Genomic DNA, 102,679 nt, shown 5'->3' with positions numbered 1-102,679 from the left:
ACGGGAACTGTCTTACCTTTGGTCTCTCCAGCTCTGCCCGCCCCCCCCCCCACCAAGATGTACTCACTGTTAACATCATACTGTTTTCTTTGCATCATATAAAAATATATATGTGCATGCATTTCTACAAAAATGGGATCATACTATGTGCATTATTCCATAACCTTGTTTTGTTTTAAGCAGATATATGTTGGAAACATTGTGAAGCAATACATACTAGCTCTGCCCTTTCTTTTAATTAGCTGTGAGTCTTGCATGGTGTGGATGTTCTGTCAGTTTGTCAGACAGTCCCAGTATTCCCCTACTGATGAGTAATCAGGTGATTAACAGCTTTTTTCCCCCCTAGAAACAATACTGCAATAAGCATCCTTACATACTAATATATATATTATTATGTGCTGATACTCTCATTTCCTCAGATAACTATTTGTATGATCCCATTTTTGTTAATATCCATCAATCAGTCCACCACCTATCCTATCCCTAAATATTAGAAGGTAAACAGTGATTGATGTGTGTGTGTGCTCCGTTGTGTCCGACTCTTTGCAACCCCATGGGCTGTAGCCCGCCAGGCTCCTCTGTCCATGGGATTTCCCAGGCAAGAATACTGAAGTGGGTTGCCATTTCCTTCTCCAGAGGATCTTCCCAACCCAGGAATTGAACCTGTATCTCCTGCATTGGCAGGCAGATTCTTTACCACCAGGACATGACTGAGTAACTCAGCACTCATGCAGATAGTGGTTGATACAATTTTTACCTAATTTTGCTTTTCTGTTTACCAGTGTTTTATACAACCATGTATTTCTTTTGTAATCAGAGGTAAGAATGATAATATGATTTTAAAAAGAAAGAAAGAAACTCCTTCCTAGGGTTGAGCTGATATCTGTCAGTGTTTTCCTATCTTTAGCTCTCACAGAAAACCAATACTCAGGCCTTAGATGTGTCTGACATGTTATAGTGTGAAGAGTGGTCAGTCTCTAGTAGCTGGTAAACAGCGGAGCCTGAATCTAGCTTTTCTGACTCTGGGGGAGAGTTCAGGCTTTTCCCATTTTACCATATCATCCGGCCAGCTTTACTATTTTTTCTTGTCGGAACCCCTTCAGGATTGTAAAGTCATCTGTTATTTCTCTAGGATTTTCTTCTTCCAGGCCAAACCCTTCCAGTTCTCTAGCCTTCCCTTGAAAGACAAGGTTCTGAGAGCTCACCATGGTGACATCTCTCCTCTGTTTGCTTCTTACCAGGTCAACAATATTCTCTTTAAAGTATGACTCTTGGAACTGAGAGAATAAAACTGAATGTTCACCTCCCCTATTAATATGACCCTACGTATTAATATGCTGAAGTAATGTTTCTGGCAGCCGCATCACTTTATTCTCAATACTGAACAGGTCTTCCCCATCTCATTGTGTGCAGCTAGTTTCTTTTTTCTTCTCTTGGACATATCCCATGGCATGTGGGGTCTTAGCTCTCCACCCAGGGATGGAACCTGTGCCCCTGCAGTAGAAGTGCACAGTCTTAACCACTGGACCACCAGGGAAATCCCCGCAGTTAATGTTTTGATCCTCACTAGAGGATTCTACATTTGTTTGTTGCTTATCTGTTAGATCTAGCCAGTTCTGATTTTGTGGAAAATTATCTAGATCCTGATTCTACGTATAACAGATAGTGGGCATTTTTTGGCTTTGTCCAAGATCTCTCTTCTGACAGTATCCTCATGTCCTTTGAGGGGCCTCTGACTTTTCCCCTTGGGGCAGTCTTGGTGGGAGGGCAGTTCTAGGGGCCCATTACGGAAGCTGTGGGATCCAGGCCCCTCCTTTCAGTGCCTTATGGGAGAACTCAGTGATGAGTCTCCTTTGGAAATGTCAAGATTCTCTCAGCAGGTTCGGGGCTGGCTTGGTTCCTTTCCTCAGTTTCCTCCAAAGAGGGCAGGGTTTGTGTGGTTGGACCCCAATTCATGCCCCTGCAGAGTCTCACTGGCTTGGCAGCGCCCAAACCCCCAGTTCCCTCAGAATCATCAGGCTGCTGCTCCCTGGCTGCCTCTCTGGAGCCCCAATCCCATTGTGTTTCCAAACCGTGGATTGGTAGGGGCTTTGAGATTCCAGACAAAAGCAAGGAGATTATGATCCCTTTGGCCAGAACCCACGATGAAAGCTGATCCAAAGGAAAGAGGAGACTGGCTAGGGGTGGAGGTGAATGTTAAGTGGGGGGCATGGGGTGCCAGTTATAGGTGGGGAGTATTCTGGCTCTTTAAAGGAGCTCCTGGCCTCATCCTGGAGAGGCTGGGACAGCAAGGATAGGTGGGGGATGATCCCAAGCGTAGCATATGGGGTATGGTCAGTAGCTTTGTTTATCAAGCTCTTCGTCTGCCAGGAGCTGTGCTACACGCCTTACATGCATGATTCTTTCTAAGTCCTGACAACAACCCTATATATTATTTATTTTTCCAGTTAGGTTTTGTAAAAAATATGTGTTTATTTGTGGCTGTGCTGGGTCTTTGTTGCTGCACAGTCTTATTCTCGTGGCAGTGAGTGGGGGCAACTCTCGAGTTGTGACGCACACGCTTCTCAGTGCAGCGCCTTCTTTTGCTGCGGAGCACAGGCTCCAGGGTGCGTGAGCTTCAGCAGTTGCAGCACGTGGGCTCAGTAGTTGTGGCACACAGGCTCTGTTGCCTGGCAGCATGTGGAATCTTCCCACATCAGGGATCAAACCTGTATCCCTTGCACTGTCAGGTAAATTCTTAATCTTGGACCACTAGGGAAGTCCCCATAACCTTATATTATTATTTTTAATTGGAGGGCAATTGCTTTATAATATTGTGTTGGTTTCTGCCATATCAACGTGAATCAGTCATAGGCTTACATATGTCCCCTCTCTTGAACCTGCCTCACACCCCATCCCACCCCTCTAGGTTGTTACAGAGCACCAGTTTGAGCTCCCTGAGTCATACAGCGAGTTCCCACTGGCTATCTATTTTATATATGGTAATGTATGTGTTTCCATGCCACCCTCTCAATTTGTCCCAGCTTCCCCTTCCCCCACTGTGCGCACAAGTCTGTTCTCTGCCAACAGCTTGATATATTATTATGCTTTCCATTTTACAGCCAGCAAGCTCAGGCTCAGGGAGGTTATGTAACGTGTCCAAGGTCACACAGCAAATAAAAAGCTAAACCATAAGAGCCAGTGATCTTAAGAGTGATGACACTATCCTGCCCCTCTGGAAGAATCGCAGAGAGAGGAGAGATGAAAACCGCAGGCTTTCCCAGTGGCACTTACTGTGCTAGGAGTTTGAATCTGAAAATAGGCCTCCAGTGCTCGCTTCGGCAGCACATATACTAAAATTAAAAACAGGCCTCTGACTGGGATCTCCAATGAAAGGAGAGCCAACCACCAGCTTTGGGAATCTTTGAGAGCTCCTAATCCAGAGTACCTTGGAAACTCCCAAGGAAGAGGAGAGAGAATGAAAAGGCAAAGGTGAGTGACAGCCAGGATGAAATCTCCTGCTTGGACAGGACACTTGGCTGGCATTTCTGTTCTGGCGAGTCACTATGGTGGGAAAGAGCAGAGAAACAAAAGGCAGCTTGGGAGTGGGGCTGGGGGAGACGGTGCTGTCTGGCAGACTTTGTTCTTGGCCACTGTCTTAGCTCTGAAAGCAGGAACAGTTACACTCCCACATTGAGTGTCAAGGGTTCCTGGAATCTTAATTCATTCTTTCTCAGAGTTTAGCCTCCATGGATACCAGCTAAATGAACCCTATTTTTAAAAAATATATATTTATTAATAAGTCTGATGAGCCAGTACACACTGTAAAAATCAACTGTCCTTTATTTTATTCCCTCTTACTCCTAATTCTTTTCAACTCTTTCTGGTAGTTCTGATTATTTCTTTGGTTTTTAATATGTATTTTCTAATTGTCAGACCTATATTGCTAATTTTTTTTTCAGCTTTAGGTTTTCCCTCCTGACTACTACAAAGGAACCTAAAGGTTTAGCTCTTATATTGCCTTCCACATTTTCCTGTGCTGCTTTTGTTTAGATCATCGATCTGCACTTACAGTAGTCCAACCGCGAAACAAATGATCAAGCTGGATCAGGAGTGTGCTCTGATTATAACCCCTCTGCTAGATGTTCTGCTTTTCCTGGGGTAAGTGTGGCTTGGGCTATTCACTTAATTGTCTACGCATCTATCACTAATCCCCCACAATCTTTCCTTGAAGCGAAAAGCAATCTAAAGATTTGGTCTCCCATCCCAGGTGAGAATACTTTCAAAAAGGTTTACAGACTTCGATAACAAATACGTAGTTTCTTCAACAAACTAACAGCTTGAAAAAAGCAGGGGGAAGGGCAAATGTTATAAAAGAGACTGGAGTCATAGCAGTCAAATGCCATGTGCGGGGTCCTTGTTGGGATCCTCATCCAGACAAAGCAAGGACACAAAGGTATTGGAAGATAATTGGCTTATTTGAATATTGATTGGGCCTTAGCATGGACTAAACAATAAACCTGTTTGGACTCAGTGAATAACGGTATTATGGGTTATGTTTTATTATTTCCTCATCTGTTAGAGCTACTTAATAAAATATTTATGTGTGAGATGGTATCGTATCTGACATTTACTGTCAAAACACTCCAGGTTAAAAAAAAATGGGCTTGGAAGATACATGAAAGATTGACAAAATATTATTATTCATTCCTCTCCGCTCTTGTGTGTGGTTGAAATTTTTCATAGTAAAAAGTTTAAAACAAAAAAGAAACTCACAAAGAAATGGAAGGAAGGAAAAGATTGCACAGGGTTGGCTGTGGAATTGGTGAGCTGCTTGTAGAGGTAAAACCTTTCACATATTGAACACTAGCCCATTTTGTGTCTAGTACAAGGATATAGAACTCGGGTTTCTAAAGCCCGCTGACCTTCCCAGGCTCCTCCAGAGCCCGGGAGATGGGGATGGTGGGACCAGGGTGAGCACAGGGTCAGGAGGAGGGCTGCCAGGGCTGATGTTAAAGCACAGGAGAGGCTCAGGGACATGCTGGCATGCCCGACACCCCTCTGCACCCCGCATTCACAGATGTCTCTTCCATGCCCTCCTCGTACATCCTGGATAGTCTCCAAGAGCCCCTCATAGCCATGACCTTGAGAGATCTTGATGTCAACAGCCAGGGACTTGCCCTCACTTAATAGGATATAATTCACCTATTTAAGGTGTTCTATTCAGTGGTTTTTATTAGTCACAAGGTTGTGTAACTATCACCAGTACAAAACATTTTATCATTATCTTTTATTACTGAAGTATGGTTGACTTTACAACGTGGTATTAGTTTCAAGTGTGAAGCACAGTGATTCAGTTATATACACGATTACACACGGTTGATGGCTATTTGGGTTGCTTCCACTTTGTGGTGGTTATGAATAATGCTGTGTTTGTGTACAAGTTTTTGTGTGGACATATATGTACTCATTTCTCTTGGGCTATTATCTAGGAGTGGAATTGCTGGATCATATGGAAACTTTGTTTGAGCTTTAGAGGAACTGCCAGACTGTTTTCCACAGTGGCTGTAGATCTGGGCTGGGCAAGGAATGGATGGGATAGAAGCGGAGAGTAACGGGGTGGTGAGTGCGGAGACTGAGGCCCAGAGAGGGAAAGTGCCTTATGCACAGCCACACCGAGGCAGAGCAAGAAAAGGGGGGGCTAATCATCTTGACGACCTCAACTCCACCCCAGCAGCAAATCCCTTCCCACCAGTCCCTCCCAAAGGTTCCTGAAGTAACATCAGGACCAAGTGCGTGTCTGAAGGGTGACTTAGCAGCTCTCTGCCATCTGGCCTTGCCTCATCGCATCAGGTCTTTTTTGTGTATTTTTTTATTTGGCTGCATTGGGACCTACTTGCAGCACATGGGATCTTTAGTTGAGGCGTGTACTGTGGCATGGGATCTAGTTCCCTGACCAGGGATTGAAACTGGGCCCCCCTGCATTGGGAGCAGAGAGTCTTAGCCACTGGACCGCCAGGGAATTCCCAGGGGTGCTTTTCACTGCGGCTACGAACCTGGTGTCTCCGTGAGAAGACAAAATGCCTGAGAACAGAAAAAAGCAGACTTGAGAAAGCAACCAAGTCTGGATGGTATCATTTGAGGCCCCGGCTCCAGCTACACTGAAGTAACTGACCACTGGACATTTTAGTTTTTGAACCAATTTACATTCATTAAGAAAAAAAAGAAAACTGCTTAACCCAGATTGAGTTCTGGTTCTGTCAGTTGCCACTGCAAGATTCCTCACACAGTAACCCTCCATGTCTCCCACATATAGCCACGCCCATCAGGCGCCTCAGACCCCACAGGGGAACCGCACTGGCTTCTGCCGCTGAGCACAGGTCTACCTGCTGTCCTCCAATCCAAGTTATCATTATTTTTCGAGCTGTGTTTTGCCACTGGCTGTCCATCTTTAGTCTTCCATGCAAGGTGCCTTTCATACCACCATTATCAGTAAGTAGACATTTCAGGTTGCCCTAAATGGTTTTGGGTGCTAAGTCCAGGTTGATGGTAAAGCTCACCCAGAAGGCTGATCCAAATCAAACTCCAAGAAGCAGACATAATAAGCAGTGCTCCCTGAACTTGTGTGCTGGTTCTGAAAAGACCTTGCCAAGACAAACTTGGCTTTTCCCTTTGACTTGCTGGTGCCAAGGACATACACATTTACCACCATGATGGGTGAGAACAGTCTCACACATTTTACCCACCCAACTTACCCCAGAGGTCTGTGCTCATGTCTCTTACTCTGGAGGGCAGGGTCAGAGCATCCATCAGATTCTCAAAGAGGTACTGTGACCCAACGAATGATTAGGAACAACTTCTCATGTGTCTCTCTTATGAGTTCCCGAGGACAAGAGTCCCATCTTTTCCATTTGAGACTCTCCAGCACTGGTCCACAATACACATTCATAACTGTTGGCAGAAGGCTGTGAGTGACCCACAGAGGTAATGTTTTTACAGGCAAAGACAGGAAAACAGAATGATTTAATTTGTAGAGTCGAGCTGTTTGTTCTTGATTACAACATTCAACGTGTAGATTACATTCACCTCTTGGTACCGAAAAGGCCCTCTGCCACCTTCCTGGGACAGTTAATCCAGACAGAATTATTCCTGGGCAACCCTTACCTCTGTGTCTGCCAGCAATCACCCTCTCTCCCTCCTTACAACCATATGTAAGCTCTCTCTCATCCAGAATAACTTGGACACGGGGTCTTTCATTCAGTGGAGTAGCCATGGATACAACAGCTCTACTGATTTGACAATGGGTTTAATATATCATGAATGCCAGATCAAGAGCTCACATTATTTAACTGCTGAAGTCTGTGAGGATCCCAAAGGCATTTGAGAATCTGGCAGTGTCTCAGGGTCACCAATTTTTACTTGATAGTATTAGAACAGAGAGAAGGTTTGCTAAGTCTGTCCTGGCCCTGGGTATTGACTCTGAAAAAGAGCTTGAGTAAGGTTTTGACACATTTGCTTTTCATATCATTTGCAGGCACAAAATGAACATTTTGTCTATCCATTGGTCCTAAATTTTCAACAATGAAAATGTATTATTTGTGAAAGGGAAGCTTACTAACAAAAAATTAAAGGTGAAATGCCGGGTGGATGGATTCCAAGAAAACAGAGTTTACTGAGGTTTAAATGTCAGAATGACTGCACGTAATAATTAGGTTTAATTAACAATGCTTTTTCCATAGACTGAATTTTTGCTGTTTTTTAATATTATCACTAGCTTGAGTGTCCCCCCTTTCTCTTACTTTTATTACTAGAGTCACCAGAAGGAACATTTAAAATATTAAAAAAATAGCTGTTTCTGGGCAAGTCACCCAGCATACACTCCTCATGTTTCCTCTGGGTTCAAACATGAAGGGGAGCCTGCCTCAGATAAGAACAATCCTTGCTGCACCCCCGCCAGCTCAGGCACCCCCTTTTCATTCCAAGAGGCTCCAGCTCAAATCAAAGTTATGAGGTTAAGCGCAACTCTGAGTTCCAGACACAGCTAGCCCCTGCTTGGTCTTCAAAAAATAGAGGTCTGTAATTCCTTTTTGAACATGCCTTCGAAATGGAGGTCTTTGGCCATGAGCTCCTCTTCGACGTCATCCAGTGCCCATTGGTGATCCGTCAGTTCCAGAGCTTCCCACTCTGTCTGCAAAGGAAGAGAAACATGGGGGCAGGGAGGGAAGGGCTGTTATAGGAGCAGTGCTGATGTGCTCGGGCCTGGAGCGGGATCGAGCTCTGCACACGTGACCCTCACTCCGTCCTATGAGGCAGCTCCTGCGGTGCCCTCACCCTCCCGTGCCCCCAAGTTACAGACAAGAGACTAGGCTAAGAAAGAAACAATCTGTTCAGGTCCCTGGAGCTGGCAACTCACTACATTTCCCAAATATTCTATTAATGTTGACTACTTTTGCCTTTAATTAGTAGGTCTTTAAAAAAATGCTCTATGAAACTTAATATGCAACATAAATGTTAGCTCACAGGTATGGGTTTTAAAAAATAATAATTTACACAACCCATCCCTTCAATGTGTGCCACTCAGTGGCTTTTAGTATATTCATAAGGATGTGCAACCATCACTACCATGTAGCTCCAGAACACTTCTGTCATGGCAAACACACTCTGTATCAAACAGCAGACATGCCCATTATCCCTCCCCCAAACCCTGGCAACTACTACTTCATTTGCTGAATCTTGTCATCTTTTCTGGATGCAGTATGTGGCCTTTTGTCACTGGTTTCTTTCACTTAACATTAAAAAAAACTTTTGTTTTGTTGACGTATACTTGATCAACAGTGTTGTCTTGGTTTCTGCCACACTGCAAAGTGATTCAGTTATACATATACATTTAGTTTTCTTTCATCCTTTTCCATTAAGAGTTATTGCAGGGTATTGGTTATAGTTCCCTTCTCTCAGCATGTTTTTAAGGCTCCTCTCTGTTGTGGCATGATTCAGCACTTCATTCTTTTTTATGGCTAATATTCCACTGCATACATTCCATTGTCTAGACACTGCATTATCTGTTCATCAGATGATGGAGATTTGGATTGTTTCTAGTTTTCACTATTATCAGTAGTATTCTGAACATTCTTGCACTCAGTTTTTGTGTGAAAATATGTTTTCAGTTCTCTTGGGTGTTTGACTGAGAGTAGAATTGCTGGGTCATACGATAAGTGTGTTTAATTTTTTGAAGAAAGGCTAACAACTGCGTTCCAAAGCAGCTGGACAATCACCAGCATGTACGAGGGTTCCAATGTCTCTACATCTTTGTCAACACTCGTTATTGTCCATCTTTTTTATTATAACCATATGAGTGAGTGTGAATTGGTATCACTGAAGTTTTGATTTGCAAAACCCCCGATGACTACTAATGTTGGGTATCTTTTCATGTGCTTAGCTTACTGCATATCTGCGTCTTCTTTGGAGAAGTGAGTATTCATATCCTTTGCCAACTTTTTACTGGATCATGTTTTTATTGTCGAGTTCTAAGAGTTCTTTATTCTGAATCCTGGACCCTTACCAGATATATGATTTTCAGACGCTTTCTCCAATTCTATGGGTTGGCGTTTCACTTTGTTAATAGTGTCTTTTGAAGCACAGAAGTTTTCATTTTGACAAAGTTCCACTTATCTATTTTTCCTTTTGTTGCTTATACTTTTGACATCATATCCAAGAAATCACTGCCTAATCTAAGGTCACAAACATTTACACCTATGTTTTCTTTTACGAGCTTTCTAGTTTTAGCTCTCATATTTAGGTCTTTGACCCATTTAAAAACTTTTATTCAAAACGTTTTTTATTGTGGTAAATATTAATATACATATGACACAAAATCTGCCATTTGTAACCACTGTTAAGTATACAATTTGGTGGCAGTTTTTAGGTTCACAATGTTGTGTAACCATCACCACTAACTTTTTCTAAATTTTTCATCCCCTGAAACAGAAACTCTGTACACAATAAACAGCAAAACTATTCTTTCCCTCAATGAACTTTTTTGGCACCTTTCTCAAAAATCATTTGATCTACATATATGAGTCTATTTCTGAACTCTCAATTCTTTAACAACAAAACAAAACTGCACTGCACAGCATATGGGATCTTAGTTCCCTGGTCAGGGATCAAACCTGCACCTCCTCCACTGGAAGCACAGAGAGTCTTAACCACTGGACCGTCAGGGAAGGCCCTGCTGAATGAAGTATCAGTTCTGTTCCACTGATCTGCGTGTCTGTCCATACGGCAGTCCCACACAGTCTTGATTAGTATACCTCAGAAGTAGGTTTTCAGATCAGGAAGTCTTGAGCCTTCCAACCCTGTTCTTATTCAACATTGTTTCGCCTATTCTGAAGCCCTTTCACTTCCGTATTATCTTCTGGATCAGACTGCCAATTTGCGCAAGAAAAGCTGGTGGCATTTTGAGTCTATAGATCAACAGATCAAGGAGTACTGCCATCTTGATAACAGTAAGTCAAGATAATACGTACATGGATATATTTGCATTTATTTAGGGCTTCTTTAGTTTCTTTCAGCAATATTTCGCAGTTTTCATGGTACAAATCTTGCTGTTTTGTTAAATTTATTCTTATCCTTTTTGATACTATTATAAATGGAATGATTTTCTTAATTTCTGTTTTTCAGATTCTTTATTACCAGTGTGTAGAGCTATGACTGATTTCTGAAAACCTTGCTGAATGTATTACATGTAATAGCTTTTTTGTGGATTCCTTTTAGGATATTCTATATAAAAGACCACATTACTTGCAAACAAAGATAGTTTTACTTCTAAAACTTTTTTTTTTAAATTTTGGCTGCACTGTGTCTTCACTGCGATCCACGGGCCTCTCTAGTTGCAGCATGCGGGGTTAGCTGCCCTGTGGGATCCTAGTTCCCTAACCAGGGATCGAACCCAAGTCCCCTGCACTGGAAGGCAGATTCTTAACCACTGGACCACCAGGGAAGTCCCTACTTCTTCCTTTCTAATCTAGATGCTTTTTATTTCTTTTTCTCGCCTAATTGCCCTGGCTAGAACATCTAGAATAATGTTGCACAGAAGTGGTCATAGTGGACATCTTTTGTCTTGTCCTACCCTTAGGGGCAAAGCTTCCAGTATAAGTATGCTAACTGTGGGTCTTTCATAGGTATCTTTCATCAAGATGAGCAAATTCCTCTCTATTTCTAGTTTTCATCATGAAAAATTAGTGAGATTTTGCTGTGTAAAATTATATTGGATTTTACAAATTCAAGAATCATTGTGTGAAAGGCTCAAATAATTTAGAGTTTTTGGGGGGGCAAGCCACATGGCCTGTGGGATCTTAGGTCCTCCACCAGGGATTGAAGCTAGGTCCCCGGCAGTTAAAAGAGTGTGGAGTTCTAACCACTAGACTGCCAAGGTATCTCAATTTAGATTTTACTGAATGAAATTTATATCAGGGTCCAAAAAAATTCAAAATATTCCAAATGTCTACCTGGCATCTCTGATTGGGCTGTTTTTATAACTTCTTTTACACTATGGATTAAATGGGTGAGCATTTAAAAACCACCAAAAGTACCAAGAATCTCTAACTTACTTATCAGATGATTCTGTCTCTGGAATAAGAGACATGCAAATGAAAATACATTTTTGCTAAACTTAAAATGATGGAACCATAGATATACCACACTCACTTAAGGGAATTCATCTTTAAAAGTAACTCTGGTAACACCTCTGAGCTTCAGTGAAGCTGGGAAGAGAAGTGAGTGTACCTTAAAAGCTTTGTTGGTGTCTGCGGGCATGGCCATGGCTGCGCCAGTCATCTGCTCCTGCATCATCCGTGACTGGTCAGCAGCTGCAGAGTAAGACACATCCCAGTGAGTGCCAGGGCACAGCAGGCACCCAGGACCCCCAGGGAAGAATGGTTCTCACACAGCACTTACAGATGCCTGGCAGTGGGTTAGAGGACCATGGGACAGTTCACTGACTGGCCTTGTCACACACTTTGTGAAAGTCCCTTTACCTCTTGCAAAAATGGATGTGATAACAGCAGGAGAAAGATTAACTAAAAGCTCTAAACTTTATTTCAAATTTAAATAACAGGAGCAATAGCTATGAGTTACTGAGCAACACCAACATGCCAGGTACTTCACTAAGTGCTCCATGTATCTACCTTATCTACTCCTCACAACAAACCCAGAAGTCAGTTATTAAGGTCCCTATTTTACAGGTAGGCAAACAGAGGACTGCTGTGGTTCAGTAACTTGCCCAGGGTCCCAGCTATTTAAGTAAGAGAGCCAGGACTGGTACTGGTCTCTAGTCAATGGGCGAACTGATCAAGCCAGCCTTCTCTCAGCTTCAGGCTTACATTGCTGGTGCTGGATCCCTCATAGGAGGGTATCAGACTCTGCATAACTAAATACTGTCCCTGTGATTAATGAGGAGAATTCAGATCTTCAGTCTGACCTTGGGATGTTTAAGACTCTTTCAGAGTACCTCAGATACTTAGGAATAAGTTTAGGGAATGAAGCACTATATTTCACTCTGTTCAATACAGCACAGCCTGCATAATCACTCTGGCCCTGGTACGAACGACTCAGCTATTGAAGTATTGCCTCTTACCATTATCTTGGCCCAAAATCAAAGAGTAGATGCTCCGAAGCCCAAAGACGTTGAGGAAATACCAGGATGCAGAACTCACCCTAGGAAGCAAAAGTGAAACAATGCTGGTAGTTATTTCAGAATAAACTAGTTCATACATTTCTCCCACCCAAAGTTGTTCAGAGTATGTAAAAGGAATCTCCTGGGGTCAGCCAATAGTCATCCAGAGCACACCCAAAGAAGAAACACACGTTGTGAAGGCCATGTTACAAATATTAATAGTTACAGCTCTCTGCAGGCGAACAGCTGAGCCTTGTGGACAGACTTGGGTCAAACCTCGATCCTTCCACTCACTTCAGAGATGTTGCCATGAGGGTAAAATGAGGTAATATATGGAGGTTAACGGCTCCTTCTTTGGCATTCAGTAGCAGGAACTGAACTCACACCTGGCGGGCTTCATTTTATCAGGGAATACAAGTGTTGTTTAATTATCCTGCTTACATAGTGGGTTTTCAAACCATTTATTATTTGTAATCACGACAACAACACACACTTGTTATTGATGTGTATAATACATGCAAATAATACTGAAGTATGTAAGATATAAATTGAAAGAGAAAGAGGCCGCCTGTCCTGAATCCCATTCTCTAAAGAAACCACAAGTGTCAGCAGGCTTCATATTGAAGACTGGAGTGATTGGAAAAGCCATTTCAAGTTTTGAACTATATCCTTAAGTTCTCCTTAGGTTAGGTTTCCCACCTTGCCCCAGTGAAGTTAATATGCTTGCATATAATAAAAAACTAAAACGCATGTCAGAAATGATACAGAGGGAAACGACCCACACTTTATTCCAATACTTGGGTCACACTTATCTGTACATAATCTTTCAGATTGGTAAGCTAGTTCATATGTGGTTCCAGGCTCCTTTGTCCACACAAGCATGTCAGAAACATACTTGTCCAGGTGCTGAGAAAAGATAAAACAGCTTTTCTCTACCCCATGAAGTTTGTGTTTAGCCCACAGGAGACTGGAAGGTCAAAGCTCAACAGTCGTGCTACTTGTACTAAATATAGCTTTTCTCCTCTGGGGGAAGTGTGCACGGCCAAGACTCTCCCAGAGCCGGGTCTATCATGTCCCTCCCAAACAACCACAGGCTGCTCCAACTTGGGAGTCAGTCATGAACAGCAGTGGTGACCCCCATTGCCCATTCTCCTCCTCCTACTGTCTGGCTATTTTATTTTATTCTAGCCTACTCAATTTTATTTTGGCTCTGCTGGGTCTTTGTTGTGGTGTGCAGGCTTCTCGAGTTATGGTGTGCTGGCCTAGTTCCCTGACAAGGGACTGAACCCGTGACCCCTGCATTGGAAGGTGGACTCTTAACCACTGGACCACTAAGGAAGTCCCTGTCTGGTTTCCTTAGATGCTAGTCTCTGGGAAGCCAGACAAAATAACCTTGGAGAGACCACATGAAGAAGCACTACCGTGTTCCCGAGGCTGCAGCACTGTCCTAAGAGCTCTTCATACTTGGGGTTTTATTACTCTGATATAAAAAACACAACAGTAAATAAGACAGACGTGCTGGATTTGGACAGACTTGGGGTCAAATCTCAATGGCTCCACTTCATAGGGTTGCTACGAGAATAAAGTAATATATGGAATGTATCTAGCACAGTGACTGGTACCAGTGATGTTGTTTTTGGAAGTAATGTATTTTGAAACAAATAATACCAACATCCACTTCCATAAGCTCCAGGGCATTTCTTGTTAAAAAGTCTGCTTTGGTCAGAGTTCTTGTCTTTAACTTTTTTGGGGTGGACACATCTACTTTTTTGAGCTCCTGAGACCCAAGAAGCTAGGGGAAAGAGCTTGATACATTCTCTCCTTTTGCAAGAAAACTCATGTAAAAGTTACCATAATCTGTGGCATTCTGAGTGGAGTTTCAATGGGAAAAACTCCAAAAACCTATTCCAGTAAAGCAGGCAAACTGGAGATCCTGTTGTTTAAGAGATCCCTGTTTTAGATTTTGGTTGGTGTTTTTACTCAATAGAAGAAAGTCCTTACCAGGAGGCATCTAATGTAAGTAGTTCAATTCCTTGCTGTAGCATAGGCTTAAAACGGAGGGTCAGTGGAAATGGGACCTTGGCTGCAGAAAAGAAAGAAAAAGTTCAGAACCATGCCCAGCTTGCTCTGTAAAACAGTGTAATAAGTGTGATGCACATATTTCCCTGAGGAGATGGGAACTCTGTACCATACAGTGTTTAGAAACTTATTTCCACAAAGAGGCTTATGCCACTTTCTGAAGAATTAACACTCAAAAGTCACTCTATTCTAGTTCTTTGAACACCACCAGATTCTCTAGTGCTTAAGAAGTAGGGGCTCAAACTGAGCTGTGCCCCCAAAATCTGGAAAAGAAACCAGCACTAGTCTGTTAAACCCAAAGTGGAATATATATGCACAAAGAACTACATTACTGAGACACCAAGTTCATTTAAATCAAAGCGGGTCACAAACAAATTGACAAACAACTGACCCCAACACCTCAAAAATGAAGTCAAGACAGAAAGAGGCTTCCCGTCCTCCTACTCACTAGGACACAGAACTAGATTTGGATACAAATGAGTAAGCCACTCGCTCAAGTCCCTTAGTAAAAGAGCACCCCTGTCATGACTGCATGGACGCTTTGGTAAGAGCCGTGGAACTAGAGCATGATCGGTTTTTTTGTTCAAGAGCTGTTACCAGTTTCCACTTGAGAACACAGGACCTGGGACAGTACTCTGTCAGCAGCACCTGGATTTCTGAGTAGGGTTATGGGAAAGGGTCAAAGATGAAGTAAACCTGAAGTCTTCTGAGTCTGTAACTTACTTGTGACAAAGCCTGAAAACGTCATGTTGATCCATCCACCAATAAGAATCATAGGCAGGACGTTGGTGACGTTGCCTTTCATCATGTCTGTGAGCATGGTGGGATCTAAGACAGAAAAACAAGCAACCAAGAGCTGTTACCATAAGGCAAGGATTTATTCCTTGCTTTCTGTAACTCTTTAATTTACTTGATAAAATTAATACAAGTTCACTGTAAAAAATTCAAACAACATAGAAACACAGGATGTGGACAGTTCCTCTGCCTACTGTCTAAACACTTTTAACTGCTGTCTATTCTTCTATCTTTATATGTCAATATACATATATACCTATACATGTATATACACACAATGGTTTCTTTCTGTATATATATACATGAAGGGATACTATGCTTACTATTCTGCTTTCTAATTTAAAAAATTAACATATTGTGATATATTATATTTCCATATTGGTGTATATGGCTCATTATTTTTAATGTCTGCATAGGCATCCACTGTGGTCACACTCATCACTTCTGGCTAGATCTATAGATTATTGGCAAAAAAAAAAAAAAGTTGCAAACAACTTCCTTGTACACAAATCTGCAAATTTGTGTGTTTCTGTGAGAGAAACTCTTAGAATTTCTGGGCCAAGGGATTTGACCATTTAAAACTGACTTTCAACAACAGTAAGAGGACTTCACTTTCCATGACCTTGACAGTAGCAGCTTTGGTCAAGCTTTTCAATCTTGTCTAATTTAACGGGTTAAAAAGGACACCGTGTTTTAATTTGCATTCCTCTGATTTTGTGATGTCAAGTATCTTTCCATATACTTATTGGTCTTTTGTTTCTTGTAGGTTTGCTAAAAGACTTACTATTGAAATCAATTCCAGTACCTTCTGTCCGGGATTATGATACTGGTTATCTAACCTAAAGTAATAGGTACTGAAATAAATGGATAAGTAAAACCAAATAATATATTACTTTTGTTTTACTTTAAAGATGCTGTGTTTTCACATGACTGGGCTCAGAGGAAGCAAGAACTCTGTTACAGGAAAAACTGTAGAGGGCAAGCAAGCAGTCATGTCTGACAAAGAAATGAATCACCGAGGGAAGCATTTAGGCAGACTCTGGGGGTCATCTGCCAGCAACAGGACTGCACTGGGTGGGACCTGGGACTGGAATGCCTTCCAGCTGTGCCCCTCAGAGCCCTGGGTCCCGAGGAACAGCAAAGGGGAGACACCTGGGGATAATGGCCCTATTCCCCGACCCCTTAGCCAAGAGGTCTTGCTTTTAATTCCACTTTATACCCTGGAATTCCCAAGGTATAAAATTTATTTGAAAAAGAGAATCCCCCCTTTGTAGATCCCTGTATCTGATGATCCCTGAATTCCCTCAGATTACTGTCTTATACTATTTAAATTTCAAATAAAAGGACATCCTCCCTGCTCATCCCACCATCATGTTAAAAATCTTCCTTAAAGATAAGAGAGGGGAATAAACATACCAGTCATAGGAGAAGGAGGCACAACCTTCCTTTTAGTTTTTTTGAAAAATCCATCCTCTGGGTTGTTGAAGTAATACTTTCGTGTCAGGAAAGACTAGTAGAAAAAAGAACTTTTTAAGTCTTAAAACTGTGACATAGAACACTGTCAAATTATTCCCCCGAGGTTTAGTCAGAAGGCCCTTGGAATATGCTATCACACTCAGCTGGCAGCCTACTTGGCAGCCGACCTGACACTTTAGCTGAGCCACATTTGAAAACAATTTCCCAAGAAGAGCAAGGTCATGATGACAGCAAACACCGCTAGGCCACAGCTTAATTACTGACTTGCCTGCCTTCAGCTCTCCCCGAAGAGTCCCCTTATAAAACATTCAGCTATCTACTGTCTTCACAGTGAATCGTGGAGCTTGTAATAAAAGATAAATGAGTACCTGTTTGGGAATGTATTTTCCATTTTCCCTGAGGACTCTGCTTCGAATTAGGACTTGACTGAAGAGAAAAAAAAAACAAACCAAGACAATGAGATTTTTAAAAGTGAAACTGTAGAAGAAAATGAGAGAATAAAGTAGAAAACCTATTTCAACACAAGAGAAGGCCTATTTGGCAATAGCTCTGTGCGGAAACTTTTCAAAATACAAGTGTCCGTAAAACCAACAGGACATACTTAACCCAATACTCAGCTTTCCACAAGTTTTCAGGAGTGACTCTTTCTGAACAAAGATTTCTGAGGAAGGCACATTTGGGACATTACGCTTTTTGTTACTTTATAATGAGCTAAGGAGGAACTTTTCTCTGAGTAAAAACAGTAGCAGTTGGATGCTACTCAAAAGACCTGGGGGCAGAAGGGAGGAAGGATGAGGATAAAAGAAGGAAGTTTAAAAACAAAGCAAAACCAGAGAAATGATTACAGGGCTTGACAGGGTTGTTACCTGACAGACAACAAATACAAATTCTACTCAGGGTGCCGATGTTGGTAAGCTCTCAGTAGATACTTACTGAATTAACATATTAAGTTATCTGGTGATATTTGAACATAGTTGATCCTTACAGATAACAAAGTGTACCAAGTGGGTGGTGTTAGAACAAACGTCAGACAGAAGAGATGAAAATGCTAATTTTTCTAGGTTTTCAAAAGTTCTTTTCATGAGGGGAGAAAAAAACCTCCTTAATGGAAATCCTTCTTGAAAACTGAAACAAAACAAAATGCTGTAGACAGAAGCCTGAAGAGTTGAGAGGTGATATGTTCCACTCCCTGGGAGCTAGACTAAAGCTATTCATAATGTGGCCTGTGTCACAATGCTGGTCTGTGGTGAGGTGAGAACAGACACTGAGACTAAAGGCTTAGAAACTTTTATAGTAATCTGACATTGTCCAAACATCCAAATATGTGATCAAAAAATTTTTACCAAAGCACCAGTCTGTGACAGACTGAACATTCAAAAACCCAAACTGGTCCTTTACCTCGGACAGTTTTAAGCAGCACTGGGCCTAGAATAATGAGTAAAACTTTAAGCTCTGGAGTTGGACAGATGGGTTCAAATATTGGCTCTGCCACTTGTTAACTATGTGATCCTGGGTGAGTCTCTTAAATTTCCTACGCCTCCATTCATACTGTACACAATAACAGGCTTATTCTCATTGAACAAATACTTCTCGAGCTTCTGGGTGCCATGTTAGGTGACATGAACAACAGTGATCCAAAAGCAAGAATCTTGGACTTCCCTGGGGGTCTGGTGGTTAAGAATCTGCTCTCCTACTGCAGAAGGCATGGGCTGGATCCCTCCTCAGGGATCCTGCCTACTGTGGCCAAAAAAAAAAAAGGCAAGTATCCCAAGAAGGTTAAAGTCTAGTAGGGGAGAAAAACAGTAATCAAATAACCACAGGAATAAATGTCAAATCCATCTGTTATATACCAGGAAAGAGAGACAGATAATCTGAGTGTGTTAACAGGGGGATGTGACTGAGTCTAAGAAGTCAAGGTCTTGGAGAAAGCTTTCCTGAAGGGGTATGATTAAGCTGAAATCTTAAGGACAGGTAGAGAAAACCTTGGCAAAGAGCTGGAGCATGGGCAAAAGCCCTGAGGCAGCAGTAAGCACTGCTATCTCTGAGGACCAGGGGAAACCCCATGTGGCTGGAAGAAAGAGGACTATAGAAACATGGTGAGACAAGGCTTGAGAGCTTGGCGAGAGCTAGACTATGTAAGAGAGGCTCCGCGCTATTTTTAAAAAATTGTGGTGAAAAACATAAACATAAAATTTACCATCTTAACCACATTTAAGCACACAGTTCAGTAGCGTTGAGCATATTCACACTGTTGTGAAACAGATCTCCGGAACTTTTTCATCCTGCAAACCTGAAACTCTGTTCTCATTGCACAATAACACCTCCATTCCCCATCTCCCAGCCCCTAGTAACCGCCATTCTACTTTGTGTTCCTGTGAATTTGACTATTTTAGATACTTCATATAAGTGGAATCATACAGATATTACCTTTCTGTATCTGGTCTCTTTAGTTTAGCCTCATATTCCTAAGGTTCATCTGTGTTGTAACCATGTGACATGATTCCTTTCTTTTTAAGGGTTCCACTGTATTGCAATCTTTTATCTTAAAAGCAAAAGGAGGAAGGAAAGGAAACCCCTGTTGGTGGGTCAGTAAGTTGGTACAACCTTTATGAAAAACAATATGGAGGTTCTTCAAAAAAATAAAAATAGAATCACACTATATATACATCTATATATATATATATATATATATATATATAGATGTATATACATGTATGCAACCCTGTGTTCATTGCAGTATTAGTCACAATAGGCAGATATAGAAACAACCCGAGAACTTCCCCAGTGGTCCAGCGGTTAAGAATCTGTCTGCCAGTGCAGGGGACATGGGTTCGATCCCTGGTCCAGGAAGATTCCACATGCCACGGGGAACTAAGCCTGTGCAGCACAGCTGCTGAAACCCATGAGCTCTACAGCCCAAGTGCCGCAACTCCCGAAGCCCGAGTGCTCTGGAGCCGGTGCCCTGCAACAAGAGCAGCCACAGCAAGGAGGAGCCCATGCATCACAACTCAACAGCAGCCCTCACTCTCTGCACATAGAGAGAGTCTGCACACAGCAAAGAACACTCAGCACAACCCGAAATAAACAATGATTTTAAAAAATCCTGAAAGGATGAAGACAACATGATATATGGGTAGACACACACACCGGAATATTAATTCAGCCACGAAAAAGAAGGAAATCCATTCACTTGCAACGACATGGACAAACCATGAATACATTATACAAAATAAAATGAGGCAGACCCAAAAGGACAAATACTGTATGATTCCACTTAATGAAGTACCTAGAGATAAAGTAGAATGGTGGGTCTCAGGAGTTGGGAGAGAAGGAAATGAATTATTATTTAATAGGCTCAGAGTTTCTGCTAGGGCTCAGGAAAATATTGTGGAAGCGTACAGTGGTGGCAGTTGCACAAGGTGAATGTACTTATTGGCACTGAATTGCACGCTTAAATAAAACAGTCAAAGTGGGGCTTCCCTGGTGTCTCAGTGGTAAAGAACCTGCCTGCCAATGCAGGAGATATGGGTTCAGTCTGGTTGGCGAAGATCCCACATGCTGCAGAGCAACTAAACCTGTGTGCCACAACTACTGGCCCACGTAGAGCCAGTCTTCCGCAACAAGAGAGGCTACCACAGTGAGAGGCCTGCGGACCGCAAGTAGAGAGTAGCTGTTCGCTGCAACTAGAGAAAAGCCTGTGCAATAATGAAGACCCAGCACAGCCAAAATAAATAAAATTCAATTTTAAAAAGAGAAAAAAAGAAAGTGGAAAATTTTATATGTATTTAACCACAGTTTTTTAAAGAGCAAAAAGCAAATATTAAAGGATTTTAAGCTCAATTCTTCACATATGTCACTTAAGGTGATTACCACTATACTTAGAGTACTCTGAGCACTAAAATAATAGTATTTCCTATTTTCCCTTTGCATGTTTTATCACTTGGACTAAAACTCCCTGAGAGTAGGGTCTTGTCATATTTTGTACCTCCTAGCATACAGCACAGTGCAGGGCACATGGTAAGTCATCAAAAAAACTTTGTTTACTATAGAGAATTCAGGACTTCCACAGGCTGAACAGAAATTCAGATAGTTCTCTATTCTGCTGAGCAATTTTGCAGAAGTGAGGTTGAGAATCATGTGAGGCATTTAAACCCTGAAATAAGGCCAACTTAAATTATCCTATATATTCTAAATACTTAGTTTCTCTTAAGGTCTGCAAATTCTAAAAGAATTTTTGAATTTTGTATTTTTTTCCATTAGTATCTAAAACTAAGTCCCTGCTCGACAAAGCACAATGCAACTGGTGATAAAGGTAAAGCTTATCTTCTGCGGTTGCAATTTGCAAGTGAAAAACATTTTCCTAAAATAAAACTTTAGTTTTCAAAGTCAGTATTTTTCAAACTGGAGTTTCACATTCTTAAACATCTATTTGTTTTTCCTTTCTGAAAAGTCACTATATTCTACAAGCTTGAGAGTCACTTTTTACATTCATTCTATTCCCAAATATGATCTAATGTTTTTTCATTTATATATTTCTCAATTTTGGTTTAACACATTTTAGAAAAATTTTAGTAACCTCTGTCTGAGGCAGCAAAACCTTAACTTATGAAACCAAATGTCCCATTTGTGATCATTTAGGCTCAAGAAAACTTATATTGTATCTAGAGGAATGTTTTACAGACATCATCTAAAATTTAGTCTCCACTCCTACTCTATGAGGCATGTCCTGTTATCATCCCCATTTCGCAGATGAACAAGTGAAACACAGGGCTAACTCAGCCAAGGAAACTCAGCTAGTGGGGGCCTGATGTAGCCGGACAAACTGACTTTCTTGCCCAAGGTCACGAGAAAGTGAGATTGCCGGAGAGGGGAGGGCGCTGACCTGTCGGAGACTTGTTCCTGGGTAAGCTTCTTGTCGCTCTGCAGCAGGATGGAGACGTAGTGGCGGATCATGCCCACGAAGAAGGTGATGATAACTATGGGCAGGACCACCCAGAGACGGATGTTGGAGTCAAGCAACAGCTCCGGCCCCGCCATCTTCACAGAGAGTGGGCTCCCGGCAGAGTGTAACCGGGTTGCTTTTCGTCGGGACACCGGGTCCTAGTTGAGGCCGCCGCTGGGCCTTCTCACCGCCCTCAGCCAGGTGAGCCACGGACCCTACAGCGGCGTCGTCCCTTGAGTTCTGCCCCAAACCGGGCCGCCGGGCCGCCCACTTCCGGCGCGGACGTTTCACGTCACGGCGAGGGCGCGCTACAGTGGGGTCAGTGTGGCGTCGTACCGGGCGGGAAACTCGAAGAGGAGGGTCGGCGACGCCTTCTCCGCCGGTGAGTGGGGCAGTGGTCGTCGTTTCTCGAGACCTCGCGACCTTACGGCCTGGTTTCTCGGTCCCAACAGAGCCTGGCCTTTCTCTCTGAGCCTCCGTGCCCTCAACCTCAGCTTCTTTAACTGTCTAGTCGCAGGATAATACCTACAGGTACCTTCCTGCGTCGTTAAAAAGACGAAGTGAGGAGAGACTTGACTCCCATCCTCGCCCCCCGCCCCTCCCCGGAGGGCCTAGTCCAGGCAGCCTTCCGGGTTTCCCCGGGTTTGAGGCTGCTGGACGGGTTAGCACGTGTTAAGGGCATGTTCCCTGAAGTCCAGAGGCTTAATTTTTCCTTCTGTAGGATGGCTAATAATGCTTATAAATAGTAAACGAGGCAAAGGGTAAAAAAAATGCATAGCATGACGTTTGGTAAGTAGTAAACGGTAAATATTGTTGGAAGCCAATATTATGGGTGGTAGTTAAAGAGGCAGAGAGATCCTGGAGGCGGATTGCTAAATTGGAATCCCAGCTCTGACACTGAATGTGAGAATAATGGGGTGTGTGTGTGTGGGTGTGGGTGTGTGTGTGTGGGTGTGGGTGTGTGTGTGTGGGTATGTGGGTGTGGGTGTGGGTGTGTGTGTGGGTGGGGGTGTGTGTGTGTGTGTGCGCGCGCGCGCGCGCGGCCGTGCGCTCAGTGGGTCAGTCATGCCCCACTCTGCAACTGCATGGACTGGGGCCCGCTGGGCTCCTCTGTTCATGGAATTTTCCAGGCAGAAATACTGGAGTGGGTTGCCATTTCCTACTGCAGGGGATTTTCCCGACCCAGGCATCGAACTCAGGTGTCTTGAAAGTAATGGTACCTACCTCAAAAAGTTTTGTGAGAAACGAAGTATTAGATATAAAAGACTTAGTAGTTTTTGTTAGATATTAGTATTTACATTCCTGCCAGCCATTCTCATTTATTGAATATTCTCAGAATTTTTTTTTTTTAATGTTAGGTACCATGCTGGGCCCTAGGGATACCTGAGATAAACAACACTGGATTCCTGCTCTCAAGGAGCCCCTCAGTCTAGTGTGTCCTAAGGTTTCTTATATATACTCTGGAGCAGGAAAGCTGGAGGAGTAATCTCCTTTGGGGACAGGAGTCTAGTTTTCAAGGAAGAAGACATTTGATTGAGACTTTAAGGAGAAGGAGTAATTTCCAGGCAGATAACAGCATTTCAGTTGGAGCAGAAATCATTTTTGGTTCACAGATGTAACCCCCACACCTAGCCCAGTCCCCAACATTGGGGTTTTGGATTAATGAGTTAAAGGAGTAGTAGATTGGGGTTAAATGGTGAAGAATCTTCAATATCAGAGAAATATGGCTTTTATTCTTCAGCAAGAAGGAAGTGATCTGGCTAAAGAAGCAACTAGGTAAACAAGTCGTGCAAGTAAGCAAGTACTGACCAGAAAGAGGAGTTGAAATTTTCTCAAGATCTGGCTTTAGATAGCATTTTGTAAAGTCTTTGGTTTTGGATAGAGCATTAATTGTTTTCTTTGAGCTAATATTTTTAACTTCTCAGAAGGTATCTAGCTTCTACAGAGTAACTTATGTTCTCTGATTTGTTCTGCAAAGTAATTTAACTGAAGAAGACTGGTCAGAATGATTTCCAAAAGGAAACTGTCACTGTCAGAGGATAAAGAGAGCCCAACAGAAGATGCCTCTGGTAGGTGTCTAATCATTTGTTGCTTTATTTTTTGTAGCAAATGTGTGAGGCACTAAAAGGGATATAAAGTTCCTCCTTTCAAGTGTTGGAGTCATCAAGGCTTACTAGATAGGATACACAGAGTCCAGTGTCAGGAGATATGGAATTTCTACCTCTAATTGCATGTATGACTTTGGGCATGCCCATAGTCTGAGAGTTTCAGTCTCTACATAAAAGGAATCTACATTTGTAAGAACTTATCTATCATACGTCCTTTAGGTGCTGGGACACAAAGATAACTACATAGTCTGTGCTTAGTCGTCAGTTGTGTCCGACTTTTTGCAACCCCATGGACTGCCACCCACCAGGCTCCTCTGTCCTTGGGGATTCTCCAGGCAAGAATACTGGAATGAGTTGTCATGCCCTCCTTCAAGGTATCTTCCCAACTCAGGGATTGAACCCAGGTCTCCCGCATTGCAGGCGAATTCTTTACCAACTCAGCCACCAGGGAAGCCCCAAACATCCTACTGTTGTTGTGTTAGTTGCTTAGTCTTGTCCGACTCAGCGGGACCCTCATGGACTGTAGCCCACCAGGCTCCTCTGTCCATGGAGTTCTCCAGGCAAGAATACTGGAGTGGGTAGCCATTCCCTTCTCCAGGGGATCTTCCTGACCCAGGAATTGAACCTGGGTCTCCTGTGTTGCAGGCAGCTTCTTTATCATCTGAGCCACCAGGGAACCCTTTAAAAATCTTATGGTCATCTTTCCTCCCTTAAAAAAATTTATGATCTCGGTAAATGCTGTGATGATGACATAGAAAGGAGTAACATCATATCAAGACAAACGCACCAGAGGCAAAGAAAGAGGATAGACTCTGTCTATGAGAAGACTATGGCTGATAGTCTTCTATTAAGGCAATTCTAACATTGCTTCATTAAGGGAGAAGAGTAGATAATCATACTGAACCTTTTTGTTTATGTTTGCTTATTTTTTAAAATTACTTCTCATGGATTGAAAGTCTTGGGATGAAATCAGTCTGGACTTTGTACTCAAAGATATGACGTAGGAGAATCTGTCACATTCTTCTACCTCTGCATCCTAATCATTGGTTCTCAAGCTTCGGTGTGAGTAAGGATTATTACCTGCAGAATATAAATTATTAAAAATTTAGATTCCCAGGCTCCAGCCTTGAAATTTTGATTCTGTACGTCTGGGATGTGACCTAAGAATATGCTTCCAATAACCTTCTCAGTGATTCTAATGCAGTGATTTGTAGAGTACGTGAGAGACCCTGGCTGCTTTAGAATTTGGGTGGGAAACATTTCTGTGGTTATTCTTGTTAGAGGTGGCATATTTTGAATTCTTCAAAAGAAAACTCAATAGGTGAAAATAATTGTTTGTTAATTGTTTTGTTTGTCTGCAAGCCATTATTGCTGACCCTTGTTAGAGATAAAATTTCACTGCAGCATCAGTTCCAGTATAGTCTCTCAGGAACCCATCAACTATCCTAGGGTTATTGTTCTAGGGTTTACATTTTAAGCTTTTCTCTACTCTTTGTCGCATTCTTGAATTTTTTTTTCAATTTTCAGAAGCCAGGAAGCAGCCACTTTCCAAAAAAACAAAGAAATCTCATGTTCACAATGAAGTTGAAGAAAATGACAATGTCTTTGTAAAGTTTCTTAAGGCATCAGGAATTACTCTTAAAACAGGAGAAAGTCAGAACCAACTAGGTAATATTTTAAGAAAATCTTTTCTCTGGGTATAGTGAAAGGGCTCAGAACTGAATAATGGATTTTCTAGAGAGGCAGTGAAGATTAGAAATGGGAGCACCATCTGTCTGGAGACAAGGATGAAACTGAAATTACATTTTAGGTACTGCATGTTGAGTAAAGTATGTCTAATTCTTTTTTTTTTTTTTTAAGAAAGAATGTTATATGTGGTATTACTTTGTTTTCTTGTGAAAAAATAAATAGCCAGGGTATTTATTTGGGTCAGAATTAATTTCATGGGAAATTAATTAATTAAATTATGGGAAAATTTCTAAATAAAGCCATATAAGGCCCTACTTTGGGAGTATAGATTATCCCATTCAGTTAAGGCTATGGCATCTTTTTAAAATACTTAGTAGCTATCCTTTACTAATGCTAATTCTGTTCTGCTGTGGGTTTATTAGGTTGGGAATACCTTTATTGGCTTCATCAGACAGGAACCTAGGTCTTAGGAAAGGGAGATTATAGTCAGAAGGGTTCAAGACACTGGGGACCAACTAGTCTTCTTTTCTCATAGCTGTGGATCAAATCTTTTTCCAAAAGAAGCTCTTTCAGACTCTGAGGAAACATCCTTCTTATCCCACAGTATGTATTTTCTCCCTAGTACTGTGGGGTTTTTTTGCCAGCAGTACTCTTCAATTGGGAATTTAAAGTCACTGGCATAAAGTTGAATGTGCTAGAATGATTTTATTTAACCCACAGCAAATGTTAAACTAAAATTTTTGCTCTTGTTTTTTTTTAATGTTACCAAGATAATAGAAGAGTTCGTTAGCGGCCTGGAGTCTTACATTGAGAACCAGGACAGTTTCAGGAGCTGCCTTTTGTCTTGTGAACGTCTGCAGGATGAGGAAACCAGGTGTGGAGACGAGTCATCGAGTTGCTGAAAGTTTACATGAGTTGGATTGGGGGTGTGGGGAAGTTGGAGCCAATGCAGGTTTTTTTGGAATTTTGCTTCTGATTTATAGCTCTCTTTTTCTGAGTTGTAGCCTAACCTTTAAATTATTAAGTTCAGGATACTAAGAATCCAAAATGTTTTTTAAGTAACTAAGATACTAAGAATCCAAAATGTATCTCACCTCTGTTGGTAACAATTTCAACTCTTTTCCTCTCTGTGACTTAAGAGCTGTCTTCTCATGTGCTGTATTTCTTCTCTAAAGGATAGTTTCTCCTCAAAAATTACATATTTAACCAATTTTATGGACAAAGGATAATAAAAACAGTATCACAAAACAGAAAACAAATTTCTTTCTCTCTTTTTTTAACAGCACGGGCACATCTTACTGTAAGAGCCTCATTAAATTGCTTCTGGGGATTGACATATTGCAGGTGAGGCTGTGCCACTTTGTGTGAACATCTCATGGATGTGATTTGTGGTGTATCAGTTCAGTTCAGTTGCTCAGTCGTGTCCGACTCTTTGCGACCCCATGAATCGCAGCATACCAGGCCTCCCTGTCCATCACCAACTCCCAGAGTTCACTCAGACTCACATCCATCAAGTCAGTGATGCCATCCAGCCATCTCATCCTCTGTCGTCCCCTTCTCCTCCTGCCCCCAATCCCTCCCAGCATCAGAATCTTTTCCAGTGAGTCAACTCTTCGCATGAGGTGTCCAAAATACTGGAGTTTCAGCTTCAGCATCATTCCTTCCGAAGAAATCCCAGGGCTCATCTCCTTCAGAATGGACTGGTTGGTTCTCCTTGCAGTCCAAGGGACTCTCAAGAGTCTTCTCCAACACCACAGTTCAAAAGCATCAGTTCTTCGGCGCTCAGCCTTCTTCACAGTCCAACTCTCACATCCATACATGACCACTGGAAAAACCATAGCCTTGACTAAACGGACCTTTGTTGGCAAAGTACTGTCTCTGCTTTTGAATACGCTATCTAGGTTGGTCATAACTTTTCTTCCAAGGAGTAAGCGTCTTTTAATTTCATGGCTGCAGTCACCATCTGCAGTGATTCTGGAGCCCCCAAAAATAAAGTCTGACACTGTTTCCACTGTTACCCCATCTATTTCCCATGAAGTGATGGGACCAGATGCCATGATCTTCGTTTTCTGAATGTTGAGCTTTAGGCCAACTTTTTCACGCTCCACTTTCACTTTCATCAAGAAGCTTTTTAGTTCGGAGCACAGGGTAGAGCAGGGGTAATAGGAGCATTTGAGTTTATAGCAGTTTCCCACAGCCCTGTTGCTGAGATGAATCTGGAGAGCAATATCGATGGTTTGGACTGAGCTGATCAGCCTATTATATCCTGAAGTCTTGTTTGTCCGGTCAGGCTCTGCTTCCTGTTTTGTAAAGCTTCATGCTAGGTGCTGTGTATACCACGTATGTCTCTGCTATATTCACATCTGCATCATTTCCCATTTAGCTTTGTATTTGCTTATTAACTAGATTGTGCCATTTTCCTCCTCTCTGTCTCTTTATTTAGTAGACAGTCTCTCCCACTGTTAATCTTAGCATTTTCTTTTCCTTTTCATTGGAAATCTTGAATATCATTTAGTTTACTTAAGTCTATAAAAGCTCTCTTGTTCCCCTGAAGAGAAATCTTCTTTCTTGCAAACTGTTTGATAATCTGTTAAAATTTGCATGTCATGGGTTAACAGTTGTCATTATAATTAATCATATTATTGATTATCTGATCATTTTAGTATTGCCTTGATAGTCATTTTGCAATTTTTCAGAGGGTGGATTACTGACAGATTTTTGTATTCCAACAGGTTCTGTTCAAAATATAGGCAGCATTCATATGGACATTCTTAAAAATGAACATTTCAATTATAGCAGGTTTTTGCCTCCAAGAATCTTGATGGAGAGAATTACCACTAATTGTACATTTCTTTTGTACATTTCGAGACCATCTCCTAACTCCCTGTGTCTTCTCTTTTAGCCTGCCATTATCAAAGTCTTATTTGAAAAGTTGCCAGAATTTCTTTTTGAAAAGTAAGTGAAGTTATATATCCTAGTGTACTTCTGTTTCTCTGAAAAGATTGCTCTGAAACATCTTTGGTACCTCTGAAGATCATATTTATCATGACTCCAGATTTTTAATTAACTACTCAAGTTTAACTGTGGTGACTTTTTTGAAATTTTAGTAGCATGTCTTATGTATTCCTAGAAGAATGCACGATAAATTGGTGGTAGTGATTGTTTCCAAGGAGGGGAGCCAGTTGGCTGGAGTCAGATATTGTCTGAATACTATTCTTTACCTTTTCAGTTTTATACTGTATGTGTGCTGCCATTTTTTAGCAAGGTACGTTAATGGTTAAGATTCCAGGCTTTCACTATCAGGGGCCCAGGTTTGATCCCTGTATGGGGACTAATATCCTGCAAGCCATGTGACATGGCCAAAAAAGAAAAACAAACACTGTTTGTTTGTTTCATTAAAAAAAATAAGTTAGGAAAAAAGAGCAGCCTAATAGAAAAGTAGATAAAGCTCATGAATAGATAATTCACAGAGAAGAAATATAAGAGCATTAAATTTTTTTTAATGCTCAAGTTCATTAATAATCAAAGACAACAATTTCAAATAAAATGTTTTTTTTTACTCTCAAAGGATCTCCCTTGTCGAGTAATGAACAAGCCAGTTCATACATCACTGGTAAACATATATAAAGCAGTGTAATCACTCTGAAGATCAGGAAGTTGTGTGTATCAAAACCTTAGATTTTGCTTTATGTTCAGCTGTACCTCCTAATTTATCCAAATGTAATAGCTCTGAATGAAAACAGTAATGAATATTATTGCTGTTTAAAATAAAAATTGTAAACAGATTTTTAAGTAAAAGGGATTGGTTAAGTAAATTAGTATAGGAATATCGTGTGGATATTAAAAATTGTAAAAAGGATTATATACCATTTAAAAAAATTCAGGTTGCAAGTCATATTTACAGTTCACTCAATATTTTGTTAACAAAAAATCATACATATACATTTACATAGACATATGTATGTCAGTGATGGACATCTCTGGATGAGAGGATTTGGGTCATTTTTATTTTCTCCTTTTTAAAATGTGCTTTTTCAGTGTCTTATATGTAATAATAGTAAGCTTGAAGGTTCATCTTTAAAAATTCATGCTTTGCCTGAATGGACTGCACTAGATTATTTGTGTCCTGGCTAGTCTTTCTTAGTAGTTAATCTTGACTATTATAAACAAAGATTGAAGGTGTTGTCAAGAAGAGGAGCTGGAGGTAATCCAAAACTTAGACATAGGAGGCTGGGAAGAAGGCAAAGACTGTCATCTTAGGGGAAACATTACTGAGTCAACTTTTTATCATTCATATATGGATGGTTTTTAATACTTTCACATCTGACCTAGGTTTCTATTCCAGTAAAAAAATATTCTGCTGTTTTAGTACTTATCACATCTAGGTAATTAGTTTTTACCTTTTAAAAATAATTTCTCTTACCCAATTTATTAATAATCTTTATTTAAAAAATTGTTTATGTATTTTAAGAGATACTCTCCAGACCTTTCTTCCCCTCTGAACCCTCCCCAGATGTAGTCACTAACAGTTCAATGCATCTTCTTCCAGACATCTTTCTCAACATATATGCATATGTCTTATGTTTTTTTTTGTATCATCTGTGTGTCTAGCACAGCGTGCAACCCGTGGTTAAGTTTAGTAAACGTTAATTGAATGGCTGTGATGTTATATGCAGTATTAATGTTTGCTGCTGTGCAGACAGGCTTCGTTCCTGATTTTTCATCCACCCTAACGTTTCAGAGTGAACAGTGATGGACTCAGCATGCCTCAACTCATCATCAATCAGCTGAAGTGGCTGGACCGAATTGTGGATAGCAAGGTAGGCTTGGGTACTTTTTTGGTCCCTTGTCTTTAGAGAGAGTGTTTTCTACACATAACACCAAACCTTTGGAATTTGCAGGGTTTTTTGCCTTTCTAGACAGGAAATTCATATTTTTCTATCCATTAGCTTTTTTAGCTTTCGTAGTTTGAAAATCATGGTTATTTCATCCTTTAAATGTCTTCAAAAAACAGAAATATATCTCACTGTGATGGAAGTGAAGTCTTGTCTGACTCTTTGCAACCCCATGGATAGTCCATGGAATTCTCCAGGTCAGAATACTGGAGTGGATAGCCTTTCCTTTCTCCAAGGGATCTTCCCAACCCAGGGATCAAACCCAGGTCTCCTGCATTGCTGGTGGATTCTTTACCAGCTTAGCCACCAGGGAAGCCCATAACTGTGATGACTGGATGTGATTTATTAAATGAATTATTTGGAAGGAAGTCACGAATTTCTCAAAATACAGAGATTATTATGTTTTATTTCTCAAAAAAAGTAAGATCTGAAACCATCTTACTTCTCTGCAGATGTGTTGATTTAATTACATATTGAGGAAAATTTCTTTGGGAGTTTTGTTATTAAGTACCTTGGTAAAGATGAATCTGTTTTGAGCCTTGTGCTTATTCTGCAGAGTTCTTAAAATCATTCTACTAAGTTTTGTCACATTCAAAGGCTAAATCTTTATTTGGAAGAACATGAGTTTTGTAGTCTCATCTGGGCTGGAATTTTGGGTCTGGCACTTATTAATTGAGTATCCTTGAGCAACAGATCCCTATCTTTTAAAAAAGGAAATAGAGATGTAAATATTAAGTGAAATAAAGAGATTAGATAATATACCATCCAGCCTCCTTTTTTTTTTTTTAATATAGATACCATCTCATTTGTGAAAAATCTCTAGGTGATTTACTTCTGATTTTAGATTTTGAGCTTGGATGTATGTGTAGTTGTCATGTTGTACACAAAAGAATTCCAGCTCTATATTTTGAGAGTAAGAAGTCTTTCTCTATTCTGGATACTGTGTTACAGTTCTTATAATAGTGTCCTCCACTGCAGGATCTTACCACCAAGATCATGCAGCTGATCAGTATTGCTCCGCTGTGCCTACAACATGACTTTGTCATCAGCCTACCTGAGATCCTAGGGGATTCCCAGCATGCTGATGTGGGGAAAGAGCTCAGGTGGGTAAGCACCTTGTTGCCATCTTGAGCAAGCCTTCACTCTGGGAGCCTATTGCTACAGTATAAAAAGAGTAATAATATTGTGTTTCTGTATAAAAGAGAATGATACTTGTCTTACTGGGATATTGAATGTGACTTGTTTTTCTAATAATGAATATATATTTAAGTAGATCTATGTTGTAAATATGAAGTCTGGTTTAGGATTAGATATATAAATTTGATCTGTGGAGACGTAAACTTTCCTTTGTTTATTAGCATTTTTTTTGTTTTGTCAGCATTTCCTCTACCCACGGGTGTCCTCAATCAGGACTTCACATCCGGATGGTTTGTGGAACCTATTAAACATCAATGTTCTTTGGTTCCCTAAATGACTCATTCTAATGCACATTGTTGTGTCAGATCCATTGCTCTCTAACATTTATGTGAAAAATTCTAATTGATAGAGCAGTAACGAAGAAGGGGTAATGCAACTGTATTTATCCTAGAAGTAATTAAAAACTTCAATTTGTAATACTTCCTTTTCTGTAGTTATCTGTAAAGCTATCTCTGAAAAGGCCTAGAGATTTCTTGCCTTTGTACTTTTGGGCAGACTGCTCCTTCTGTGTATAGCCCTATACCCGTCACTTCGCCTGCCTGTCCTTTTGTCTAACTTTCTCTTAGAATCCATTGCTGTCCTTCTCTATGCTACTGTAGCACCCTGCACATATAGGTATCATATTTATCCCGCTTCATTGTAATTGTGGCTTTTCTTTTTCCTTTTCTGAGGAAGGATATGGACCAAACTCAACAGTGGTTTCCTCTGAGTAGTGGTGATGATAAGATAGGGTTTCTTGTTGTTTGAATTTTTCAAAATGTGCATTTATTTATTTTTTTTACACAAGAGAATTTTAATGAAACATACTACAAATAGAATTTAATGGGAGCTAAGTATATCCTCTCTTCCCATACCTTGGATGATTTTCCCAAGTCATTACTTGCTCAGTTCTGTTAAAAGTTGCATAATTTCTTTTCCACTGTTCACAGCGACCTCCTAACAGAGAATACTCTGCTCACCGTCCCAATCTTGGATGTCCTTTCTAGCCTCCAACTTGAGTCAAAGCTCCTGACTAAGGTATGGAGGACTCTACTCTCCAGAAACAGAACTAGTCTTCTCGCCTCCCAGGACCGATGTCAGTCATTCATTGCCCTGGACCAATTGTATATAATGAAAATTTCATTTTGAAACAGTGCTGAATGACACCTACTTTTTTTTTTTTTGATGAATTTTATATGCTATACTGTGATAGATGAACTGTTTGTTTTTAAGCCGTAAGTTTTAGTGGAAATTTTCTGTGTTGCCTGCATATTTACAAACTGCTCCCATAGGAATAACAAATTTTCATGGCTTTCTGTAACCAGTGGAAAATTCAGGCTCCAAAATGTAAGATAATAAATCTTTCATATTTATCACCTCTCTGTTTTTGAAGAAGCTGTAGCATTAACTATTGAGATCTTGTAATTTGGAAAAAAGTAAAATGTGTTTTTCTTCTGAAAGTGCAAGTGAGAAGCTGAGTGAGAGAATTTTTCTAGTTTTACCTAATGAGTCGTTACTAGATTGAGATATTAACATGGAAATATGTAAAATCTTGTGTTTTTTGTGTTTAGGTCCGCCAGTTAGTGATGGGTAAGCTGTCATCTGTCAGTTTGGATGACTTACCTGTGATCATCAAATTCATTCTTCATTCCATAACCCCCACAGATGCGCTTGAGGTACTCTACTGTTTCCCAACAAACACTAGGGTATTAGATCCTGGACAGTACAGAGAATAGCTGTGGTGCTCTTGTGAAACTCAGCAGTGAAAAGAAGCCTAACCTAGAGGAAGATATATCAAGATAAATTGTTTAAAAGGTTCTGATTGCTCTTCTCTGTCCTGAAACTAATTGATAATGCTAATTAGTCCAGATAGTATTCAGGGGAGAGAATGGATCTACTAGTCAGACTTATTGTTCTGTATTAGCTGCTATAGGTTATATTTGCTATTTCAGTGTAATGCCTCAAGGAATTGTGGAATTTTAAGGAGCATGATGTACTGTAGTCACATTACTTATTTTCATCAACTGTCTTTTTCAAACTGCCTTGTTTAATAATTCGTTTAATGATTCTTCCTCAGTCTTTGAGGAGAATGTTACGGTTCTTCTGTTGGAAAAATAGATTGTGCCTAGCTGCTATGAATGATCAGAACACACAGCTAACCCATTTATTTGCTGTAGGTAATTTCTGAGCTTCGAGAGAAGTTGGATCTGCAGCACTGTATTTTGCCTTCACAGTTCCAAGTTTCTCTAAGCAGGTTGAGAAATAAAGGACAAACAAGGTATAAACTCATGGACAGTTAACCACCCTTTTTCTCACATGAGCAAGGAAAGTTTTCTGACATTTATTGTGGAGCCGGGAGAGAAGATCTTAATATTTACAACTACAAATTATGTAGTAATATCACAATAATGTACTACTATTATTTTTCAAATAATATTTATAGGTATGTATATGTACATGACTGAATGTGTGTGTGTGTGTGTGTGTGTGTGTGTATTCCCTTTGCTCTTCACATCAATCCCTGATAGACTGCAATAAATTTTTATTAGCCATTTTACGCATGAAGTTATGCCTGGTTTTAAGGCACATGCCTAGTAAGCAGGAATCCAGATCTTACAGGTCCTTCTCTGGTAAGAAGGATTTCCTTTCCCTCTGCTACTTGTAGTTTTTCAGGAAATCAAGAAAATAGCGGTCAAGACTGTGTTACTCTTCTCTTCGATGTAATAAAGTCAGCTATTAGATACGAGAAAATCATTTCAGAAGCCTGGATTAAGGTGAGTGAGATCTTTCAACATTGAGGAAGAAATGGCTGGCAATCAGTCATGGATATGTAAGTAAAGGTAGTTGAAATAAAAGTCTTGAAAGTCAATCAAGTAGAAATAATAGATGATGGTTTGCCAGATGAGCAGATTGGTTCAGACGTGTTCTTACGTGTTGTAATATTTTTGTGACCCTTGTTTTTCCAGGCAATTGAAAGGACCCCCTCGGAGGGTGAACACAAGGTAATGTTAATCTTCTATGAATTTTAAATATTATAGATGTAAAATTAGTGACATTGCCTGGCTTTCCTCCCTGCTATTTGGTCTGGCATCTTCCAGTCATCCTTTTGTAGCTGCTCTAGTAAACATTAACTGCTTGAGGAAGATAATCTGAAAGGATGGCTTTTAATAGCTATATTTTCTGCTATAATCTATCCTAATTTTGGTGTCTGAGTTGGGCCATCAGTGAAAGGATGTCCCAAGTAATTTGCTGTTTTTTGTTTTTATTAATTAGAGCATCTAACAATATATGTTACTGTTAATTGAGATAAAATTGATAAATTGATAATATTATATTAGACATACAATGCAAGGATTTGTTATTTGTATAAGTCATTTGCAAAATGATCATTACAGCAGTCGTTAATGTCCATTACTGTACACTGCTAGTACAAGTTTTTTTACTTGTGGTAAGAACTTGCAAGATCTACTCTCTTAGCAGCTTTCAGATGTGCGGTACAGTATCATTAACTATATTCACCATGCTGTACGTTATATCCCTGTGACTTATTTATTTTATAACTGAAATTTGTACCTTTACTCTTTTTACCAGTTCCCTCGCATCACCTCTGGCAACCACCAATCTAGTCTCTGTATCTATAAATTCATTTTTATTTTTTAGATTCCACATATAATTGAGATCATACAGTGTTTGTCTTTGTCTGTCTGATGTATTTCAGAATGATACCATCAGGGATCATCCATGTTGTTGCAAATAGCAAGATTTCATTCTCTTTGGTAGCTGAATAATGGTCTCTCTCTCTGTGTATCACATTTTCTTTATCCATTCCATCAGTGGACTCTTCAGTTGTTTCCATGTCTCAGTTATTGTAAATAATGCTCTAATGAACATGGAGGTACAGATATCTTTGCAAATTAGTGTTTATTTTCTTCAAATGCATAATCAGAAGTGGGATTGCTGGATCTATAGTAGTTCTATTGTTATTTTTTTGAGGCCCCTCCACACTGTTCTCCATAGTGGTTGTATCAATTTATATTCCTACCAACAGTGCACAGGGTTCTCTTTGCTGTCCCTCCTTTGTTATTTTTGTCTAACATTTGTTACTCTTTGTCCTTTTGATTATAGCCATTTTAACAGATGTGAAGTGATACTTCATTGTGGTTTTGATTTACCTTTCCCTGATGATTTACATCTTTTCATGTTCATTGGCTGACTGTATGTCTTTGGAAAAATGACTGTTCAGATTCTCTGACCATCTTTTAATTGGATTGTATTTTTGCTATTGAGTTGTGCAAGTTCCAAGTAGTTTGTTCTTTTCTTTTTTGTCCTGCTTGGCTTTTTAAACTCTCTCCCTCTCCTTTTTTTTTAAATTAAACATAGGTGATACAAGCTAATTGGGGAGGGAAAAACATCACAAGTATCTAAATATCTATAAAATGAAGTTTACCTCCAATCTCTGTGCCACTCTTCTGGATTATTGTTCTTCTAGATTTTTCTTATTCACATGTGAGTTGTATATGTGTGCAAGCACAAGCATGCTCACTCTTATACTTACGCATATTTGCACTTGTATATTATTTTTATAAAAATGGAATCTTATTGTGATTATTGCAGATTGCTTTTCTTTCGCTTCACAATATATTGTGAATGTCCCTGTCAAAAAATATAGTGTATCTCATTTTTAATGGCCATATAATATGTTGAAAATGACCATCATAATTTATATAACCATGTTCAGATTGACAGACATTTTCAGTCTCTAACTTTTCACGAAGTAATTTTCCTAATAATAATGAAAATATATACTGAATTTGGCAAGTGATTTTTTTCTTTAATAAATGTGAAGCTATTCAAAGTTGTTTCTGTAATGGTACTACTTGTATTCCAGTATTTTTTAAATAATTTTGTTTATTTATTTATTTTTGGCTGTACTGGCTTTTCATTGCTCCATGTGCTTTTCTCTAGTTGCAGCGAGTGGAGGCTACTCTCTAGTTGCCCTGCTCAAGCTTCTCATTGCAGTGGTTTCTCTTGTTGCAGAGCATGGACTCTTGGGCTTTTGGGGTTCAGTAGTCATGGCTCTAGGACCCTAAAGCACAGACTAAGTAGTTGCGGCACATAGATTTAGTTGCTCTGTGGCATATGAGATCTTCCCTCATCAGGAATTGAACCTGTGTCTTTTGCATTGGCAGGCAGATTCTTTACTACTAAGCCACCAGGGAAGCCCTTCAACATTTTCTTAAAGGATACCAGTGGTTAATAGTTGCGACACTTCATTTCTCTGAAAAATATTCTAGGTTTTATGAAACTGTAGGTACTCCCATGGGATTATGTTGAGCAAATGAGTAGTGTTTGTCTTAATGGAAAAAGTTGAGAGCTGCTGTTTTGTTGCAGTAAATGTACTGATTTAGTAAACTGTTTCCTATTGGTGCATATTTATTGACAACAGATTTTTGACCTGGCAATGCTTCTCATCATCTATAGCACCAACACTCAGACAAAGAAGTACATTGAGAGGGTGCTAAGAAATAAGATTCGATCAGGCTGCTTTGAAGAAGATCTGCTACAGGGTACATTCTATATTCATTACTTGGTAAGTGTCAGAGAAATCGGGCAGCATTAGTCTGAAAGTTACAGAGGTTGTTTTAACCTTTCCTACCCTGTGTGGAAATCATGACACCGCCACCTTTGCTGGGTAATAATCTTTTACAGGGAGCTTAGTATATTTCAGAACATAGTGGGATTATTACCACCTTGATTGTGACATTATAAATATTAATAAAATCAAACTAAGATTGGTTTTCATCTTTTTAGCAAAAGAAGCACAAAATTGGTTCAACAGTTCGTTGAACTCAATTCGTTGAACAATTCGTTGACTCAAGCCCTGTGTTCTCTTTTATAGGAAATATTGTAATTCAGGTCTTCTGTGATTTCATTTTTGACCTAAAATGGAGAACTTCACATCTCCCTTAGAAATTATCATATTAGTTTCAACCCATTGTTCAAGTCCATTGAGACTTTTGAATCTTGATTTTATATTAATCATTTTAATTGTCTAGCTCTCTGTGATCTGTAACATTTGACAAACTTGCCTTCTGTATCCTGTTTTAAGTAGTTTCTAAAACCCCCTGAGTATAACATTATCAGAGGAATGCTAGTAGAGACATAATTTTATATCTTTTGAATTATCACTATTTTAGCCATTCAGCATATGACCCTTAGGTGATCATTCTTGTTGAAGTATAAACCATTTGATATGGAATTTTATAATCTAGAAATGGTATTTTCCAGGTGAATATTCAGAATATTAACAGTGTACACCTTAGAAAACTGGGTGAACCAGAGTTTTGGGACTTGGCTTAGGAATTAAGGAGAATATGTAGTTGACTTAAGACTATTATTTAGGAATGGATTTAAAATTTGTATTGTTTTATCTTACAGTATTGTCTGTGCTTATTTGTGCTCTGATGTGTGTTTTGGTCTATAACTTTGCAGAGGGCAGAAACCGTATATAATTTTTTATTGCATCTTCCTCAGTAAAGCATTATACCCATTTAAAGAAACTGAACTTAATAATTGGTTATTTATTCTGGTTCCATTCATGTCCACCTACTGCCTTCTTGTTAGGACATAAACAGTTCTCCTCTTGATATACTTTAAAAGAAATCAGTTTAATTAGATTGAATGTTATAGACTGATTTAAAATCATAACCAGGGAAGAACAGGCCCACTGTATCCCCAGGGAGGCAATAAGATTAAGTGAGGAAATTTGAATTTAGAAGTTTGGGTTCTTGTCCCAAGCTGGTCAGATTACAAGCTATTAGGCTTGTGATTTAACTTCTTTGAGTTTAAAGGTCAATTCTTATCCATATATTGAATTTCACTGATTCTAAGAGAAGCTCAGAATGAAGGATTATTCTGAGTAAAACAGAAATTAAAATTCCTTAAATTAAGAATTGGGGAGAATTCTGACATCGTAAAAGGGTTAGCAATAGCAGCTCTAGGTGCTGTGATAACGAAGTCTCTCCCACAGCTTCATTTTTCTCTACTTCTTTCTCCTCAAGGTTCTTAAGGATGTTTGTCCATCCATTTTGTCGCTGGCTCAGAGTTTGTTGAACTCCCTAGACCAGAGCATAATTTTGTTTGGCAGTCTTCTATACAGATATTCTTTTATGTTTTTTGACACTTACTGTCAGCAGGTACGTTGAAATATTTATCTTGGGAAGGAGGAGACAGGGAAAAGAAAAGAAATGCCATCCCGAATGACTTGCATGTGATCCAGTATTTGTTTCTTACTGGTTGAAAGGCATTGAAGAAGGAAGAACTCTGAACTGGGAGTTGGGAAAACTTAGTTCTAGTCCTAGTCTCTAAATGAAGAGATTGGACTTGAGGATCTAACTCTGTGTCTTGAGCTTTAAATTCTCTCAGTCTTGCTCCAGTCTGCTTGAAACAAACATTTGCCTTGGGGTTATCATGTAGTTTTCACAGTACAGGAATGGCAGTTTTAAACTTACCTGCTAATAATCTACTGCCAGTTGATCCTGAAATTGTTCTCTAGAAAAAAGTGTCGTGAGAAACAAATAAGAGAGAAATACCTGAGGGCCTAACCCTGTTTTCGTGAATACCAGACACCACATTTATTAGCACACATACAGGGAAGGCTGTACTTATGGAAAGTGATTAGGAGAACAAAGACCAAAGTGTCTTGTTTTGTATTGGTCATTTATGTTATACCTTTATTACCAACAGGAAAGCACATTTGAAAGGGCAGTTTTTAAAAATGAATACTGAGATTTCTTTGGTGGTCCAGTGGTTAAGACTTTGCACCTCTAATGCCAGGGGAGTGGGTTTGATCCCTGGTCAAGAAACTAAGATCCCACGGTGTGGCCAAAAAAAGAGAGAATTTTAAAATGAAAAATATAAAATTTTTAAAATTTAAAGCAGGAAAAAAAAACACATTTAAAGTGGAGTAATAGACATCTGGCATCAGATAGCTACCGCATTTGAGAATCTATGAGATTTATTTGAGATCTCAAATAAATCTGCATTTGAGATTGATCTGCATTTGAGATCTATTTATGCTAGATTCCGAGCACTATAATTTGGTGTGAAACAGCAGTATAAAGGAAGGGAAGAGTGACATCTAAGACATTTGTAGAGAACCATCTTAATGGCTTAGACACACCATCATGACCTATGTTTACTTGAAAAAATAAGTCTAACTTAAAACAACTTTAAAACCTTTAGCTTCTTGAGTGCCACCTTTTCAGTAAATTTTAATAGATTAAGTACAACTACAATTTAATGGGTAATATTTGACACTTATGAGAAAAAAGAAAGATTATACCAGGAAGCAAAATCCAGAGGGCTTAGATAGTGCTCACTAGTAAAATATGGGGCGTAAATCAAGATGGATGGTAGTGTAGTTAGAGACATAATCCTAAACCTCTTGAATCTAATAGTAATGAAACCAGTTCATAGAAGTAGGTGATAGAATGAGGTGGGTTGGGATTTTAACCAGGTTGAGATTGGAATGGCCTTGGGCACAAACCTCTTTTAGATGACCGTACTATATTTTAGCTTCACACAGTCCTGTTGACTTTTCTCTGCATAGGAAGTGATTGGTGCCCTAGTGACCCATGTGTGCAGTGGAAATGAAGTTGAAGTTGATGCTGCATTGGATGTCCTCCTCGAGTTGGTAGTTGTAAGCCCATCTGCTATGAGGCTGAATGCTGTCTTTGTGAAGGTATCTAGTCCTACTGTTGACACATATTCCATCATTTTTCTTTCTTACATATATCTGAGACACCTGATACCTTGTTAGCAATTTATTTTTTATGCTAGATACCGAGCACTATAATTTGTAGAAGTGGAGGGGATGAAGGTGGGGTGATGGGGCAAATAATAGAAAAATAACTCATCTGTCTATATATTTATTAATTCAGCATATACTTCTTTATACCTAATGATGTACCAGGCTCTATGCTGGGTGCTGAGGATATAAAAGGTAGTCTTTGCCTTTGATGATAAGAAAGTAAGGTATATAAGTACATCACTATATATACAACATGACAAATTCTCTAATAAAGTGCTATAGATACACCAGTGCAGTAATAATTAATTTGGCCTGGGAAAACTGGAGAAATCTTCAAACAAGAGATAATATTAGAGTGATTTTTGAAAGGTAGAAGAGATTTGTAGAAGAGATTTGAAAGAATAAAGTAAGTATATCTAGGCAGAGAATAGTTTGAACAGAAGCAAACTGGCACCTATGTCCATGGTGTGCTTGAGAGATGACAAGTAAGATCAGCATGATTGGTAGATAGGGTAAGGTGGGAGGTGAAGACCAGATTATGAAGGATCTTAAATACGGAGCCAAAGAGTTGCAGCTTTATTTTATAGACAAGAGGGAGCTGGTAAAGGATTTTAATGGGGTTTGACATAAGTCCATCTGTATCTGTAAAGAAGAATAAGTAATTCATGGAGTACAAGCTGAGAAATAAGGTCAGAGACATAACTTTTGGCAGAATATTGTTTTCACTAAGAAAAAGAGAAGCGTGGAGAAAAAGTATAGGGAGAACTAGGATCTATGTTAGGATGACTAAGTAGAATATCAACCCTTTGGGCTCTGAGGCATAGTTTTAGAGAACTTGAGCTTTTGTGAAACATGCCTGGCTATCTGTGTGTGTGCCTTTTATGAGAATTTTATTTTTTTATTTAAAGGAAAAAAGAAAAGTTAGTTGCTAATCTCATCGTTAACATTTTTTCTCCCAGGGCATTTTGGATTATCTGGATAATATGTCCCCTCAGCAAATACGAAAACTCTTTTGTATTCTCAGCACACTGGCATTTAGCAAAGAACATGAAGCCAGTAGTCACATCCAGGTAAGTGACAGTGTGTTGTGAAAGAATCTTTTAAACCTCTTCAGCTGAAATTTGTTGAACAAAATCCCCACAGCCTGTGTAGTAGTATGACTAAAGTACATAGCCAAAAATCCTAGTATTTGTTTATTCTTTTCCTGCTACAAACACTAAATGCCTACTGTATGCCAAGCACCGAGACAGTACATGTGTATTAGACCTGCCCTTTAGGAGCTCAGTCTGTTAGTATAAATGAGCCTGTAATCTATCTGCTCATTATGAAACTGAGTAAGACAAGCCATTCAGGTACTGTACCAGGTGCCATGGAAAAACAGGGAATACTCTTGTTCCACAAAGAACATCTCCATCTAACATGAACTCCATCTGGGCCTTCTCTCATTTGTGAACACCATTCACTGAAAAAGCCAAAGCCAAGCAAAGTGTCTAAAGTAAGATTGGGTTGGAATCGACTCATAGCTCTTTTGCATCTTCAGTGCCACCTTGTGGCAGTAATCCGTACTGGTCTTTGAACAACTTTTTTTTTTTTTTTTAAACTAAGTTTAAAGAATTGGCCAGGTAGTATACACCATGGTACAAAATTCAAAAGATATGGAAAGGTAGTGAAGAATGTATCCTCCCTCTCAGTCCTCTAGGCTGAGATTCTCTAAAGGCAATCGCTGTTAGTAGCTTATAGCTTTCTGAGATGTGCTGAGCATAGACAAATTTGTATTTACCCATATACCTGTTTTCCACACCATATCCTCTTGTTTTGTGTCTTGCTTGTTTGATCTAGCAGTATAGATTGAAGATTTCATCGTATCAGGACTAATAGAGCTACATCATTATGTTTTAATTGTGGTAAAACATACATGAAGATAAATTTTACTGTTTTAACCAGTTTTAATTATACAGTTCAGTGGCACTGAGCACGTTCACAGTGTTGAGCAACCATCACCATTATCTGTCTCCAGAACTTTTTCATCATCTCAAATAGAAATTCTATCCCCATTTAGCAATAACACCCCATTTCCCTTTCTCTATACCCTGGTAACCTCTTACCTACTTTCTGTGAATTTGTGTGATCATTTAAATAGTTATACACATTGAATGTGTGATCATTTAAATAGTTATACAATATTTGTCCTTTTGTGTCTGGCTTATTTCACTTAGCATAATGTGTTCACAGTTCCTCCATGTTGTAAGATATATCAGAACTTTATTGCTTTTTATGGCTGAATATTCCATTGTATATATAGACTGTAACTAGTTTATCCATTGATGGATATTGGATTTTCCTCACCTTTTGTTATTTTGAAGACTGCTGCTATGAACTTTGATGTACAAGTATTTCTTTTGAGTCCCTGTTTTCAGTTGGGTATATACTTGGTATATATCTAGGTGTGAGATTTATGAATCATATGAAGATTCTATGTTTAACATTTTGAGGAGCCACAAAACTGTTTTCCACAGTAGCTATACCATTTTGTATTGTAATGAGCAATAGAGGGTTCCAGTTTTTCTACATCCTTATCAACACTTATTTGATAAGTGTGTGTGTAAAGTGGTATCTCATTGTGGTTTTGATTTCTATTTTCCAGATGATTAATGATGTTGAACATCTTACTGTATGCTTATTGGTGCTTGTGTATCTTGTTTAGAAAAAGTCTATTCAAGTCCTTTTGCTCACTTTTTAAATGGGTTGTTTTTTGTTGTTGACATGTAGGAATTCTTTATATATTCTGGATATTAGTCCCTTATCAGATAAATGATTTGCAAATATTTTCTCCCTTTCTGTGATTGTCTTTCCAGTCTCGATAGTGCCCTTTGGTGCAGTTTTGATGGAGTCCACTCAGTCTTTTTTTCTTTTGTTGCCGGTGCTTTTGGTGTCATGCTTATTTTTTTTTTTAAATCGCAAAATTTGAAGTCATGAAAAATTTTCCCCAAGTTTTCTTGTCAGAATTTTATAGTTTTAGCTCTTAAATTTAAATCATTGATTCACTTTGAGTTAATTTTTATATATGGTATAAGGTAAGGGCTCTACTTCATTTTTGTGTGTGTGGGTATCCAGTTTTCTCTAGCACCTTTTGTTGAATAGTTTGTCTTTTTCTATTGAGTGGACTTGGCACCTTTGTGGAAAATCAATTGACCATATGTGTGAGGGTTTATTTCTAGGATCTATTCTATCTGTTGGTCTGAATGTGCTTATGCTGGTAGCACGTTTTGATTACTATAGCTTTGTAATTTTGAAATTGAAAAGTGTGGGCCCTCCAAACTTGTTCTTTTTCAAAATTATTTTGGCTGTTTGGGGTCCCTTGAAATTCCATATGAATTTTAGTGTGGGTTTTCCTATTTTTGTAAAAATTGCTGTTAGAGATACTTGCCTGGTGGACCACTGAGTAGGACTCTGAGCTTCCAACGCAGGGGGCCCAGGTTAGATCCCTGGCTGAGGAACCAAATAGCACATGCTGCAACTAAGAAGCCCTAATGCTGCAGTGAAGATTCCACAAGCCACAACTAAGACCCAGTGCAGCCTAAAAAAAGAAATATTTTAAAAATACTGTTAGAATTTTAAAATACTGTTAGAATTTTTTAAATGATTACATTGAATGAGCATATCATCTCAACAGTGTTCTGTCTTTAGTTCCATGAACATGGAATACCTTTCTTTTTATTTAGGTCTTTAATTTATTTCAGTAATGTTTTGCAGGTTTTTCAGTGTGCAAGTCTTTTGCCTCCTTTGTTAAATTTATTCCTAAGCACTTTTTTTCTGTTTGATTACTACTGCCTGAGTGGCCAACGACAGGATAATTTACATTATCCATATCAAGCAACTATCCCAGCAGTAACAGTAATAGCTATTATTATTGAATGTCTACCATATGACAGATGCTGTTCTTGGAATTTTTTGTAATTTGGTCTCTGATCCTTGCAAAACCTTTCCCATTCTATAGATGAAAAAAATTGAGACTCAAAAAAATTAAGTGACTCATCAAAGACCACACAGTTAATAAATGATAGAAACCTTGCTGTTCTGTTTGTTTGGTTCTAATATTTGACTCTCTTGCTGTACCATTCCAACATCTTCACCATTATTTCCTTGCAGGATGACATGCACCTGGTGATACGAAAACAGCTCTCTAGCACCGTATTCAAGTACAAGCTTATTGGTATTATTGGTGCTGTCACCATGGCTGGCATCATGGCAGCAGATAGGTATGAGTGGAAATTCTGATTGATTTCTGTGGCTCATGGTCAGTTAATCGAGTTGCTGTCTTACAAAATAAAGTGTTATATTGTTTAGACATCATTATAATGGAGAATTAAAACCATAAGAGAAGTTAGCAAATGTTTGTTGTTACTTTTCCATGTTCTTTTTAATCTTGACTGTATATGTTACCTATAATTTTTTCAGAATTGTGCTTATAGTCATTACATTCTCATTGTTTAAAACTAGGGATTGCTAAGAAATTAAGTTTTAGAAAATGTTTCCACAAGAAAGGAACCCTGATCCTCCTGGGATGCTTTTTTTCTGCATCTGCTCCAATCTTAAGCATTAGACAATACAGGTTTCTCCATTACTGTGTTACTCTTGTCTGGAACACCTCATCTGAAATAAATAAAGTCTTCTTTTTTAAAAAAAAGTATTTATTTTAATTGTGATATAAATAAAGTCTTCTTGTGGATTTTCCCTCCTAGTACTAGTTCCTTGATTCCACAGTTGTAACATCTAATAGAAGCTTTGGGCTTGATAAGTTGTTACTGTTGTGAAGTTATGAAATTTGGTTCATGCTTCTTGGAAATGATTTGTCATGAATTCCTCGGAGCTCAAGAAACATCCTTAGAGTTAGCATTAGTTATCTGTAGAGGCTGCACAGTGTACTGGTTAAAAGTTCATTCTCTGGAGCCATTCTGCTTGCCTGGGGTCAAATACTGGCTCCATTGTTCTTAGCTGAATGATCTGGGATAAGTCACTTTACCGTTCTGTTTCTGTTCAAATGTGTGAAGTAAAGATATTAATAGTATTTACTTCATAGAGTTGTGAGAGCATTAAATAGAACAATACCAAGTGCTTGCTCTTATGATTTTTACTAGTTTAGTTAATGTACACTTTAAAAAAATTTAAGGTAGCCATCATTTGCTCTAGTCCACCTCTTGTAAGGCCTTAATAAGTACTTGACTGTGCTTTCATTCTCCATCCTAATCTTAGGGAAGGCAATTTTTAAAAATTTATTGCTGGTTGTTATAAAATATTACAGATGTGAATCTAAAATAACTTGTTTTTTGGAAGTAGATCTTCTAATTTGACCCCAGGGAGTGGAGAGCTGAGCAGTGAACAGTGCACCCAGGTGAGTTCTTATCATGGGGTTGGATATGTTTATAAGTAACTGAGAAATTGCTTCTGGTCACTGTTGGCTGAGTGCCAAAGAATTGATGCTTCCAAACTGTGGTGCTGGAGAAGGCTCTTGAGATTCCCTTGGACTAAAGGAGAGCACACCAGTTAATCCTAAGGCAGTCAGTCCTGAATATTTATTGAAAGGACTGATGTTGAAGGTAAAGCTTCGGTACTTTGGCCACCTTATGCAAAGAGCCGACTCATTGGGAAAGACCTTGATGCTGAGAAAAATTGAAGGCAGGAGAAGAGGACGACAGAGGACAAGATGGTTGGATGGCATCACCAGCTCGATGGACATGGGTTTGAGCAAGCTCTAGGAAATGGTAAAGGACAGGGAAGCCTGGCATGCTATGGTCCATGGGGTTGCAAAGAGCTGGACATGACTAAGCAACTGAATAACAACTGTTACCTTACCAAAGAGTGCTTCTTTTTTCAAAATATGTTTTCCTGAACTCATAGCTTTTGTAATTTATACTACTCTTTTGGCCTTTAAAATCCTTTGGCTTAGGTTGTATTTTAATTCTATATCTGATCTCCTAATTAATTTTAAATTCTTAGCAAAATAGGTGGGCCATGTTTGAAGAGTAACAGGTTGACTAGAGCGTAGGGACAAGTAAGTGTATAATTGGAGAGCTGAAGATACAGCTAGTTTGGAGATACAAAACAGAGTGCTCTGAATGTGAATCAAGACATTTTGATTTAATTTTTACACAGAGGTAGTCCTTAAGGGTTTTAGCTTAGAAATGGCATAATCCAAGCTTTGCTTTAGAAAAGTTAATCTGGTTCATGAGTCTAGATTGGAAAAGAAGTAAGATTGAAAAGAAAGGATTGTTCAGGAGGCTTAGGAGAAACCTCAAGTGAGAGGTGGTGATGAGAGCTTTGCCAATGCAGTTGGAAAAGGAAAAACTTATTCCTGAATGGGGTGAATAGTTTTTAACTAGGAAGCATCAGCAACTCAAGGACTGGACCATTCTTTCTCTTCGACTGTTTCAGGTGATCTCCTTGCTACAGTTGGTTCATTCCTGCAGTGAGCAATCTCCTCAGGCCTCTGGACTTTATTATGATGAATTTGCCAACCTGATCCATGGAAGGAGGCTAGCTCCAGAAGCCCTGGTGAGGCCAAGTATCTTTTCTTAAAACAGTGAAGCTCAAGGGCTGCTTTACTATACATTCTTCAAATCATTCTCTCTGTTGTATTGCAAAAATAGATCTGCCTGTGAGCTCTCCCATATTCTAATTGGGAATGCTATTCTGACTCACTCTGCCCCAGGCCTCTCTTCTGAGGCCTCCTTCACATACTAAGAGTGAGAATCATGATCATTTGGTTAATGATGTTGTTAAAAGCCACCATCTATTCTGTGCCAGGCACTGTATTAAGCATTTTTCATGTATTATGTCTATTCCTCATCAGAATAATGCAGTATGTATTACTGTTATTTTCTTTTCAGAAATGAGGAAACAGGCTTCAGAAAGGTTAATAGTTTATTTAGGGCTTTATAGGATGTACACCCTGGGCTACATAGACCTTTTTGTTTGTTTGCTTCCTGAAGGAATGGCTTGGGCAAACCATCTTTAATGATTTCCAAGATGCGTTTGTGGTGGATGCCTGTGTTGTTCCAGAAGGGTAAGTGCTGTTTACCCACTGACATGGTTATATTGGTAAAGAAATTTTGTTAGTTATGTTGGTAGCTGGTACCAATCTCAGAATGTCTTTGACTTCGTCCAAGTCTATCCTACTCCTCCAACTTCCCTCCTCCCAACCCCAACACCCCAGCAGTTCCAGCTCCAGGATTCCTAGAAGATTCCCCACTTGTTCTTTCTCACTTCTCCTCATAATAGAGAAGATTGGTTTGTTCTAGTGGTTTTTCCCATAGAGTTGCCATACCCTGATGCTGGGACCTCAGATTCTGGGTTCTCTTCACAGTGATTATCCATTTCCTGTGAAAGCACTCTACGGACTAGAAGACTACGATAGTTGTGATGGGATTGTCATCAACCTCCTGCCACTGTTGTTCTCTCAGAACTTTGTGAAAGATGGGAGTACACTGACTTCGCAGGAATCAGACCAAAAGTCAGTATACTTTTTCTTCTCTAAAACCGCTGTTGATATGTTGAATGTTGACAAGGAGTGCCACAGTTCTTGTAATCTGTTGGCAACTTGATTGAAAAGGATTTCTCCCAAGACAGGTGGTATTTGGATGCATTACCAAGAATGGATCAGACTCCTTGTTTTCTCCCAGATCCTGGGATTGGGATTTGCAGTGGCTCATGACAGCCAACAGATAACTTTGCGAGGCTGCTTTTGTTTCTGTTCCTTTTCCCCACCTGGGAATGTGTTTGTCTACCTTTGCCAGTCATGTGCCTTCCTTCTGTGTTACCTGTACCTTATCTTAGTGCGTGGACATTTCACCCTTACCTGTGTCTTCTTCCCATTCAGTTCATTATTTATTTGCTGAGCATCCACTATGTTCTTTGTCATGTTTTTAAAAGTAGACATTTATTTTGGGCAAAACTTGCTAATTACAAGATCGGGCTCCTATAAATATGGACTAATATGTTTATAAACTGTGATCTAGAAATGGATTTTCCTTCCCAGATTGGTTTCTCCATTATGCCTGGCTCCCTATTTCCGGTTACTGAGACTTTGTGTGGACAGACAACATAATGGAAGCTTGGAGGAGATTGATGGTTTATTAGGTATAGAATGAAGTTATCAGATTGTTTCTTCTTTGTAACCTTTTTTTGGTAAACTTAGGGAAGTGTGGTACATTGGTACTTGTAGGGGGAGGGGAGGGAATCTTCTAACATCACAGAGACTTTTAAATTATATTTTTTGATGCTGCATGGTATGAGGGTATTTTTGAGACTAACTGAAACGACCTTCAAATACCCATTAAAGGGGGAAATTAGTAGAAGGAGACCTAGCTCTGGGGGTCAGCATCCAGATTCTGTTGACTTCAACTAAAAGAGATTAGAAATGTTTGTTCTTCTCTTTCAGATTGTCCTTTATTCCTCACTGATCTGGAGCCTGGAGAGAGACTCCAGTCCATGTCTGTTAAAGAGCGTTCGTTCCTGTGTTCACTCATATTTCTTACTCTCAACTGGTTCCGAGAGGTGAGCAGAGTTATTGGGACGTTTCACCTACTGTCTGTAATTTCTCTAGAAAGGAAACTATTTTCTTGGTTCCCGTGAGACTCCTTGTCCATCAACCTCTAACCCCTGTGTGTCTCTTCAGCGATTGTGTCCCACCCTTCCCTAATCACATGCACCTCTTGAAGTAACCAAATCAAAATGCTTAGAATTCACTTAATGTTGCCCATGCTTTACTGCCTCCAAGCCTTTTCACACTATTCTGCTTCCTGCATGGAATAACTTCACCTTCTCCACTGTGAAAATACTGTTCCTCCTTACAGGTATGCACTTAATACTTCGATTTAGTGAGATCAAATGAAGATAGTTTTCACCATCCTTTAGAATATATTTGTACTTAATGAAATGCACAATAATAATGAAATATATTGAAAATGACAGTAACATCTTATATCTATATCACATTTCCTTTCTCATGCATATTGTTTCTAAGAATATTTATTCACTTGAATGATCTCTTCTTATCCTGACAACTGTATTACGGTACAGGCAAGGTAGGTATTACTATCCTTGTCTTATTCATATGAAATTGCAGTTACAGAGAGTTCAAAGTCATTAAAATGTATCAAACACATGTGCCAAATGCTGGGCTAGTTTCTTTATTCACACTTAATCCACACAACTGTATTCCCATTTTATAGTTAAAGAGATAGAAGCACAGAAAGTTTCAAGACTTGGCCAAGGTCACACAGCTAGTAAGTAACAGACCTTGGACTTGTTTCACCAAAGGTTGTACTCTCTAGCTGCAGTTACTTAACTTCTGTTAAGTTAAGTAACAAGTTCTGCCTTGTTACTTAACTAGGAATAAGTAAAACTGGTATTAAAATTTAGATCCTCCTATATTGGCCCAGGGCTTTTTTTCTCCAAAGCACCTTGCTGAGAAGACTTTGACATTGCTCACTAGGCTCACAGATCCTTTCACTGAATGGCACTTTTAGCCCTTGCTGAATAATGCAAATGAGGTTAAAATCTAAACAGTTCACAGATATGATTTGTACTTCTACAGGTTGTAAATGCCTTCTGTCGGCAAAAGTTGCCTGAGATGAAGGGGAAGGTGCTCACCCGGTTAAAGCACATTGTAGAACTGCAGCAACTCCTGGAAAAGCACTTGGCAGGTGAGGGAAGGGTCCTGGCTGGGAACCCTGCTGGGCAATAGTGAGGAGATAGAGGACAGCCTTTAAGCCAGACTCAATGATAGCTGCCCCTAATTCATGTGGGACAAGAAAATGTTTGCTCAACAGAAATTTTAAAAAATGAATACAGCCATTTTCCTCCCATTGTTTTCGACAGGAGTCCTTGGTGCTTGAGAAAAGACAAGATATAAAACACTGGTTGGGCTTTTGTAAATTACTTTGCTTCTTCAGATGTCAAACTTCCAGTGCCCTTTACCTTCCTGAACATCATCAGGAGTAAAGCTGAGAGGCCTCTTGATACCCTTTGACCATTAAGAAAACTTGTTTTACAGTTCTAGCTTGATTTTTCTGGGGAAAACAGAGCCTCCCTCAGGCTCTCTTCTAAATAACTGTGTGTAAAACAAACTACTCTGTGACCAAATATTGCTACTATCTTTAGATTTTAAATGTAAGTTTATTTTTAGTTCTTAGCTGTTTGGATACTTTATATCTTTATTTAGAATGATTTTATGTTGCCGCTAAGTTGCTTTAGTAGTGTCCGACGACCGCAGAGACGGCAGCCCACCAGGTTCCCCCGTCCCTGGGATTCTCCAGGCAAGGACACTGGAGCGGGTTGCCATTTCCTTCTCCAATGGATGAAAGTGAAAAGTGAAAGTGAAGTCGCTCAGTCGTGTCCGACTCTTAGCGACCCCATGGACTGTAGCCTACCAGGTTCCTCCATCCATAGTTGACCGTAATCAGTTAATGCAGTATTTCTATAAGTTATCTTTGGCCATTTTACTGTGCCAAAATGGTTAGTGTCACATGACCTGCAAGCATCTGATAGATAGTCAGCCATGTTTGGCAGTTCTGGAAAATAGTTTTTAGCTACTTGGGTGATTATCATTCAAATTTAACAGTGGTGTATGGTTGGTATACATTGAGCTTCCTGCTCTCTGTTTCAGTCACCCCAGACTATGTTCCTCCCCTTGCAAACTTTGACTTGGAAACTTTAGAAGTAACACCTCATACCAGTATGGCCGTTTCAGCAAAAATCAGAATGCAAGGAAAGACAGGTATTTTCTTTTCCTCTTATTCCGTGTCCTCCTATGTGTTGTGTTGAATTGACTTAGAGGTTATATGCATCAAAGGATCAGTAATGGGAGAGATTATATAACTGAACTCTTTCTTTAGCATGGTTATCAATGAATTGTAACTTAGGGTTATAAAATTAACTTTCTTCATCTCTAGGTAGTCTTTTTCTTGAAGGCAGTGATATTTCGCAAACGAGATTACTGATTATTTCAGTTACTTTTCTCCTCTTGAAACATAAGGAGGAAAGAAACGAAAAGCAGATGGCGGCAAGACATCCTCCCCTGATGTGCTTTCAAAGGAGGATAGTTCAGAATGTGACCCTACACTAGCTGAGAGGAGCCAACAGGAAAAGGTATTGGAATGATGAGTCTCCATGAAGGTGTGTAACAACCCAGTGAAATTAGCAAGGGCTAGCATTATCCTATGCATTTCACAGAGAGAAAAGTTATGGAAAGGAGAGGTGAAAAAACTCTGATAGGCCTTGGAGTGACCCTGTCAGTAGCAGAGGTTGGGTGGGACTCGAAATATTTATCACTACCACACACTGGTTCTTCTCATTATTTTCTTGATCATATTACTCCCTTTTTTGCACCCCAGGAGTACTTTGAATTATCTTGTAGCAACTACCAAATTCTGTCTTTGGATGTATTCTAAATATACTTCTTTTAGCCTTTTTTCCTCATCTGATCCCAGATTATTCCCTTCTCAGTCAGTTGAGATAACATGAAATGCTTAGTAGAGTTTCCTAATACAGATACTTAACAATTCCTATAATTGTACCACTCACAGAGTTGGTTTGTGAAATTGCTTAAACCACATGGATCCCAGTTATTTCTGTTCTTTAGCTGTTGTTTAGTGAGTATTTGTTATGTATAACTCCTCTAATCTCTCAAAGTCAAGTTTAGTATTGATACCTATATATAATAGATGAGAAAACTTAAGACCCAGAGAGAGTAGGTGACTTGTTCAAAGTTATACAGTTAATAACTGCTTCAGCAAGGGTTTGAAGCCACATTTTTGGTCCTTAAGTTCACAGTTTTCTGATCCACACCATAGTGCCTTGATTTGCCTAATAGTTCATCCCTAAGTGGAAACCAACCAAGAGTCTAGATATGCATCCTATATCCCAGTGTTACATTGGGTACTCTGTCTCAGGAACATTTTGAGACCTTGGAAAAAGAAAGTTGGTAAAAGAATGTAATGAAGTGTAACTTTTTGTATAAAGTAAATGCTTAATTGCACTTTGAAACCTTCATTTAAAATTAGATTAATATAGAAGCCTTGTTCTGTTGGTTACTCGTACTTCCTAGGAATTCAAAGGGAAAGAAGAAAAGACATCAGTGTCATTACAGAATTACCACGCTTTTTTCCGCGAGCTGGACATTGAGGTCTTCTCTATTCTGCGTTGTGGGCTTGTGACCAAGTTCATCTTAGATACTGAAATGCACACCGAAGTAAGTGACAGAACTGAGATCCCAGAGCTTAATCTCTTTTTAGGAAGTTCCTCAGCTCTCTTCCTGTTTCACAGAAAACACCATGACACTGGGAGAAGTTGGACTCTGGCTTCCAAAGCCTTTATATGTGAAAGTGCAGATGAATAATTATCCTCCTCATCTTGATGTTTATAAATCTAAGTTTTGTTTTTTTTTAAATAGTACATTAGACATTACAGAAGATCATGCTGATGGTGTGATCCTTACTTTAGGTTACTAATAACCAGCTGTTTGGATTACTTTTATAAAGCAGCACTATTTTGGTTTATAGTTACTCAGTGTTCTTTTCACTTTTTCATGATATTTGTTCAGTGTCCATGAGATACTTGTTGAGTCAGTTTTTTGTATTTGCCACTCACCTAGACATTGGCAATTCAGTAGTAGATACAGCTCGATGCTCGCCTTCAAATAGCTCATAATCTAATGAAGGAAGTAGACAGCCAGTAGTATATGCTATGTGGATGATCTGAACCAGGTACCAGTGAAACTGAGGAGAGAATGGTATTTATAATGAACCTGAAAGTGGAGGACATTTACACAGAGAAGGTACTTTCTGATATGGGGTTTCACCAGAAGGTAGAGGTTTTCCAGGTTAAAATTTTTTTTTATAAGAAATGGTGTGGATTTTGCCATAGATTTTTACAAGAATGTGTATTTTTATAAGAATGTATTATTTTTTTCAGTATTTCTATATCAGCCTGTACTTGGAGATTCTCCATAAATGTACAGTTAAGTGAAAAATTTGAAGTGAGACTGCATTGGACCCATTCTATTTCTGGTAGTGCAATGCGCTTATAATGATTCTGCCAGTCTTATCTTAATAGTAGTGAAACATTTCAGGGAGAGAAAATGCAAAATAATCATTTAATGAACAGAGAAAAGCAAAATTTCCTTGAATTAGTCATTTTTTTTAATCCCAAGTCATTTAGGAAAGGCATCACTGGTCCATAGCTGGAAGGATATACCAGAGGCATTTGTTTCTAGAGAAAAGGTGTGTCATCTAAAACTATACTGCCTCATTTCTATTAATAATTTTAAATTTTGTTTTACTTAGGAAATGCATGACTTTGACTTGTTGATATGTGAGGTGGGGGAAATTTCCCCACTTTCTTTTGGTAATGATCAGATTCTTTACACATTGTAGACAGTAAAAACATAAACTGTATCCCCAGAAGATGGCTAGAGCATGTTGGGAATTAGTCTTTCATTCTTCCTTGTAACAGGCTGCCGAAGTTGTGCAACTTCAGCCCCCTGAACTGCTTTTCTTGCTGGAAGATCTCGCCCAGAAGCTGGACAACATGCTAACACCTGTGGCCAGGAGAGTCCCATTCCTCAAGGTTAATACAGACAGGAGCACTGGGCCTGTCATATGGATTTGGAAACAAAGAGGTCTGAGTAGTGAATGAGCTGTCAGTTTCTCTGACACTGTTTTTGGGTGGTGTGGTCGTAACCCAGTTGCCAGCCTACAGTCACCTTGCTTCAGAAAGGAACTCTAAGACCGAGAAAGCAAAAAGCCACCCAGAACAGAAGATATATTTCCAAATGTCCTAAGAATTCCTGAATCCTCTTCTTTGCTTGGGTTTTGGTTTTAATACCTTCCCAAACAGCCTTTGTCCAAGGCTCAGCATGGTAGTTGGCTGTCTAGAACAGTTCACAAGCTCAAGTGTGTATCTAATGGACAAATGCATGTAGCATCTGGGGAAGCAAATGGATGATAGGAACGGCAAAATGTGAGAGTTTTAGATGTGAATGTTTAAAATATCCAGTTACTTGATTCTTCTTGAATTTAATATTTGGTCTACATTCTTATTAGACTAAATGATTTCTATTTTTGTGTGAGCTTTATCTCATTAGTAATTTGGGGTTTGTATGTCTCAAACACTGTGCTGTGCTTAATTGCTCAATTGTGTCTGACTTTGAGACCTTATGGCCTGTAGCCGGCCAGGTTTCTCTGTCCATGGGGATTCTTCAGGCAAGAATACTGGAGTGGGTTGCCATGCCCTCTTCCAGGGGATCTTCCCAACCCAGAGATTGAACCCAGGTCTCCCTCATTGCAGGTGGATTATTTACCATCTGAGCCATTAGGGAAGCCCAACAATACTGGAGAGGGTAGCCTGTCCCTTTCCAGGGGATCTTCTCAATCCAGAAATTGAACCTGGGTCTCTGCATTGCAGGCAGATTCTTTACCAGCTGAGCTACCAGAGAAGTCCCCTCTCAAACACTGTGTACTCTGTAAAAGCCAATCTCTTGGTTATTTGAAGACTGAGTTGAGTTTCCTGTCAAAATATATCCCTAGTTTCTTCTTTTCGCTCTACCTGCTGGCACAAGGTTTGATTAAATGCCATAACAGACTCTTAGTTTCAAAGAAGTTATCCAACAGTTTCTTCCCTAGTAACTCTGAATTTATTATAGAGCAAAGGAAACCGGAATATTGGATTCTCACATCTCCACCAGAGATCTGCCTCAGAAATCGCGTTTAGGGTTGTTCAACTGCTGAACCCCATGTGTAACCATCTGGAGAACATTCACAACTATTTTCAGGTCAGAATCCTATCTTATCATTATAGAGATTTAGAAATTGCTAAATGAACAAGAGATTTCATTTTTGGCTGAAAAATCTTGAAGGATAATGAGAGCAATTGCTAAAGCAACAGTCTTAAAAGCACCTTTCCCTTGTAGTGCTTAACTGCTGAGAATCATGGTGTAGTTGATGGACCCGGAATTAAAGGTCAAGAGTACCACATAATGTCGTCCTGCTACCTGAGGCTCCTGCAGATTTTTTATGGGCTTTTTGCTTGGTGAGTATGTGGCAAGTACAGCAGGTAGAGATGATCAAGAATGTCCTTGCTTCTACCTGACAGTCACCAAGGCACTGAGGTGTAGAAAAGAAGAAAGGACTCCAAAAGGTTATGTCAATATGACACTTACTCTTTCTGGAGTGTTTTTGTCTGCATCATTTAATTTGGTTTGGCACACTTTATCTATTATTAACTCATTTGAAAATCAGATGACTTGCTCTTTTCTAATCTGTAACAAATCTGGCCATCTGATTCTTGGCTAGTTCGCTGTGGCACCCTTTCCCTAGTAGCACCAGGGTGAGTGTTGTAAGAAGTTGTTACTCAACAAGTTGCAGATAAATTCCAGATTGTGTGGTAAATAGCTGCAGGCAATGTAAACCAGGGTGTGTAGGGATGCCTTCATGAAATCGTGGGACTTGATGGGGCCCTTGGGGGGTAGATGCCTTTGGGGAGGTAAAGGAAGAAACTGTAAGGCACGGCATGGACAAGAGTAGAAATGAGGGAGGTGTGTCCCTTACATGCTTCTGTTCCTCAGGGCTGGGTCTTAGCCTCTCTGTTCTCATACAGGTTTCCTGGGCTGTCTCAGATAAGGTTAAATTCGGGCTAAAATTTAATTTCTGAGCTACAGGCATTTAACTCCCAACTGCCTACTCAGCTCCTCCTTATAGCTGTGTCATTGACAGCTCAGATTCATCACATCCAAAGCGTGTTTCATCCGCCCCACCACTCCTTCAGCTTTCCCTGGCGAGACAGATGGCACTACCAGTTGCCTGAGCTAGAAGCTAGGAGCTGTTCTTTGTCCCTTTCCTTCCTCTACCCTTTCTCTGTTCCACATCTGATCACAAAATCCTGTTGAGTTTATCTTCTAGATTGCATCTAGATGGCCACCTGTCCTCTCTTTCTCCACTGCTTCCAGACTCCTGTTATCGTTCACCAGACCTAGAACAGCTTTACAGTTGGTCACTCTCTGCCTCCACTTTTCCTCTTTTGGTCCCTTCACACAACAATTAAAGTAATCTTCCCAACATAAATCTGATTGTATCCTAGCCCACCTTTGTTTTGATTGCCGTTAGATTTCTCTTGAATTCAGTCTCTTCTACTTAGCTTCTAAGGACTTTTATTATCTGACTCTTGCTATTCTACTCACTGTGGTGCACTCTGCCCTCCAGTTATACTGAAATAATTTCAGCACCCTATATAGCGTTTACCTGGAAGGCTACACATACTCATCCTTCTGCCAGGATCTTCACCTTCCTTGACCCTCCAGTCTTTTTTAACTCATCCTTGAGATCTGGATTTAAACTTCAGTTCCTCAGGACCATCTTCCCTGACCCCTAAACTGGATAAATCTTTCTGCCTCTCTTATCCCCACTTCTTTTCTAATACTCTTAGGATAAAACTTCTCACATTTTATTATAATTATTTGTTCATCTGTCTTTCCTGCTGGACTGTGAGCTCTATGAAGCCCTAGACCAGCCATTATCATATTCTCAGTATTTAAAAACACTGCCAGACAAAGGATTTGAACAGATGCTTAATCAAGGAGATATGTGGGCGGCAAGTAAACATATGCAAAGATGTGCAGCAGTGTTAGTTATTAAGAAAATACAAATTAATATTACAGCACAGATGCAGTAAAAAGACTTATCTTGCCAAGTGCTGGTGAGGACATAGAGTAATTGGAGCTCTCACATGCTGCTGTTGTGACTGTAAAACGGTATACTCACTTTTGAAAACTGTTTGGCAGTTCATCAGAAAGTTAGATATACACCCACCATACCACCCAACCATTTTACTGCTAGTAAAAGTAGTAATTTATCCAAGAGAAATGAAAGCATATGTCTGCACAGAGTCTTGTATATGAAGATTTATTGGAACTTCATTTGTAATATCCTCAAATTGGGAACAATTAAAAAGTCATAAAATGGTGAATGGATAACAAATTGTAGTGTCTCTCTGTGGTAGAATACTAAATGCAACAACATGGATGAAAAAAGAATTATACTGAATAAAAACCAAGACTGTAAGAGTATGTAGTACTTGGTTCTAGTTATATTAAGTTTTAGAAAAAGTATATAATCTTGTAGTGACAGAAAACAGTTCAATGCTTGCCTCTCATTGGGTGGGAGGATGGAAGGAGGGCTGGATTACAAAAGAATCTAAGGAAGCTATTAAGAGGAATAGATATGTTTATTGTTTTCATTGGGGTGATGGTTTCTTGGATTTGTATATAAGTCATGAATCAAATTCACCATTTTAAATGCATGCAGTTTAGTGTATGTCCATTACACTTTAAAAAAGCTATTCAGGAAAAAAAAACAAAAAACATTATAGGCCCTCAGAATTAATTTGTGGAAAGGAAGAGAGACTACCACTGGTGATGCGGAAATGTTTCTAGAGGAGTGAAAGTTCTAGGGGGTCAGGTTGTGCTGGGCTTTGAAGGTCAGGCGAAAAAATTTGAATGTTGTCCAGGGAAGCAATTTTGCAGTTTTATGATCACATCCATGGTATAGTGAAAGCAGTGTTTTAGAAAAATCTTTTGGCCTAAGAATTGGAAAGGCAACCAAAAAGACCAGTGAAAAGATGTTGACATGATCCATGCATGGGATGATGATAAGAGCCTGGCCTAGAGTGATGGTCTTGGCTTGGAAAGGAAGAGATAGTAGGAAAGATAATCAGAAGACAGAGCTGTCAAGATTTGACTTAATCTGGTATGAATTAGACATTGATTTAAGCAGTTTCACAAAATTATTGAAGTTTTTTTGTTGTTTGTTTTGAGAAGATTGACAGTTAACTCTAAAATGTATACAATAAAGGAGAGGTTTTTTTCCCTTGGAAATAAACCTAGGAGGAGGATTGTTACAGATCCTTAAGAAAAGACTGTTTTGGGTGCCCTTCAGCTTCTAGTCTGGTATTCAGAGCTGTGACTAGATTTAGCGCTTGAGTACCTTCAGTACTTTAGTTCTTTTTCTTCTGTTGATTTATTGATGGTACAGAATAGTGGCCAGGATCCTTAAATGCTGTCCACATAATCTTCCTGAAACTGAGCTCAGCTACCTTTCCTTGACTTTCCTTTAGGAGTGGATTCTGTCAAGTTCAAAATAATAATTTACTATACTCAGCCCTTGGGATCCTTACTAGCCGACTGAAGCCAGGAGAGCGTGACCAATCCATGGAGGAGCTGCTCAGGTGGGCTGGACCGCATGTCCCTGAAAGTTATCTAAAGAAATTCCTAGGAATAAAACAGGCAAGATTTCTTGGAGATAGCTTGGTGTTTTCAATGCCTTTTCCTCATTTATGTGAGCTTTCTCATCTGTGTATTCAGATATATCCTTAAGCTTTAGAAACTGTTGAATAAATCAAACTAAATCCTCATGTATCCTTCATCCTGTAAAGTTTGCATTTTCAGGTAACAGTGATGAAAGTGCTAGCCAGCTGTAGTCATCTCTTGATTATCCAGGTACCTACTCTGTCTCCCAGTTGGGTTGGATAATTAGGTAGCGGTCAGTTATCACTTCCCTCCTCTTGAAAGAAGAGGAGCCTAGCCTGAGAGCACAGGAGATGAGAAGGAGCTCTAAGGAGCATGGGTTCAGCCTCTACTCCAGCTTCACCCAGAGCAGTTTGGTCTTTCCCCTACCTCCCCTGAGAGCCTAGGCCATCACTGAGTCTGCAGTCTGCCTTTAGAACCTTATTTCATTTTCAATACAGTTCTTTTAAATTTGTTTGACTTACTTCCCACCAGTCAATCAGTAGTTGACTGGTTTTATTTTAACTACAATTTTAGATTAATTGTGTTTCTTCATCTGCCATTACTTTAGAACATGAAAAGCTAACTACATATGATACATGTATCAGAAACTCTGCTTTATCATTTCCTTTTACTTTGTCCCTATGAACCCATAATTTAAACATTATACCCAGTGTGTTGCCTCTTGCCTTAAAGAACAAATAATTTACCCGGGGTTGCGCACATCAGCATGGCCTAGGCTAGCACTTGGTTATCTTGGCATACATGACCCTCTTCAACGCTGGCATCCCATACACTGGGTCAGGCCTCTACACCCTGGCTTTCTCCATACAAAGTTACATTTCTGTATAAGATCGTGAAAGAAGGTTCTACTAAAGCACCTGCAAGTGAGGAAGATTCTGCTTAGACCATCAGGCATTTCAGTGGACTTGTATAACTCATGGATTTAGACACATCTGTAATACTTGTGATGGTGGGTTTTTTATTTTTTTATTGTCTCTTTACAGACAGAGCTTCCATTACTTGCAGAATTTCCATGCCAGCATTCCCAGTTTCCACTGTGCTCTTTATCTCATTAGACTTTTGATGCTCATTTTGGAGAAATCTGCAGCTTCTACTGAGAACAAAAGACAAATTGGTGATGGATCCTCTTTTTTTCCTTCATGAATAGACTAGTAAACTTGGGGCTTCCTAGAACCTTGTAAATTTTACAAGCAAATCTCTCCCTCACTGAGCTCTGCTGACATGGCTTAAACTGAGTGTGGTTAGTTTACTTTTTACTTGGCTGGATTTGCTGTTTAACTTTTGTTTATTCATATCCTTTTTTTTGTTGTTGTTATTAAGTATCTGAGACATTTGACAGAAAAACATAAGCCATTAAGTTAATAAAATGGGACAGAAAGGAGAAATCAGGATTAAGTGTAAAGAAAAGTCTGGTCCATCCCTGATCTTTTTCTTTAACTCTCTTTTGACATCGCTCTTAGAATGCATCTCACTGATAAATCTTAATTGGCAGCACAGACAGAAAGCAAGAAGAAAATGCAAAACCTTTATTATTCCTGTTGCTTAAAGGGGGAGGGTTTTATATGAATCTTGGAGGTCCATACTATTTATTGTTTATTGGCCTGCCAAGGAGTACCTGAGATGGACTTCCCACTGCCCAGCAGCATTCCTTTACTCTGTGTGTCTGTATGGTTCATGTTTGTGTCAAGACAGGGTAAGAGGGTGGGACATGTTAGATCTTAGAGAAATGGGTTTATTTCTGGTAGGAGGACTAATAGAGCAGGAACTCATGAAAGCTTTTTTTTTTTCCCCAAAATTGTCTGTTAGCCTAGGAACTTCATAGTAAATATAAAAGAATGTTTTTGATCAATTATCATCCCCCAAAGACTGCAAAACAAGAATGAAGTTCATTTTCCATGAATGAAATTTGTCTTGTTTCACCAACAGCTTCCCTGGCCAAACAGTTCCTCTGTCGAGTGTGGCCTAGTGGAGAGAAAGAGAGGAGCAGCATTCCTAATGACCAGCTCCAGGCTTTGCTTGGGTAAGAGGCTTAGCTTCTGTCCACAAGCCAAATAGCCTTCCATTTGCCCCTGTTCGGATCCCTTGTCTGGTCAAAAACTGAGAAATTTATCTTGGTTGATGCTATGCAAAAAATAGATTAATAAAATAATTGCTAATAGTTGGTTTAAAGCTTAGTACCTGGATATGTCTCAAGAAAGAAATCTTGATTTAGAGATTCTGTAACATGTGTTCATACTCCTATGGCTATCAATACAGCATCTACCTGGAGCACACAGACAGTGTACTGAAGGCCATAGAGGAGATTGCTGGGGTTGGTGTTCCAGAGCTGATCAACTCTCCTAAAGAAGCCTCTTCTTCCACATTCCCTACACTGACCTGGTAAGGGAGCACTCTCCTCTAGTCCTTTCCCTAAGTTAGAATCATACTAATGTATGTAGGTTCCAAGTAACTACCTTACTCTTCATCTAGTTCTGATACAGAAGGTATGTGCAGTCATTTGTTCAACACATAGAATGTCTGCTGTGAACGCTCTTCAAGCAGCCCTCACCCTGCCCATATGAAAGGATGTTATTGAGGAATGACTTCAGTAGTTACAGTTTTTAGAGACATTGGATATTTAATCACCACACTTTTTTCAGTGCATTCACCCTTTATATGTGAAATTATTTTTCCAATATTTTAACCACCTTTAGAAGGATACAGTGATTATTGTGTCTAACCATATATGTCTCACTTAATGGGTTTTGTGTCTCATAGTATCAGTGGTTATCTGATATTCATATGGTCTTTATAGTTTATAATGCACTCTTATATTCCTTATTTCATTTGATCCTTCTGATGAATCTGTGAGGTAGATATCATTTCCCCTCTTTTACTGATGAGGGAAATGAGCTTTAAAGAGGGAGCTTGCTTGGAACTAGAAACTTAAAGTTTAATCTTCTGACCACTACTTCCTGTTCTTTCTCTGCCACCACACTCTCCCTTCATGAAATTAATCCCATGGTTTCACAGGCTGTCTTCTTGGCTCATTTCTAAATCCTTCCTGCTCTCACATCCCCCTAGAGTGGACTCTAGTGAAAGCATGTTTCGAGAGGTGGGGAGGGAAATCACTCTGGGTTCCCTGGTTTCACCCCAGGACTTTCTTTGTGATGAGTGCATCATCATTGTGTGAGTGTCATACTTTTCTCTTGTAGGACCACGTTCGTCATTTTCTTCCGAGTAATGATGGCTAAACTAGAGAAGACAGTGAAAGGTCTTCAGGCTGGAACAGCAGCAGATTCACAGCAGGTGAGTCAAATTGTCCCACCTCAGGAAGCAGACTCTGGATTATTCAGAAGATTCTGGTTGTTCTTCTCCTTGGGTCTAGAATTTTCTCCTAAGCTATTTCCTTTAACTTACTGAGATCCAGAACTTTTTTCAGAGAGTTCTTGATGTCCTTTCTTCTAGTTGGAAGTGAGAATTAAGCTGTTTTCCCTGACTACTTCCTGGGGATAACCTTGGACTCCATAGACCTAGTCTGGAAAAAATATCTTTGGTTGCCACCTCATGTACCCAGCTGCAACTTGTGAGCTGGCATGAGGTTAACAAGCCTGTTTCAGATGCTATGGTCCTAGGCCTTGGCAACCTGCTAACCAGAACTGAGCTAGCCTGCTGGGAGCAAGAGCTTGCTTAGGGAATCAGAGAAACTACAGGGATATGTTGCAGAGGCTTTTTCCTACTTGTAAGTTATTGAAGAGGAGTTGTCTTCTTAGAAAGTCTCAATAAGGTACCCCAGTGATACCATATATGCAGGCCTCCAGACCGTCTTGTGGGTTCACTGGTTGCCACATCTGTTTAGGAGGATAAGTGGTTTAAATCTCTGTATAGCTCTGTAGTTCAAGAACCATATATTAGTGGGAACATGGTAAAAGAAGTATTTGGCTGCAATTCAAAGATGCCTGTATATTTGGCTGCCCCTAGATTCATGAAGAGAAGCTCCTCTACTGGAACATGGCTGTTCGAGACTTCAGTATCCTCATCAACCTGATAAAGGTGAGTATGGAGAGGCTCCCTGTTCCATCTCACTGGCTAACTGCAGAAACTGCCAAGGGGCCTGACTTCCAAAATGGGCCCTCTCAGCTCCTCCCCACCCTTTGTTGGGCACCTGTTTCCCCATCTTGTCCCTGTGCCCTGCCCATCCTGGATAGCACCTTCCCTGCTTCCTGTGCAGTGTCTTTCCTTTCTCTGCCTTCCTTCTTCCAGTCTGTGCCATACTGTTTACTATTTAATGACTCCTTCCCCCTGTCATTCCCCCATGCTCTCAACACACCATGAATCTGAGCATATTCCCCGTGGTCTCCATCTTCCAACTTGGATGCCTTCTTTATCCCTCATGTACACTCTGCTCTCCCCCACTCCATGATTTTGCCCAGACTGTTCTCCCAGCTTAGAATGTTTTTCTTTCCTTTCTGCCTCTTTCTTGAGGCTTCCCATCAAGGTTTGGCATCTCTGCAATGCCATCTTCTTAACATTCCCTGTTGGAATCAATTCCTTGTTCCTCTATGCTCCCCTCTTCCTTTTCTTGAACTTCAGTTACAGTGATTACTTTATTCTTTGTGATTGATTTGTTGACATGTTGATGTGCCTCCTTCATTTTAGACGTCTGTACAACACTCAGCTGTGTTTTGCACAGTGGGGAAGAGGCTGGGGTGCTCAGAGGAGCAGATCTCAGCTCTGGTTTCTTGTCCTTCATCTTTCCAGGTGTTTGATAGTCGTCCTGTTCTGTTTGCATGTTTGAAGGTGAGCAATAGCCTGGGCCCTCTTTAGTGTTTATTCTTCCTTTGGGGCAGCTGAGTGGAATTGCTTAATACCTTGCCCACAAGCCAGTCTCCAGAATCTCTGCTGATAGGTAGTCTAGAAGAGACCACGGATATGTTTTCCTATATTAATTGGATAACCCAGAGAAGCCAGTTCTCCTATGAGTTTGAAAACTTAGAACTAGGATGATTGGCTTAAGGAGCAGTAGTCACTCCCCGCCATTCCTTCCCAGTCAACAGGAGGGAAGGAGGAGTGGGTGAGTCCTCTTTTTAAAGCCCTTGGGTGGCCTCATCGATCTGGGAGCTGGCCTTCTGGTATCCTCCAGGGGGATATCCTGGATTAGCCCTAGATTTGGTGATAAACACATTGGGTTAAGAGCTAAGGAAGGCAGCAGGGAGAATGCTTCTCCCCTTTCCCAGCGGTTCCTTCCAGTGGATGGTGCCCCATACTGTTGTCTCCTGGCTTCTTGTTCCTCTTTCTTCACAGCCCTCACTGGTGCCAGTGTGAGGGATGGTTGAGAGTGGGGAGTCCCTTTCCTGACGGGTGAATTGGGCATTTGGTTGTGTGCTTCCTCAGCTCTACCCTGTTTATTCCTTTTGAGAGTAAGTTGTCCTCTGGGAGCTGGGGCTCCCCTCAGTTCCTCTGTGCCCTCATTCTCAAGCTGAGCAATGCCCCGCACATTAACTGTGTGTGCGGCAGGTAAGGCTGCTTAACTCAGGACGCAACAGGCCTGTTTAGCCTTTGCATTAAGCTGTATTCTCTGGATTAACCTTTTGAACCCTTTCCGATTTATTTTTTACATATAAAAGAAAATAAACCCTCTGGTCTGGGAAATGCTGTGCTGTCTCAGGCAGGGGCATTTCCCACGAAAGACCTCAGTGAGAGGTCCTCACCAGCTTTTCTTCTCTTCCTCAGTATGGGCGTCTCTTTGTGGAAGCATTTCTGAAGCAGTGTATGCCGCTCCTAGACTTCAGTTTTAGAAAACACCGGGTAAGAACTGAGAGCAGAGAGCACAGGCATGCTCTGTGTAGTGGTTCAGAAAGTCTGTCCACAGTGTCTCCTAGGCAGCCATGGGGACAGCCCCCTCACCCCAGCTCTGGCCACAGACTGACGCAGGCGCCTCTGGTCACCAGCTCTCCCAGAGACACGTATAGGACTGATGATTCGCTAGTGGACCCACCTCCCGACTTCTGCTCCAGAGCTGAGGATGGTTGTTTCTTTAAGCCTGATTTTATTATGCTACTGCGGTCCCAGGACCTCACATATTAGTGTGTCATTTGTTTCTGTGTACTTCTCTGGGTCTGATATCAGGAATTACAAAAAAAGTAAAGAAAACTCATTTGTGTCATAAACTGCGCTGTAAGCCCGGAGTCCTAACCACTAGACCACCAGACAAGTCAGGAGATGATTTCTTGCATATATTTACCAACTTGAACTTTGCAGAACACTCTCATAATATTCGGCTGGTCCCGCATAGCTCAGAAAGAGAAAGGGGAAGGACAGCCAGTGAGTACTCCTCCTTTTGTTTGAGGGCCAAATCCATATAAACTTGAAAAATTATGAATCACTGTGTTGTACACCTGAAACTTGTAAAATTTTAAAATCAGCACTACCTCAGTTTGAAAAAGAGATGATTATCCATCTATGGCTGGAACCTGAGGCTTGATCCTCTGGTACTCTTGGTTGCAAGGATATCTTGCACGTAAAATGAAATGAGAATGTTTCATTTGGCATTTGTGCATGTTGTTGGTCGTAGAAAGATGTTCTGAGCTTACTGGAAGCCTTCCAGCTGAGCACGAGACTGCTTCATCACCTGTGTGGGCATTCCAAGGTAAGAGGGAAAGCAGGCCACAACTGTTGGTTTAGTCTGTGGTGCCGTCTTCCTTTTTTACCCTTCTTAAGTCTTTATTTCTGAGGCTATGTCTGTCCAACAGCAGTTTATCAGAGTGGTCAAAGCCTCAGTTGCTGGCTGAGATTGGGTAATCATCGCGAGGGAAATTCTGCATCTGAAATTTGACTCAAACTCCATAGCCCTGTTTCTTCTAGGGCCTCTTCTTTGGTGAGAGAATGTTGGTGGGTGTGTAACTACGTACCATACTCTGGGCAGGAGGAGTATTATGGAAGTGATGACTCTACTGGAGACGAGGAGTTCTAAAAGCAGTTGTTTTTAGAGCTTTTCTGGTGTATTATTTCCTAGTCAAGGAATACATCTGTCTCTTCTGAGAATATTTTAGCATTCAAGGACTTTTCCACTTAAAGTGTACAGTTGAGCCCTTGTCACTTTTTGTCTGAAGGGGCACAGAACTGTGGAATTGTGAAGTCATTGGCAAGCCTATGATTCTTCCACCCAGTGCCTGTCATTCATTTCCTCCCCTGCTTCTAAATTTTTAAGGTGCTGAACAGTGGAATTTTAAGGACTCCCTCCACTAAAAAGGGTTACTTTCTATTGATTAATGTCAGTATAGTATGTGTTCCAGAATATTTTAAGTAAATTCATTGATAATTGATCAATGAGAGATTATGATAAGGAACTGAGAGGTATTGGTGATATGTCTTCTAGGCTGCTTTAGCTTAAAGGGCAGCTACCATTCTCTTCAGAGTGCTCTCAGTTCAGTCGCTCAGTCGTGTCCGACTCTTTGCGACCCCATGGACTGCAGCACGCCAGGCTTCCCTGTCCATCACGAGCTCCCGGAGATTACTCAAACTCATGTCCATTGAGTCGGTGATGCCATCCAACTGTCTCATCCTCTGTCGTCCCCTTTTCCTCCTACCTTCAATCTTTTCCAGCATCAGGGTCTTTTCAAATGAGTCAGCTCTTCGCATGAGTTGGCCCAAGTATTGGAGTTTCAGCTTCAACATCAGTCCTTCTTCCAATGAATGTTCAGGGCTGATTTCCTTTAGGATGGACTGCTTGGATCTCCTTGCAATCCAAGGGACTCTCAAGAGTCTTCTCCAACACCACAGTTTAAAAGCATCAATTCTTCAATGCTCAGCTTTCTTACAGTCCAACTCTCACATTTATACATGACTACTGGAAAAACCATAGCCTTGACTAGATGAACCTTTGTTGGCAAAGTAATGTCTTTGCTTTTTAATATACTGTTTAGGTTGGTCATAACTTTCCTTCCAAAGAGTAAGCGTCTTTTAATTTCATGGCTGCAGCCACCATCTGCAGTGATTTTGGAGCCCCCAAATAAAGTCTGCCACTGTTTCCACTGTTTCTCCATCTATTTGCCTTGAAGTGATGGGATCAGATGCCATGCTGTTTGTTTTCTGAATGTTGATCCTTAAGGCAACTTTTTCACTCTCCTCTTTCACTTTCATCAAGAGGCTCTTTAGTTCTTCACTTTCTGCCATAAGGGTGGTGTCATATGGATATCTGAGGTTATTGATATGTCTCCCAGCAGTCTTGATTCCAGCTTGTGTTTCTTCCAGTCCAGCGTTTCTCATGATGTACTCTGCATAGAAGTTAAATAAGCAGGGTGACAATATACAGCCTTGACGTACTCCTTTTCCTATTTGAACCAGTCTGTTGTTCTATGTCCAGTTCTAACTGTTGCTTCCTGACCTGCATACAGGTTTCTCAAGAGGCAGGTCAGATGGTCTGGTATTCCTGTCTCTTTCAGAATTTTCCACAGTTTATTGTGATCCACACAGTCAGTCTTTGGCATAGTCAATGAAGCAGAAATAGATGCTTTTCTGGAACTCTCTTGCTTTTTCGATGATCCAGCGGATGTTGGCAATATGATCTCTGGTTCCTCTGCCTTTTCTAAAACCAGCTTGAACATCTGGAAGTTCACAGCTCACATACTGTTGAAGCCTGGCTTGGAGAATTTCCAGAGTACTCTATCAGACTACTATTTGGGGAATGTGTCTCTGGTCTATACCAGCAGGGCTTATGCTCTTGTTGAGTGTTCAGGGTGTTAGGAGTTCGAAAGTTTCTGTATAGGAAACGTGAAAGCACAATGATAAGTGCGGATGAATTGGTTGCATTTGTTTCCATTCAGATTCACCAGGACACAAAACTCACCAAACATGTGCCTTTGCTCAAAAAGACCCTGGAACTGTTAGTTTGCCGAGTGAAAGCCATGCTTATCCTCAACAATTGCAGAGAGGCTTTCTGGCTGGGCAATCTTAAAAATCGGGACTTGCAGGTAAGCCTGGGACCCTGCCAATGATAATCTTCTCTTCTATTCTTTGTGAGAGCATTGGAAAGTATCTAAGGAAGGTGACCTAAGCTCCACTCTCTCAATACTCAAAACTGCTTTTCTCTTAAGTGACTGTTTAGCTCTTAAGGTTACTTTGCTCTTGGGACCTGGTTGCAAGTTGCACCCCTCAGCAGCAGCAGCAGCAGAGGCACCAAAACATACCATTGATGTATTAATAAAAAAGGCCTCAGAGAAGCAGATCGGGAAGACCTTTTTCTACAACTATGGAGAAACTTTTTTTTGTTGTTTAGTTTTGTTTTTTTCACTCTAAAACCAGTCTGTTCTATTCCTGAAATTATTTTCTGTGTTGATTTTTTTTTCTGACTGATTTTAACAAGTAAGCATTTCTTAGTTCTTTCAATTGTCTGACTGACGGGCTGAAATCTTGAATTGTTTATACTATTTCTTTGGTGTAACACCATTTTTCAAATATAGCCCAAGCCCTTCTCATTCATGTTTATAATATCTGAGTCTCATAATTTATACATGAAAATAATAAATCCCCAGAGAGTTACTTCCTTTCTTTACATCAGTGTTATTAGGTAGATACTCTTGTTACTATGAGAATTGAAGCTCAGAGAGGTTAAGTAACTTGCCATTCAGCAATATGAGTGGAGAAAGGGTTTGAGTCCAAACAGTCTTCATCCAGATTTGGTATTCCTAAACCATTTTAGTATACTATCTTTCAGCCTCTAAATGGCCATTTGTGATTGGTGTGGATTTTTTTTTTTAGATTCAATTTTTTAAAGTTATTTATTTTTATTGTTGGGTGTGCTGTGTCTTCGTTGCTGCTTGAGGGCTTTCTCTCATTGCAGCAAACAGGGGCTACTCTAGTTGCTTTGTACAGGCTGCTCACCACAGTGGCTCCTTATTGTGGAGCTTGGGCTCCAGGGGTCTTGGGCTTCAGTAATTAATTGCTGCACGTGCTTGAGGCATATGGGATATCCCCAGACCAGGGACTGAACCAGTGTCCCATGCGTTGGCAGGCAGATTTTTAACCACTGGACCACAGGGAAGCCCTGTATATAGTTGATGTGTTGATGTTCACGTTCACATAGTTTAAGCTATTTGAGAAAGTTTAGAATCGTATTGAGCATTACCTGAAAGAGTCACCAATACAATCTAGCCTTGTAAAACTAGTATGATACTAGAATACAAAGATGCTCTTTTGTAAAACTACATATTGTGTGAGAGCCAGAAGTATCTCAGAAGCCTTGGGTTGATTATCACTTCTCTAGCTGCTGGATCACAGGTTGGTGTCTGTGTTTGATCATATTTGAATGACTTTCTTTGCCTTGCCTATAAACTTGAGCCTTTCTGCCCTTGAGACCCATGTGTGATCATTATAACTCACCATTTGTCTTGGCCCATTCACATTCAGGGTGAAGAGATTATATCCCAGAATTCCCAGGAGAGCACTGCAAATGAGAGTGAGGGTGAGACATCATTCCAGGTCTCTGAGAGCCAAGGAGCAGAGGTGCGTGCAGGACTTCTCCTGCCCAAGTTTATAATTACTTCCTTCTGTGGCCATCTCTATTCCCTCTAAAAAAGGCTTCTGCACTTAGGTGAATTCTGTGAGGGCCAGAAAACACACACACACACACAGACACACACACACAATGTTATAATCACTCTTGAGTATCTCAAGTTGTGCTGTATGTTATACAGTTGAAAATTCCCTTCCATTATAGCCTCTTATTTTCCCTGAATTCGTATCTGAAACCATTCTAGGGGGGAGATAGGAAGAGGTCAAAGTGTTTTGTGCGTGTTGAGAAGAATGAGTTAAACCATTTAAGCATGTTGTTTGAATATGCAAAATAGAGATGTAAAAGCCAAAGCACAGAACCGAAAGCTGCACAGCTGAGGACTGAAATCACAGTGGCAGTCCTTAAATCACAGTGGCAGTCCTTATGCTCTCCTGGGCTCCTCCTGGTGCTGTTTGGATTTTAAAGCAGAGAAAAATGTATTTATAAAAGTTCTTACAATCTGGGCAGGTTATAGATATCGAGAATCTCAGATTTAAGAACCCTGCTCTGGATACAATTTGTAATGCCATTTGAGGCTGCAAAAAGATCACTTAGTATGAAAAATTATTTTATTACATGGTTCTTTGTTTTATTTGTATCGACTACCTCTACCTTGTTCTCATAAAAAAGTTTGAGGCAGACAATATTCTATTACTTTGATGCTTTGTCCTAAGCAAACCTCTCAGATTAGATTTTGCAGATCAGAGAGAATCTTATGCTGGATTCCTATTGCATTTTGAATTTAACCAACATTTCATTCTATACTGAAAGCCGATTTTACTCCTCTGTCACATACCTGCTGTAGTGCTGGAGGGCTGTGGGCTTATTTAAAAATCACACATGGTTGGGTTGCTGAATGGCCTAAGTCAGTATCAGAATGGCTCCCTCTATCATCTTGGCTTCAAGGCCATGATACGAGAATGAGGCAGCCTCTGATTCTTTTCTCAAAAGAATGGTTTAAACCTATCATTGGTTTTAACAGTGAAACAGTGTAGTTGTACATGCTGTGGGAGCAGTGTTGCAAGTCATGGGGTTGCTCAGATGACCTCAAATAATTAATTATCCTTTGCCTCTTAGAGTGGCGAAGAAGATAAAGCAAGTGATGGAGAAAAGGAGCGAGAGAGTGATGAAGATGAGAGTGATGACGACTCTGATTAGGCTACAGAAAGGTGCTCCTTCCCTGTCTTTGCCAGCCACTCACCACAGTGTTCAGGGTTACAGATGCTGCCGGTCTGCCTTTCTGACTGCAAGCATCCTATTTTGTCCTTAAAGAGGGGGTTCTATTGAATCAAGTCAATTGTGGATTTCACGGATTGTCTACTAACATTAAAGAAGGTGGCATAATGTCTACTATGTTAAAGACGAACGTAACATTGCTTACCCATTTGGGTAAACACGGCAGAACAGTCATAATTCTAGGCTTTGGGAGCTAGTTTTGAATCTCTGGATTTATTCTACAATTTAAGCTTGTACCAGTTTTCAAATAAATTCTAAGTTCTGCCTCAGCTACCTTTTGGAATTTCCTTCATAGGTGAGACTGAATTGGAGTTTGTGCAGAGAAATAATGGAGAATTAAAATCATATGTTCCCTATTTAAAGGACTGTCTTATTTGAGATGAAAACACATTTGTGATCTTTTTGGAGGAGTGACAGATTTCTTTTAGTGCTCAAAGAAAGTCACGTTTGGCTGCATTTTAAATTTTTTGGTGGTTATGTAGACATATAAGACAAAGGTGAAAAGGGCAGCATCCAACTCATGTTAACTTTGCATAAATAATTATTTCCACATTATTCTGAGTTATATGTATAATCTAGTTACAAGAAAACTACAAAATTACTTGTAGTTGATTAAAAATAGAACATTAAGCATACACTTCAGCTAAAATGGGGAACTCTTCATGTCTTCTGCTCTTATTTCAGTGCCAGACTGTTAATATTTAATAGCTGTTAATATTTCTACCTACTTTCATACTCTCCAGTAATGTTAGGGTGTGGCTGGTTAGGCTTTTATATTGTTTTTTGGTGGGGAGGTTATTCAATCATTGACCTACATACACATTTTTGACCCCTTCATCTTCATGTATGTAGGAATCCATAATTTCCGTCCTTGACATTCTTTGTGTCTCCACCTCATTGTGGTTTTAGTGTTGAAATGAGTTCACAGTAGGCTCATTGGTATATATGGTTTAATGGTTCTTTATCACATGTACATGTCAGTGCTAGTTTGACTCTCTTTCAAATGGTTGTTCAGCTTTACAGTGGAAATGTTCTCCTCCCTTGCTCGGTCACTGGCCCATTTTTGGAGGGAAAGGGAGGAGAGGAGCTCCTGAATTGTCACTGCCTGACTGAAAAGCAAAATAGCTGGGGCAAGCACAGTTTCCTTTGCAGGGACAGCTCTGCGTAAGCTTCAGGCACATAGCGAAAGACATGGTGTTAGGAACAGGGATCAGATGGGACCCTTTACTTGGAATGTTGCAAGGCAAAGGTGCACTTCTTGTATGTCGCATACAGCAAGAGGATGGAACGTAACATCTGTTTGCACATGGTCACTGTCATCTGAATCTGAGGTTCCTTAAGTCCAGTGGGCCACTGGTGCTCCCGGCTAATGATTTTGCAGAAGGCTGACTTGTCTGAAACTCTGAAGGTCCCAGTCCACTTTGGTGGCTGAGCCGTGATGACCCTGCCAAAGACAGAATCCACTCCACTGAGGCGGACAGGCTGAGGCTTCCTGACCAGCCCTTTCTTGTTGTTCATGGTTCGGAGCTCTGACGTGTGACAGGGCAACTTGGGACTCACCCCAGGCTCCAGGAATGGGCTGTCTAGGACTAGAGTGACCTCTTGAAAGCACAGCTGCACTTCAAGGTCAGAAGGGGTATGTGGAAAGCAGGGGGAAGCCCTAAAGGGGTGCTTGGAGGAAGGGGTAGGTGTTGTATGCCGCAGCCATTGGAAGCTCTCATCCAGTGGGGTCCATGGTGACCAGAGCTGGTATCCTGCCATTGACAGTCCTAGAGGAGAGGAATCAGAACATGGAATTTCCCTAGCATGCTGTTAGGGAAAGGCTAACAGGGTAGGGCTGTTCAAATTCACATCTCTGTCTCAGTATTAACTTTACCTTACTCTTTAGTTCTCATGAACAGATTCCAGTACTTGTTAGGATACAAGTAATTCTATAAAGGGCAGTAGAGGATAGTGACAAGTATTGAATCTGGTAACTGCTGTGTGTACTTTATTAAACCTAATCACAAGCCTCTGAAGGTAGGTTTTTACCCATGGTACAGATGAGGAAATGGGTTTGTCCAAAAGAGTAGCCCTGCTTGGTATTAGGATCTGTGCTGTGTTGATAACTGCTAAAGACAGAATCTGTGCCTCTCAGGTGGCAGAGGCTGCTGGCACTCCACGGTGAGACATTATTTGTGGATGGGTGCTCAGAAAGGCCTAGCTCACCAGATATTTGTGACTCAATCACATGTACTTATACCGTTGGTTCTCAAAGTATGATTCTGGGACTGGTGCCTTAAGCATCCTGTGGAAACATGGAAGAAATGTAGATTCTTGGGTCCCCTGCATTCTGCACTTAAATAAAGCCTCCAAGGGAGTCTGATGCGCCTTACAGTTTGAGAACTTACACTTTTTCTTTAAGGAACTTCAGCTTTTACTATTCTTAGTTATGGACAGTCAGAAGATCAGAACCTCTTTTGACACAACTGACCAGCCTTCTCAGAGCCCTGAGGTACTTATACACCACCTCAGAGGAATTACACCAGGCAGGAGGGGAAAAAGTTCCCAGGACTGGTCCTTTAGTTTTTAAAGATTTTTCTGGTTCTCCTATGTGTTTTTTGGGCTTCCCTGGTAACTCAGCTGGTAAAGAATCAGCCTGTAATGCAGGAGACCCTGGTTCAATTCTTGGGTCGGGAAGATCCGCTGGAGAAGGAATAGGCTACCTATTCCAGTATTCTTGGGCTTCCCTGGTGGCTCAGCTGGTAAATGATCCATCTGCAATGCAGGATACCTGGGTTCGAAGCCTGGGTTGGGAAGATCCACTGGAGAGAGGAATGGCTACCCACTCCAGTGTTCTGGCCAGGAGAATTCCATGGACTATACAGAATTATAGAGTCGCAAAGAGTCAGACATGACTAAGCGACTTTCACTTCACTGGGTATGTTTTTGTCTTTGTTTTTTTTCTTATCTGTGAAAGACCCACTGGTTGAGATTTTTTCCTTTCTTCTTTGAAGATAAAGGAAAAGGCGTGGAGGATATGTTGCTAACTCAAAATTTACCCAAATAGAATTCAGACTTTCCATCTTTCTACTTTTTTTTTTTCATCTTTCTACTTTAAAATTGTCAGTATATAAAGGATTCCACTGAATTCAAGAGCGACGTACCATTTATTCAGCACCTACCTACTATGATAAGGGGCACGGCAGACCCTTTCCTTTCTAGTCAAGTGTATTTCTCTGTATCTTCACTATTCTTCCACAAAGGTAGCAGCAAATGGGATCCCATCCCACCCAGTAATGGCCCAGGAGAACTTTGACACCCTCACCATAGTTTGTGAGACAGTGAAGTTTTGTTTTGAAAAGAGAATTGTTGGTGACATTTGAAACAGAAGACCTGCCCCTGACAGTGGTTAGTAGAAAGATTTGATTTCCTCCAGCTGGGAATGTTTCTCCTGAGGTATGCAAGCTTTTGTGCATACTGTGTTCAAATATCTGGACTGCCTTAGGGTGAGAAAGTGACAACCAAGGGATAGTTATCTGTTCGAAACAGCCTGTGAAAGGCTTCTGGTACTTGATATTCTGACCCTAAGAGCACACATCCAGGATCAGGGCTGCTCTGGTACCCCATCAAGGCAAGGTGGGGGTGGAGAGTGTTAACTCTGAATATATGATACGGAAAAAAAAAAATCCAGGAGCCCTTCTTCCTTGTCTCTTGGGAGGAAATAGGGCCAGAGGGAAAAGACATTATCAAATGTCCAGCCGAAATACTCAGCAGAACCAACATGGGGTGAAAGAGGGAGTCTGACCCCAGGTCCCTTACACCACTTTTACATAAGGATCAAATAAAGCTAGTTCACCACTCACTCCTACCAGCCACGAGTCTCCATCATCCACTTAAGGAGGATTTGAACCTAGTCTGTTCAAGCTGCTCTTAAGAGCTCCCAGGTAGGGAACACCTGCTTCTAGCCCCAAAGATTTTCCCTTCATACCCTTCCTCCCATGTCAAGAAACTTGGTCCCTTCATTTCCGCACCTGGGAACGGGGAAGACAGCGTCAAAGTGCAGCTGAGGTCCTTATGAACTGGGATCCCAAGGGGCTGGAGCTGCCCTGAGAGGAGCAGGCTCCCCCTCCCAGTCAAAAGAGGGGCTTGTCCCCCGGGGATCCCTACCCCGGGGCAGAGGCCAGATGGATCTGGCCGAGGTGGAGGTGGTGGTGGGAGCCCGGGCCCGGTCCCACCATCCGGGCCGTGGTCTCACCTGCTGAACTCCGCGGGCCTCACGCTCCAGAGTGGCGGCGGCTGTTCCCTGGCCGCATCTTTTCTCCACCGGGTGCTTGGCAACAACCTTTGTGACCCAGAACCGTGGCGGCGGGGTGACGGTGGGGGGGCGGGGGGGGGCGGGGAGCTGGGAGAGCCCGAACCGCGGAAGGGGCGCGGTGAGGGGGGTATCGAAGCGCCTCGCTCGGAGTTCCCATCTCACTGGAACACCTGGTCCGGGATTCAGCCTTCAGGAGTGCGGAACCGAATTCTGTTCCCCTCCACCTCTTCCCCACCTCGCCACAGCGATGTGCCTTTGATCTATCTGGTCAGAGAGGACTACGGAGCCCATTTCAAAGACTGGCCAGGAACCTGCCTGCATAAATGTCAGGGGAGGGGGGAGCTGTGGTTAGTATTAAAAGGTTAGCGCTACCCTTTAAACGCTGCTCTGAGTTACCCCGAGTTCTGAAGGCTTTTGTGGCTGCATTGACTAATCCCAGTGCAAGGACCCAGACAGGTGCCCCCCTGTCAAGATGGAGAAAAATACATCTCTCCTTGACTTCCCAACCAAAAACTTTGCTTTCTGTTAAACTTCAAAAAGGAAGATTCTCCTCAGTTCAGTTCAGTTGCTCAGTCGTGTCCGACTCTTTGCGACCCCATGAATCGCAGCACGCCAGGCCTCCCTGTCCATCACCATCTCCCGGAGTTCACTCAGACTCACATCCATCGAGTCCGTGATGCCATCCAGCCATCTCATCCTCTGTCATCCCCTTCTCCTCCTGCCCCCCATCCCTCCCAGCATCAGAGTCTTTTCCAGTGAGTCAGCTCTAAACTGACACTTTCATCTTAGTAAGAGAGTGATTTGGCTACTTTTTAACTTCATTGCAAACAATTACTCTTTAAGGCTGGGGGAAGGGAGGTCTACCCAGTTGACTCCTATATCCACAGTGCCTGACTATCAGTGCCTGGCAGGGGGCAGTATTTGTAGGAAGAATTAACTAATGGCCCACCTGCCTTCCCTTATCCAGAAACCACCCATGCACTTTGTGAACCCACGAACACAGCGCAAACAGCTGTCGGGTTTGTGTGACCCTAGGTGAAGCTGAAGGGGAGAGACTGGGCATCTTCGGGATGGGGTCAGGCTGAGATCCTGGTTTGGAAGACCAAATAGTCTTGAGGGACTTGTCAAAGATTGTCAGATGCCCACTATGTGTATGTGTGTCCCTGTGGAAGGAGAGAGAAGTGGAGAGAATTGGAGAAGGTTGGTGGCAGAGAGGGGAAAGGGACAGAGAATGATGAATCTTGGAAGAGACAAAATATTTTAACTACCACTTTTTACCCCAGTAAGTTTATTTTCCTCTTGAATAATTTTGCATAGTTGCAATTTTTTTTTAAAAAGTGTATTTTGTTTTCCGTTTCAATTTATCATCTGTTATGCTACCATAGTATTTTTCCTGATTAGCATTTAAATGACTGCATAATACTGCTCTGAGTGGCTATACCAATGTTTAGCCATTCCCCAACTGTTGAGATTTTTAAAAAACAGATTATCTCAAAGAACACCTCTGCGCTGAAAGTGTTTTTTCAATAATTTTGTTAAATATTTCAAAAACTTTGAAAATGTGTACAGCTCTTGCTTTCAATTTACAGATTTCCTTCTGAAGAGACTGTCAGTTAACACTGTGATCAGCTAATTTCGACGTTTACCGATTTCCCCTCAGCCTCTTCATAACTGAAAAAAAAAACATTTTGTTCATTTGATAATTGCGAAGTGGTACATCATGTTCTGTTGTTTAAAGGCATTTTAAAAATGATTTGTATTTAATGTGGTTTAATTGGCTATGCCCAGCTTGGTTTGGATATAGCTCGCAAGCTTACTTTGGAGCACTTGAGAGAAGGGGTGAATGCGGCCACATGCGCCCCCACCCCCCGCAACGACCATAACTGCCAGAGACGGAGGTGGGTAATTGAGGGGATCTTTGCGTCTGCGCACCGTATTTTCCTTGTCGGCTTGGGGCGGGTCTGTTCAGGGGCGTGGGAGCAAAGCGAAGACGCCACCGAGGACTTGACAATGCGCAGGCGCGCCACAAGGCCCTTGGATTCGTGGGTACCCAAGCAAGGGTGGGGAGAGCGGCGCAGGCGCCCTGGCGGCCTGGAGGGTCGAGGCGCCTGCGCAGTCGCGCCTCCTCAGGCAGCAGCCATGGCGGGACAAGAGGATCCGGTGCAGCGGGAGATTCACCAGGACTGGGCGAACCGGGAGTACATTGAGGTCATCACCAGCAGCATCAAGAAAATCGCAGACTTTCTCAACTCATTCGGTCAGCGGGCGAGCAGGGGGAGGCTGGGAAGAGGGAAGCCCGCTGAGGGCGCTGAGAAGCTTTGAAGGGGAGTCTTGAGTGCCCTAGGCTCCTGCTGATGTTCGCTTCCTCCTTCAGGCCGCACCTTCTCCCTCTCGCCCTGACCCCGGGCTCCACTGGACAGTCCCTGAGGGGTCATCCTGCCCGAGACTGAGCTCATCGGCAGCTTTGCCTTTACCCCGGATCCATTATCGAGTCTTTCTTTCCTTTTCCCGGACACGTCCTGGCAACCCGTCCTTCGTCTGCGCCTTTTCTTCTCTTCAGTCGCCTCCCTTCCTCCTCTGTGCTTCGTTTCCAGTTCCCACTTGGCTCTCAGAACGCAACATGATCTTGTCACTGCCCTGTAAAGACTCTAGAGGTTTCCCATCTCCTTTCGGGTCGAGCCTTCTAGTCGCCCCTCCGGCCCCTCCTGTCAGTCCCTTCTTGTCCTGTGCTGAGCGGGAGCAGATGAGGGCAAAGTAAGGTCCACATCTTGTCACGCTATGGACATCTCTGTGTTGCTAGTATGAAACCAACAGTGGGTGTTCTGCTTCTAGCAAAATCTTTCCTAGGCATTAGCCTACTCGTGACAGTCTCAAATTCTTTCCGCTTTGTCCCACATCCTTCTGGACAGCAAGACCGTAGCAGAGACCCCTACCTCCTGTTCTCCAAGTGTTTCTTTGACAGAACTGAGCACTCGGTAGACTTTCTATGTCATCATAAGGAGTGGGAATGACATTTTTCCAGCTGGTGTGCTTCTGGTCCATTCTCTCAGCAGTGTTAAATGGTTAAGATTAAGGAGGGGTCAGTGATGTATAAGAAAAGATTTCAAAAGGAATTGTTTTCTAGCTGGAGAACTTGACACATCCTAAGGAGTCTAAGGACAGAGCAAAAGTTTGATCAGAAGGCATCCGCAAGGGAAACTGTCTTGAGTACAAGGCTGTCTCAGGCTCGGTGGGGGAAAAAGCATCATTTTCCTGCCTTTAAAGAATTTCTGTCTTGAAGATGAAATAATGACAGCTTCAGAACAAAGCAGAATATTGTTTATGTTTTAATATATTTACATACAAGATGCCTTGGTGTGGTGGATTTCCTCACTCAGGGAGTGGGAGTGATATCAGTATTAATGAGAGACAAGAATAGGATAAAGTTTGTATCAGTGACACAGATTCACACGTATAACTTAACTGTAGTGGTTGTAATAGGAAATGATAGTCAAGAAATCATAGAGCCCATGTAGCCTGAAATTATTTTTTAAAGTTCCATGCAGACTCTTCCAGTGTTAGTTCTCCTGATTGTCTCTTGTGGTTCCCTAGAGAGCTGAACTGTTACGGGGGTTCTTTAAGGCACTTTATACTCATAATTTTTCCTTAGAGGAAGGACCAGATAAAACAAAATATTCCATGCACAGGGAGGGATAGAGTGATGACATAATGGCATCTTTGAAACTTTGGCTTAGACTGGAGAGGCAGTGGACGTGGTTGGACAAATAACTGACAAAGAATTTTTACTTTTTAAAAGATATTTATTTATTTGGCTGTGCTGTTCGACCTTTGTTGAGGCAACTGGGATCTTTAGTTGTGGCATGTGGGGTCTAGTTCCCTGACCAGGGATTGAACCTGGGCTCCTTGCATTGGGAGTACAGAGTCTTAGCCGTCGGACCACCAGGGAAGTCCTGAGAGCCTTTACTTTTAAAACCAGAAGTAAAAGACTTCGTTTATATGGTAGGAGTTAATATCTGATCCGTAGACACAGAATATCCTAACAGAGTATTAAGAATATCAATTCAGTAAATCAAGCATCTAAAGTAAGTTAAACTGGGGCTGTTTTTCATAATTAAAAGTGACCTAGTGTCTCAGTTCCCCCAGTTTGTATGTAGATAACGTAATAACTTTGTTTCTGAGCATTTAATCATATTAATCCACCCGCAATGCAGGAGACCCCGGTTTGATTCCTGGGTTGGGAAGATTCCCCTGGAGAATGGATAGGCTGCCCACTCCAGTATTTTTGGGCTTTGCTGGTGGCTCAGTTGGTAAAGAATGCACCTGCAATGTGGGAGACCCCAGTTCGATTCCTGGGTTGGGAAGAGCCTCTGGAGAAGGGAATGGCTACACCCACTCCAGTATTCTTGCCTGGAGAATTCCATGGACAGAGGAGCCTGGCAAGCTACATACAGTCTATGGGGTTGCAAACAGTTGGACACGAATGAGCGACTTTCACTTTCAATCATATTAATAAACATATAATAAACATGCATTCATCTCTGACATAAAATTTTTGGCATGTTACTGTAGTTTTAGTTGGTGAGTCTTGGAATTAACCAAAAATTGAAGCATTTGAGCTTAGAGTTTGTGGAGGAGAATGTCTATTTTCTTGCTATATAAGCAAGGAAATACATGCTGCTGTGAGATTTTATCAAATACATGTGAGTTACATTTTATCAGACAGAAAACAAAGACTTTTCTCTCTCTCTCTTTTTTTAGTTTCCAGCAAGTCCTAGACTAAGGAAAATAGACACACAGGATTCCAATCTTTCAGGAGCTGGAAGAAATGGCTTCCCTGGGCTTTGGCCATTGTTTTCCTTTAAGGTGGGGGTAATGGCCTAACATTAGTAATTACTAGGTGATTTTTGAAGATATTAGAAAGTGGATTTAGCCCTTTTAAAGAAAAGAGAAGTTAATTACAAGTAGGAATAATTAGGAAGCACAATTAAAGGTTAAAGCAATTTGACTTGGCAGTTAGATATACCTGAGGCAAGGTCCCAGAGATTGACGATATCACAATATAAGAGTTTAGACAAAGACCAACAGGCTGAGAAACTGGATAAATCATAAAGAGAGGTGAGTACATTGTCTTGGCATTGGATGACTCAGGATGGATGAGTGTGGGATGTATTTTCCCATTCTAAGCCATTTGCACGACTCCTCCATTCTGATGTGTGCCCGGGGGGCTTGTATCATGTGAGTAATGTGATCTGGTGGCACAGAGGTGTAGCAGGTGTTTCCTTTAAGGGGGCAGCTATAGCTCTTTGAAAATGGCAGCAAACCTACAATTCTCACCCTGACCATAGTAGGCTGTGTAGGCCATGTGCTTTGGAGAGGGAATTGTTTTTCCAGGATGCCTAATGACTGAACAGCTCTACCCTGTGATTCTGGCTGGTGAGAGTAGGGTTTTGATCCATTTGTGGTTTTCTCTTTGAGCATGGGAGGACCACTGGGACCTGAGGACACACGCATCATGATGTACACAAGCATCCTAACACTAGGCCTATTCTGCACTTTGAATGGTGAAGTTTCTAAAAATAGATTGCTACAGATGATAGCTTTTTATTTTTATACCTTTTTTTCCTGACTCTGAAGCTAATACATGCAGAGACATGTAACCAAAAAAATAGAGTGTGCAGCTATTTTTAAATCTTGATTTTCTTAATAGTTAGCCAACAAATATTACTTGCCTGTTGTGACTCCAGTGTCAGATGCTGTGAGAAAGGAATAAATAAGAATAAATGGACAGAGCCGCGTTTAAGAGGTTTCAAATTTTGTTGGAGAAATAAAATCTTCCCTTGTGGCTCAGTCCATAAAGAGTCTGCCTGCAATGCAGGAGACCTGGGTTCGAGCCCTGGGCTGGGGAGATCCCCTGGAGAAGGAAATGGCAACCCATTCCAGTATTCTTGCCTGGAGAATCCACTGGACAGAGGAGCTTGGTAGGCTACAGTCAGTAGGGTTGCAAAGAATCAGACACGACTGAGCGACTAACACTTTCACTTTGGAGAAATAAGATCTTATGAGAAAGACAGTGTTGATTTTTATAGGCTGAAGTTATGTGCAGTAAGAGTTTAAAGAAGTTGTTTGATAACTGGCATTTGTTAGCGGTGGTCATGTATGCACACCATTAAACATCCTGATGAGGACATATGGCATTTTCAGTTACAGTCTGATGATAATGTACATATAAATGCATTGTGGTTTCAAATTTGTCCAGCTGCCAGGTGCTTTCCCAGTATTTTGTTTGAACCAGTATGTATTTAATGGAATCTGAAATACGACTGAAGTTTCTAGAGTTCAACATGTTACATTTTCAGCAGTGCTTATCTGTGCAGGCCAGTAACACAGTGTTGCTCTTGGATTCTGACTCATCACCAGATTGACAGAGCTGGAACAGAACAGCCACCCAGGAAGGAACCCTCCCTCTCACCACCCTACCCCTTCATTTTGGCCATGACTTTTTTTATGGGAAATGACAGATTGTCAGTGATAACATGCATGCTCATTCTGAATAGCCTTTGAGCTTCTAGAAACCAGGCTGAAAAGAGATTAGGTCCTGTTGGGCCTGGGAATTAGAAGCAGCAGCACTTGCAGATTAAACACACACACACACACACAACCCACACCCCTGCCAAGAACATGTATTTGTATGGCTGAGTCCCTTCACTGTTCACAAGAAACTATCACAACATCGTTAATTGGCTTACCCCAATACAGACTGGTTTTGGTGTTTAAAAAAAACAAACCCAATATTTAAAGGAAGAAAGAACAGTGTCCAGGATAGGCAAATCCTTACAGAAGAGGGAGGATTATGTCCACTTGGCAAAGACCTCTCAGAGGTCCACTTTGAACTGACTTGAAGAAGAATGCTGAGACAGGCAGGATGAGTTAAGATTTGGACTTGATGAAATGAAAGTCGAGGCAAGAATCAGGGTGTGGGAGATTTCTTAAATTAGGTGCTGAACTACTTTTGCATAACATCTAGGGAAGAGTTGAAAAGGAGGATTGTGAGCTAAGTGTTAAATCACTAGGTGGGAGACTGTCTTGGAGAACAGATATTTAGAACTTCAGGAGTCAGGATTATTGAGTGATGACTGAACATCAGTGTTGGAGGAGGGTGGGAATAATTAGCGTGCCTGGAATGTTGAGAACAGTTGGAGGAAGAGTGGTCAAGTGATTTCTGTTAGAGAAGTTTTGTAGGGGGAAAGGTATCTTAGGGCAAGTCTAGGTTTCCTTTTGGGCGAGGTAGTAAAAGAGACTGGAAAAGTTAGAGGAAGAAAAGGAACTGTTTGCAGATGGAAGGCAAGCCCCACAGGGTTTTTGATACTCTCCAGGTTTTCTCTTGTTCCAAAAGGCCTGTGCAGGGACTGTTGGGTCATCAAGTGCCCCAAGAGCAGCAGCGTGGCAAGGCCTCCACGAGCTCAGCAACACCACACCTTCTCTCCTTCTAGGGTCTGCTGCTTCCTTGGCCTCTGCTTTTCTTCCCTATTAAGATTATTTTCTTCCTCTTGTCATTTCCCCTCTCTTGGAAACTCTCGGTTTGCCCATTAATCATCAAGTGGCCATCTGCACAGCCTTGGTGTATCAGTTTTTTGTTTTCTATGGCTGCCATAACAGATTACCACAAAGGTAGTGGCGTAAACCACGTACGTTTATCATCTCAAGTCATGTGCATCTGAAGTCCAGCAGTGGTTTGCTGAGCTGAAATCAGTGTCAGCAGATTGCAGAGCCTCAGAGCCTTCAGCTGCCTTCAGCAGCCCAGAGCCTCCCTCCTCAGCTGGAGGCTCTAGGAGAGGAGCTGATTCCTTGCCCATAGCTTGTGGGCAGAACTCATTGTCTTGCAACTGTAAGAATAAGATCCGTATTTCCTTGCTGGTAGTCAACTAAGGACCACGCCCAGCTTCTAAAGGTCACTTGCATCCCTTGGGTCATGGTCTCCTCCTTCCATCTTCAGAGCCTTCAATGACAGGTTGAGTCCCACTCATGTCCCTTGTCCTTCCTCTGCCTTTCTCGTGCCTTTCATGTCTATGTTTATGGACTTGTGATTACATGGGGTCCATCTGGGTAATCCAGAATCTCAAGGTCCTTCACCTCAGCCACATTTGCAAAGTCCCTTTGCCTGTGAGATACGTATTTGTGGGTTCTGGGGATTAAAGTCTGGACATCTTGGCGGGGGGCAGTATTCTCTGCCTGTCACATTTGGTAGGAGGTTAAGCAGATCCTCCCTAAGCAGCTGTGTTCCTAAGATACTTCTCACCTTATCCTCCCACTGCCTTGCTTTGCCCACTCGCTCCCATTTGTGCCTTGCATGATACAGCATTCCTCCTCTTCATCTCAGGGGGCTGGCATGTGTCTGTATCTGGAATGGCATTAATCCTGAACGTCTGTCTTCTTTTACCAGATATGTCTTGTCGCTCAAGACTCGCAACACTAAACGAGAAATTGACAGCTCTTGAACGGAGAATAGAGTACATAGAAGCCAGGGTGAGTATGCCGGGCACTGGGCGTCCTCATGAGGCAGGCGTGGCTCTGTGAGAGAGAATGCACATTCTCACTTGTTGCTGCAAAAACTTGGAAGCAGAAACAGGCTTAAAGAAGTTAAGTACCTTGCTTGAACTTAAACCTGCTTTCTGGGACTCCGAAGCTGTCTCCTTTTTCTACCACTCCCCAACTACCTAAGATATAAACATTTAATAAAATTTTAGACCCTGTTAATGCTTTTGAATTTGTCTAATTGTCAGTTTTCCTTTGACAGGTGACAAAAGGTGAAACCCTCACCTAGGACTGTGCCATGCTGCTGCTGGGAAGTGTGCTCTTACAGCAGGCAGCCTCTCGTGGGAAAGGCCCCAGCAGCCTTCAACTCCTTCCTCTCTCCTTAAAGAACAACAGGGCTTATTCTTGTTTTTCTTTTTTTCAAAAGTGTGGCCTTTGGGCTCTGCTATGCACACCCAGAAGTGTGATGTGGCGTGTGGGGAGGAGTCCGGGGACCTCTTGGAAACATTGTTAGGCATTTTACCTCTTCAGGAACGTTCTGTAGAAGTACATGTCAACACTTTTGAGGCACTGAGAGCCAAAAGCCTGGGACTCTGTCAAGGTCCTCCCCACTTCTCTCTCTCTCTCTCTCTCTCTCTCTCTCTCTCTCTCTCTCTCTCAGTCTTTCCTTATAGCTCTCATTGCCTGTGCATTGTTTCTATAAACAGTCCTTGTCTTCTTCCCACCTTTGGCTGGGGATGGGAAGCAGTCCTGGCTGAGATGCCCTGGTGAGGTGGCTGCCAGAGAATGTTGTTGCTAACCCACCAGTTTCTTGTCCTTTTGGGGAGGTCAAGGCCAGGCCCCCACTTGGCTTGAAAAGGGACATTTTCAGAGTTTTCTGTCTGTCACTTGGGGTTTCTTTACCTCTCATATTTCCCTAATAAACTCCTCAACTTTATCTGTCTGCTGTGATTGTGGTGGGGAGAGGAGCTAGAGACGGGGTGCACCTCTTCCACAGAAATCTGATGTGTGGGATTCTTAATCTAACAAAACTTTCAGATGTAGCCGTTTGATCAAAGCCTAGGTGGCTTGCAAGCTGGAGCCCCCATATTTGGACTTTGAGCTCATTCATCCTGGGAATTCTTTGGTCATTCAGCAGACATTTACCAAGTACTTACTATGTAGGGACTTTATGCTCCAATAAAATATACAGTGTTGAATCAGGTGTGATGCTTACCGTGTATTGAAATAACAGCATCTACACAGTTTAACTATAATCCATGGCAGACTATGAGTTTTATTAGGTACAAGCAAAATGTCTACTTTTAGAAAGGAAGTCATTTAAACAGTCTAAACTTTTCATTCTAGCATCAAAGCCTACTGTAAACTTGTGCCAACCCACTAGGCTTAACCCCCTTTAGGAATTTTCCTTTTAGTCACATAGAAGTTATTTCCCTATTCAGATCTTATTTGCCACTGAAGGTCTAGCTTAAGGCAAACCTCCTCCATAAGGTTTTCCTGTCTCCCTTTTCACTGAGTGCTGCACTGTTGCTTTTTCGCAGTCCCTCCCAGCCTGCCAGGCTAACACCACTTCAGCCCTGAGTTTGATCTTTGACTTAGCGTCTGCATCTTACAGTATATATGAGCACCTTAGTCTTGTATTGTCCAGCTGGGTACTTTGCAGAAGGCAGGCAGTCAGTAAATAGCAGTTGAAAGCTGCAAGCACACATCTGTGCTTAGATCCTTGTTTAGACCTTTGGAAGACCATCTGAAGTAGGACCTTCTTTTAAAAAGGTGATGCTACAATGGAGGCAAGACTGTTGTCCTTTACTTTGGTAGCAGCTGTTTTTGAACATTATTGAGCTCATCTGATATGCTTTTAACAATTGCTTGAGATTGTTATTCCTAATATCTTCCCTGTCCTTTCTGGGATAAAAAAGTTACTATTCCTAAAGTTCAGGTTTTAGATTATCTGGTGCTCTGCAGTCAGTTTAACAGATACTTATTTAATTCCTACTATATTCAGTGACTATAATGAGATAGTAATAGAGGCAAAAATGATGGTAATCTTCCTTAGATGACATGTGAAAATGATAATTTTTTATGGTGCTATAGACATTCTTTAATGATATTAAAGTAATATTTCTAAAATAGTGCCCTAAATAATATGATGTTGCTAATGGTAAGCTACTGGTTGTAGGGAAAACAACTGGTATGGGAACCAGTGAGCCCAGCCTCCTCTAGTAGAGGTAACTGCTCCATCTTACCTGATCCTTTGAGGTGTCAGAGTGCTTTCCTGTGTAATCACACCCTTTATATATTGAGCCTCAGCTCACCCAGGGATATATAATTAGCATTATCTATAATTTATTGAGTACTACCATGTGTTAGATGTGCTAAGTGCTATGTGTACTTTGTCTTTAATCCTCAAGCCCTAACAAGTAGGCTTTCTTCATGAAAATTTTTTTTTAAGATTTTTTTTTTAATGTGGACCATTTTTTAAGTCTCTATTGAATATGTTAAAATACTGCTTCTATTTTATGTTTTGGTTTTTTGGCTGTAAGGCTTGTGGGATCTAAGCTTCCCTGCCTGGGATCAAACCTGCAACCCCTGCACTAGAAGGCAAAGTCTTAACCCCTGGACTACCAGGGGGGTCCCTCCATGCACTTCTTTAGAGAGGCTAAAACTTGTGCCAAGTCATACAGAGTAAGTAAAGGTGCTAGAATATGGACCTAGACGTATCTGTCTCAGATTCTACTTGTGAATGTGGTAAATCTAAAACCAGATCTAAAACTTACTTTCTCGTTCCTAGTTCATTTCTGTTAAATAATTTTTAAGCTGCTACGCACCCATGTTAGTTTTACCTGCCTTTTCACTGTCCTTCCTTTGGTAAAGAAGACTTCATGGGTTTTCCTGGCTCTGTCTAGCAAATGCTGCTCACATTGATGTCTATATTGTTTCAGTTCTTCCAGCTTCCTTTCTCTGAAGGCTTGTGTCTTGTCTTTTCCGGAAGTCTTGCCTAAGGAATTTTATCAACTCTGACACTTTCCCTAGCTATCTGTGGGTTTCCTTCTGAAAGACCGTATTTGGTCAGGCTCCAGAAATTGGGATATTATTCTCAGGTTATACACATCTTTGCACATAGGTCATTTCAGCCCATAAATAGTGTTACCCTAAACCACCATTTATTTTGTCCCCAATGTGTCCCTTCAACTTAACATAGAGTTCTGATACATTTTACTCTCACTGATGATGATAAAGTTATGGTTTGCATTTTAACACTTAAGTCACTCAGGTCTTTAAACATAAAATGTTTTATCCTTTTATAACAAAATTAAGATGTTGATAGGCTAGCTGCTTTGATTTGACAGGAGTTCAGAGAGGTTAAATGTTAATATTGTACCCAGCTTTTCTGAATCAAGATTGTTCTCAGTCATCTCATCATCATGAACAAAATTGTTCTGGATAAAAGAACTATCAAAACTCAACAGCTAAGAAAACAAGCTAATAAGGAAATGGACAAAAGATTTGAACTGATAACTTCAAAGACAAAAGGATGACAAGGTCATGAAAGATCTTCAACATTGTTAGTCATTGGGAAAATATAAATTGAAGCCTCAGCCAGATACCACCATATGAACTCTGTCAGAATGGCTGATAAGATTTTTCAAAATGCACAAAATCCTGATAATAGTGCAGGCAAAGATGTGGAGCGACTGGAACACTCATACATTGCTGGTAGGAATGCAAAATTATATAACCCACTGTGGGAAAACAGTTGAACAGTTTCTCACGAAGTTAAGCATGCATTGACTGTGTCTCAGGAGTCTCATCTGTAGATGATTCTCACCTAAGAGAAGTGAAAACTTAACGGACACACACATAAAACCTGTATGCAAATGCTTATAGCTTTATTCATGATTGCTCAGTGTCCCTTACCTGGTGAGTGTATTGTGGAGTACCACTTGGCGATGGAAAGGAATAAACTTGATAGGTTGTACAATATTGATGAATCTCAAGCATACTAAGTGAAAAGCCAGGCTCAGAATTCTACATGCTGTGTGGCCCATTATATGACAGTCTGGAAAATTATAGAGATGGAAGAAAGATAAGACTTAAGCCTGGGGGTAGGGTTTGATTACACTCATTTTTTGGGGGTGGGAGAGGGTGGATTATTCTGTACTTTGATTGTCCTGATGGTTACATGACTATCTGTTTTATCAAAACACAGCTCTATACACCAAAAAGAGTGTACTCTACCATATGGAAATTTAAAATAAATTTAGGGGGGAAAAAAATAGCCTGGTTAGACACATCAAACTCATGGTAGCTATTGCCTCTGATGAAGGAGGGGAAACAGGGTGGAACTTAAAGGAATTTTGGCCTTATCATTTATGTTGTCTTAACTTTAAAAAGTAAATACGACAATGTACTGTTAATTTTATATGGTGAGATTATCAGTGTTTGGTTTATTACTCTATACTTTTTAATTGGTCAATTATTGTTTAGTTGCTAAGTTGTATCCAACTTTTTTGGGGACCCCATGGACAATATAGCCCAACAGCCTCCTCTGTCCATGGAATTTCCCAGGCAAAAATACTGGAATGGGTTGCCATTTCCATCTCCAGGAGATCTTCCCAACCCAAGGATCAAACCTGTATCTTCTGCTTGGCAGGTGGATTCTTTAATTCTGCCACCAGGGAAGCAAAAACAAGGCAAAATATATATTAAAAAAATTTTGAAAAGGCTGAGAAGTAGAAGAAAAAAAATCACTAGTTGTTTTGAAAAACGGGTACGTTTTCTTTTTCTCTGTTTGGCATAGTGTAAAATGTACTCCAAGAACAACATAGCCTGTTGCTTGGACTTAGAATACCCCAAATACCTTTTCTTTCCTCTTAAATATGTAAACGTTTGCAATGATACAATGTCAGTGTTAAGGTCTGTGTTTGTTTAATAACTTGTTTTAACTTATTTCCTCTGTATTCTTTTATGGTAAATGATAAAGAATTTCCATTGATGGTGGTGATATAAAATTTCCTCTCAGATGTGTTCAATTGGGTATGCCTAGAAAAACTTCTGGAGAAGGCAATGACACCCCACTCCAGTACTCTTGCCTGGAAAATCCTATGGATGGAGGAGCCTGGTAGGCTGCAGTCCACGGGGTCGCTGAGTCAGACACGACTGAGAAACTTCACTTTGACTTTTCACTTTCATGCATTGGAGAAGGAAATGGCAACCCACTCCAGTATTCTTGCCTAGAGAATCCCAGGGACGGGGGAGCCTGGTGGGCTGCCGTCTATGGGGTCGCACAGAGTCGGACACGACCGAAGCGACTTAGCAGAAGCAGCAGAAAAACTTTGAAAGGAAATACAAAAAGCTGATGATACTTATTGCCTCCAGGGATTCTTTTGAGGTGGTTGGGGGAACTAGGATGAAAGGGAAAATTTCACTTTATCCTACTTTCTGTACAAGACTCAAATTTTGTGATCCAAAATGGAGACAAAACAACTTGATTAATAAAATTAGTAAATAAATAGCGCAGATGATAGGGAGAATATGGCAAAAACCATGACGGTCTTAAGGCAATGAATGAAGCTAAAGAAATGCTGTGTGAAAAACCTATGGGAGGCACAAGAATCTAATGCTCAGAGGAAACCCTGGGGCAAAATGGCCTAGCGCTACCCTCCACCTCAGAAGGACAGTCTAGTCCCCTAAGGTTAGGTGATACATCTGCGCATGCGCACCGCCTCTAGCCGGCCGTCTTCAGGGTGTAATCCATCCTCCACCGGGAGCGCGCGAAAGCCGCACGTACGCCTGCGCGGGGACGCGCACGCACCTCCCGCCCCGCCCCGCGCAGCCGGCGAATCCCGCGAGGCCCGGGTAGTCTAGGCTCTCGGAGGTAATGCCCCGGAAGGCGGGGGACGCGGAAGAGGCTGAGGCTGGCTCCGAGGGGGCCAGTGCAGAGAAACCCGGCGCCGAGCGGGAGATGGAGGCCGGGCGGCTGCGGCCGGTGCTGCGTTCCGTGAACACGCGCGAGCCGTCCCAGGTCATCTTCTGCAACCGCAGCCCGCGCGTGGTGCTGCCCGTGTGGCTCAACTTCGATGGCGAGCCCCAGCCTTACCCGACGCTGCCCCCAGGCACGGGTCGCCGCATCCACAGCTACCGAGGTAGGCGGGCCGGGGTCGCCCTGTCGCGCCCGGCCGCGCCGCCCCCTTGAGCTGAGCGCAGCGATCCGCGCTCTAGGCCTGAGATTCACGGTGACGGTGGCGCGGTCTCACCGAATCCCCGCCCCATTCGAGGGAGGCAGCTGCTGTTGTCATTTTTAGTCCCATTTTACACTCGAGGAACTGAGGCCCCAAGAGAGGTTGTGACAGATTCAAGTTGACGCAACTAGTAAGTGCCAGAGTATCTTTCTGAGAATGAGTAATTTGCACTTGAAGATCAACCCCACGTGTATTCCATCCCTCACGCCCATTTGTTCAGTTTGTGATTAGGAGAATCCCACATTCTCCGGTCCGCACCGGGTCCCTGCCTTCATGGAGAAGTGTCTCTTCTGCCCATTAGAAGAGACAAATGCATAAATAGATAAGAACAAGCCAGTGTCATAATTGCTGCAGTAGGAACGGAGCACAGCATTGCACCTGCTCAGTGAAAGAGAAGGGGGTGTACTTTCAGTTAGGGAAGCTTCCCAGAAAAGAAGGAGAATCCTGGAAGATGCATGGAATCTGACCAACCCAAGAGAAGTTGAGAGCTGTAAACAGACAGAACCGCATGGCCTGACACCCGGAACCGGGGAGAGGGTATGGAATGGGAGAGGAAGTCTGAAAGATGATTTTACCCCTAGGAAAATGGGGGCCATTGGAGATTATTAAAGGACTATTAAATGCCATGTCAATGGCATTGCCTGATTTAATACTAAAAAGATTCCCCAGGATGCAAGGTGATTTGGAAGGGGAAGACTACTGGTAAGAGTTAGAAAACTAAAAAAAAAAAAAGAGTTAGAAAACTGTTGTAATAACCCAGGCTGGAGATGTCTAGGCCTTACTGCCTAAGGAGGCAGTAATCTTCCCTTGGTTTTCAAAATGAAGTTAACGCTTACTAAAAATTCACTATCTTTCTCAGAGGATCTTGATGAATCTTTTTTCCATGAGGGGAGCATAGTCAGTGATGCTCTTCAAACTTTTACACCAAATTTCTTCTAATACTAAATGAGGAATGGGAATTCTTTGGGCTTCCCTGTGGTTCAGAAGGTAAAGAATCAGCCTGCAATGAGGGAGACCTGGGTTCAATCCCTGGCTTGGGGAGATCCCCTGGAGGAGGATAGGGCAACCCACTCCAGTATTCTTACCTGAATAATACCCATGAACAGAGGAGCCTGGCGGGCTGCAGTCCATGGGGTGTCAGAGTCAGGCATGACTGGGCGACTAAGCATGCACCAATGTTTAGGACTCAGCGGTTTCTCTGCTGGCCCTGGTTGGATCCTGGTGGGGGAACTAAGATCCTTGGAGGCCACGTAGTATCCTAGGAAAAAAAATAATTTTTTTTTTTTTTTAATGAGGAAGAAGTCAATTCTTCCAGACATCCACATTTACTAAATGCAGTCTTATATCCGGGAAATTGTGTGACTTTTGTATTCTCTAAAATTTATCTGTGCCTGATTTAATGCAAACATTAAAGCAATTACTTACCTCCTGAATGTACTTAATGTTCCTAAATTATACACTTAAAAAATGGTTAAAAAGCCCATTTTATGTTATATATATTTTGCCACAATAAAAAAACATTACTTCTCACTTGACATTTCTTAAATTTTGCCTCCAAATCGTCAAGTAAACATATGCCCAGGATTTCATGCTGTTTTTATTCTGAAACAGCCTCCTTCCTTCCTTGAACAGAATCTTAGGCCTGGGATTTTTTGTCTCCTTCCAATTGTCCCCCCACCTCTTTTTTTTTTGCATAAGATATATTTATTTCTTAAATCCATTTTTTAATTTGCATGCAGTAAAATACACAGATCCTAGCATTTAATAGGTTTTGACAATACCTAGATCAAGTTATAGATTAGAATATTTCCATTATCACAGAAAGTTCTTTCTTGCCCCTTTCTACTCTTCTGATTTTTCACATCCTTGATTAGTTTCATCTCTTCATACAGAATGTACCCTTCTCTGTCTGGCTTTTTTCTCTCAGTGTGATGTTTTTGTACCTTGTTGTTTTTGAGAAGCACAGATCTGAGGAGTTGGTGACCTCTCTCCTCTTAGTTTGCACCATTGGATGTGATTTCCAGTTCAAATACTTTGCTTTTGCACCAAGGTAGCAGAAAGGGCCTTCATTTTGGAACCTGGTATAGTTGCTCTTCTGTCTACTGTCTCCATTGCCTTTTGTGAGGATTCAATAGAATGACATTATTGGGAGGGCTTTGTATGGTATTCAAGCATAACGAGAGGCAAGTATTTCAGTCTGGGGAGATGAAGGCAGTAGATATGTGACTACTTAACCTCTGCTTGTCTTAACAGGTCACCTTTGGCTCTTCCGAGATGCTGGGACATCTGATGGGCTTCTAGTTAACCAAACTGAGCTGTTTGTGCCATCTCTCAATGTTGATGGGCAGCCTGTTTTTGCCAACATCACACTGCCAGGTATACCGATGTTCCATCTTACTTTTTAAAAAGATAGGCTGTTGTGCTAAGTAGAGGATAGGCCCTTGAAGGAGCTCAGTCCTTAGTGATTTTTGCCTGATGCTGGGCAAGGTATCCAACTTTTCTGTGTCCTGTTCTCCACCATAAATAAAATGTAAGAAATTTACTGGTATTCTCTATGTTAAACAAAGATGTTGTGGTGTCTCAGAAGCTCTTTGGGCTTGTCAGGAGTGGGCTATATTAAAATAACTGATTGTAGAATTATGAGTGCATTTTGTTTCTGTGGCCTTGGAGTAGAATTATGCTCTGGAATCTCAGGAGAAAAAATGTGTAGAGAGTGAGATATCATGGCTTATTTATGACTTCTGGTGTTGTATCTTTTAATGTAATTTAATCCAGTCAAGCTTACTGTGCCAGTCTGGGGTTTAAAAAAAAAAAAACCTCAACAAATTGAACATTAGCTTCATAGCTTACTACTTGTTTAAAACTCAAGTGATTTTATTAGGTTGAACCCTAAGAAACTGATCTTTTGGTTTAAAAAAAAAACCTAAATATCTGTGGCTTCATAAGGTTCAAACTAGTATGTGTATATAGATTTTGTTTTAAGGCAGTGGATATACAGAAGTGAACACTGGTAAGTTAAAATGTAGGAAATTTTGCCTTATAGGAGACCTTTAAAGAGTAAGTTCCCCAGTGAGTTAAAAATAGGATTTGAGGAAATCCGTGACAGTCAGCTGGAATCCCCAAAAGGCTATAGACAGAAGGAGGTTTCAATAAGCAAAGGCTGAGACCTGCCTCAGGAGGAACAGAGTAGTCAGCAGCTGGGCTGACTTCCTAATATGTGGGACCCAGTGCAAAATGAAGATGTGGGACCTTTTGTCCAAAAATCAGGAAAACTACCATTTAAAATACTAAAATATTTTCCCTTTCTTCTGTGTCTCTCTCACAACTTGTTACGGTGATTTTTCTGTTTGCTACTTAATGCTATTTTAGGAAAAGTTAAAATTTTTTAATTACTAAAAAAAAATAGGATTTGAAGGACTTCCCTGGAGGTCTAGTGGTTAGGACTCCGTGCTTCCACTGCAGAGAGCACGGGTTCGATCCCTGATCAGGGAAACTTAAGATCCTACAAGCTGTGAGGTGTGACAAAGAAAAGCAAAAACATAGGATTTGAGTTCCCCCCAAATTCCAGTTATATGCTGTTTTGGGTATCTTTTGCTGTGTGACAGCTACCCGTAACCCAAAAACAGCCATTTTATTTGTTCATAATTCTACAGGTAGGGCTGAGTTCAACTCAGGGGTTATTCTACTCTCTGGTGGTCACTGGTGTGGCTGCTTTCTGCTGGCAGGTTGGCTGAGGGCTGGGCCTCTCTCCCATGTTGTCTCAGTGCCTGGCCCTTTTCGTGTGGTCTCTCTTGCTGCATAACTCAGAGCTCCTGAGGGCGTAAGAGCTATCGTTGCCAGAGCTTCTTAAGGCTGAAGCCCAGAATCAGCACAGCGTCACTTTGCCCGCATTCACTTAATTAAAGCACACCATAGGCTAAGCCCAGTCTCAAGGGAAGTTCCTCCACAGGGCCATGAATACTATGAGATGTCTATTAGAGCCATCACGTTAACACTCTGCCACAACCCACGTACTCACTTTTTTTGTCCAACGTGAGGTCCAGCTGTCAAAAATGTTTAACGGCCTCAGTTGGCCAAGCCTCGTGAGCGCTCAGTCCCCAGGCCTGAGTCTGCTGCTGAGAGTTGGTTTTCTGCCCTTACAGTGTACACCCTGAAAGAGCGGTGCCTCCAAGTTGTGCGAAGCCTGGTCAAGCCTGAGGATTACAGGAGACTGGACATTGCGCGATCCCTCTACGAAGATCTGGAAGACCACCCCAATGTGCGGAAGGACCTGGTGCGGCTGACGCAGGAGCATATTGAGAACCAGCGGATGGCAGGGGAGATTGAAGATGTGTAGCTCCAAGTCACACTCCTGGGTCTCAGCTTTTGACGGTCCTGACAAGGCTTGATCTAGAGCTAGGACTGGTCACCTTTTCTCAGCTTCAAGGTGTCTCATTCTTGGAGTGAAAATGCTCCATTGCTTAAAACAAAGTTAACTGACCTCACTACAAGGCATTGTGATGTCTAAGGGCAACTATCACAAAATGTAATAATTATGCCTGCCTCTTGTAGAAATATTTATGAAGGAAAAGTAGTTGCGTCTTTGCTTCCTAGTGAGTGAGGAAAGTTTCTGTGTAAGGACTTTTGTGGAAGTAATTACAGCGAAAATTGTCGCTTATTCTCGAGTTGGAAGGAAGCAGTGGCGCCTGCTTTTCATTGTCGTGTTGTGGTTGGTGGTGTGCCGGCCCCCTGCTCTGAGAGACAGAAAGTCCTTGGGGCAGGGGAAAATCTGTCTGCTCTTTGAGACCCTAGTGCCTCGCACATTATGAGCCTTCCATCTGTGTTAGTTGAATGAACAAACCAGTGGGTCCTTTGGTAGAAAGGTTTTGTTTTAGAGGTTTTGACCCCTTTTTTTTTTGAGGGGGAGTGATAGTGGGGACCTTAAAGTATATATAGTAAGCAGATATTTAAAAGGGAATCATTTTTATAGAAAGCAATTTTTTTATAATTTTCTAAATTTTGACTTTTCTTAGTCCATTGTTGTCACAGGGCTGTTTTACTTCTGTTTCTAAGCCAGGATTAGCTTTCTACAGTTCTTGTGGTGATAGCTTTTTGAAACTTGCTATCGGCACAGGAGATAGGAGAAAGTAGCCATTACCTTGTTTAATCATAGTATTAAAGAGCTACTCCTGTACTATAAATAGGTTTTTGCCAAGTGTGGGTATTTCTGTTTCTTTTTGTAAATCTGTGACATTTCTGTTTAATTCAGCAGTTTTTCATCAGGCAGGATCTGGTGACACTTTGCACCTGGCTAGAGGAGAAGACGAAGAAGCCCTCTAGCCTCTGGAATGTTACAGCTAACACACTGTGGATTTAGAGAATAGCCTGGAATGTTTTATAGTTTTGTACATGCCCAGATCCTTTCCTATAGGCTGGACTTAAATTCATTAATTTGAATTCAGTACTTCTATCAGGCATCCTTTTTTGGTAGCTAATTGTTTAAAAAAAAAAAAAGGATCCTCCTCAATAGAGAAAACTTTGGAAGAAACAGAAAAATAAAAGGAAGAAAAGATCCAGGTAGATACATTGCTTAAATACAACCACTAACTTAACATTTTGAACTTTCAGCCTTTTCTTGGCTTGGTTTTACATAGTTGAGATCATACTGAATATACAGTTTTATATTCTACTTTCTCATTTAACTTTATAACTTAAAATATTTTTCCATGGTGTTATAAGCACTTCATACTCATGAGTGCAGCCTTCCTTTTATAAATAATGTGGGACTATTTCTTGCCATCCTTATTAAATCCTTCTGCTAACCTTTGAGCACATTTCCTGTGCTCTGATATCAGAGTGAAGTGAATGAATCAAATGCCTTACAGTTTTTCCACCTAATCATAGTCTCCTCTTTCAACATTCAACAAATAAGGGGCTTTTGTTTTTTAATCTGTTGTGTTATTCATTCAGTGACACACCTCTAATTTTTTATCTAATTTTTGTTGTTGTTGAATTGTTGGGTAGAGAAGAAAATATGCTGGTATAGAAGGCAGCCATATGATTTCAAAAGTAGGATAGTATGAGAGATTTAAGGAAGTCTGTTGGTGCTGGATTAGTTCAATGTTGGTTTTATTATTTTTTTAACCTGCCGTTGTGTCAAAATGTTCCTGTTAAAACTTGCAGCTTGAGTACTGTTTTTGTGTTGTCCAAAGAAAATCGAAAACCTGTAGCATGTATGTACTCATTTGAAATCTTATGAATGTATTAAATGTATTGCTCTTGAGAGATTGTGATCTTACCTGTTTTCAGGTTTTTTTTTTTTTTTTTTAAAGCTTCTTTTGGATACAGTAAGTGGTGCTGAGTAAAGGAAATAGGTAAGATGTCATTTGCCAAGTTCTTCTGTCTTGGAGAGGTATGAAGACTTTAATGGCCTTGGGGAGAGGAAACACAAGGAACCTGGTTCTCTGTCCCTTTTCTTTCCAACCCTGGATTTTGTTTAGAACTTTGATTCTTTTAGCTTTTCTTTTCTTGTAAAGATGAAATATCACTAAAAATTTTAAACACTACAGAAAAGGATGAAGAAGAAAAGCATTCACATTGGGAACAAAGGCTCTTTTTTTTTTTTTTTTCATGAAAATAGAACCAGCCTTAACAAACACCTCCCTAAAGAAGATACACAGATAGCAACTAAGCATATGAAAGGATGCTCCAGGAACTTGCCTGGTGGTCCAGTGCTTAAGACTCCATGCATGCAATGCAAGGAGCGTGAATTTGATCCCTGGTCAGGTAACTAAGATCCCACATTCCAAGTGAGGTGACCAAAAAAAGTATTTAAAAAAAGATGGTCCACGTAGTACGTCATCAGAGAATTGCAAATTAAACAGCAATGAGATACTACTACACACCTATTAGAATGTTCCCCCACACACAAAACAAGGCTCACATCCAGAACACAGACCATACCAAATGCTGGTGAGAATGTAGAACAACAGGAACTCTCACTGCGAATGGGAACGCCAAATCATATGGCCACTTTGGAAGACAGTTTGGTGGCTTCCTACAAAATTAAATGCTTATCATATATCCAGTAATTATGCTCCTTGGGTATTGACTCAAAGGAGTTGAAAACGTATGTCCAAAACCTTGCACATGGATGTTTATGGCAGTTTTGTTCATAATTGCTAAAATCTGGAAACAAGCAAGGTGTCCTTCAGTAGGTGAATAGATGCATGTATGATATATCCAAATAACGGAATATTGTTCAGCACTAAGATGAAGGGAGCTGTCCACCAAGAAAAGACAGAAAAAACTTAAATGCTTATTACTAAATGAAAGAAGACAGCTTGAAAAGGTCACGTATTTTATGATTCCAAGTCTACAACATTCTGGAAAAGGCAGAATTGGATTAAAAAGGGATTGGAGGGACTTCCCTGGTGGTCTAGTGGTTAAAACTGCACACGTCCAATGCAGGGGTCATGGTTTTGATCCCTGGATGGTGAACTAAGATCCCATGTGCAGTTGGCATGGCCAAAAATAAATAATTTTTTTTTTAATTTACAGGGCAGAGAGGATTGGAGGAGGTGGAGGGATGAATAGACCACAGAGAATTTTTTGAGGTAGTAAATTTATTCTGTATGATATTATAATAGTGGATATATATTATTATACATCTGTCCAAACCCACAGAATGTGCAATGCGGAGTGAATCCTAAGGTAAACTGTAGACTTGGGGTAATAATGATGTGTCAGTGTAGGTCCATCAATTGTAACAAATATACCACTCTATGGGGGATGTTGATAATGGGAGAGACTTTGTGTGGGAACAGGAGGTATATAGGAAATCCTGTACCTTCCTCTTAATTATGCTGTGAACCTGAAACTGCTTTAGAAAATAGTCTATTTTTTAAAAAAGTGGTTAATATCTCACTAGGACTTACTGTATATTGAGAGGATGAAAAGAAAGGGTGCTAAGCTCACTAAGGACATGAAATAAATACCCGTGTTTTAGAGTCCTAGAATAGGAACACCAGCATGAACTTTTCAGCTACTTCATGTTAGGTTTCTGTATCCTGTTCTTAGCACCTCAGCCCCACTCTATACTTGTCACTGGGCTGCCTGTTACCCCTTCACCATTTCCCCTTTCTGTCAGCTAAGCTCCCCGCCTCAACAGAACATTTTCCTGGAGACTTCTCCCGTTACCACACATACCCAGTAACCCATAGGCAGATCACACAGTTGACTCCTGGTGTACATTCTGTGAGTTTGGGGGAATTTCTAATGACATCTATTCACTTTTATAATATCAGACAGAATAGATTGACAGATATGCTTGTGATGTTAACCGAAAGTGTTGGGCAATAGCACCGGACACTTAAATGAGAGAGAAGCCTGTAAAACTTGTTTCAGAATTTGGAACATGAAACCTCAGGAAAGTACAAGTCAACATACAAATAAATAGCGATATGCTCTCTCCCTATTCAGGTAGAAAACACAAAAGATTGTTTTGTTCCATTTGGGAAGAGTTGAGTCCTTGATAACTGGACTGGACCCACAAATGTTAACAACAGACCAAAGATTTCTGAAAGACTCAGAGGAAATCATTTTAGCAAGTTATTTTATCTTCAGATAAATTGAAGAATTAACTGGGTGAAGGATAGCCTAGCAGCAGTTTGGTAGGGAGGACATAAGATGACATTCTTCACCTGAAGGAGCAGGGTATTTCCAACTTGGAAATACTAAGAACTTGTGCTTCAGTTATCCAGTGCTCAGAAACAATCAGATGGAAACTAGAGTAGGTCTGGATTCTAGCAGGTCTGGATTACCCTTGTCCTGTAGCAAATGCAGAGTGAAGGGAATTTGGGGAAGGGTCTACTATGTCCTTGGGGCATCAGTTTTCCAAAAATTGGTTTATGGTTTTCCTTGATAAACTTTAGGGCTCCCCTACCCTTCCTGTAGATGAGAAAGCAGACACCGCTGGAACAGAGTCCAATACTGGAAATAAATGTACATTAATAGGAGATGGGCCAAATCACGTATGGTGCTCCTAAATAAACCATTAGAAAGGAAAAGGTAGATTCTTATGTATGGACATGAAAAACTGTTCATTATTAGTTGAAAAATGTAGAAAATGTGTTTTTAAAATTTTTATGTTAAAAAGTTAATTTTATAGAGGTCTAAAGATACATGCAAGTATATACACCAAACTATTAATAATGGTTGTCCTTCCAGGATGAGACTATGGGAAGGTGTTCATTTCTCTGTCTCTGTCTCTCTGACAGGAAAAAAAAAAAAATATATATATATATATATACTGCTACTGCTAAGTCACTTCAGTCGTGTCCGACTCTGTGCAACCCCATAGACGGCAGCCTACCAGGCTCCCTCGTCCTTGGGATTCTCCAGGCAAGAACACTGGAGTGGGTTGCCATTTCCTTCTCCAATGCATGAAAGTGAAAAGTGAAAGTGAAGTCGCTCAGTCGTGTCCGATTCTGTGCGACCCCATGAACTGCAGCCCACCAGGCTCCGCCGTCCATGGGATTTTCCAAACAATAATACTGGAGTGGGGTGCCATTGCCTTCTCCGATATATATATATATGTATATATATGTGTATATATATATGTATATATATATATGTATATATATAAGGCTCTGCCTGAACTCCTGGTACACAGCTCCTAAAACCATTGAATTCAGATTCCTAAGTGATAAGATCACTAGGAGCATCTTTTATTCTAATGAGAGGACTCTGGGCTGGCTCTTGTATGACTCCTGGAAGAAAGCATGGAATTTTTAGCCCTAGCCACCCTTCTCCAGCCTAGGACACAGTATCTAACAGATCTAATTCCATATTTCTCTTCATCTGGATGTTCATCTGTATTCTTTATCATATCCTTTAATAAAGTGGTACATGTATTTCCATAAGTTCTTTGGGCAATTAGAAAATTAATTGAACTTAAGGAGGGGTCCTGGGGACCTCTGATTTGTAGCCATGTTGGACAGAAATAATGAATAACCTGGGGATATATAATGAGTAGTACAACTACTTGGATGGCATCTGAAGCAGGTGGGGACAGTTTCATGGAACTGAGCCCTTAACCTCTGGGATCTGACACTATCTCCTGGTAGATAGTGTTAGAATTGAGTTTAATTGTAGAACACCCAGCTGGTGTCCTAGACGATTGCTTGTGTGGGGAAACTACCCCCTCTCCATCATTTGGTGACTAGAAGTGTCCCAAGTGAAGTGTTGTGTGTAATAGTGTTATTGAAAGTAACTTGGGTCCACTTGCCGCACGCAGTAAAGCCAACCTACTTACACTGAGTTGCGGAGAAGGAAACTCCTTTGTTTATTTGCAGGGCACCAAACAAGGAGTCCGGGCAGCTAGTGCTCAGAAAACCTGAACTTCCTGAAGCCTTTCAGGAAAAGATTTTTGGTTTTTTTTGAAACCTTTTATTTTATGTAAGAGTATGCTGCTGCTTCTGCTGCTAAGTCGCTTCAGTCGTGTCTGACTCTTAGAGACCTCATGGACTGCAGCCTTCCAGACTCCTCCATCCATGGGATATTCCAGGCAAGAGTACTGGAGTGGGGTGCCATTGCCTTCTCCCATGTAAGAGTATAATTGATTACAATGTTGTGTTAGTTTCAGGTATACAGCACAGTGATGCAGTTATGCCTATACATGTATCTATTCATTTTCAAATGGAGAAAGGTTTTCAAGATTGGGTGAGGAAGTGGGGGTTGTGGGGTGTGTGATCCAGTCCTGATATTCTTCTGATTGGTTGGTGATGAGATAATGAGGAATTAACATCATCAGTCTTCTAATTCTAACTGGCCTGGGGTCTACATGCTTGTGGGCAGCATATGGTTAACTTCTTCCATCTGGTGGGGGTTTTAGTATCTACAAGATAGTTCAAAGAATTTGGCTCAGAATGTTATGTCTAGCCCTTGAGGAGGAAGTAACAGTCCTTGATTAATGGCCAAACTATTATTATTTTGTCTCACTTGACTGTTTTCCTTTCTTCATTTTCTCACTTCTCTGATTAAATTTACTCTTTGGAACTCGTGGAGGGTCTAAGAGGCTGAATTTTTCCTACAGACCAGATGGAGGCAGAGGATGTGGTGGGGAGTGGGGTCTGCTCTGAGAAGGCACCCCGTAGTAGGGTCCTGCTCAGTTACAAGTAAAGAAACACAAGAAGGGAGAACTGGGGATTTCCCCTAGGTAGGTGGAACAAAGTCCAGGACTGGCTTTTTTTTTTTCTTAATTTCCCTCCTTTGTTTAGGACATGATCATATACTATCAGAAAAACCAATAAAGTTATTTTTATTAGAGAAGAAAAATATGTGCAAACTACACAGAAAAGCATTATTTTGGTTATTTCCTTTTTATCAGCCTTCTTTCACTTCCATCTTCCTGATGTCCCACGGGTTCTCAGCTCTGCCTGCACATAAGTAGAACTACCTGGGAAGCTTTTTGAAGTGCCAGTGCTTGAGTTCCCACCCAGAACAATTGCACCTGGATCTCTGGACAGAGGTAGGGTTAGGCCTATAGGTTATTTTTTAAAGTTCCCAAATGATTCTAAGGTGTAGCAGGGATTGCAAGCCTCTGTATTTCCAAGGGAATTAAACATGAACATGGAGAAGGCACTGGCAACCCACTCCAGTACTCTTGCCTGGAAAATCCCATGGACGGAGGAGTCTGGTAGGCTGCAGTCCATGGGGTCGCTAGGAGTCGCACACGACTGAGCAACTTTACTTTCCCTTTTCCCTTTCATGCATTGGAGAAGGAAATGGCAACCCACTCCAGTGTTCTTGCCTGGAGGATCCCAGGGACGGGGAAGCCTGGTGGGCTGCCGTCTATGAGGTCGCACAGAGTCGGACACGACTGAAGCGACTTAGCAGCAGCAGCAGCAGCAAACATGAACAGGTCAAAATGGCACAACTATATCACTAATTACATTTAGCTTCAGTAACTTTTTAACCGACCCTGGTAGGGAGGGTGTTGGTCATGGAAAAGCTAATTAGGAGAAACTATGTATTCTTCAGGATCACAGGAAATTTTTCGGAGAACAAAATAGGGAACAAAGAGCCATTCCTTGGGATCAGACTTGGGCTGAATCTCGTTACTTGACCAGTTTGGCTTGGACAAGTTACAACTGACTCAAGCCTAAGTTTCCTCATCTGTAGAAGGGAAATGATAAATGTATCCTGTAGGATCATTGTAGGGATCTACACACAGGTAATATGTGTTAGATGCCTGGTACTTGATAGGTGAGTGGCAAATTTATTAATTAGTGATAACAAAGACCTTACTTGGAAGAACTTATTCTAAAGAGTGGGGACAAAGTCGTGTCCATAAGCTGGCCTGCTGAGGCCCCGCACTACTCAAGCCTCTCTGGAGGAAAGAATCCAGCACCTAGAGCAGTGTCTGGCACATAGTAGCTGCTCAATAAGTATTGGCCCTTAAAATCACAGTCTATCCTGAGTCTCCTATTTAATACAGAGACCTACCCCTGCTTCCTCTGGACTCCTGATTCCTCATAAATTACTCCCAGCAACAATAGCACCTTTGAGCATTTCATGTAACTTACTCATTCAGTACTGTTTTATTTATCGCTAATTTCCTCCACCCACTCCCACCCCCGTCTAGATTGTAAGTCCCATGAAAACAGGGACTTTTGTAAGTTTTCTGCATCTTTGCATCTCCGACACCTAGAATAGTGCCCAGCTTCCCTGGTGGCTCAGACGGTAAAGGGTCTGTCTACGATGCGGGAGACCCAGGTTCAATCCCTGGGTCGGGAAGATCCTCTGGAGAAGGAAATGGCAATCCACTCCAGTACTATTGCCTGGAAAATCCCATGGACAGAGGAGCCTGGTAGGCTCCAGT

General features: G+C 41.0%; 5 protein-coding genes across 5 annotated transcripts; 3 read left to right on the top strand and 2 right to left on the bottom strand.

Moving 5' to 3' along the window:
* Positions 1-5,300: 5,300 nt before the first annotated feature.
* On the bottom strand, positions 5,301-22,197 carry EMC3 (ER membrane protein complex subunit 3). Its single transcript, XM_068981914.1, has 8 exons — positions 21,882-22,197; positions 17,368-17,425; positions 16,940-17,033; positions 15,452-15,556; positions 14,651-14,732; positions 12,611-12,690; positions 11,761-11,843; positions 5,301-8,167 (listed from the first exon to the last, which is right to left on the bottom strand). The coding sequence occupies exons 1-8, from the start codon at positions 22,034-22,036 to the stop codon at positions 8,039-8,041; spliced, it is 786 nt and encodes a 261-aa protein (XP_068838015.1). The 5' UTR covers positions 22,037-22,197; the 3' UTR covers positions 5,301-8,038.
* Positions 22,198-22,251: 54 nt separating this feature from the next.
* FANCD2 (FA complementation group D2) lies at positions 22,252-70,997 on the top strand. Its single transcript, XM_068981999.1, has 44 exons — positions 22,252-22,323; positions 23,920-24,010; positions 25,577-25,717; positions 26,274-26,341; positions 26,509-26,612; positions 27,022-27,082; positions 28,641-28,693; positions 30,480-30,558; positions 31,612-31,736; positions 32,760-32,847; positions 33,381-33,485; positions 33,987-34,087; positions 34,475-34,583; positions 34,776-34,811; positions 37,256-37,399; positions 38,871-39,005; positions 40,421-40,552; positions 41,581-41,691; positions 44,771-44,886; positions 45,959-46,013; positions 47,054-47,173; positions 47,611-47,684; positions 47,985-48,131; positions 48,657-48,757; positions 49,059-49,174; positions 50,217-50,325; positions 51,288-51,398; positions 51,660-51,769; positions 52,728-52,871; positions 54,134-54,247; positions 55,323-55,451; positions 55,590-55,708; positions 58,787-58,897; positions 59,963-60,093; positions 60,906-60,999; positions 61,236-61,358; positions 62,174-62,267; positions 62,940-63,011; positions 63,720-63,758; positions 64,692-64,766; positions 65,533-65,607; positions 67,784-67,930; positions 69,366-69,461; positions 70,588-70,997. The coding sequence occupies exons 2-44, from the start codon at positions 23,947-23,949 to the stop codon at positions 70,666-70,668; spliced, it is 4,359 nt and encodes a 1,452-aa protein (XP_068838100.1). The 5' UTR covers positions 22,252-22,323; positions 23,920-23,946; the 3' UTR covers positions 70,669-70,997.
* A 973-nt stretch (positions 70,998-71,970) lies between these two features.
* On the bottom strand, positions 71,971-72,507 carry FANCD2OS (FANCD2 opposite strand). The gene has a single exon (XM_068981546.1). The coding sequence runs from the start codon at positions 72,505-72,507 to the stop codon at positions 71,971-71,973; it is 537 nt and encodes a 178-aa protein (XP_068837647.1).
* Positions 72,508-77,178: 4,671 nt separating this feature from the next.
* Positions 77,179-85,228, top strand: BRK1 (BRICK1 subunit of SCAR/WAVE actin nucleating complex). Its single transcript, XM_068982477.1, has 3 exons — positions 77,179-77,300; positions 83,484-83,566; positions 83,838-85,228. The coding sequence occupies exons 1-3, from the start codon at positions 77,183-77,185 to the stop codon at positions 83,862-83,864; spliced, it is 228 nt and encodes a 75-aa protein (XP_068838578.1). The 5' UTR covers positions 77,179-77,182; the 3' UTR covers positions 83,865-85,228.
* Positions 85,229-89,433: 4,205 nt separating this feature from the next.
* VHL (von Hippel-Lindau tumor suppressor) lies at positions 89,434-96,014 on the top strand. The gene is made up of 3 exons (XM_068982327.1): positions 89,434-89,721; positions 92,071-92,193; positions 93,960-96,014. Exons 1-3 carry the CDS (start codon positions 89,457-89,459, stop codon positions 94,151-94,153), a joined length of 582 nt encoding a protein of 193 aa, XP_068838428.1. The 5' UTR covers positions 89,434-89,456; the 3' UTR covers positions 94,154-96,014.
* The last annotated feature ends 6,665 nt before the right edge of the window (positions 96,015-102,679 follow it).

Source organism: Capricornis sumatraensis, chromosome 10 (genome assembly GCF_032405125.1).
Source record: "Capricornis sumatraensis isolate serow.1 chromosome 10, serow.2, whole genome shotgun sequence".
NCBI lineage: Eukaryota > Metazoa > Chordata > Mammalia > Artiodactyla > Bovidae > Capricornis > Capricornis sumatraensis.
Note: the sequence above shows the minus strand (reverse complement) of the source record. Positions and strands in the feature narration are given on the sequence as shown.

Bases quoted from the DNA above. Each gene is read 5' to 3' on its own strand.
- BRK1 (XM_068982477.1), top strand. From the start codon at position 77,183: ATGGCGGGACAAGAGGATCCGGTGCAGCGGGAGATTCACCAGGACTGG. The intron at 77,301-83,483 runs GTCAGCGGGCGA...TTCTTTTACCAG, and splicing joins AGACTTTCTCAACTCATTCG to ATATGTCTTGTCGCTCAAGA. The intron at 83,567-83,837 runs GTGAGTATGCCG...TTCCTTTGACAG, and splicing joins TAGAGTACATAGAAGCCAGG to GTGACAAAAGGTGAAACCCT.
- VHL (XM_068982327.1), top strand. From the start codon at position 89,457: ATGCCCCGGAAGGCGGGGGACGCGGAAGAGGCTGAGGCTGGCTCCGAG. The intron at 89,722-92,070 runs GTAGGCGGGCCG...TTGTCTTAACAG, and splicing joins CCGCATCCACAGCTACCGAG to GTCACCTTTGGCTCTTCCGA. The intron at 92,194-93,959 runs GTATACCGATGT...CTGCCCTTACAG, and splicing joins TGCCAACATCACACTGCCAG to TGTACACCCTGAAAGAGCGG.
- EMC3 (XM_068981914.1), bottom strand. From the start codon at position 22,036: ATGGCGGGGCCGGAGCTGTTGCTTGACTCCAACATCCGTCTCTGGGTG. The intron at 12,691-14,650 runs GTAAGGACTTTC...TTTGCTTCCTAG, and splicing joins CTTACATTAGATGCCTCCTG to GGTGAGTTCTGCATCCTGGT. The intron at 8,168-11,760 runs GTACACTCACTT...CTTCCTTTGCAG, and splicing joins ACACCAACAAAGCTTTTAAG to ACAGAGTGGGAAGCTCTGGA.
- FANCD2OS (XM_068981546.1), bottom strand. From the start codon at position 72,507: ATGGCAGGATACCAGCTCTGGTCACCATGGACCCCACTGGATGAGAGC.
- FANCD2 (XM_068981999.1), top strand. From the start codon at position 23,947: ATGATTTCCAAAAGGAAACTGTCACTGTCAGAGGATAAAGAGAGCCCA. The intron at 34,088-34,474 runs GTATAAACTCAT...TGCTACTTGTAG, and splicing joins AGAAATAAAGGACAAACAAG to TTTTTCAGGAAATCAAGAAA. The intron at 55,452-55,589 runs GTCAGAATCCTA...TTTCCCTTGTAG, and splicing joins ACATTCACAACTATTTTCAG to TGCTTAACTGCTGAGAATCA.